Source organism: Taudactylus pleione, unplaced genomic scaffold, assembly GCF_031769625.1.
Source record: "Taudactylus pleione unplaced genomic scaffold, aTauple2 ptg000914l, whole genome shotgun sequence".
Taxonomy (NCBI): domain Eukaryota; kingdom Metazoa; phylum Chordata; class Amphibia; order Anura; family Myobatrachidae; genus Taudactylus; species Taudactylus pleione.
In genome coordinates this window covers 1,270,631-1,414,809 of record NW_028285315.1, presented here as the reverse complement: position 1 = coordinate 1,414,809, position 144,179 = coordinate 1,270,631, and the positions used below count along the sequence as shown (strand labels likewise).

The following is a 144,179-nucleotide window of genomic DNA, read 5'->3' as shown; positions in this document are numbered from 1 at the left end:
TGTATAATCTGGGTAAGGTTGGATGTATGACTGTTTAAAAGATGCAGGAGCTTCCCAACAAATTAAAATGGAGCATTCACCAAAGTGTTCAAGAGCGGTTTTAGAGAATGATTATAAATGGTATGTATATGGCACATGTGTCTTTCAGTTTAATTGTAATACCTTTTATTTTATTTTTTGTTTGTTAAAATATACAATAAACATTGTACAATACAAAACATCCTCACTATCCCATGCAGTGATTGGTCGGAGTGTGGAACTCACACAGGAATAGTGGAAGACGTATGCATGGATACTGGTCGTAGAAGTGTCTAGTCGATACAGACACTTCTACTTACCCATTATTAGATGGACGAGCATCACATTTATGCATTGGCTAAGCTAAGAGCTGTAGGGAGAACATTGAAAGAAAATTGTATATTGTACGAAATAAATACCTTTTGTATCCTTTTGACAATATAGATGTTAGCACTGGCTGTACAGATCATTTTTGGTTTGGGAGCAACTCGTAGCAATTTATCAAAGTGGTGATACTACATAATATCTACCTGCTGCTCAGCCAACAGCATGAAGTTCCTTTAAATATACTGTACACATCTTGGAAATATTTATAATAAAACTGGATTTATTCCTCTGGAGGTAAAACAGTAGGTCACATCTGGAAATCTTCTCAGTATTAATTAGATTGTATACTGGGAAAACAAATTTACCAATTATACATTTGATAATTGTCTAACTAGTTTTTGAAAAGTTAAGTTGAAAGTTTTCAGTGGTTCTGGTTCTTTCTTTTTCTTTCAAGCAAACAGTAAGTGCAGGATTGGGGTAAGAGGCAATAGGACATTTAAGACAACAAAGTGACATTTAATAGATGGTTCAGATTTTCATATCACTTTTGATAACATTAAAAATGATTTGAGAGCATGAAATTAACTTGGGGAAAAAATAAAATAAAATGATATTAAGCAAAGAGCAGTAAGCATTTGAATCAGTGTGTGTCAGGATTCAGTCTGGGATCGGATGTTACTTACCGCGGCGCCGACTTCCCTTGACTAGCGAGCGCGGTCACACGTCAGGTCCTGTGGTGGGTGACATGCTGAGTATTCTCCCTGGGGCCCAGTTGACTTCCACGCAAATCCTCCATATCGGAGTTCCCGCGGCAGTGGTCATGGACGCAGCAATATTGGCTGCATCACCTAATAGGATACTTATCCAATGGTAGCCTTATCAGTTCTCAGCTGACTTTCTCCTCCAATGGACAGCTACCTGGGGGTATAAAGCAGGTCTCCAGGTAACAGGAAATTGCCTGAACAACTTTGTTACACCTAGAAGCTGCTTGCTCCTAAGCATCGTTCCGGGCTCCACGCTGTACTATTTCCAGTGACAACTTCCAGAGATTTGCTTCAGTGTTATCCTGTGTACCAAACTCCAATGATATACATCAGCACTAATCAGTGTGCTGATCTCCAGTGTTTAACATCAACACTCGTCTGCATTCCGAACTCCTGTGTTCACTCAGCACTATCCATGTGCTGACTTCTAGTGTTTTTCCTTCAGTGCTAATCCAGTGTCTGGCTCTCCAGTGTCTACTTAGTACTGAGGACCTGATTCTGACCCGCTCGAGAGTGCTGTACGCTCGCAAGCGGGTTGATGGTGCCCAAGTGCGCATGCGCACAACGGAGGGAGCTCCGTCGTGCACATGCGCGAGACCCGTGTATAGCTGTGGGTGACCACCCACAACTATAGCGAGCGGCCAGGAATATGGTCGCGATGGTCAAGACCATCGCGACCATCAGGCTTGCAACAAGACCCTTGTGGTAGGGTCTCGTTGCCGCAAGCCATGGAGTGCTTTCGGTTCTATCAGAGCCGAGAGCACTCCCACTGACATCACTTGTGATGTCAATGGGGCCGGCCCCAGACGGTAGGCGTTCCCATAGGAATGCCTCCGTCTGGGAAGCCACGCCCCCGACACGCCCACCAAAGGGGGCGTGCTGTCACTCACCATCGACAGCACGCCCCCTTTGGTACGAGACCCATAGCGACGGCTTGGCCGTCGCTATCCAGGTCTCGCGCATGCGCACGACGGAGCCGGCTCCCTTGTGCGCATGCGCACTGGGCCAACATCGACCCGCTTGCGGGCGCTCAGCACTCGCAAGCGGGTCTGAATTAGGCCCAAAGTGTCATAGTGGTAGAAAATGCCAAATGCACTCATATGTATATAGGAATAGATGGAGCCGTAGCAGTATCTTTGAAAATTTTGATTTCATTGATGAAAGAGAACCCCGAAAAAGAACTAAGACTGAATTATCTTTTATCTTCTGATAATGTTCAAAATGGACACAAAGTACTTACAAACTAAAACTTGATTTATAATAATACAAATATGTAATTCCCCCAAACTGCAAACTAGCCTCTTAATAAGTTCCACTGATGAGATATATATTTCTCCAGTCCAGGGTGGTTGAAAGTGTAGCTGGCAGCTCCTGTTGGACTATATAATGTCTGTTAATTAAAGAGTGGTGTTTGGTGAACTCTGCTGTGGCCATTGAGGAGTATTGATCTTGTTATATTTCATCTCTTATATTACATTATACTTTTTATTTTTTCTCATAATTATAGATTAAATTCATCCTGAGAATGAGGAGACTTTGGGAATGATTTTACAACATTTGATATTTTTGTAAGTGTGAAGTATATTTTTACTTTACTTGGGGTGTCCTTCGAGAAAATCATCTTCTCTACCTATGTGCAATGTACAGATGCATTTTAGGTCCCATTCGTAACTGAAGGAAAAAATTCAAAGACGGTAAACTCTGAGTTAGCGCAAATTTTAAGCCCGGAATGGCTGTGTGTTTTCACCACTTAATTTATCCTAGAATCAACTACGGTTTTTTATATTGTAGCCCAGTTTTTTAGAGAGTTACTTGTGAGAATCTGCCTGCAGTGTGCTTTAAAATATTTTTATAAAAAAAATAAATAATTGCACATGAATTCTAAAAAACTCTATTGTGTGTATTGATAAGGTAAAACCTTTCTTAGTGTATTTATTGTTTTTAATCACAGTTATTTTTCAACCAAATTACTTCATCCTGTTTGTCTCTGTTACTGTCAGTACCACCAGTCATGGACACCACTGGCTTGCCTCCAACACTCAACATGCCACTGATTGCTGGCCTTCTCAATGAGAAACCTTAACAGAGCACATCAGCCTCAGGCTAGAGATGACATAACACCTCTCTCATGTGTTACCACTAACACCCAGCACTAATGACTCATGCTGAGAATCACCCATCAGCCAGCCACTATAAGATCCTGCTCAGTACTACTCCAGTGCCTGTGTATCAATTGTGTTCTACGTAGCTGCTTCTGCTCAAGAACTATACTCTCCAGTATAGTTTTCTTCCAGTGTTGTTAAACTCCAGTGTTTGATTTTCTCTACAGCAGCACATTTCCATCTGCGATATTTCCAGACAGAGTCCTCTTATCAGCTAAGTACTCATGCTTTCACGGTGGAAACCAACTACACTGGGCCATGACATGCCTTCACTGATGTCCCGATCCTTGTGTGGGGATTGTTAGTGAAGTGGATCTTAGACTCTACACCAGGGTATTTGGCTTTGCCAATTCCACCTGTATTTATTTATCTGCTATGTGTGTGTACTTTATTACACTTGCTGTCTGTTTTGAGCTCCAGGGTTATTGTAATATGCTCCGTATATCTCATTGCATGCTACTCGCTGTTCCCACAGTGCCAACACATACATGCCTCTCATTGCACGCTATATACCAACACATCCATGCCTCTCATTGCATGCTATGTGCTGTACCACAGTGCCAACACATCCATGCCTCCCATTGCATGCTATGTGCTGTACCCACAGAGCCAACACATCCGTGCCTCTAATTGCACTTTATAAGCTGTTCCCATAGTGCTAACACATCCATGCCTCTCATTGCATGCTATGTGCTGTACCACAGTGCCAACACATCCATGCCTCCCATTGCATGCTATGTGCTGTACCCACAGAGCCAACACATCCATGCCTCTAATTGCACTCTATAAGCTGTTCCCATAGTGCTAACACATCCATGCCTCCCATTGCATGCTATGTGCTGTACCACAGTGCCAACACATCCATGCCTCCAATTGCATGCTATGTGCTGTACCCACAGAGCCAACACATCCGTGCCTCTAATTGCACTCTATAAGCTGTTCCCATAGTGCTAACACATCCATTCCTCCCATTGCATGCTATGTGCTGTACCACAGTGCCAACACATCCATGCCTCCAATTGCATGCTATGTGCTGTATCCACAGAGCCAACACATCCGTGCCTCTAATTGCACACTATAAGCTGTTCCCATATTGCTAACACATCCATGCTTTTCATTGCATGCTACGCACTGTTCCCACAATGCCAACACATCCATTCCTCTCATTGCACATTACACGCTGTTCCCGCAGTGCCAAAACATCCATGCCTCTCATTGAATGCTGCATGCTGTTCCCACAGTGCCAATACATACGTGTATCTCAGTACATGCAATGTGCTGTCCAAAGAGTGCCAACACCTCTGTATACTCTATTGCACACTAGCCACAGTACAAACAATGCCAACGCATCTGTGTACCTTGTGGCATACTACCAAAATCGCACACTTTGTGTAATCAGGTGTACCTTTGGTACTTGTGTCTATTGTGTTAAACACTTCATTGTATTCTGGGACTACCATCTCTCAGAGTATCGCAGCTATACCTCTGTTGGTGTGTTCCCCATAGAAGCAAAATCCCAAGGCTTCACAGAATAAGATGTTAAATTCCTATTGTTCCTTTAAGTCCTTCTGAGTTAGTGTCATTGGGGCTTGAACTCTAGTTTCAGATTACAGTTTACATTTTTCATTCCTCTTTCTCATTGTTATTTTTTGTGATCATCACCAGTTATTTTGGGTATACAATGGCTTCCCCACTATGCTTCTGTTATCTGAAAGAGAAGGGAACTCATGACTTGAGAATTTGTTGTATGACTTGTTTGTTTCTGTGACCTTCATGCTTCTTTATATGAACTTTCTTCTTCTCAAATTAAACAAATAAAATAATTCTAAACATATAAAATAAAATTAAAAAAACAAAATAAATTGTAGAGCTATTTGTCTTCTGGTAATTGCTTGACTACAGGAACAAAGGTCAAGTCCAATGGAAGAGTTGGTCAGGGTGTTGGACACACAGTTTGTACGGGCACTCTTCCTCTTGGAAGTTGGAAAGCTAAAGTACCCTGTTAAATATTGTGTCATGTTATATGTAGTGTCAAATCGACAGAAAGCTGAAGGTTCTGTTGCTTTGCCAGAGGGGCCATGATCAGTATGGAAGCAGAATGGCTGTTTTTTTAGACATTCCCTTGCAGCTCTTTCTATGCACACCGGCTATGCTGTGCACACCACTGTTAGGTGCCCTCTTCTACAGTATCTGCTCAGGAAAAGCAATAGTATTATTCAACTCCAGGAAACCTGAACAATGAGTGAAGACTTTAGTCCTTAATGCCACCAACCAGCCCTGACCCCAATAGGTTTAATAACTAGGCATCCTTAGCATTACATTAAGAGCATTGATGTTTAATAAATAGACCTACTCCCCTCCGTCCAGGCAGCCCTGAACTTAAATAGTATTTATATTTAATTAATATGCCTATTTCTTCACAACCAGCTCCACATCAAACTTATAGAATTCACATTCAAATAAATAGGCCTGCTTCCCACCAACTAACACTAACATCATTTAATAGCATTTATATTTAAGACAGAAACACTATATTATATTAATATACCATAAAATATATTTATAGCTCCCACCACTCTCACATTATTTTAATAGCCCCCACATAGAATAAATAATCTCCACCATCTCCCTTACAGCATTATTGCAACCCCAGTCCACAACTAACATTAACCCCAGCTATCAAACCCAACATAACATTAACCACAACCCACCAGTCCCCACGTAAGATTAACACAGCTCTGGTCCCAACATATATTTAACAACTTCACACCAATCCCCACATAACATAACATTAACCCCACTAATAGACCTTGCATACCATTAATAGTAACCCCAGTCCCTATCGTATACTAATACTCCAACCAACACATTTACCAACATTGCAGAATCCTGTGGTACCCATAAAATAGATACTGTATATAAAATAAAAATATATTTTCTTTTTTAAATAAATCTAAACAAAAATAAAAAGAAATGTGCCTCACTTGCAACACGTTTCGCACTAAGGTGTTGCAGACACATAGCGATATTTTACCCGATTTGGCCAATTTTGATGAATTGCGACGACAAATCATGTAAAATATGCCCAAATCCTGAGTGTCCACTCATGATCACGATGCCAATGCGTGTCCCCGCTCGTTGTATATCGTATCTTAAGATCTGCCATGCTGTAGGGCAGATTTGCCAACCCGGGACACGATGTAGGGCCGATCGTGAGTACTTTTTACTCACGATGTATCTCACAATACATTGTACATCACGTATTTTGACAGACAGGACCCTGTACATGCCCAATCGCTATCTTGTGCAGCATTGTGGATAGAAGGTGAAGGGCGCACGATTGAGCCTGCACACCTGAAGTCTTTATATCTGCACTTTGGTGAGTATTGGAACTGTATTGATGCAACCCCACTGCCCACCAATGTGTGTCACCCACCTACCCACCAATGTGTGCCACTCACCTATAAATGCATGACCCAGCCACTGCCCGCCGAAATGAGTCGGACGGTGGCTGGGTCATGCATTAACCTACCATGTCCACCAATGTGTGCCACCCACCTTCCCACTCATTGCCCACCAATGTCAAGGGCCACCTAATAAATACCTAGAAAATATGAAAACACTACAAATATATTAAAATTTCATAAACAAATATATTACAACAACATAAACAATTCTATTACAAAAACATAAAATATACAGTATTTCAACAGCATTAACAAATATATTACCTTTGTTTATGTTGCTGTAATATATTTGTTTATGATGTTGTAATATAACACTTAAAACAAATGTATTGCAACAACATAAACAAATACATTGCAACAACATAAACAAATCTATTACATCAGCATAAACACATATATTAAAAACCTGTAAAAAACATATTCAAATACAAATAAAAACACATTAGAATCCTGTAAAAAAACATATTACAATACAATTAAAAACACATTACATTCCTGTAGAAAAAACATAAAAATACAATTAAAAAACACATTAAAATCCTGTTAAAATAACATATTACAATACAATTAAAAACACATTACAGTCCTGTAGAAAAATATAAAAATACAATTAAAAACACATTGAAATCCTGTAAAAAACATATTACAATACAATTAAAAACACATTACATTCCTGTAGAAAAAAACATATAAATAAACAATTAAAAACACATTAAAATCCTGTAAAAAATAATTAAAACATCCTTAAAACTATACAAATAAACAACATTAAAAATCACAAAACAATTTACAATAATAGCTAAAAATGTATATGTCCTTATTTTTTATTCTTCCTAGGAATGTCTATGGATAGTGAGCATGAGTTTGTGATTGGATTCCTCGAGATCCTACAGTCCAAAGAATGTCTATGGCGCATAAGCTGTAGACAATACCATAATAAGTCTCAGAAATTGACAGCTTTAGAGGTGTTAATGGAGTACAAAAAAAAGTTCATTGCGGATGCTGACCTGAAAACAGTCTGCCAGAAAATCCAGAACCTGCATACGGGCTATGTCAAGGAGAAGAAAAAAGTGGACGTTTCAAAAATCTCCAGAGCAGGCACCGACTATGTGTATCATCCAACGCTGTGGTACTATCACTTGATAAGCTTCATCAGCGATCAGGAGCCACAACGCCAGTCTGTCATCCTGATGGCCGAGCGAGAGGCAGAAGACCCAGTCTATCTTGTCCACACGTAGGTTTATGGTGGCGTGGAAAATGCAGAACCAGATGCTGAGCACTCCAAATGCATTTTCCACAATGCGCCGTGCCCGGGATAGACGATAGTTGTAGAACCTCTTCTGTCTGGTCAGGCCCCTTTGTGCAAATGGCTTCATCACATATTCATGTAAAGCAAAAGCCTCGACAAAAACATAATTTAGGCTGTGCTGTGTCTCGTCCTGTGACGGCAAGTTGAGGGATTTGTTGGTGAGTCTCTGGTAGAATGCCGTCTGTTTGAAGGACCCACCATCCGAAGCACGGCCATTCTTACCAACATCCACAAACAAAAATTCATAGTTGGCATTCACCACTGCCATGAGAATGATGCTGAAGCAGCCTTTATAGTTGTAGTAATATGATCCGGTGTTGGCAGGTGGGTTGATGCGTATGTGTTTTCCATCGATGGCTCCTCCGCAGTTAGGGAAATTCCAATATTGTTCAAACTCTTCAGCGATGCTCTTCCACTCATACACGGTGTTTGGAAACTAGAAAAATAGTAAAAAATGGGTTAAAACATGACTATAATATTGTTTCTCCACTTTTTTCCTATATAGACTCCCACCCAAGAGCCTGATATGTCCTGCACAACGGACCTAAGTTTGATCGGGGACAGCGAGATACTTCTTCCCCAGTGCCAACAAACATTCAACCCCCCCCCATCATGTTCTGCACTTCCCAGAAGTAAAAAGAAAAGGCGGTGGAAAAAGCAACAGCAGCAGCAGTACACAGAGCAGGAGGACATATTTCTGCAACAAGCGGAACGCATCCTGCAAAAACAGCCAGATGACATTGATGATTTCACAGCGAATATCAACAGTAGAATGCGTTAAATGGATGACCCAACAAAGAAAAATTTCCAAAGGCTCATGAATGAGCTATTAAGGTCACTAAATAGTAATTTACATGGGTCAACTTACATTGCAGACCCACTCCTGTATTCACCTGCCCCAAATGCCTCTGTGAGGACCCCCCAGCCCTGTTGGAGGTTACTCCCCCACCCAGTACCCCATTCACAAGCCAGACTATTTATACTGCTCGCTGGAGGCAGAGGATGATTTGCCCCGTTATTCGTAAATGTTAGGTATTTTTTTTATTATTATTGCCTGTGCTATCACCAAATGTTATGACTCCCAATAGGTGCTGTATGGTATACGGTGGTGATGACTCTCATTGGACACTACACACATGGCACAAGTACAGATTGATGGAAGCCGGGGCCACAATCTGTACTTCTGCCATGTGTGTATTGGCCTGTTCAATCTGGCATCTGACCGTATAACATACAGCAGCCTACCTATATCGATTGATAAAATTTGGTGATAATGCTGTTTTCTACATTTTATGTACAATGTAAAATTGATATATTAAAAAAACACTTTATTTTTTTTATTTAATACTGTGCAGTGTTGTTGGCAGAGTCTTGTTTAAACAGCCTTATTGGCTGACAACACATAACAAAAATAAAAACTTTTTTTCTTTCACAAGAAACAAATGTGTAGTGTGTTTTTTTTTCTTACCTTGCAATACTGGTACTGCAGCACTTTAATGATATCCTTGCAGGTCTCCGGGATGATGACACCCAAGGACTGAGGGGAGATGAGTGCCCCAAACTTCAGGTCTTCCAGTGACCTTCCTGTAGCCAGGTAGCCACCAGTCTCTCTTCAGCTGGGATTGCCCTCTGCCACTTTGTGTCCTGCCTCCGGATGTGGGGGGTTACCATACTCAGCAACTCCTGGAAAGTGGCGTCATCCATGCACAGGTAGTTGCAGTAGTCGTCCGGGTTGTTTTCCTTGATCTTCATCAGCAGGGACATGTGAGAGCGAGTATCCCTTTGCAGCAGCCACTCCTTAGTCCAGCATGCTCTTCTCCTCCTTCGCTGGGCCCTCTCCTGATCACCTTGACCCCAACTTGGGCGACCAACACTTTATACCAATAGGATTCCATCAGCACAGAATTCAGGAACAGGATAGAATGCAGGTAGCACACACTTGCAGGTAGAATACACTTTGTAGAAGGTAAGCCAAATACAAAGCAGAGCACAGTAGCAATGTACAGGGTTTAGCAGGTATACACCTAGCCTCACTAGTAGCAAAGCAGAATGTGCACAGGGTTAAAACGGTGCCTGCTTTTGATACCCCCTAGCTAGCCCCACCCATTATTTAAATTTCCCACCAATCGTGAGGATCCTCGTGTGTTGTTTGGTAAACTCACAATCTATCGGGCACGATCTCACGATTTGGACTTCCGACACGTTGCAGGATAGATTGTTAGATCGTGAATCAAATTGGCAGCTTTTTTTATTTTATCGTGCTCACGACTGCCAGGGAGCTCCCAAGGAGAGTTCAGGGGAAATCGTACACGATGTCAGATCGTGAGCACATTGCTACGTGTGTAGGCACCTTAACTCTTTTAAGGTCTATGCTTTAATATATAAACATTTTGTGTGTATATTGTCAGTTTGGATATTATATTTTACATTTGGTGTTTTTTAATATAAATTACTATGAATCTATATGCTGAAACTGGGTTTAGTGTATTAAATATACCATACAGTTTGTATCCTAATTAATTTATTACACAATAAAACATATATGGAAACAAAATTTTTGGTTGATCCTATTGTGATATAGCTCGCAGATTGTGAGTGAAAAGGTCAATCCTAATAAATATTTCCAATCTAATATTACTAGTGTTGAATAGAATTAGAACCCAGAATCTTTTAGTACTGAGACGGTTGGACAGTCCCTGAATAGCGGGGAGGTATGCTGAATATGACGTTGAATATGACATGCGCCCACCATGCTAGGAAGTCAACAACAGGGGCAAACTGGTGCTTCATCCCTTTCTGCACCATCAGAGTTAGTACTAGGGTCAGTGTTTATAATGTCTATGGCTTCTTTACCAAATTATGTGTTACTATGTTCAGAAGCAACAGTGATAGTGACAGCCTTATGTCTGGCAAACAGTGTTCTTGTGAAACTTCCTGTTTCACACTTACACCATCAAACTTATGAGATGTTACTACTTCCAAAATAGTGGTACTTTCAGATACAGCAACTCCTGCTCGTAAGGTTGAAGTATCCAAAACTTTCCCCAAGCTGCTCCCTGTAACAACATTTTGCTCTAAATTAGACTCAACACTTGGAGGAGCAACTGGCAACCCCAAGGCTGCTTGCTGTTCCAACTGCTAATTATACATGGTCAAACTGGAACAAAATGTATTTCTCACATGTCTGATGATGACATATCAACAATGTTTGGGGTTTCTTTGGGTTCTATGTACTAATGGGGCCTATCCACTAGGCGACCTGAAAGACTGAACGTCTAGTGTTCAGACCTTCAGGCTGCCGAGGTGCGGAGCCCGCACTGAACAACATTCACTGAACGTCATTCAGGGCAGGAGCCCAACCTCCTATCTCTGAACATGCTGAACCTGACGAGCGTCGTTAGGTTGACGGGCATGTTCTGTAGACAGTCGGGGTCGGCAAGGACCCAGCATGCACGTGCATCGCTGGTCCTTACTGGCTATCCATTACCCGACTTTGTGAACAATGAGACCAAAACCTCCTGGTTTTGGTCAGATTGTTCACAAAGTCGGGTAATGGATAGGCCCCTTAAGCCTTGGAGAGAGATAAAGTGTGGCGAGATAAAGTATCCCAATCGCCTCCTAACTGTCATTTTTCAAACACAGCCTGTAAAGTGACAGGAGCTGAGGTTCATACTTTATCTCCAACCACTTAACAACGAAACATGTTCCTTTCTTCATGCGCTAATAAAAATTGCACATTACGATTATGTTAGCAGCACTTACCTTTAGAGTCTGTGTGGACTTACTTTCAAAAAGATCAAACAACCATAAGAAAAATGGTACTGCGCTCATCAAATAAATTTACCCAGCATGGCAGAAGCTATAAATTCTAAGACACAGTTTTATGTAAAAATAGAACAATTTTATTCCATCAAGCTATACGAAATATATATTGTGGTGTTGTATATTATTCATGTGCACATATTTAAAACATTATTTTAAATAATATCACATTTAATAAAACAAAGAATTAGTGCCACTGGGAGATAGATGAAAAAATAGATAAACGGTCTTATGTTAATTTTTCACAATCTGGCATAATAAAAGCTTGAAAGGTTTAATATTCACTGTATAAACGGAGAGGAAACAATTAGGAAGTTCTCTGATTACCAGACTTAGCTGGCTATTTTGGTAAATAGTTAACTCCACATGAAAGATTGTCTCCTCATTAAAGTGCAGATGTAAAAAGCGCTCCTTGGACAAATAATGTAAACAGTCTCATAGTCCACGATACTGGCAACTAATATATCTGCTTTAGTGTGAACAGTCTCAACTTAGATGTTGAGAACCGAAGTCAATGAACTCAAGGAGAAACAAGAGGATCTAGAAAATAGATCGTGTAGGAACAACCTCAGGATTAGTAATGTCCCTGAATCCGTTAATCCTACTGCTTTGTCTAATTTCCTGCAAGACCTCTTTAAACACATTCTCCCTGATCTTCAAGATAATGACCTCATCCTAGATAGAGCGCATCGTACGCTTAGAGCTAAACCACCCTCTGGACAACAACCTAGAGATATTGTTACCAGATTACATTATTTCCGTACAAAGGAGAAGCTTATGATGGCTACTAGAGACACTCTAGTATTACTATTGTATTTAGAGACCTGCATATCCAATTATTTCAGGACTTAGCTCTGTCTACCATTTATAAGAGGAGAGACCTGCAACCAATCACAAGGGTACTCCGCCAACACAATGTGAGATACCGCTGGAACTTTCCCTTCCAACTACAGGTTTTAGCAGACAACACAACTCGCACAGCTAAAACATTGGAGCAGGGTCAGAAGCTTCTTGATGACCTAGGCATTCTTCCGGCCCTGGTTCCACCTGCCCCACTGCCGTAGTCCCCTAGGTCTCAGCGTCGGGGTCCTCCACAGGCGAGCTGGACGAAGGTGCCTCGTGGTCGGGTTGACGACTCTGCCCCACTTTGAAAAACCGTTCTTGTCTTAATGGATATGTTGTTTCACCTACAGTTGGAGTTGACATTATGTCCCGACTCCAGACATCCACCTGTGAACCTTTTGGTTCTTCATAATAGTTTGTTTATAAGCTGATTGCTTTATTGTGAATTCTACTTCTTTGATTTTCTATACATATATTTATTGTGAATTCTACTTCTTTGATTTTCTATACATATATTCACCATCTATTGTTTTTTATTTTCTATCAATTGATATTTGTATTGTGTCTACATAGGACTCTTATTTATTTTAATTTATTTTTTATTTTTTCTAGCATGTTCTATTTCAAAACAATTGTTTATAAAGGTATAGTTGTTGTTTTAGGTTATTCTGACATAGTTCCACTATTCCCCTATTCCCCTATGTGGGATATATATGTTCAAATTTATCTGAGGACAACTGGTCTTGTACCAGTTTTTGTCCTATATCGCCCCACCTCCCCACGACCAGATGCTTACACCCTACTTTTGTTGTGTACTAATGTTGTTTTCTCTGTTTAGCTCCTTTGTTAGGGTCTATTTTTTACAGGGTTTTGGCCTATTGAGGCCTTTCTTCCATATGCTATCTCTTTCTTTTTTTGTTCTTTTTCTATCTCTGCTTTTTGTTCGGTTTTAATCTTTCTATGTTTTTTATTTCCTTCCCTTACCCGACTGCACTACCTGTGGTAGTTGCACCCCCAGTGCCATTTCATGGCTCTCTCATGGGTTTAAAGATCCCATCGATACATGTTAATGGTCTAAATTCTCCGAGATGACATACTCTGGTCCTTGGGACCTGCAGACGTGAAAATGCAGATATTGTAATGCTCCAAGAGACGCACCTGACTGGGGAACACTCTCAACTGCGAGGTAAGCATTTCTCGCACACTTATTTTGCATCAGCTCCCTGTAAAATATGAGGTGTGGCGATCCTCATCTCTAGTAAAGTTCCCTTTATTCTCTCAAAACAAGTTGCTGACACAGACGGTAGTTATCTCATATTAATAGGGACCCTTAAAATGGAGACGGTCACGTTGGTTAATCTATATACCCCCAATACTGGCCAGAGTTCCTTTTTTTCTGCTGTATTCAAACAGGTAGAGCAACTCTCTCAGGATCATCTAATTATTGGTGGAGACTTCAATGCAGTCTTAGGCCCTTCTCTCGATAAAAATGCATCGTCACAAATACAACATTCCCCTGAAGTGTTGCGCACATCTAGGTCTCTTAGTAATGCTTTGAATACACTGTCAATTGTAGATTCCTGGCGTCTCAAAAACTCTATGGCTAGAGACTACACACATTACTCTGGTCCCCATCAAATTTACTCCCGCATTGATTTGATTTTGGTCTTGCGCTCCCTCGCTCCTAAGGTCACTTGTGCAGGGATTACTCCTTTCTCATGGACAGACCACGCAAGTACTTATATTTTCTTTGATCTATATGATTCCCCCTGTAGCTCTAGATCCTGGCGCCTCGACAATACTTTGTTGTTAGATCCGTCTACTCTACAAGACATTAAGTCTGCTATATCTGACTATATTGAGATTAATTTGACTGATGAGATTGCCAAGGGTATAATCTGGGAGGCCCATAAGGCGACGATTAGGGGCAGACTCATTAGCAAGGCGTCACACCTTCGCAAGAAAGCTCAGCATGAAATCTCGCTATTGGAAACTGAGATTTCTCAGCTTTTTTCTCAGCATAAGCAATGCCCCACACCTGCTGTACTCTCTAAAATTAACACCCTCAGAGGTAGGTTGAATACTATCCTTTCACGCAGGTCGGCTAACATATTAAGAAAGCTTCAACAGAAATACTATGATAAGGCGGATAAGGCAGACTCTGTTTTAGCTAGTAAGCTTAGACAAAAACGGGCATCTGGTCTGATTACCAAAATTAAACTGCAACAGTCAGGGATGACTACTTACGACCCCGAGAAGATAGTGTCTGAGTTTTATGCTTACTACAGAGATCTGTTTAATCTATCCTCTCCTTTGCCACACCGAGAATCCTGAGACATTCCTTCCTTGTCTGCCTTCTTTTCCGATAATTTGCTCCCTTCTCTTAATGAGCAGCAACTGTTGGAGTTGAACGCGGATATTATGGAAGAGGAAATTCTAGCAACCATCAAGGGACTCAAACCATCTGCGGCCCCTGGTCCAGATGGATTTACGCCCCAATACTATAAGAAATTTGCTTGTGTCCTATCACCCTTCCTAAAAATCTTTTTTAATGATTTATTAGATGGCACTTCTTTTGACCCATTGACCTACTTGGCCAGTATAGTTGTGATTCCAAAGCCGGATCGCGATTTAGAATCAGTCAGTAATTATAGACCCATTTCTATACTGAATGTGGATATCAAAATCTATGCCAAACTCCTGGCAAATAGATTGGGTCCACTTCTCCCCAATTTGCTTCATCCTGACCAAGTTGGTTTATTACCTGGGAGACAGGCCCTTGACAATACACGCCAGACAATTGATCTGATCCATGCCATTCACAAACAAAAATCGCCGGCTTTGGTGCTGGGGTTGGATGCCGAGAAGGCATTTGATCAGATTATTTGGCCCTGTATGTTTCACACCCTCTGATCTGTGGGTCTTTCTGATCGTTTTTTCCATGGTGTGACCGCTCTATATAGATCCCCCCCGTGCAACTGTGCTGGCCAACAGGATTTCATCCTCCCCATTCCCAATCTCTAACGGGACTCGACAAGGCTGCCCATTGTCCCCCCTCATTTTTGCCCTGACGATAGAGCCCCTCGTGGCGTGAATACGTGCCAATCCATATATAAAGGGTATTAAGATTGGGTCTGTTGAACATAAGATATCACTTTACGTGGTCGACATTTTGCTCACAATATCCGATCCAATCCATTCCTTACCCCATCTTTTTTGGGAGATAGATGATTTTGGTGTACTCTCTGGCTATAAAATGAATGCACAAAAAACTAAGGTTCTAGAACAATCCTTCCACTTTCGGTGGAATCAACTCCAGTTGAAGTACTTGGGGGTCTACATTACCAAACACTATAGACAACTTTTCTAAGCTAACTTTCCACAATTGTTAGCACAATTTCAAAAAGATCTTAAGGACTGGGGAGGTTGTCACATTTCCTGGATTGGCCGTGTTAATACCATCAAAATGAACCTATTACCAAGGTTGTTATATTTATTTCAGACTCTGCCTATCCGGATACCTCCCTATGTTTTTAAGCATCTACAACACATCACTGCACAATTTATTTGGTCCAACAAATGACCTCGGGTGGGACACGGGGTGATGCAGAGGCACACCTCTGGTGGTGGCCTGGGGGTCCCCAATTTTAAATCATACTATTGTGCCACCAGATTAGCACAATGTGTATTGTGGAATGGACCCAAGTCTGAGAGGGTATGGGTCATGATAGAAACTGATGAACTTAAACTGCATTTAATTTCTTAGTTATTGTGGCTTCCCAGAACGGCCCACCCTGGGGCTGCCCTGCATCATCCTGTGATTTCTCATTCTTTAGATATTTGGGATATGGTTAACCGCCAACATAGTATTGCCCCACATCCTAGCCCTCTGATTCCGCTGTTTGACTATCCACTTTTTCTGTCTAGACTGTCTTTCCTACGCCTTGGTGCATTGGAAGTATGGTGTTAGTAGATTGCTAAATGATATTACGCAGGCCTCGTCCTTCCCCACATTTTCGGATATACAGGCCAAACTTTCCATCCCTCATACCTTCTTTATCCAATACTTGCAAATACAACACTTTCACTTGACATTGGTGTCCCAACTTACCCACAGGTCCCTCACCATGTTGGGGGGCCTGGCCCTTCATATAGCATCCCCTAAAGGACTCATATCCACATTATACAACTTGCTCTTGCCCCCATCACTGGACATTAGAGACTCTCATGAAAGGGCCTGGGAGACTGACTTGGGAGAAACCTTAGACAATGACGACTGGACCTGTATCTATTCTAACTTGGTCAAAAGCTCAATATGTGTTAGCATAAAAGAAAATGCGTGCAAGTAATTTTTTAGATGGTATTATGTTCCTACTCGTCTTAACAAAATGTACCCTGGGACTTCCCCTTTGTGTTGGTGCTGTTGCATGACAGATGGGATGTTCCTATATATTTGGTGGAGCTGCTCGAAATTAGTTCCCCTTAGGAAGGAATTGTGTATATTGGCCAATTCCATCTTAAGTATTCAGGTCCCTATTAGCCCTAAATATTTCTACTTCCTATAGGAATCCCTGGGGCTTCTCCTCACCAAAATAAACTATTTACACAGATGGTTTTGGCAGCTAGATGCGTTATTGCTTCAGTCGGGTCTTTCCCCTTCCCTCATTCCCCAATATCCTTTTTTCCCTCTCTTCTGTTGCTTTTTCTTTCTTTTCTTTCTCTTTTTCTTCTCGTTATTATTATTAATTTTTTTTCTTTTCAGTTTTCTCTTTATCTCTTTTTTTTATCAATATAAAGAAAATTAGATGAGAGTGTTTTGCTGCACTCTGGTTTATTATTGATGTATTTTGCATTTATTCATTACTACAATATCGAGTGTTAATATGTCTAGACCTCTGTGTAGGTTGCTTTTGTTTTGGCTCTCATCTTACTAATAAATTATGTTTATAAAAAAAAAAAAGATAATGTTGGAGGCTCCCCCTGCATCCACATTTGTAAAATACATTTACGAGCAACCACTGAAATAAAAACAGCATTTTTTTTCCTATTATTCGTTATTTTATTGGTCGTAGGGAAAATCCCCAACACAGCTCATTCTGGAGAGATTGGTAAATAATTAGTAAGGTAAGTCATAGAAAATCTTTAAACCTGATGCCAAAAATAGTTAATGGCAGGACACTGCCACATGCAATGTATAAGGTTCGCCTCCTCCATCCCACATTTTAAACACAATCCTGAGTCTATTATTCCCATCAGAAAACTTCTATAAGGAGATATATCCATTATGAAATATGTTATAAAACATTTGTTTATATATTGATGAAGACATAACATGTATAGAGTAATCAAGTTACATAATAATGTGTCAATAGAAATGTGAAGAAAAATCTTTGTCCAAGTGGATAACCCCTCTTGGGGATTTCATCAAATCCAAAGGAGTGTGTAAGAATTGATAGTGGAGTGAGAAAGCTTTTTTCCCCATCATATTCAATTGGGCGCGAGGTTTAGCGAGGTAAAAAACCTTGCATCCCTTGCACCCAATTTTGGAATACCGTTGGTATGTTCGCTCTTGATACCCACGGTATCCAATAAGAAAAAGTGGTTTCAGGGTTTTCAGCTCTGAAAAAAAACCTTCTCTTACCTGGCCGGGGGCCTCCACGGCTCCCGGTGGCTTCCTCTCCATCTTCTCACTGGAGAGGGGGCTGCTGGGAGCTCCGGGGGCTGCTGGTAGGCTCCAGAGGCTGGTGGGAGGGGCAAGGGCTGCTGAGAGATGTAGTTCTCCCAGTGCCCATTCCGGGGGGTGGGGAGCACACAGACACTGGGGGGCCACACACACAGGGGGTCACATGCACAACACTCATACACAGACTGTCATACTCAACTAGCAGCAGAGGACCCGTCTTCCGATGCTGGATGAAGAAGAAGATGCAGAAAACAGCGCTACAGAATGTGAGTAATTATAGACTAATTATGCTACTTGGATACTTTCAGTTGCTTAATTAGTCCTCAGCTGGTGTACTGCCGGGGTCCCAGAGCAAGTCCCAGTGATTTTCCTCAAAAATAATTATTTTGGGAAAAATCACACTTGCTCTGGAGGTGCATGAAAAAAAAGCTCCCAGGGCACAAAAAAGAAAAAAACATGCACCTAATTGCTATTCACGCACCCAATTGAATATGCCCCATAGGGTGCAATAATAATTAATCTAAACAATCAATCATTAAGTGTAAATCTTTTAGTTGCCATGTGAACATAATGTTATGCTTGATATACTGCAAAAATCTGTGACTGTGGTGTAGAATATTTTTCTACTATATCTTGTATACATAAAGAAGTTCTCCTGGACGTATCCGCCATTCCTTTTATATTTAAATACCTCTGGAATACCATGTTTAAAATGATTCCATAGCTTTACCATTTTGATACTCGTAATTTTGTATAAACGGTAAAAACATTGAGTGATGGCTATTTAGACCTTACGTTTTCTAGTTTATTTCCATACAGCCCAGGCTGACATAAGCAAAGGATTTTGAATAGAACAGTCAGAATTTTTTTATTTATAAATATGTAAAAAAGACAATAAGGGGCATATTCAATGGAGCACGAGGTTTAGCGAGGAAAAAACCTTGCGCCCCTTGCGGCCACTTTTGGAAAATTAGACTTGCTCTGGAGGTGTGAGAAAAGAACCTCCCAGCGCTCTAAATAGAAAAATAAACATGCACCTGTTTGCAGGTGCCGGATTTTTGCTATCCTCGCCCCCAATTGAATATGCCCCTAAATTTTGATCTAGCAAGAAGTATTGATCAATATCTGTATGTTTATATAAATCCGTATAGTGTATTCAATAACGAATATATATTAATACACAAGCATGACTATAAATATTTACATCTGGAAAGTTTACACCCCCATCTGAAACAGGTATAAAAGTTTGGGACATGTAATCATCTTTAATAAGTGTATTCTTCCCATATAAGACAATAATAATCTTTAATTATATTAAGAAGGTGCACAGTGTCTCGAATATGACAACTGAGAGAAATTACTTATATTTGTAAAAAATTCTCTATAAACTGTGACAAATTAGAAGTGAGGAACCCAATACCTGGAGTAATAGGATGCCAAGGAGGTGCTGTGAGTGAATTGTGAATTTTAGGGATGTGCCAAAACATAGGTGTTATAGGGAATTTTATAAAGAGAAATTTGTATTCATTTCAGAAATCACTTCTCTTTGTAGGGCATCATCCAACTTATCTTTTAATTGTATTTGAATTTCACTAGTGGTCTCTTTGGAAATTTTACAATTAAACGGTGGATCATCTACCCCTTTACCCTTATCTGCACTACGAATGACTAAAGAGTTGCCTCTTTCTAATTCTCTCATGGCTTTCTTTTCATGATAAGACAGATTAGACTAAGTCAATTTCTTAGAGCATATTGTTTGAAAGTCATCTAATGTTTTTTTGTAAAAATATAAAATTGGACTTGATTTGTGATTGACTGGATAAAATGAAGACCTAATTTTAATTGGTCTCGACCTTTGGTATTGAGATCATATACTGGTCTGACTTAGATTGTGTTTCAACATGATTGGCATCCCATAAATCCTCCAATATACTCAATGTATCAAGATCAGTATTATCTAATACTGTAGGTGATTCTTCTATTGTATTTCATCGTTTGCTCGCAAAGAAGCTCTTTCTACATAAATTTCTAACTAAATAGTTAAGTTCCACAAATAATTCAAACATATTGGGCTCTTGACTAAGGCCCTCAATTCAGAGCCGTTCGCTATTTGCGTTCGTTCAAAAACAAGGGGTGGCTATGCAAATGATCCGTTCGCACATTGCAGTCTGTTCACGCCTCTAAGTCTGAACGAGCGAGCAAAACATACGCTCGTTTATTTGATAAAAACGCCCCCTGGCCGCTCGCACCATACGTCATGTCCGCTATTTATTAGATTAATCGAGTACATCGAACAGGATATGAACTGCTCGCTATTCTTGTGGTTGGTTTTTTCAACCGCTATTTTGCGAGCAGTTCTGAGTTAAAAAAAACCAAGTGACGTGGTCATTGACGCTGCTGTATTAATTATGCACACCCATAAAACGCCCGTTTTGACCTTTAAGCACGCCTGCGATCGGATCTCCACTCCCCGTTTTCAAGCACCTTCCCCTGTTACCACCCACATACGCCTCATTCTGTCACTCAAAATAGCAGGCACTCGCTATATTGCGTATAAAAGATTTTCGGCCGCACTGACTGGTTCGCGCATGCGTACTAAAAACCGTACGCATGCGCAGATGTGCAAACATCGCTCGGAACGAGCGTACTGCCGCTAGCGAGTGGCTCTGAATGAGGGCCTAGGTGCATAATTAAAGCTGGAAACACACTGAAACGATGTTGGCACGATATGTAATTTCCGGCTGAAACGAAACGACATATCGGCTGCATTGATCAGTGTGTATGGCCAATATGCATGCTTCCCTGGCCGCTTGCAACATCGTCCGGTTGTCTGTGCTGCCCTGTTGCAGGTATTGAAGGATGGAACGAGGTATCATTCCATCGTTCATTTCATTGTTCTGATGTGTACCCAGGATCCGATATGTCGGCCGACATATCGGCTGGGTACACATCGCTCAGTGTGTACCCAGCATAAGACCTTTTTTTCCCCCCATACTGTGTATAGTATATGAGATTAATCATTACGGTTGGGAACTTCATTAGCCCAATCTATGTAGCTTGTATTAACATTATGCCTTACATTTATATTTTGTTACGTCAAATATGTAGGTCACTTATCATCTTGAGATATATGTAACACCCTAATATTAAGGTTATTACTTTATGGAGTATGGGTATGAACCCCATATTAGTAATATGGCTTTACTATATGTAGAAGTATTTGGATCAAATCTACAAGCATTTTCTATCTTTATATGTCTTTAGTTATTATTTAGTAAGGAACATATTGAGCCCAGATAGCATAGAGGTAAGGTTCTTGGCTTTAATATAGGCTGCTAGGGTTCGATTCCCAGTGGGGGAGGATTCATTTCTAGTGGTAGTTTCTACATGTTTTTCTTTTAAGTTAATTTTTAGTAAAGAGCAAAATGAGTTCAGATGGACTAGAGGTAGGGTTCTGGGCTACCAAGGTTTGATTCCTAGAGGAGAAGGATACATTTTGCTTAGCAATTAATTTTAAAATACACAGTTATTATATCATTATTATAATAATTATCTATGTTGTGAGGAGAAGGATACACTTTTTTCATATTGGCAAACAATGTATGTATGTGTATTTTATATTTATTGATACAAAATGTGTTATTTAAATGTAACTAAAAGGTTTTTCAAAACAACCAACTGTGGAATGCAGATCACCTATGGTAACAGGTGTTAGTGAAAATAATTAGCATGAATATCCATTGATTGACAATAAGTTGTTATTTAAGGATTATAAATTTGAAAACTCTTCACTCTTTGATAAAGCTCCATGATTGGGAGTGAAACGCATCAGTGGTATAGCACTTTCCTGCAGAAAACTGTTGCCCCTATGCTGACATTTGTAAAGAACTTGGCTGAAATACTGTGGATACATAAAAGGACCTGGCTGCTATATTGCTGACCGCATCCAAAAACAGTCCTCTTTCGGCGCACAGCTAAGGATTTGAGCCGGGTCCTGTCCCATGCACTTGAGAGCCAGGTAACATTGGCTATGCTACTGGATTATCTCAACAGCACATAGAGCACTATGTGAAGCAGCAGCAGAGTCACATCTAAGTTGGGACTGTTCACACTATTTTCACAGCATGTTTTGCTTTTAACATGATTGCTGTTTTATATTTTGCAATTAAACAAACATATAAACTGCGGCTTACAAATGCAGCTGCATAGTAAATTTACCCCTAGGTGAGCTACTGCTGTCCAGGTATGTTACTGTACTATAGTCACATTGTATAACTACGTGGATGCACTCAGGTGGGGGGTGCGGGCTTATGTAGAGTTGGGTGGGGGCTTATGTAGAGTTGTTCTTATGTTGTGCACATAAGAACAAAAAGATGCATTAATGAATAAGTGCATTTGCTTGAATATGTTAAGTGAATGCATCTTAGCATGTATTCAGCTGTTTGTCACTAACATGAACCCAGCATGTTCACATCAGGACTGAGAAATGTTGTATAACTGTGCACCACAATAGCGTAAAGAAGGAGATGTGGCTTGACAATGTTAGAAGTAAACACAACTTTTCCATTACCCTATTTGTACTCAATCTAATGATGTAATGAAGTGTCATATACACAAAAGGAAATTGTGTCTTGACAACTATATATTTCCTTTCATAGACTACCGCCAGGGAGTTTTTGCTCTATAAGCCAAAGGAGTGTTACACACAGGCATAAAACTGTAATAAGTACATACACTATGTGGGCTTTGACAAGTGTTCTGGGTAGTTTGCTACACAAAAATAGTACTAGTCTAAGGGCCTGATTCAGAGATTTATGCTAATGCAATCGCAACTGCGACTGCGATCTCTCATGGTTCGCAATAGTAAAAATATGCTAAGGACTTCCAAAGTTTATATACGTCCCTCGACGTGCAACAGCGTAACCATCTGTAACATCAACACAGATCGTGCAGCCATGTAGCTTCTAAATGAATCTGACCTGCCTGAAACACTGCATCTCTCCTTACACGCAGAGAGCTCTCACGCTGCAAAAGAGATCACAATGGCTAATTTGAGCACGCCCATGAAGCGGTGTGTAAACAGGCAGACACGTCTGCATTTCCTTAACTACCCCCCTGTTACCTCCCCCAAACACTGACTACCTGTCACTCACTTTTCGAGTGAATCCTCTGTGCAAACGTAATTGCAAATCTTTCATGTGCAACGGCTGAAAATCTCTCAATTACAATATCGGCCTGGCGGAAATCTCGGAATCAGGCCCTAAGTTCACAGGAATACAGTGTACTGCACTGTGAGCACATACACACAGGGAAATCGGGACAAGACAAGCCCCACCTCTGATCAGACCAAACCCTGCCACTGATAAAACTAAGCCTCACCCTAGATCCATCCAAAGTCCACCAATTGTGGGACTTTGGGAAGGAACAATCTCCACCCATTTTCACATAAACCCTGCCCCTTTTCAAAGTCTGCTATACAGAACAGTTAAGACAGTGGAGAGGCATGCTTAAAGAGGTGATAGCAGAAATGCAAAAATATGACTTATTTAAAAAACTATGCTATACAGAAATTACCTTATTTATTTACTTACATAGCGCTAGCATATTCCCTCGTGCTTTACAATTGGGAAAAAAACAGTAATAAAACAAGACTGGGTAATAACAGACAGACAAAAAAGGTAAGAGGGCCCTGCTCGCATGCTTACAATCTACAGCTTACAGCCTTTAATTAATTTAACTTAGCCTAGATGGATCTAATATTTAACAGTGTTTATGCGTACCAAAAAATGGCTACATTGTGTACGGCATCAAGTGAATATTTGCAGCTCTGTCAAGTTACATGGTCACCTGAAACCAAAGACGCTTCAGTGCAGATTTTACCTCTTTATTTTTCAAGCTGTAGATCAGTGGGTTAAGCATGGGCACAGCAGCTGTGTTAAATAAAGAGAAAACCTTGCTAGATTCCAAGGTGTCCATCGAGGTTGGTCTTAGGTACTGACAGATGAGGGTCACATAGAGCAGAATGACCACTGTGAGGTGTGAGGAACATGTGTAAAACGCTTTATGCTTTCCGCCACTTGAACGAATGCTCAGTATGGTCAGGATAATGAAGATATAAGGGATGAAGGTCATGAGAAATGGGAAGATGGAGAGGAAAAGTCCACAGATAAAAATCAAGAGGTTGGAAAGGGAAGTGTCACTGCAAGTCAGTTCCATGATGGGCACAATGTCACAGAAAAAATGGTTTATTTCTACTGATTTATAACAAGAGAACCTGGAAATTAAAACAAAAAGAGGAAGAGATTCTACAAAACCTGAAGCCCAACAGACACTGGCCAAAGAAGCACAAAAACGAGGGCTCATGACTGTGGAATAATGCAGTGGCTTACAGACAGCAAGAAAGCGATCGTAACTCATGGCCGTCAGCAGCATCAGCTCATTGCACACTAGAGATATGAAGATGAACATCTGGGTCATGCACGCATAAAAGGAACTTGTGTTATCCCCTGTTAAGAAGCTAATAAGGATCTTATGCAGTGTAACTGTGCTTGAGAAAATGTCCAAGATGGACAGGTTACACAGGAAGAAGTACATGGGAGTGTGGAGCCGAGGGTCCAGGCAGACCAGTAGAACAATAGTCATATTGCCACCAAGAATGAAGAGATATATGAAAAGAACCAGGAGGAAGATCAAAGCTTGAAGCTCTGGAGCTTCAGAAATCCCCTTAATAATGAAGTAGGTCACTGTCTGATTTGTCACATTCATTAATGCAATTTATCTGAAAGAAAAAGACTTACTTATTTACTTTACAGCATAAACAACATTTGACTGAATGTAGAAAATGCATTATATTTGGTAGATATTATCGGCAAAGCAACAAAATATTTATTAAAAAAAAGGTACAAAAGTGTTCAAGATTATGGGGAACTGTAATACATATACATGACATGAATAATAATTATATTTGCTGACAGACCTATATACTCAAGGCTGAAGGTTGTGAGCAGACACATTTTACAATGGTTTGGCTTTGCCTTGATTATTATTGATTTTTCACCCAACCTGCCAATTGTATGTTTTATCAATTAAAATAAATATTGTGTTATTGGTGGTAAGACAAGATACACATGTGCACACACACACACACACATAAACACACACATAAACACCATAGTCTATTTCTAAAGTATATGCAAGAAGGAAGTAAGGTTAGCAAATTATTGTCATCTTTTTCACGTCTTACCACTATTTTCTTATTCAGGTGAGTATACTAGGAGACTGTAAAATTAATAATACATACAGATACATTTTATGACGAATACTGAGGTTTGAAAGGGAGTTTAAAATCTAGTGGGGACCAATCATATGCTTTAAATTACTATATATATATATATATATATATATGTATATATATATATATATATGCGTGTGTGTGTATATGTAATAGATATACCACTCTTGGATGTGCAGTCACGCACTGATATGCGCACGCTTTGGTAGTATATCTAACTTGTAGAATGGTCCCTGTTGTGGAGAATGATTTAGGGTGACACAAATATAGACTAGGATGACAAAATTGTTCGGAATAGGCTGTTTAATTTGAATTATTTTTAATGAATAAACATTTAACTGCATAACAGAGTAAGTGAATAAAACAGTTGAACATTAATGACTACTGTCACTGTAAGAGTGGTTCATTTTGGAAAGAAAACGTGTTGAGCAGTGAATTCTACTGGCAGGAAGTGCTTAATGCTTCTTCAGGGTCAAGGCTGGCATGTCTGCTCACTGTTTGCTGTGCTGGGTACTGAAGCAGCTGCTCACATAAGTCCTGTTCCAGTTATTTGGTGAGTACTAAGGCCAGGTCCTTTGAGTTATGAAGTATTTGGACATTTCTTAAAAATTTTCTGTCAGAATTGTGTTTGATAGTGAGGCAGTGATGTGCTGCTGTCAGTGAGGCAGTGATGTGCTGCTGTCAGTGAGGCAGTGATGTGCTGCTGTTAGTGAGGCAGTGATGTGCTGCTGTCAGTGAGGCAGTGATGTGCTGCTGTAAGTGAGGCAGTGATGTGTTGCTGTCTGTGAAGCAGTGATGTGCTGCTGTAAGTGAGGCAGTGATGTGCTGCTGTCAGTGAGGCAGTGATGTGCTGCTGTCAGGGAGGCGGGGATGTGCTGCTGTAAGTGAGGCAGTGATGTGCTGCTGTCAGTGAGGCAGTGATGTGCTGCTGTCAGTGAGGCAGTGATGTGCTGCTGTCAGTGAGGCAGTGATGTGCTGCTGTCAGTGAGGCAGTGATGTGCTGCTGTCAGTGAGGCAGTGATGTGCTGCTGTCAGTGAGGCAGTGATGTGCTGCTGTCAGTGAGGCAGTGATGTGCTGCTGTCAGGGAGGCGGGGATGTGCTGCTGTAAGTGAGGCAGTGATGTGCTGCTGTCAGTGAGGCAGTGATGTGCTGCTGTCAGTGAGGCAGTGATGTGCTGCTGTCAGTGAGGCAGTGATGTGCTGCTGTCAGTGAGGCAGTGATGTGCTGCTGTCAGTGAGGCAGTGATGTGCTGCTGTCAGTGAGGCAGTGATGTGCTGCTGTCAGTGAGGCAGTGATGTGTTGCTGTCTGTGAAGCAGTGATTTCTGCTGTCAGTGAGGCAATGATGTGAGGAGTTCTCAAATCTGTGAGCAATGTTTCTGTGAGAGATGTTATAGTTTACACTTGTGGAGACACACAGCGGCTTTGTGATGAGGTTCAGTAAGTAGTAGTTCAGCCCTGAGGTGTGCGGTTGTTGGAAAATAATGCACAGTAGTTGGAAAATAATGCACGGTAATGTGATCTAGTGTGTCCAATCATGTTGGTTTTATACAGTAAAGACTATCGCTTTGGAAAGTGCACCACCGCAAGTCATTCAGCTGAACTGTACATAACCTTCTATGGGGCCCCAAGGTTAAAAACAATTTCTAAGCTATTGCATTGATCACTGTTGAACATTATAGAAACCGTAATCTGTTATTATTGTCTGCTTTTTAATAGTTTGTGATATATAAATGGTTATGCACTAGTTTTATTTTATAAAAAGGAAAGTGCATAAGTGCATTAGGCTCAACAAATTCATTGCAATGTGCAATTGTCTATGCTGACCAGAAATTCTTTGAGCCAGTGAAGATGAATGAGCCGAGTTCCAGTTGAATAAATATAATTCTGTCTGTCTCAAGTAAAAGTAAAAGTTATTGTCTAAAAGAAACTGCATAATTTATATTGAGCATGAAAACTGTTGAAAGTAAATATGAACGTTTGATGTGCTGGTTAAGCTGCATACACACCTAAAGATTTTCTTTCCAACCAGCCAACTAGTTGATTGGTTGGAATGAAAATCTGGTAAGGATTGAAAGCAAATGACAATCAGCAATTTGTTCCCAAACGCCGGAAAATGGACAAAAACTGTTGTTTGAACAAATTGTTTAGATCAAACATTTAACAAACTTGTCTGAATGACCATTTTCATCTGTTTTCTGGCATTTAGGAGCAAATTGCTGATCATCATTTACTCCCATTCCTTACCAGATTTTCATTCCAACCAATCAACTAGTTGGATGGTTGGACAGAAAATCTTTAGGCGTGTACCCAGCTTTAGGAACATTTCTCAGATGCATCTAGAAGTAAACCCTGAATCAATAAATAAATACTTCACTTCAGAAGAAACTGTGGACATTGTTTCTGTGTAAGCTTACCCCTTTATCACTCTGGAACGTGTTCCAGTCAGGTTATTCATTAATCCAGATCTGGTAAGAGACATTGTACTGGGCCTATCCATACTTACATACATTATACTTACCTGAGCGTCACAATATTAGTTCTTCCATTATAGCATAGTATTTAAAACACACTGTAGCACAGCTTCACATTCACAGCCAGAGAAGAAGCAACATTGGGGTTTATTTATACACAGATGTCAGTCAAAACCATGATAGCAACACTTTTGCTTACCTGCAATTAATGGCTTATATTGTGCATATATGAGCTATAAAAGGACAAAGAGGTACAGTTCATTGTAACATCATGTATAACCGCGAAAGGTTTTGTGCTCTGTGTATCAATATTCCGAAGACATACCGACTTTGTTGGAGAAGCTACATTTTGTGTAAATATAAAATAAATGTTTCACCATGGCATGGTAGCGGTCAGAAGCTGTTGCTTCGGGGATCTTCCATTTAGCAATATACTCACTAATAGCTTTGTAGTAAGTGCTGATAACAATGTTGTAAAGCCATATAATACAAGGTGATATAACACAAAATATCTAGAAATTTAATGCAGACATCGTGGAAATATTTATAGACAGTACAAAACATTTGTTTCCCAGGAGGTTACACCTCTATAGATCACATTTAGATAGTTTTTTTAAGATCAATTAGAATAACACAGATAATGTATTACACTGGGTATTAATTAATATTTTAATTTGTTCACAAAGGAGTTGCAAGAGCAAATGTAACTTATCTTCTTGTTTTTCGACAACAAATCACAGAAAAGAAGAATACTACAAACATAAAAAAATCAATAAAATATATAGTATACAACTTTATATGCTTTTAGAAAGCTATTAGTTACGGTATTCAGAATGACATTGCTAAAATATACACAAATATATACAAGTTGGCGCTTGTCAAGTTGCTCAGATCCTTACATTTGCCCATTTTTTCTGCTTCCAACACATTAACTTGAAGAAATGAGTGTTCATCTGCTGCCTAATATAATTAACCCATTGACAGGTGCCATTGTAACAAGATAACCAATGTTATTCCCTTCACCAGTCAGTAGTTATAATGTTATGGCTGATCGGTGTATGCTAATATGTTATGTAGTAAAGCTGTTTTTATACCATATACTGAATGTCAATATAGCTGGGTGATTTAGAATAAAATGTTTCACCATGCTATGACGTATGTAAACGCAGCTCAATAAAAAACATGAACTAGGATGAGAAAATTGAGCGCTGAATAAAAGTGAAAATTAATACATCAGTTAGTGGCACCTGTAAAATCAATAAATGGTTAGTAAACAATATGTTTATATAACTATTTTTGGAGAATGTGTGGTGGCTTTCGATGTTATTGCACTTTTACCAGTGATGAGAACAGAGTGCCCCAGAAAAGAGTACTTTTTCTTCTCTGTTCTCATATTCATACCACTCTCAAGGGTGCACCTCCAAAAGAGATTGTCTCATATAAATTGTTTTTTTCTACACCTAGATTTATTTTGGAATACACCTACCTCCTATTTTGCAATTTGGAGTGTTCCAAACCAGTGCTTAGTATATCCCTATCCCCTTTTCCCTATATGCTTTAACTTTACCAGTGATGTAAACTATCCCTATCTACCCCAGCTTACCCTTCCTTGCAGGGCCGGCTTCAGGGCTAATAGCGCCCTGTGCCGGCCGAGAGCTCTGCGCTCCTTATCGTGCGGTGCCGAATTGAGTGTGTGGTCTAATTACCATAGGCCACACCCCCATATGTGACGTTATCTGATGGGCGTGCCCGCATGGCACTCATCCAAATAACATCAGGCTGGGGGGAGCCTCACTAGCTGGGCTTCCCACAGCCCTCTCACAGCGCTGAATGAATGTCGCGTGCATGCGTGCAGTATTTATTCAGACTCCGGGGTCCCGGCACTACCACATAGCTGTGACGGTGGGGGTCCCCAACCCCCCAATTTGACCACCCGCGGGTCACTTCGGCCCATGGGTGGAATAGTGCCGGCAGTGAAATCGGGATGCTGGGGAAGGGTGCGCCCTCTATGGGTGGTACCCCTGTTCGACCGCTCAGGTCGAACACCCCTTGAGCCGGCCCTGCTTCCTTGTTCCTCAGTCAGTATTATCAAAATGATAATTGTTGCTTCTTCCGGAGACATGTCTGGACCCAGGTCAGAGCGGGTGAGCTGGAGCACATGGTGGAACTTCTCCTAACATCCAATACCTCTGCCACACAAACTGCCCACCGCTGCCAGGAGGACACGTGGAGCGAGAGCCAAGGCAAGGCTCCAGCTCACCCACTCCGACCTGGGTCCAGACTTGTCTCTGGAAGAAACAACATTAATCAGTACGATAATACTGACTGAGGAACAAGGAAGGGTAAGCTAGGGGTAGATGGGGATAGTTTACATCGCAGGCAAAGTACAATAACATTGGAAGCCACCACGCATTCTCCAAAAGGAGTTATATAAACATATTGTTTACTATCCATTTATTGATTTTACTTGTGCCACTAATTTATGTATTCATTTTCACTTACATTCAGCACTCATTTTTCTCATCCTAGTAAAGCTGGGTACACACTAAACAAAGTGTCTACCCATGGATGCGATTGGCGACCCACCGCTGACGAACCGACATATTGGGTGACCGGTACACACTATACGATCTGGTGACCGACCGCCCAATATGTCGGCCCCTGCTGCATCCTGCTGCATGGGGTCGTCAACTGCATCATAAGGTTGAGCTGCATGTAGGGCCGACCAGATTTGCTCTGTGTTCTGTTGACAGTTTTGCTGTCTATATTGTTTGGCGGCCACATGGCACATTACCGTGTGGCATATTATAAACTCTGGGCGGGTCAGAGTAGTGTGGGGTGGAAAGCATATTTTTACACCTGGGCCCACCACTCACACATTCTGCACTGGAAATAGCTGCCATAAAGCATTAGAAAGACAATATAGATACAATAGATTCATTTGTTAGAAAGGTATAGAATAGTCATTTAGATTTGGTTGATGTGTTATTAGTAAGTTTAACTGACTGCTGCAGCTTTGTTAAAAATGTATAGTGTAATTATATATTTGTTACTCTCTCCATCAGAAATTTGTAGAACTATTTCCCGCAACCAGGTTTTGTCTATTGTAGTGCTAATAGGATGTGGTCATTAGGTTAACAGTCATTTCGACAGTTATGAAGCCAACATTGTTAAAATGTAAACATTGTCAGAATGTCTGCTTTGTTAGAATGTCAACATTAGGGTTAGGCTGCGGAACAAGAGAGTTAGAATTAGGCACTAGAAGGAGGGATAGGGATAGGGCAAGTATCCTCATCAGATCACTCTACTGGAACTGACAGTCAAATGACCGTAGGGACCCAGAAGATGGAGATGCATGAATGTCGACATTATGACTGTTTACATATCGTACTACACCCAGTTCTAATATATGAAACAAGCTTATAGAGAAAGCCATAACAGGTCAGTTACATCTACAACTCTACAGTCTGTACAGACATTCTTGTTGTCTAGGATACTGTAAATCAATCACACAAGCATTTTGCTTTCCACTTCCTTAGAGTAATGCACCACTATCCATGGAAGTTGTTTGAAAGTGTCTGCTTACTCTTTCAGAATGTCCAGAAGGTAGCTGGGTATATTTAGTTCTATGCAAACGCTTCAGTAATTTCCATTATATTATTAGTATATTACTACAAAGATTTTGTATTATTGTTAATTATAGGCTTACTTGTTATTTAAGTTATGGTTCTATTGCTCAGCTATGAACTTTTGATTTTCTTAGCTTTAAATTTCCATTCACAATTAAGCAGAACATAATTCTTCATAAGGATTCCTCATTCTGTGCAGTCACACTTGTAGAGCTTGGCTTCATGCATACCTACCACCTTTGCCTTCTATTTCATGTCATTGTATACAAATAGAAGTTTGTATCATGACCCCTTCAATGTACAGTGGTACATAATATGTCCAAATTTTATAAATAAGTGATAATTAGATTAATACCGGCCACTGTTCTTATTTCCATTTTTCAAAAGAAGCATAACCAACCAGATGAAGGTTTGCATATATGGCAGTGGTGGTCTGAGTGGTGTCTGAGTGCCAGCTGTCAGGAAGGCACCAGGAAGTTGGCCTGGTGATAAAAGGGGCACACAGATAAATCCATCTATACCCACTACCTATGCCCTGTTGATCACTACAGCAACACAGGCAGCAGTTATAGGTGGATCTATCTGTTGGATCTGAAGAACCACTTGTCTCTTGTCTTCATGCACTGAGTTGCAATAACCAAAAAAACATTATTGCACCAACCACAGATGTGGCTGGCTGGAGAGACACTGGTGGGCTGACTTTAGAGGCACTGGGGGCTAGAGAGACAGAATGGGGCTGGCTAGAGTGACATTAGGGGGCCAGCTTGAAAAACACTGTGGGAGCTGGAGAGATACTGGGGGCTATAGAGACACTCAGACACTCGGGACTGGCTAGAGAGATATTGTAGGGGCTGGGCAGAGAGAAGGGAACTGCCTAGAGAGACACTGGCAGGAGCTTGGAGAGACAGAAGGGAGTTGGCTGGAGAGACACTGGGGAGCTGGGAAGACAGAAGGGGACTGCCTAGAGAGACACTGGCAGGAGCTTGGAGAGACAGAAGGGAGTTGACTGGAGAGACACTGGGGGAGCTGGAGAGACAACAGGACTGCCTGCAGAGGACCCAGGGGGATGGAGAGACAGGAGAGGGCTGATAGGAGAGACAATGGGGGCTGTAGATACACTGGAGAAATGGAGAGACACTAAGCTTGGCTGAATGACACTAGGGGTTAGCTGGAGAGACAGAAGGGGGCTGGCTGGAGAGACACTGGGGGGAGCTGGAGATACAGGAGGTGGCTGGCTGGAGAGACTCTGGTGGGGGGCTGGAGAGACAGAAAGGGATTGGCTTGAAAGACAGAATGCGGCTGGCTGGAAAGACACTGTGGGAGCTGCAGAGATGCTGGTGAGCAGTAGAGACACTGGAGTGTGGAGATACACTGGGGGGCTAGACACACTGGGGGGCTGGATGGAGAGACATTGTAGGGGCTGGAAAGACAGAAGGGGACTGCCTTGAGAGACACTGCAGGAGGCTGGAGAGACAGAAGGGAGTTGCTAGAGAGACACTGGGGGGCTGGAGAGATCGAATATGGATGGCTAGAGAGACACTGAAGAGATAGAGAGACAGATAGGGGCTGGATGGAGAGACACTGCAAGGTTGCAGGCAGAGACAATGAGGGTCTGGCTGGAGAGACAATGCTGGCTGGCTGGAAAAACACTGGGGGGGGTTGGAGAGAGAGGAGGGCTGGCAGGAGGGATACTGGGAGTGGAGAGACACTGGGGTGGCTGAAGAGACACTGGAGGAAATGGCTGGAGAGACATTTTAGAGTCTGGAAAGACAGATGGAAACTGCCTGAGAGACACTAGGGTGAGGCTAGAGAGACAGAAGTGTGTTGGCTGGAGAGACACTAGGGGCCTGGAGAGAGAAGAGCACTGGCTAGAGAGACACTGGGGGGATTCAAGAGACAGAAGGGGGCTGACTGGAGAGACAGAATGGAGCTGCTTAGAGAGACACTGGGGGGCTGGAGAAACAGAAAGCTGGTTGGATGTAGAGAAACACTGGAGGGCTGGAGAGACACTGGGGGCTGGAACCAGCTGTAATTGCCAGGGGGAAGAGGGTTACCACTGTCTATTTTGCCTCTGGGTGCCTTGCATGAACTTATGCCACTGGTACATGATGCCTGATTCAGAGATACACCCTATGCATACAGCTCAGATTAGATGACTGCATCCAAAGATGCAGGGCAGGATCAACATCATGAGTTTGTAGTATCAAACATCTGCGTAAGCCTAAGGCTACTCAGATTGGATGCCTCATATGAGTTGCAGAGGCCAGTAAATCTGCATTGGTAGATGCACTCCCAAAAAACAGGGACAACACTCCTGTTTTTGGGAACCCATCCCAGAACTGCCCCCTCTCCATCTGCAAATGGCTGCAGGCTATCAATCAGGCTGTGGCTTAGGGGGTACTTTGACCAATGGGTCCTGCTCATGCGCAGTCCTCCTGCTATCGCAGGTGTCCGAAAACCATAAGGTTTGATAACATCTCTGAATAAGGCCCATTGGCAAAGAATCTAAACTAGCCTAGATGTCCAGTCATGGAAGTTGGCAGAAATGGACTTCAAATAGAAAATGGTTTGTTTACTTAAAATGTGCTTTTACCACAAACTAAGGGCCAGTTCACGCTGCGTTACAAAGTGGGCCTTAATAACATGTAAGTGCTCCATAGTGATGGCTTTCATGGACTTTTCGCAAAGCTGTTTGCTGTAGTTGACACCGGTTTAAAGACATTAAGGGCCTGATTCTGAGATGCATGCAATTCAAATGCAATACCAACTTGAGTTTATTTGCAACTGTGCAAACATTAACAGTTCAGAAAACTCCTTGTGATCGGGACAGATGGTATCAGATATGGGGTGGCAAAATGATGGGCATTCCTGGGTGGTGTTTGGTAGGTGGCCTGAAGTAGACACTAAAAAATTGTGTTATGGGAATGTCACAGGAGTGTCAGTGAAAGTGGCTGCATTTCTGAATCTGGCATTTAGTTTGCTAAATTATTGTGCTTTCCTGTCTTGATCCAGTGCTTTTTTGACTCTTGATTACCTGTGTATGACTTGTACTACTCCTGACAACCTTCCTGGCTCTCTTTTGATCATGCTTTGACTATTGACTCCGCTAACGCTTTGACACCAGCGGTTACAGAAGTTCATATAGACTCTTCCACTTAAATAGGTATGGATTGTTATCCTGATCACTACACCTACCCCACTCTGCTTGGCCTGAAATGTTTATACTAAAAGCAAACTACCATTTTGGATCTCACATAATAATCTAGCCACAATAGATCCTGCATTGCCAGTGGGCATCATGATTATCCAATTCTGCAAATACTACAGGAATTAAGAGCCATGAAATGCATCATCAAATTAATAACCTTCAGGCTACAAGAAGTGGATCTACCCACCATCTCCACACACTAGTTCCATACCATGTGTTTTTATAAACCAAGAACTGATGGTGCTGGTGTTGATGCCCAAACAATTTGAATTGGAACAGAGTCAATAGCACCAATTCCTGGCTCAAATTAGATAGAATCTTCGATTACAATTTCAAACATACTCAACTGACCCCTTAAAGGTGGGGATGATTTAGGAATTGTTGCATTTCCTTGGGTTAAATCATACTTTCAATGTGTGGATCCCATCTTGAACTTTCTGCTACATTTTCAATAGGCTAAAACAAATGTAAAACAACTTGGCACTGGGAAGATCACTCATTCTTACTACCCTATTAAAGCAGCTGTAAAGATTGCTAGCACACTACAAAAATTTATACAAAGATTACACATTATGGCTTCTTACACATGATTTGAAATTAAATAAAACTTCAGGATCTCTACCAATCAAACTTGAAAAGCAATGAAATTCTGATCATTAACGCTGATCGCTTAATGGACGTGTTTCTTGCGCAATACAGATATGGTATGCCATCACACCCTGTGGTTAGCTGCAGATTCAGCATTCACATGGAGTGAGATTGCTGTCACTCACAAAATGGTGGAGCTGCTAATTCAAATATTTGTGTACTCACTGGAATACACAAATGGAGTCTATGCAACTGAAGACATGTAATAATAAAAATAGTGAAATCCAGATTGCGCTAGTAACATAAACTAATGAAAAAGTATACATCCTTCGTAAAATTAAAGAAATTAAATGCAATAATATATGACTCTTGTTACAGCTGACGTCACAGCCCTATACACGACTATACCTCATAACAAAGGGATAGAGGCAATAAAATGGCATTTAAATAAAACTGATCTGGAGGAAGAGCAGAAGGATTTTCTCATAAAGGGGATTGAGTTTATCCTTAATAATAACTATTTTTATTTCAATGGTGACTACTTTTTACAAGTTGTTGGGACTGCTATGGGCACTATATATGCTCCCAGTTACATCAATTTTTTTATGGCATACTGGGAGGAGGAACATATTGAAAGAAATCAGAATTGAAGCCTCAAATTTTGGTATCATTATATAGATGATATAATTTTTATTTGGGAGGACACACCAGAAAACTTGGAGATTTTTTATGAGGATCTCAACAGGAATGATTTTAACGTACATTTAAGTTTTCAGTCTAGCCAGAATGAGGTAAATTTTCTGGACTTAAATATTTATATAGAAAATAATCCACTGGAAACCAAGTCTTATAGGAAGCCAACAGATGCTAACAATTTTATTTCAAGAACAAGTGAACAACATAGGAATTGGCTCAGAAGTGTGCCAAAGAGCCAGTTCCTTAGACTAAGATGCAACTGTAGTAGAAATGATGTCTGTGCCAAACAAATTACAGCTATGCAGAAGAGTTTCCAAGAGAAAGGTTATGATAAAGAAATGCTTAACCAATGTAAACAAAAGGTCCTGGTAGATGACAGGGAGGGCTCTAATTCAGGAGAAGAAAGGAAAAAGAAAAAATAGATCAAAAATAATCATTCGAGTGTGCCTTCATTGTAGACAATACAGGTCATCACAAAAAAATTTAATTAATATTTTGTAGACATTGGCATCTCCTTTTACAAGATCCAGGACTTAAGAAAATCATTCCTACACACCCAAAGTTCATTTACAGGAAGGCCCCCAGTTTAAAGAAGAAATGAATGAACAGTGCCTACACATCAGAATCATCACATCCTATAACAAACAATGGCCCTCATTCAGAGCCACTCGCTAGTGGCAGTACGCTCGTTCCGAGCGATGTTCGCACATCTGCGCATGCGTACGGTTTTTAGTACGCATGCGCGAACCAGTCAGTGCGGCCGAAAATCGTTGGTACGCAATATAGCGAGGGCCTGCTATTTTGAGTGACAGAATGAGGCGTATGTGGGTGGTAACAGGGGAAGGTGCTTGAAAACGGGGAGTGGAGATCCGAACGCAGGCGTGCTTAAAGGTCAAAATGGGCATTTTAAGGGAGTGCATAATTAATACAGCAGCGTCATTGACCACGTCACTTGGTTTTTTTTAACTCAGAACTGCTCGCAAAATAGCGGTTGAAAACACCAACCACAAGAATAGCGAGCAGTTCATACGCTGTACGATGTACTCGATTAATCTAATAAATAGCGGACATGACGTATGGTGCGTGCGGCCAGGGGGCGTTTTTATCAAATAAACGAGCGTATGTTTTGCTCGCTCATTTAGACTTAGAGGTGGGAACAGACTGCAATTTGCGAATGGATCATTTGAATAGCCACCCCTTGTTTTTGAACGAACGACCGCAAATAGCGAACGGCTCTGAATCAGGCCCAATGTTTTTTCAGATGTGGAAGCTGCCTGTGAGGAAATTAAAACTAAGGACACCAAGTACACCGATTTTTAAAAAAATGGACAAACATATAAACTGCAACAATTCATGCCTTATCACCATTGTGATATACTATGTAGAGTGCAGCTGCCATTTGTTGTACATTTTAGAACTAGCAGAGCTATAAAAACCAGACTTGGTGAGCACCTATGTAATATTAAGAAAGGGATAACCACACACTCTCTCTCCAACCATTTTAAAGAGTCCATAATTGTTCGACTAAAGAAATTTTACGATTCATCGCTATAGAGAATGTGAGAAACACTTCGAGAAATAGAGACGTGGAGACACGATTGGTGAAGAGAGAGATGAACTGGATTTTTAACTTGAAAAATTATACCTAAGGGGCCTAAACTTGGACTTTGAATTGAAATGATTAATTTTTACCATTATCCATTTTGTTTAAATGGTGTCCTTTTTAGTATCCAGTCCTACCCCATTTTAGGTTCATCAGCCTCATTTAATAAATTTTTAGCTTCCACATTGCTTTTGCCTGTTTTACATATTCTACTTTTGTCACTTATTTATAGTATTCTCCCATTCTCATCTTTTTACATTGCATATTACATGTTCATATCTAATATCTATTGTAATACCCTTCTTATTAGTTTATTATTATGATATTTAGCATGATCATGTCCCATTTTTATCATTTATTCGTGTTTTATGACTCATCACTATTTTATTATATTAAGGGATATCTGGAAGGCGTCATATCTCCAAAGGGACGCTCTCCATCAAGCAAAATGGTGGCTGAAGAATAATGGAAATAATTACATGATTAAAAATGTCCGCTGACTGGAAGTCGATGTGTTCCTGTGTGCCATAATAAAAGAGGAGGACCTCTTTTCCATAATACAGCTCATTGCCCTCCCCAAGATGGCTGCCAGACTTTAGTGCTGCTTTCCGGTTTACAGTTTACTACCCTTTCCAAGATGGCCGCTGGACCGGAAGTAGTTGCAGTCCGGTGTTCATTCCAAGTACAGGAAGTGCTTTCGAAACATACTTACTGTGTCCCCTAGTGTACCGCCTCACATTTGGAGGCTAGCCTATATATAAGGGACCTAAAGACTGCAAAGTTTTAGTTTGGGAAAATTATGAATCCCGAAGAAATGGGCCTTTCTCCAAACCAGAAGTGCCGATGACGCACTTCCGGTATGGCAGAAATTTTTCTAAAATCCTGATTTATTGCTATTATTATCCATTTTTAAACAGTAGTATCATTTTAAGGTCTTTTCATAATATAGAAGTAATATATATCATTACAGGGATATATTATTTATTCAAGATTGCTTTTTTGTTGAGAGCGACCTATGACCTTGACATGAAGTGAAGACAGGGTATATAAAGCATACCCTGGGACCTAGTGTCACACTACCTTTAAGAAGAGAGTGACATCTCTCGAAACGCGTTGGTAAAATTGTGATGTAACTATTCAGTGAAGGAGTTATCCAGGATTGGTCTCTTGATAGAGGTTTCCAGAGACCTCCACCAGTTATACATCTACAGGCCCTTTTATACTAGGGACATCTGGTAATTCTCCACATTTTAACCAGTTGTATCCCATGTATATTTTCTGTTGTGCAGTTCACCACTATTGATAACCTGTACTCATTTTAAATATTGGAATTTGTGAAGGAATACATTAAGTGTGAATTTGTTATACTACAGTATTTGCATATATTATATTTTACATGTTATGAATTACAAACAAAAACTGGCAGCTGCTCAATCAATCTAGCAGCATTAATCAGGTGCATGAAAGGGAGGGGTCATACTAAGTAGAAAAAGGAGGGGGATTTAACCTCCTATTGTTCCTTAGCACACTGAATAGTACTTGCAACAATATATGAAGACTATATGGTCATGCAAATTCAGAGATATTAGTTGCATGCATTTGCAAATACATGGAAAGCTGCTAGGCCTCGTCACGGCTTCTCTGCCACTAGCAGTCCCTAACATTAGGAGGTTCACATCCGGGGTGCAGTGCACCCCTAAAAATGTCCAGCCAAGGACCCCCCCAGGGCATCACACGAAAAATGGAAAAAGAGTGACAGTGCAGTGTAAAGTATAGATGTGTAAGACTAATTAATGAGTGTTGGAAAAAGGGGTTAAAATATATGTGAATTATTCCATGAAAAAATACAAACATAATATGTGATGTAAAAAGCAACTATGTGTATTAAGTGGTGATGCCATGAGGGGGCCCAGCCAGACCAGCCCCGGGGGCCTTACGCCAGAACGCTCACCCCAAATGTAAAATATGCCAATTATAAGGCCTCATGATAAAGGCACATATAAATTTTGTCAAATGTAAGGCCTCCTGATAAAGGCACATACATAAATGCATCCACATTGAGAGCCAGCTTACCTGGGAGTCACCCCTGGGAACTCCAACTAGCACTACTAGAACCAGCATGCCCTACTAATGCTGGCTCCTTCATGCCACTCATACCAAACAAACAAAAAATGGCAGCTGCTCAATCAATCTAGCAGCACTAATCAGGTGCATGAAAGGGAGGGGTCATACTAAGTAGAAAAAGGAGGGGGATTTAACCCCCTATTGATGCACTAATATCTCTGAATTTCTATGACCATATAGTCTTCATATATTGTTGCAAGTACTATTCAGTGTGCTGAGGAACAAAAGGGGGTTAAATCCCCCTCCTTTTTCTACCATGTTATGAATTACGCCCTTCAAGGGAAAGGACATTATACCAACAAGCCAGTTTTCCTGCGACTGAGGGATGAGTTTATGTCACTAGCACAATCTGGTTGTTATGTGTGACCTTAGATTACCATGTTGCAGCTGATACAGTGTCAGGTCAGATAAGGAAAATGTCCGCACAGACCACTCTATAGTGTCAGGTCACCCAGGTTATGGCAGAAATCCATTTTTTTGTTCTATGCAACTGAAGGTCTTAGCAGTTATATGGCTCAGCCACCCCACTCAGTGCCCACAATTAACCCACTAGGTTCCAAAATCCCTCTCATGCCCTACATACATCTCATTCAGTATCCACCTTCAGCTCCCACAAATATTCTGCTTAATAGCCAAAGCCATGTTGAAGCTTAGTTTATGGTGCGGGGAAAAGGCTATTTAATTGAATAGCTTTTCCCTGCGCCACGTGGATTTAGGATGACAATTATTCGTGGGGACAACCCCGCGGCTAATTGAATATGCCCCTTTGTCTATTGTCTTTTTCAACACACACACTACTATATATTTAATTTAGATCCTAGAAAATTTAAAAAAATAGGAATAAGTGACCAGATAGAATCTAAATGTATACTGTATGTGGGTGACAGTGGTTCTGGTTTTTTTTTTTTTTTCATTTTCTTTTAGGATACGATTGTTAGACAACAACTCTTCTGAGCTTTTTAATGTGACGGCAGAACATGGTCAGTTTGCACAATTGAATATTAAGACCGGCTAGAGCAATTGTTCACTCCTTGGAACATGTGGTTAGTATCTATAGACATCCTCATTCTATTATCACCAGTGATCACTGGCTGGACAGGCCCTTTAGCCCTCTCTTCCTGGGCCCTCCCTCTTTTCCTTATTTTGACATTATTTATGTAAAATATCAACAGACATGTTGGAGTCTAATTTTTAAATCTTGAAAAGCGCACCGGTTCATATTATAATTTGTATTGAGTTGTGCCGTGAAAGGACTAATCTCTCACCTTCTGTAGAAACTGATTAAAGATAGCTATACATTTCCTGCCCTTTGGTCACTTTCTACTTCATCTAGGGATTTCTTCTCTTTTGTCATAAAAAAGTCTGATTCTTAGGCTGAAGCCTGGGGCTCTTCCCCGCACCCCTGGGCTATGGGTATGGGGGTAATAGTAGTGAAAATAGTGATAAACTATTGTTTTTTACAGTGGAACTACAGGTGCCAGCATGCCTGCCCTTTGGCACTTGTGGAACTACAATTGCCAGGAGGTGGCTGGCACCCATACTCCCGCTGTAAAAAAAAATAGCAAAAAAACCTCAAGACACACACACCATAGTAAGTACGATTTTATTACAAACACCTACCTACCACACTCACACATACATACCTGCTGTTAGATGTTGTGTTTGCTTCTCCAAGTAGTAATCCAATGGGTGTACCTGTAAAAAAAAAAATCCTGGATGCCTACATGGACAGAAGAGGACATGATCCACGTATAGGAGGAGGTGAGTGTAGCTTTTTTTTATTACAGGTACACTATGGATTCCTACTAGATAAGGGGACATGATTGGCTTCAGGGATACATAGGTGAGTATGTGAGATAGTGTACATGTGTGTGTGCATGTATGTTTTATTAAACTTTTACTATCACAGTGTGTGTGTTCTGTGGATTTTTTTATATTTCTTTTACTGTGGAATTACAGGTACCAGCGCAATGCCCCGCATGCTGGTACTTGTGGTTCTCCAAGTACCAGCATGTGGGGGAGACTTGCTGGCATCTGTAGTTACACAGCAAAATATAATATCTATTCTGTATTTTTTCAGGGGTGCTGGGGAGAGCCCTGGCCCTGGAGAGGGGGACCTCTTTATTCAGGGGGTCCCAGCGATCCCTGGCCTTGGCTAACTAGCAGTCAGGGGTAATGCTTTGGCTGGGGGACCTGGTGAAAGGGTTCCCCTGGCTGTGGCTTTACCCACCCCCACTAGATAAAGTTCGGTGCTGGTTCTGGAATTTACAGGGAAACCCTATGCATTTTTTCCCGTGTATTTCCAGAACCAGGATCGGCTCAGAGCCCAGTGCTGGTTGTGCTAAATACAGGGGACCCCTACATCTTTTGTCCCCTGTATTTTGACAACCAAGACTGGTTTTGAATAGCCTAGTTCAGGTTGTACTTAATGCAGGGGACCCCTGCATCGTTTGTCCCCTGTATTTAGCACAACCAGCTCTGGGTCTCCAAAGCTCGGTGCTGGTTGTTCCTTTGAGGGGGGGGGGGTCACACCATTTTTTAACATTTTTTTTTTACACTGGTTTTCATTTTTTAAACATAGAAGCACACACGGATCTCACTGATCCGTCTGTGTTTATTTATTTACGCACAAATGCATGTATCACAGCTTTCCCTGATCCACGCATGCATCTGTGTTTATTTTGCACACAGATGCATGTATCACGGATCTCCCTTATCAAACCGAACCCTAAATAGAAATTAATAATACGAATGACAACAAATTATTACATAATCGAACATCACGAATAACAGAAACTCAGCAGCTTAGTAAATTCAGTAACCTATTCGAAAAATTAAACACATGAATCCAGACGATGTCATCTTAGATTCAACTCGGAAAACATAGAATAGAAATCAGCAGCTTAGTAAATTTACTCCATGGAGACTAAAGCCGTGTATCCACTAGACGATAGAATGGACGATTTGAACTATAACGATATCGTTCATCGTCCACAATATCGTCCAGTGGATATGTTGTCAACGACCAGCAATGCGTGCTCCCACTGGTCATTGACAACATCTTTCATCGCCCGTACTTGCAGGGCAACCTGACAATATTGTCACGTTCTGCAAGTACGGGGATGAGGGCGGGTGATGTCACTGAACGATATCATTCAAGGGTGACATCACTGAATGATGATTGGCAGTCTGCTGCTTTGTGGGCTGGGAGGGGGTGCGTCACTGCCATTGGGGGGAGGGAAGAGACCAGGATCTCCGTTGGCTGACGGTAAATTCCTGGCCTCTTTCTCTCATCTGAGGTGGTCAGATTGCATGACCTCATGGGTCACTTAGCTGGCCGATGTTCCCGCAGATTATCTGATACTGCATTGCACAATGCAGCTCAGATAAGAAATGCATGCAGGAGGCGTGATGCCTCCTGCTGCATTACCATCACTGTAAGCTTGTGTGCATCTTTGCAATTCCGTCCTAAGCTGAATCAGGCCCTAACGATACTGAATAGCTGCATTGATGTCTGACCAATGAATTGGAGCGATTTCTGATGTGGTTGATGGTGTACTGAAGGTGATTGGGTATTGAACTGGATATTGGATGGTATGATTACATACTAAGGGGTATATTCAATTGGGCGCAAGGTTTAGGAAGGTTAAAACCTTGTGCCTCTCGCGGCCAATTTTGGAATCCCGCGGGTATGCGCACTCCCGATACCCGTGGGATTCAATTAAAAAAACAATGGACGCGGGATTTTCATTACTGAAAACCACGTGCCACGTAAATTAAAAAAAAAAAAATTCATAGCTCCCGGTAGCATCCCCTCTCTTCTTACTGGAGAGGGGGCTGCTGGGAGTCCCGGGGGCTCCTGGGAGGCTCCAGGGGCTGGTGGGTGCAACAAGGGCTGCTGGGAGATGTAGATCTCCCAGCGCCCATTACGGGGGGGGAAACAGTGACACTGGGGGGTCCACACTGACACCGAGACACAAACACACAAACTCATTCACACACACACACTCATACACACAAACACCACACACACTCACCCCTGCTGCAGAAGAGCCAGCTCCCGACGCAGGATGAAGAAGACAGCACTGCCGAAGGTAAGTAATTAAGGACTAATTAAGCTAATTGGATACTTCCAATTGCTTGATTAGTCCCCAGGGGAGGGGGATGCCGCAGGGGTGTCAGAGCAAGTCCCGGTGATTTTACCTAAAATCATTGATCCTAGGAAAAATCACGCTTGCTCAGAAGGTGCGAGAATAAAAACCTCCTGGCACGTGCTTTAAAAAAAACACACGCCTAATAGAATAGCAAAAACTCGAACCTGCAGGAAAAACCTCGCAGGTGCAGGTTTTTTGCTATTCTTACAGCCTATTGAATATACCCCTAAATATTCTGAGAATTTTGAATACACTTTTCAGATAATTTCCAGCTTAACCTCAATTTGTTGGGCATCAATTTTTTTTTGTGGGGAAGATGTACAGACCTTGATCAGGATACAGTAGTAGAGACTTTGGAAGGTTCCATTTGTCAGCTGATACAAACGTGAAGATGGCAACTACTTTTAGGGCATGTAAACTAATTTTCAATAAAACTTTCCACAAAGCCACTGGAAGATTGACCTTTATACTCCTCCCAAAGTAAAAATTACACTGTTCATACAAGTGGGCTTGTATAGAATTAATAAACACACTGGAGGGATATGTCTTCATATCCACCACATATGGATGCTGCCATCTTAATTTACAAATTATCTAGGGGTCAGTGCAGACTCACAAGGGACAAAAGAGTCTGAGCAGTGTTTTTAACTGTGTAATGCTGTATATATAATTAAAAGAATCAGAGATTACTGTATATTCAGTCTTTAGTTCAGAAAATGAGTATCAGATTGAGTAACATATTTAATCAATCATAAACTACAGCAGCTTTGTCCTGCTACTAGCTGTTCTCTGCAATCACAGGAAATTAGTGCACGGTCAACTGGCTTACCATCCACTTCAGGATATACTGCGCACCTTCTCATGCTATTAACCTTTTTGCTGAATGTGCTACTAAGCAGCAACTCTGGTCCTGCTTTGAACCCACTGATATATGTGTGCTCAGTAATGTTTGCAGACCACTCTGGGTGTCACCCTCCATGGGGGTGACACCAAAATGTTGGCTCCTCCTCATTGACCTGGAGCCGTGTGCTGCACTGTGATATTATTGTGCAGCACCCAGCTCCCATTCAGAGAAGGAGCCAGCAGTGTGGGGAGAGTCTCTGAGGGCAGCCTGGCATCTTCGGGAGTGCTGGCCATGCCCCTTACCCGCAAGGCCACGTCCACTTTTTGGGCTCAGAACAATTTAGCACACTGGGTATCACCGATCCCAGTGATGCCACAGTGTATGCTTCCTTTTCAGAGCCTTGAATTAACCTATTTTAATTGATTATATTATACATTTTTATTTTTATGAGTTGATGCTTTTCTTTATATGGTTTGTATTGTTTTTATTGCTTGTGATTTACGTGTTTATATGTGATTTAAATTTTTTGATACATGAAATATCTGATTGGGTGAGAACTAGGATCCCACATTCATACCTGTACAGGTTATACTGTTTAGGCAACAATAGCACCCTGGCTTGGTCTAATTTGTAGTTTTTTTGTATTGTTCTGCCCACATTTGGTCACCTAAGCAACTGCTTTAAATTTGCCCCTCTGTGCTGGATTTCTTATTGACAATTTCCTTGAATGCTTTTTCTACAACAACAGTAGGCCAATGGTTTTTAAGTGCCTTTGTGACCACATCAAAACATCACATCAGTATCAAATCTGAAATGAGTAGCCAGTTATGCTCATCTCTTTTTCACACCTTTACGCTGTCAGTTATTCTTTCTTTGCTTTCTACAGGCATCTATAAATAGTTTCAGCCTTGTAGGTCCTTGCCAAATATCTGTCATTTCCTTTATCTAAGTCTCCGCCAAGTTGACATCTGAGTTAATTCTGAGAATCCTCATGAATTGAGTTATGGGTAATGAGTCTTTCAGTTGTTTCAAATGATGACTTCATATAGTAAGGTATTTCTCTCTCTGGGTTTTCTGTAAAGTGTGTACCCAAGTCTCCTGCGGCAAGGTATACATTTATATCCAGGAAACAGTCTGTTGGCATCAATCCCATAAGTAAACCTTACTGGAGAATCCAACTCATTTAAATAGTCGTACTTTGTCAAGAAATTCTAATTCAGAGCATGACCACATTATAAATATGTGGTCTATAAATCTACTATAACATAGGATGTGGGCACCGAAGATGGGCATTATATGGGTCATTTCCTAATTTGCTATATATGTTAGCATACAATGGTGCAAGATTTGAGCCCATCACGGTGCCCGCAGCCTGAATATAGAATCCACGTATTTAAAAAAATTACAAGTCAATAACACTTTGAGTAATTGTAATAATAATGTAATTGGAGGGCCCATATGGTGACTACAACTGAGCACTTATCTCACTGTTTGTATACCCCCAATATGAGGTATTATGGTATATAAGGAAGTCGAATCCACTGAAACTAGAAATGTCATCAGGAATATTCACTCATTTTTTTAAACCATTAAGGAATTCACCTGTATCTTTACTATAACATATTATACTAGTGGTTGGAGTATCGATCCACAGGACGAAATTACTGGCCTCCGTAGACTTGAGCATCTTTGGTCACATATAAATAATTGGGCCGAATAACAGATGTTCAATTCAATAGGTATCCAGACTGCTACAAACACAAGAGCCTGATTCAGATATGTACTTAAACCCAATGGTTTACGTACATATGATTTTTGTGGGTCTGTGCATGCACAGGATTAATCCTGCGCATATGTAGAATGAGTATTGCGTATAAGCATGCAGTGCCAAGTGATAAGGGGGTGTCACAGGTCTGCATTCTCAAATGGTGGCATGTTGCCCCCATTGTCCAGGAGTGCCAAGGCCAGGGACTGCGACGTGGAATACAGATTTCTGGCCTCAGACTTAGCAGGAGGTGCCCAGTCTGACTGTGCTTTGGCTTATTCAGGTAGCCGATGTTACAAACATTGCGACGTAGCTAAGGCTAGGTACACACTGGACAGAGATACCGGCTATTAGCGCAGGCGAGCGCCCATCACCAGCATGTCCAGATCAGCATCAAGAAGAAGATACAGCGACAGGACTTGAAAAGACAGGTGAGGCCTCATCAGTATCAAAGGACTTTTGCCATTGACTTTTACATCTTTACCCCGGACTAGTGACTTTTAGCAAGGGTCAGGGATGCCTGCCCTTACACAGCCTACCTACCACTACCTTCCTCTCCCCATCACCATTCTCCCACTGGTGCATTACATCTATCCTACAACAGTTTGCACTACATGTGCTCTCCCCCTGAAAACCATTGCTGAGCTGCACTTTTTTATTATTATTAACCTAATCAATAAATTAGATTTAACACCACTCTCTGTGACATCCATTTGTGTATAACCTTACTGAGGCATAACTTCAACTCTCCATCTTAGATACATTTGTTCACGTCCTCTAAATTAATTGATACACCACAGGCGCAGGTCTATTATATTGTATGCTACCACATACAATCTTGTAAGTGTATTCATTGTGAGACACAAGGGGTATCTCTTCAGCACCTTGCTGCCCGTTCTTTTAGAATAGTAACACCCGAGTGAGCGCTAGGTGCATACCCATTTTTTGGGTTTACACTTGTAAACAGTTTTGTAAGCAAGCCCAAGGCAGGGAGTAGGAGACGGTAGAACAATCTATATAAGTAACACTCTCACAAAAGATGAGGGAATCCGTGACAAAGAGAGAAAAATACCCAATGAAGCCAGGTGCAACAGGGTGGGCACCCTGTGGACTTCTAAGGAATAAGAGTTAAGTTATGGTAAGAATTTACCCTTGTTAATTTCTTCTTCAGTGTCCATAGGGGGTCCACAGGGATTACCATGGGGACGTCCTACAGCAGTTTCCCCTAAGGGTGGGGATGCTCCTGAGCAGAAAGGAGAATCCTGCACCCAAAGAAAGCATTTGAGAGGCAAAACTCTCAAAGCCAGAAAACCTACGGAAGGTGTGGACGAAACCACACACTCTTTAATCAAATGAAAAACCCGAGATACCACTTATTGAAGGTAACCAACCAGGGTACATAGGAAAGCGCTGTCCGAAAAAAGAGAAAAAATAAACAGCAAGCACCGAGAAAACCCTAAAACCATACGGTCATAACGTCTGGGTGAGTGCTAAGCTCTGTGATTGATGCGGGCTGAGGAAGTCTTCCTCGCCCTGAGCATCGTCCTAACCACAGAACTAGAGAAACTTTTGGCTCTTAAGAGGGATAACTCAAGAACCACGCCATCCAAGTGCAGACAAGGAGGAAATGGAAAAAGGTGTCTATGAAGAGACTCAATAGACTGGTGAACCAGTGGCACCTGGGCCAGGCTGGAGCTATCAGTATCACTGTGCCACTTTCCTGCTCTAATTTCCGGAGAACACTTGGAAGGGAAATCGGAGGAAAAAGGTATGAGGGAATGAAATTCCACTGTACTGCCAGAGCATCCACAAAAGCTGCTGAGGGGGTCTCTGGTTTTGGACTCATATCTGGGGACCTTGTGGTCGTGATGTGAGGCCATGAAGTCTACATCTGACAGGCCCCATTTGTTCACCAGGAGTTGAAAGATACCCGGTGAAGAGAGCAATCCCCTGGGTGTCCATCTGGGCAGCTTAGGAAATCCACTTCCCAGTTGAGGACTCCAGGGGATGAATACTGCTGAGATTGTCGGGAGATAAAGTTCGGCCCACATTTGGATGTGCGCTACTTCCCGCATGGCAGCCCAACTTTGTGTGCCTCCCTGATGGTTGAGGTAGGCAACTGTGGACGCATTGTCAGACTGGATTTGGATCAGCTTGCCCTGGAGGTGTCGCGCCAAAGTGAGCGCTCTGTACACCGCTCGAAGCTCCAGGGTTTATAGGCAGGTGACTTTCTGGAGTTGTCCATTTTCCCTGAAAGGTATGATGACCTGTTACCGCGCCCCATCCGCCAAGGCTGGTATACATAGTTTGGAGCTCCCACTCTGGGATCCAAAAGGGGTGACCCTCGTCCAGATGGGACGTCTGTAGCCACCATGAGAGGGAAAGCTGAACCTCTGGACAGAGGAGGATCATCTGGGACAGGATCAGATGATACTGTCCATTTCACTGGGAGAGAAAGAATCGTTGAAGGGGACTGGAATTGTGCATATTCCACCGAATCGAAGGTGGATACCATGGACCCCATGACCTGCATTGCTGAGTAAATGGATTGATTGCAGAGCAATTTGCGCACACACAATTGCAGTACTGAAATCTTGTCTGCTGGCAGAAAGATCCTTTGTACCTGACAATCTAGGAGTGCACCAAGATGTACCATCCTCAACGTTGGAAAGAGGGAGGACTTTTTCCAATTGATGATCCAGTCTTGTGCTTGCAGACAGGCAATGGTCAGTTGGAGATAGCGTTGTAGAACAGCCTGTGACTGTCAGATTTGAAGGTGCTATTTAAATGTTAAGTAGAATCTCATTGGTTGCTATGGGCAACATCACTTCTAAAAACTCTCACTTTAGTAAATGTACCCCTTATAGAGAGAATATCTAACCATCCAACAACTATTAGACAAGTCTTATCCACGGGTAAACCATACAAACCAGTGGCAAATAACCAATTTTAACGATTAAGATCAATGGTGACTGATTTGAGTACCACCATCTAATTATTGGGGTAATAAGAGTGAAGCCCTCCTTAGGCAAGAAAGCCAATGGATCCATAGATTGCACCAAGAGGTTTAAATAAAATAAACTCTCAATGTATTTTTGTAATATATAGTATAAAACAAGGGGGTGTTCGTGCTACATTAATTGATCAGTGTATTGATTCTGTTTTTTATCTATGTTTTGTATAGTTTGTGTATATACGCTCTACCCTAATACACTATAGCCAATGGTCATCTACTCATATTACTAATAGTGTACGTATTATACCACTACAGGATTTCCGTGGATATACTGTACGTGGGTTCAAATGTTTATATTTGTGGATGTTTCATATGTGATGTGCCCCATGTTGGAACGCATATTATATTGGCCACACCCACTTGTGCTACTTACAGTTCAGTATTGAGGCTGTGCGCTTCTCTAGTAAATATCTGTGAAGTATTCTTTGTTGTCGTGCATATAACTCTGCTTCCGCCCTTCTGATAGCTTGGACTTGAGGCTGTTTACTCAGAAAGTGAGGTAACTTCTTATTGCGTTCTACGGAGCATCTTACAATCAAAATTTGAGATTCTTCTGAGTAAATTTGGAAGTGACGCCTTTTTCAGTCAGATATTTTATGTATCAAAAATATTTTAATCACATATAAATCAAAGCAATAAAACAAACAAAAAATATCAACTCATAAAAGGGAAAATGTATAAAATAATCATTTAAAACAGGTTAAGCCAAGGCTGTGAAAAGCAAACATACATATACCATATTCTTATTGTGTTCTAATGAGCTTCTTTCGGTTAGATATTTTAATATCAAAAATGTTTTAATCACATAAAGTTTAAACACACATCAAATCAATATAAAAAAAATTATAGAAAACATATACGTAAAAACATCAACTCATAAAAGGAAATATTTATAATATAATCACTTAAAACAGGTGAATCCGAGGCAAACAAAAAGCAAACACACATATACCAATGGGTTCAAAGCAGGACCAGAGTTGCTGCTTAATTTAAGTTAGTAGCACATGCAACAAAAGGGTTAAAAGCATGAGTATAGCTACTAGCAAGACTGCTGAGTTATAGAAAACAGTTATAGAAAACAGGAGGAAGAAACTGTGTTGGGTTCCCTCAATTTTTCAAAAACCAGCACCAGCCGAGGGGAAAACGCTATAGCAGGGAGATACAGCATAGGGTCCCCCTTGCCTTAACGTTAGCCAGCCCCAAACTGGTGAGCCCAGAGCTGGAACCCCTTGGGAATCCCCCCCCCCAAAAAAAAACAAATTGGGCTCCTCCTTCCAAGGCACAACCACCCCTGGTGGTGGAGGGTGTGACGATATTTCTAATTCAAATGGTTAATAATATGGTTCTTTACAGGTGGCCTATAAGTCCCAGAAAAAAAGAAAATACAGGTACATGCTCTAAGCACTAAGAATACTGATGATCCAAACATTTAAGGCCGGTACACACTAGACAATGTCTAGTGTGTACCGACCTTGTCAGTGACGGGATCCGGTGGGGTGCCAACACCGGAAAGTGTATATACACACTTGCCGATGCACATTGTCAGCAACATAGCGGGTACACACTAGATCACAGGTTCTCAAACTCGGTCCTCAGGACCCCAAACAGTGCATGTTTTCCATGTCTCCTCACAGAATCGCAAGTGAAATAATTAGCTCCACCTGTGGAACTTTTAAAATGTGTCAGTGAGTAGCGATTACACCTGTGCACCTGCTGGGTGACCTGGAAAACGTGACCTGTGTGGGGTCCTGAGGACAGAGTTTGAGAACCTATGCACTTGATGATGTGACCGATATGTGGTCCGATCCGGCGGATCGGAGCGACATATCGTCTTGTGTGTACCTGGCATAAGGCTGTTAAAGATCACAGAACTTGATTTTAGAAAATGTCTCCCGGATTTCAGACAACAGAGAACATGTGCATGTGTGTTAATTTTAATACTGGTCTCTGGAGTAAGGCATGATGGGACAGGTAGCTAATTCAGGAAGTGTATAAATGCCTACTAGCCTCAGATTTAAATAAAACTGACAAGGGTGCCACAGCCACCATACTTTGAACACAAGCTCTGAAAACCTATGTTGCCAGAGCCAAAGTAAGATGAATTGTGTAGGTCATTAAAGCCCCCCCCCATGAGGCCTGCTTCAGAGGTGCATGCAGTGTTGATGTCGGACAAAAGCAAACAATAATTTCAGTCTGCGCTTGCGAACGAGTCACATTGCGCGTGCATCCCAATGGTTACGCTCAGAGACGCTGGACAAAATTGCACGCAGAGATTGATTTTTAGTGGCCATTCATGGGAAGTAACAGGGGTAGCTAGCCAGAACCGGGCATTACTGACAGACGGCGGAAATTAACCTTCCAAAGGGCTGGTGCAACGATGGAGAGTCTAATATAGCAATCATGGTCGCGTCCACCTGGCACCTCTGAATCAGGTCCATGGTCTCTGGAGTAGAGTTAATACAGGTGGTCGGGTGTCTAGTGTAAAATGAATATATCTCTGTGGAAAGTGATAACAAGAATGTAATGAAGTTGGTAGCAGCCCTTAAATATAACAAGGAGAGGTGTAATAATGTGCAATAAACTTTCAGTGCCACATTGTACAGGATTAAATTAATTGTGGTTTAATAAAAATAAAATATACTGTAATGAATCTAAATATACATCTCCCGATGCAAGTTCTCGGGATAACCGGCAGCACCGCACGCTGAATACCTATTCTATGATGTCACTCAAGGAACACATCAAATTTCTTTGATCTGAATAAACACTTTAAGACAGTGGTACAAATTACAAAATTCCCTACAAAGTCTAAGTGTTAAAATATATAAAAAAAAAAAAAAAAAAAGTTGACAGCTGCCTTAGTCATATACAAAAATATTTTGTAAACTTTAACCTTCACAGCCTTCAACATCAATAATGACCCTTAAAAAGATGCCAACATCAGAGTCTCTTTCAAGCCTTACTTTTTGATCGCCATTTGGTTACATATGGAATAGAGTGTGTTGTGAAAAGACAGTTACACTAAAATCCAGGGATTCACATTACACAAGAGTGAGCCCCAGTAATGAATTACCATGTAATAAGCAAATGTGACACAGATTTGCCCCTTTACTAGTCCGCCTTACATTGGAACACAGCCAATAGTTTAGTCATGTGCTGCAGGGTAAGAGTTTTGGATATCAGAATAAATCTGTTTACCATGAAAGCTCTACAACAGTGCTCAATGACTGCTGTCAATTTTCTTTGCTCATCAAAAGCTGCCCATCATCACGGAAGCCCAAAGATCATCAATAAGATAAGATTATAAAACTGATATAAGTTTTAAATGCCCTTTTAAAAACAAAACATAATTATTTCCACCTTAATATTACAAGGGATTGTTGGCTATTTATACCTTAGAGGTAAGGGCTGGGGGCAATGCCTATAAAATCTTCCCTGACTTCAAAGGAGGTACAAAGGGATCCATTATTTAACAATGGAACTTTGAATCCTATATTATAGTCTTCCTCTGCCATTCAACTTCCGCCTGTCTACGGGATACTAACTTTGCTTCACATTTCCAAAAAAGGAGAGTTCTGAGTTATTGGATTATTGCTGTTTTTCACTGCAAATTCTCAAGCCCATCCCGCTAGTAACACAAGTCCGTTTCGGTTTACGTTCATGCGGCCCACTTGTCCTGTTGGATATTGATAACCTCTTGAATCAAATCGGCCCAATCAGTCAGTCTAGTTACCACTGCAAGACCTATCACAAGAATAACCAAAGTTGGCACACCTTCATCCACAGACAAAAACCTTATTCTATTCCTCAAATCCCATTCAAAATGCTTAGACGGCACCAGAAAGTATTCACTTCCGTGGTACGCATGGCGTACTGAGCTGCATCATATGCTCCATATATGTGTCATATTCTGAGATCGGTTTGCCACATGTTAACAAGAGGAGACCCCCTCCCCTCAGTGACACTTCAGGTGGGCAAGAAAACCTCTCTCATTCATGTGTGTGTTCTCTGATGCCTAAGTAGATGTGATTTGTAGTCGAATTGTTTCCCACACTGATTGCACTTATGAGGCTTCACCCCTGTGTGCTTTCTCTGATGCACAAGAAGACGAGACTTGTAATTAAAATCCTTCCCACACTCCTCGCATTTATGGGGCTTGTCCCCACTGTGAGTTTTCTGGTGCACTATGAGACGAGATCGATATTCAAATTCCCTCCCACATTCGTTGCATCTATGAGGCTTCTCGACTGAATGCTTCTTCATGTGCTCGGCGAGAGAAGGCTCAGAGATGAAACACCTTCCGCACTCTCCACATATATAAGGGGTGGACGATTCCTGGTGAGCAGCCAGGCAGGGTTTGTAAGAAAAGTTGTGATCAAACTCATCAAGCGGATCATCTTCATGTACCGTTTCCAAATCTATATAATCCTGTTTGGAATGCAGGTCTTGTTTTCGACTTTTTCTTTTCAAATGTTGCATGTTTTCCCACGATGCATTATTCTCCGGGATGAACGTCTCGTCCAGTGAGAATGGTTTAGGTTGGCTACATAGCGAGTTGGAAATGAGATTTGCGACATCGTAAGACTCATTAGGAAAAGGAGTGGCAAAGTGTTCTTCCTGGTATTCTTGTGGCACATAGGTGCTTTGCAACAGTCCTTCTTCTGGGCTGACTGCTTGGTGAGGCTCCTCTAATGTTCTCATCACCACAGGATCATCTATGGGCATGATAAATGGTTAGTTCATCAATTGAGAATAATACAAAACAATTTATTAAATTGGCTAACTGATGCGCGTAGCTGAACTTGTGGGCAGGCAATAATATCACACACTGTAGTCAACGGATATAATATCAATTTGCCGCATATATAGTTATCAGACCGGCAGACAGCATGCCGCCGTTCTGAGTCCTGATGGGGGAAGCTCAAAACGGGACTTAAGATAGGCATTGAAATACCGACGCCTATCTTAATCTTGATGCTGGAATCCAGAGGGACGCCAGCCCAAATGAAGTAAGCCCGGGGCGCCTTTACTGTTAGCCGTAAGGGGGGGAGGGGGTGTTGGGTTTAGGCAGCGTAGCAGGGTTAGGGTTAAGTTTTGGGGAGGGGGGGGGGGGGAGGGTTAGGCACCACTGGGGGGGCTTAGATTTAGGTACTAACGGGGAGGGATAGGGTGCGGCTACAAGAAGGGAGGGTTAGGGGATACCTCTATCGGTATATTGACAGGAGGCATCCAGACAGCCAGCATTACATACCGATTCCCAGGGCATGCCTACTTTGAGCCAGTGATGTCATCACTGCTTCATGAATTGATAGGTTGTGCTCTGAATATTAGTTCAGGGCACACTTTGTACCCTCAATGTGTGTAGGAGACTGTACAGTTTATGGCTGACTTTCTTAAACTTTATTTTATGTTATTTCTAAGTCAGCACCTTTATGTGAGATGCAACAAGAATTGTATTATTTAATCGCAACAAAAATTCATATGATTGTTTATGACTGATTTTATGTTTATTAAGAATATCAGCACAGAGCAAGTCACAGTCCGTTTCCTTTCCATCTTCTACACCCATAATTGAAAATTTCTCCTATTTTATATGCAGTTTGTGCTATCAAGAATTTTATTGGCAAGATGTGTTGGACTAAGGTTTGAGCACCTTTATTATTATTATCCTCCTTTATTTATATGGCGCCACAAAGGTCCCACAGCGCCTTACACAGTACATAAATGAGCACACAAGAAAAACAGTTAATAGTAATACACAACAATGCAGGATAAGGACATGGTTTATACACATAGCTTAGCTGCATAACACAAGCAGCAGGGGCTCAGCAACCAAATGTTAGTTGCCAATTGGGGAGTTAGGAGTAAATGATACTATAAGTAGGGATAGGAGAAGCACGTGAGGGACGAGGGGCCTGCTCATGAGAGCTTACATTCTAAAGTGTTATCAAGCATTCCTGGCCCTACGGATAGACCAGACATGGGATAAAACAAGGTTGAAGCCAATCCTAACCACAAAGTGCTCACAGCAAGAGAGACTATTTCATGAGAAGAGTGTGTTGATCATGTAGGAGGTATCCGGTCAAAATACCGACAGTCGGGATGCTGCACTTAGAATGCCGGTGCCGCAATTCCTACACCTGTCAGATTTCCGATCACCGGTATCCTAATGGTAAGTACTGGGGTTAGACATTAGGGGAAGGGTTAGGCTTAGGCACAAAGGGAGGGGGGGGGGGGGGTGTTAGGTTTATGGTGTGGGGTGGCTAGGTTCTGTGTATAGGCACCGCGGGCGGAGGTTAGGTTTAAGCACCGGAAAGGGAGGGTTAGAATAATGACTGACAAGTGTCTGTACCCTACTGCTGTCGGGATGCATGCATCGAGATTATGACCTCCGGGATCTCAAGCGGCAGCATCTCGTACCCAACCCATTTAGGAGGCAGTGGACTATTCACTAGAGAGACTGAATATATGGGGGCAGGAATGAAGCGCTTTTAACACCACAGGCAGAGTTAGACAGTGGAAGCAGTATGGTTCTCTAGCAGCATAGAGTAGTGTTGCCAGGTGCCTGACCTGGTACTGGAAGACTATGTTAATTGAACAATCTCAGTTCATATATCCACATGGATGTAGTTTGATGATCTGTAGGGTTTTTCTTTTTTTTGGACGACTCTGGGAGAGGTATATTTACTCCGTAACCTATACCATTATGCATCCATTGTGAAATATGCTTTGAAAATGGAAGGAGACAAAGCACAAGGAGCTGTGCAGAGTGATGTGGCTGTTATTAGTTATGGGAACTAGAAAAATATCTGGAATAGTGGGCCAACACCCCAACAATATTGCTCTGTTTTTGGGTGCTTGGACTAGGAATGCACTACCCTGCACATATGCTTCTCCTCTTATTGGACCGTTAGCTTTCAAACTTAGGCCCTGATTCAGACACGCTCGCTGGGAGGCAGCTCGCAGGGTCTGATGGGCGTGTTTTTTTTTTTTTAGTGGCCGCTCGCTCAGCTTGTGCGAGCGGGCAGGAGGCCATCGCGACGAGACCCTGTGGTAGGGTCTCTGCTACCGCAAGGCCGAGTGGATTTCCTGCTCTAATAGAGCAGGAAGTCCACTACTGACTTCACTAGTCAGTAGGGCCTCCCATAATATACTCTATTTAAAGGTTTCAATAAAACAAAGTTATATTTTGAATGGTTTTAGGGCTACAGCAAGTATGGAGATGAAGGCGATCATAAAGAGCTCTAGGATATTAAGCGTGATGGCTAGTGTGCCCCATGTGGTGAATAAAGCCAAGTGCAAAGTGGGGACAATTATATTTTATAGTGTACACAGTATGAGGGCACCATCTACTCACAAAACAATACTGGTTGAACCTTGTACTAGTTAACAAGAGTTTTCAATGCAATCAATAGAAATCAGTCATATGACAGCAAACAGTTTCCAATGCTCATATGTCAACACTTCCAGGAGGGAAACAGAGGTCTAACCTTACTATGCTGCCAATACTGAAGTGAATCTAGCAGAGTTTTTACTTAATTCATATTCCTCAAATTTCCATGAGAAGTAATGGTGTATCACTGAGTGGTGTGGTAACTGCTAACTGGGGAAGTGACAAGGTGGACTGGTTTGTGGCTTTAATGGACAGCGATATCTTCAGTATGATAGGTCCTCACCTGTGACATCAGCGACTATCTCCTCCTCATCCTTCAGATCACCTCCCTCATCAGCCTCCTCGACTTGGTCAACAGTCAGGATGTTGTCATTAACCTCACCTACACAATACAATACAATGCTGATCACAACTTTGCTTACATAAAAGTACTTTCAGATTTAATAAGTTTATGAACATACATTTGGGAGCAAATTGATTTTGCTTTGCTTCTTACTACAATGGAAACTTAGGACACGACATTTTACATATCATTTATGGGAATCGGTACGACATGCCGCCGAACGTGAGCCCAGCGGATGTAAAACCGACGCCGGAAGACAGAGGAGTGAAGATCCTGACAAGGTAAGTAACTATACTATGACTACCCTTCTCCCCCCTAACCCTCCCTTAGGGGTGCCTAACCTTAACCCTCCCCCCCTAGTGTCTAACACTACCTCCACCCGGGGTTCCTAAACCTAAACCCCCCCTCCCCGCACCCTAAACCTCACGGAGGGGTGCCTAACCATAAGACCATAACCCAGGAGAACGATTGAACGATTTCAGCCTGTATTAAAATGAATTAAATCGACCAAATCTGACTGCAAACACATCATATGTCAGATATCGTTATCTGACAAACGGTAACTCGCATCGTTCATTGTTGCCCACGTCAGATTTTTCTTTCAGACATGAATGATTTTTAAAATCATTATCGTTCAGATCTGAAGAAAAATCTGACCGTGTGTATGCACCATTACTCTTCTCTGCTCTTTAACTTTCAAATGTCCCTCTCCTAAGGTGAGATGTAAGCAGAAGATGTCTGTAGCAACCAACCAGCTCTTACCTATCATTTTACATAATGTACTTGATAATTAATAGCTAGAAGCGGATTGGCGGCTATGGGTAATTTCTCTTCAGAAAATTGAGACATCTCTACCCTAATGTCTAATCAGCTGTTTTAAGAAAGCGCATAAGTGACTGTAACTTACATGTGTAGAGTTAAAGGGTTTCAATTGATTGAAAAATATACCTGTCTGTGAGAGGACCCACGATCGGTTAATGGATTTCAAATAAAAGGTTCATTATGAAGATCAACGTACATTCAAAAGGAAATCCCCAAAAAGGTTAATACCCACCTATTATAGAGCAGTTTTGCATGTGTAAGAGATGTACAGATATACACAGTCGAGTCACATTATTATGATCACCTCCTACATTTGACATCGGCAGCATGTAGCCCATGAAGTACGCCACATGCCGTGCGTTGGCAAGGCGGGTATATAAGGTGTGCAATAGGCCGTCTGCACAAAAATCACTCGTTGCAGTCATGGGTAAAATGGGCGATTTATCAGAGTTGCAAATAGGGATGATTATTGTCTTTCGGGCCAAGGGTGGCAGTATTTCTGAAACAGGGCAGTTTGTGAACTGTTCGCGTGCTGCTGTGGTAAAGGTGTATCGTGACTGGGCAAATGGTACCATTGCGAATAACCGATGTGGAAACTGCGGAGCACCATGTGTCATTAATGTGAAGGTGAATGTCGGCTACGAAGGTATGGGAGGGCCGTCCAACACGCAACAGTGGATCACCGTCAAAATGAACCTGTGGCCACCAGACGGGTGTCTAAAACGATAGTTCAGCAAACCCTGCTGCGCATGGGGCTCTGAAGCAAACGGATGGTCACTGCACCTATGCTAACGAAGGAGCATCGGCTGAAAAGGCTTAAATTTTCACTCCTGTATCGGAATTGGACCTCCACTGATTGGCGAAGGTTTGCCTTCTCCGATGAGTCACGTTTTCTGCTGCATCGAACAGATGGACATTGGCGTGTCAGGCGAGAAACATTGGAGAACAAGCACCCTGCAACCATTGCTGGAAGAACACAAGCTGGTGGTGTCAGCATTATGGTCTGGGGAATATTTTCATTGCATTCTCTGGGCCCACTCATCCATGTGGAAGGCACCCTCAACCGATTTGGTTATGAATCCATGCTTGCAGAGCACGTACACCCATTCATGCCGATTGTCTTCCCTGAGGCAGATGGGATTTTGCAGCAAGACAATGCGACATATCACATGGCTAGAAATGTTCAACAGTGGTTGGACAAGCACGTCCAATACTTCCAAGCACCTTCCTGACCCCCTAATTCCCTGGACTTGAACCTAATTGAGCATCTGTGGGACCACCTCGATCGCTGTGTCCTCTCTATGGATACTCCATCACGCAGCCTTCAGCAGCTGTGGACTGCACTGCAGTCAGCATGGTTCCAGATATCTGTGCCAACCGACCAGCACCTTATTGAGTCACTCCCAGCCCGTCTAGCTGATGTCCGTGCTGCACACGGCGGTTACTCTGGCTATTAATTGGTGGTCATAATAATGTGACTCGACTGTGAATAAGCTACTATGTCAAAAATGATCTGCTTGCGTCACAATGTCAATGGGACTGATATGCCTGTTTGCAGGGTGTGTCTTATGAGCAATATAGAGCTGTATGCATTTCAGCTGATCACCAATTGCGGCTGAATGGGGTATAGCTGGTCTGTAACAGGGTGTTCTTACCTAGGCATAGTTGAGACACGGTGTGTCTGCAGAATTGCGGGCATGCAGATTTGGACAGAAGCGTAAATACTCCTGTTTCCAGGCTGGTGCAAGTGCGCCCTAATGATGTTGATGGCAGTTATAAAAATAAGCTTATGGATCATGGCGGTCTGCCGCAAAACGTGTACAATTCTGCATACAGGCGAATATATGCATGTAGTTCCATGCACACAATGTACTGTAGGAGCAATTACTGCCGAGCTGTGTGCAAATCTTCCTCAGCCCCCCCCTGTCCCAGCTACTTATATCCCCCTCCGGTAACTGCTGGATGTGTATAAGACTGTTGCACTGTGATCTGCATCTCTGTATAGCTCTTGGGAAACAGTGCGATAAGCGGATAATGCCTTTAGTCCAGCAGGGAGCAGGCAGTTAGCGGAGGAGGCATCCAGGAACTGGGGACAGTGGCCCTGATTCAGAGACGGACGCTCTGACCAGAGCGCTAGCTCTGAATCAGGGCCGTCCTAGTTAAATTTGGAGCGGCCTTTTGGACGCTCGCATAGCTGTGGGTTACCACCCACAGCTTATGCGAGCGTCCATGATGATGGTCGCGATGGTCAAGACCATCGCGACCATCGGGCTTGCGACGAGACCCTGCGGTAGGGTCTCGCTGCCGCAAGCCCTGGAGTGATTTTGGCTCTATCAGAGCCAAAAGCACTCCCACTGACATCACTAGTGATGTCAGTGGGGCCGGCCCCAGACGGTAGGCGTTCCCATGGGAACGCCTCCGTCTGGCAGCCACGCCCCCGGCACGCCCACCAAAGGGGGCGTGCTGTCACTCACCATCGCCAGCACCCCCCTTTGGTGCGAGACCCAGTGCGACAGCTTGGCTGTCGCTATCCGGGTCTCGCGCATGCGCACGACGGAGCTCCCTCCGTCATGCTCATTTGGGTACCATCGACCCGCTTGCGAGCGTCCTGCGCTCGCGAGCGGGTCTGAATGAGACCCAGTGTCCCGTGTCAAAAGTGATTAATAACAGGGCACTGCCGCGAGCGTAGCCCGGCCTTTGGTTTAATGATTACTAGCATGTCAGGAAATCTACAGTAATTGTCAGCTACTTCCCACTCACCAATGGGAATATCTGGAGAAAGTGCTATAGGTTCAATATCCTCTTTACGGTTTGCATCCTCCTCCCCGTCCATTATTGACACGCATTCTACATCTTCCTCTAGCAAATCTGCAAGTTTCAACAGAGAATATAAACATAAGCATTTATTAGACAAAGGGTGCATTGTAGAGGAGAAATACACTTAGGTTGCACACAATATAAATGTTAGTGCAATATAAAAAGGACAAGCGGCTAATTGTGTAGCATTTTAAAACAACAGCAAATCTAAGTATAAAGTGCCAAATGCTCACATACCAAAGTGAAAAAAATGTCAGGCTTATCTCTTTTTTTATGCAGCCAAAGTCTTAACTCTCCTCCATATGAGCATTCACAGTAGTAGACTAGCAGGCAGTACAGTGTGCTCTGCGCCAATTACATATTTATCCAACAAGGGTTCATTCCCAGGTGCAGGCTTACAGCATCCTGGGACAAACTACACACACACACACACAAGCATTTTACCTTCTTTTATGCACAGTTTGGATTACCTCTTTTGTGTTATTGATATTTGCTCTTTTAAAAAAAAAAAAGAATACACTATGTAGAAGTCTCTTTTTCCCTGAGTGTCATGAAAGTTACCATCTAATGGGGAAGTCAAGGTAGATAAACAAAAAATAATTACTATTTTCTGGCACGCAACTCCTACTATTTTCTGGTATGCAGTTTGGATCTCATAGGTTCCACCAATTCACCATAAAGTATTACACTACTTCATCTTGCTGTTTTCCTTGTTATAATTTAATAGTGGGTTAACACACATCTGGGAACATTCCATATGTACATGAGTTAGGACTGTGGCTACATAATAAACAGATAGGCCTAACAGTTTTTTCACTGTGAGCACATGGCACTTTATACTTACTACATTATTAGGTGCTTGTCCTTTTTTTTACCCTAAACAGATTTCCTCACCTTACCAATCATATCACTAAAGGACAGCAGGCACCTACAAGCCATAGGGAGTTGACACCTATCATTCTGATTGCGGACATCTTCACTATTTCACATATTTGTTTTTGCTTACTGCATCATCATTGATGTATATATACTGTAAAGATTATTTGCATTGGAATTAAAGGCTTAGCACCACAAAGCCTTCTCCCACACTAGCAAAATATAAATATTAAAATACACATTTTTAATTTCAGAATTCTCATGTATTTCTACAGCACCAGTGAAACAGATAGAACTGCACAATATACATGGGAAGACTCAATCACACCGACAAAATGAGAGTTATAGTAAAACTTACCCTTGTTAACTCTCTTTCTTCGAAGTCCATAGGGTCCACAGGGAGACAATGGGGTGTAGGACACCAAATAGTTAAGCTTTAGTAATCCCAGAATTCTCCGGTCCTTCCCCCCTATCCCGCCCCTGAGGCAATCAGTATGTCAACAAGCCCAAGGCAGGAGCAGGAGAGGAGAGAAGAAAGATTGGTACACAGAAGTATATCACTCTCACACAACGGAGAAAGATAACGGTGACCAAGAAACGTAACCCACAGAAGCCAGGTGCATCAGGGTGGGTGCCCTGTGGACCCTATGGACTTCGAAGAAAGAGTTAACAAGGGTAAGTTTTACCATAACTTTCTTATTCAGGGTCCATAGGGCTCCCCAGGGACAAAGGATGTCCCAAAGCAGTGCAAGGGCGAGGACGCTCCTGAGCTGAGAGTAGAACCTGGCGCCCAAAGGAAGCATCCAGAGAGGCTAGTGTATCTAAGGTATAGAACCTAAAAAAGGTGTGATCAGAAGACCACGTGGCCGCTTTGCATAGTTGTTCTGCAGACGCGCCATGGCGGGCTACCGACGAGGGACCCACAGAGCGATGAAGAATGAGCAGATACTGTAGCCGGCACAGGAAGGCCAGTCTGTGTGTAAGCCTGTGAGACAGTCATGCGAAGCCATCTGGTCAGAGTCTGTTAGCTGGCCATCCCTTCTTTTGGAATCCATATAGAACACAAAGAGGGAGTCAGATTTCCTGATGGTACGGTCCACATCCAAAAGAGGCCTCACCTGCCGAGAGTTCTGGTGATTGAAAGACCGGAACCACAATTTCCTCATTAAGGTGGAAACGATAGAAAACCTTGGGAAGGAAGCCAGGGTGCGTCCGAAGAACAGCCTTGTCTGGATGAAAGATCAGAAATGGGGAGCGACAGGAGAGCGCCCCTAAATCCGATACTCTATAGCCAGATGCTTTAGCCAGAAGAAAAAGTGTTTTCGCAGTGACCCATTTGACGTCTACTGAATCCAGTTCAAATAGAGATTCCTGAAGTGCGTGGAAAACCACTGACAAACCCCATGGTGCCACAGGAGGGACAAAGGGAGATTGTATACGGAGAACACCCTGCAGAGGAGCAATTCTGCACTGGAACCAAAAGGAGAGAGCAGAGAAGTGCACCTTCAAAAAGTGGCTAGGTGGAGTCAGAGATCCAATCCAGCTTGAAGGAAGGCAAGTATTCTAGAAACCCGGAAAAATCTGAAGGTCAAGGCTTCTGGCAGCACACCACTGGAAGTATGTATGCCATACTCGGTGATAGATTCGGGGCGGAAGCCGCCTTACGCGCTCTGAGCATGGTCTGGACCACAGAGCGTGAAAAATCCTTGGACCTTAGTAGGAATGTCTCAAGAGCCACGCAATCAAAGACAGACGGACCAGGTCCGGATGTAAACATGGACCCCGAGAGGGAGTTGGAAATTAGCATCTATGGAGAGGCTCTGAAGGTCGGAGTACCAGAACTCGAGGAAGAAGGGAGACTGGACGAAATAGGTACGCCAAATGGAAGGTCCATTTCACTGATAAGGTGTCTACAAAGGCCGCTTTGGGATCCCTAGTCCTGGATTCGTACATAAGAAGCTTGCGATTGTGTTGAGAGGCCATGAGATCCACGTCTGTGAGGTCTCACTTGTCCACTAGGAGTTGAAAGACCTCTGTGTGTAGAGACCACTCCCCGGCATGCACGTCGTGACGGCTGAGGAAATCCGCTTCCCAATTGAGAATCCCGGGGATGAACACAGTGGAGATGGCATTCTGCCCATGTGAGAATGTGTGACCCCTCTGCCATTGCTGATCGACTTTGAGTGCCTCCCTGGTGATTGAGGTAGGCCACCGCTGTGGCATTGTCAGACTGTACTTGTACTGGTCTGCCCCAAAGAATGTCCTGAGCCAGGGTGAGAGCTTGTAGATGGCTCGGAGTTAGGATGTTGACTAGTAAGGTTGTCTCGGCTGGAGTCCAGCGACCTTGGAAGGAGAGCTGGCCAGTCACTGCGCACCGCCTGATGAGTCAGATGAGGCAGCCCATTCCACCTGGAAAGGATTAGGTAATGTATGGGCCTGGAGTGGAACTGAGCGAACTCCACCATGTCGAAGATGGTTACCATGGACCCCAATGGTCTGCATTGCTGAGTGAAATGACACTCGGCGACAGTGGAGTAACCTGCGCACACCCATTCCTGCAGTACCAAGATCTACTCTGTTGTCTGGAAGATTCTCTGCGCCTGAGAATTTAGAAGAGCTCTCATATGCACCATCCTTTGTGAAGGGGTCAGGGAGGACTTTTTCCAGTTGATTAACCAGCCGTGTCTTTGTAGAAAGGAAATGGTTACCTGAAGCTGGTGGTGAAGAACCTCTGGAGAGTGTGCTAAGAGCAAGAGGTCGTCAAAGTATGGGAACAGCCTGATTTCCCTGACGATGCAGGTGGGTTGCCATAACTGCCATGAGTTTGGTAAAGGCCAGCAGAGCTGTAGAAAGCCCACAGGGCAGTGCCTGAAATTGGAAATGTTGCTGTAGGACAGCAAACCGAAGATACCGATGATGAGAGGGCGCTATAGGTACATGTAGGTAAGCGTCATGAATGTCCAGAGACACCATAAAGTCCCCAGGACCCATAGCTAGGACAACAGAGCGGAGAGTTTCCATACGAAACGTGTACCCTGATAAACTTATTCAGAGATCTGAGGTTGAGGATAGGCCGAAGAGACCCATGGGGCTTCTGAACCAGGAAAAGGGTGGAATAATAACAGTTTCCTCGCTGTAGCGACAGGACTAGAATTATTACCCCCGCATGCAGCAAGGACTGAATGACCTTCTGGAGGAGCAGGGCTTTGCTCGGGTCTGATGCAGGGCCTGTGTAAAAGAACTGCTGAGGGGGGGCACCTGAGGAATGAGAGGGCGTACCCATGAGAGACCACCTCTTGTACCCAAGCATCTGTGGTTTTACGCCAGCACTGGGCGAATTGAAGAAGTCGGCCTCTTACTCTGGGACCCCCGAGGGAAAGGCCCGCCCCATCAGGCAGAAGGTTTGACTGCGGATTTAGTAGCAGGATGTTTGGTGTCCCAGGTCTACTTGGTCCTGGGCATGGAGGCTCTTGTGGAAGCCGTTGCCGAAGAAAGGACTGCCTTTAGCTTGTCCCTGGGGACGAAAGGACCTAAAGGATGACATCCGAGGCCTCGGTGTAGATGCTGATGGTCGAAAGGCTGTCTTAGACACCGCCAAGGCAGCCACAATCTTATCCAGCTCTGTCCCAAAGAGGATTGTAGGGCAATGATTCTAAGGCCTTCCATGAACGAAGCCAAAGGATATGGCAAGCTACCACCGAAGTAGCAGACGCTTTGGAGGCCAAGAGACCAGTATCCAAAGCCGCTTCTCCTAAATAGGAGGCTGCATCCCTGATGTGGGAAATATAGGACAGCTGTTCCCGGAAGCATCCGAGGAAAATTATTCCTCCAGGGCATCAGCCCAGCTCTTAATGGCTTTTGTCACCCAGGCAATGGCCATCACAGACTTGAGACAAGCTTCCTATCCGTTGTGTCCTTTAAGGAGGAAGCCGTAGGGATAGGTAAAGTAGAGCTTGTAATCAGACGTGTGACATGGGAACCAACAGCTGGGGGAGCTAGCCAATTAGCGCAAACAGCTACTGGAAAAGGGTAAAAAGAAATCAGACGTTTTGGAGGTTGAAACTTTTTACTGGGAGTATTCCAAACTTCACTCATGAGTTCAGAAAGCTGATCTGAGCGAGAGCACTCCACTAAAACCACTTTCTGTCTTTTAAACAGTGGCTGTTTTGTTCTGAGAGTGGGCTCAGCAGCTTCTAACTGAAGAATTGATTTTGCAGCCCGTACTAAAGCAGGTACATTTATTTTAGACTGAGGCTCTTCCTCCCGAGGGAGACTCGTTGAGAGAGATCTGCATCTTCTGCCTCCTCAGATGACACCTCAGAATCTGAGAGATGTATAGACTCTGAGGATAGTAAAGTACTTTTAGTAGTTTTACTGGATAGGGGATTCTCACCTTGCAACATATTTTGAAAGGCAGTGGAGGTGGCCGCTAGACTCTGTACTGAGTTAGAGAGTATGTCTACCCATGGAGGAGGCATAGGAGGTACTTGTATTGCCTTTACCTGTTGTGAAAACTCTATAGGGGGAATTACTGCCAGGACTGCTAGGAGGTCTGCAATTCTTGAGCAGGGGCTGATTGGTCTTGTGTATTATAACAAGTTGCACATAGCCCATCCTGAATTAAATCCTCCTCAGTTAAGCCAGCTGCACAGGATCTGCCAGAGAGCAGTATAGGTGCAGCAGCTTACTTGTTACCCTTGCTAGACATAGCTGCAGGATAGTATTGCGCACAATATAGCACTGAGCAGCGTGCAACCACCAAGTATGTGACAGCCCTAACAAATACAAGTGGTTATGCAGTACAGTGATTCTGCCTTTGCTTAGATACAGCTGCAGGAGGACACAGCACAGAATATGGCACTGAGCAGAGTGCAACCAGACAGTATGTGACAGCCTTCACAAATACAAGTAGTTGTGAAGTACAGTGGACCCCCCTTGATACACCAGTATGTTAGGGTTATAGTGAGAAAAAAGGGAAAGGCATAAGCTGACAGAATAGTGAAAACACACAGGCAGACAGCGCTAGCATTAGTCACATACAATGTAGAAATCAATATAACTGCAAAAGGCATTACAATCAACTACTCAGACCGCAGTGGCTGGTAGGCTATAGCGCTACATAACCTGGCTCCTAGGAGAGGTATGTAGGGGGACAGGACCCAGCGTTACCAGAGAGAGCTGTGGCTGCTGCATAGAGAAAATGGCCGCTGGAGATCTCAGAGAGGGCCAGGGAGGAGGATCAGCTCAGGGTGGCAAGACCGCAGTGGAATGGCGCTCTGAGCTGGGGGAGGGGCAGCAGTGAGAGAGTGCTGACCTCCCCGGTCTGACTTAACCACCGGTTCCCTGGTCTCTAGCACCAGTATATATGCTGTAGTGGTCTAGAGGAGCCCCGGACGGACCGGTGTCCATGTCAGAAGCTCTGGTCTGTCCCCTGAGACCAGAGGTATGTCTGCCAAACCGCGGGTTACCGTGAGCACTAACCCGACTTACCTGTCCCCTGGAGTGCCGGCTACAGCCTGGGGTCTACCCATGGGGCCCGCTAGCCAGGTCTCCGGGAGCCCCGCCAAGAGTACCAAGCCGAGGGATGGAGTCACGGCGCCGTGGAGGGGTGATAGAGCAGCAGCACAGACGTCCGTTGGACAGTCTAGTTCTGCTCGCCCGTCAGTAGTAAAAGTAAATAAAATAAATCATAAAAATAAAAGCTTGGGCTGCTTAATGCAGCTCCCTGTTCTAATAGTGATTCGGATCCTGCCGGACACCAAGCAAACCGATTGCCTCAGGTTCAGGGGTGGGGAATAGGGGGGAAGGACCGGAGCATTCTGGGATTGCAAAAGCTTAACTACACCCCATTGTCTCCCTGTGGAGCCCTATGGACCCTGAAGAAGACAGTAGAATTACCTAATTTATAAGAGGTTGAGAAAGATTTAACACTTTAAATGTTTTGAAACATAGTTGGTGCTTTAATGTGGCAAAGCTACAGATGATGACGGCTTGGTAGATTGTAGAAATAACTTCATAACAATGCAGGATATGATTGGCTGTGATTGTCAGGTGTCTTGGTAGGGCTCTAGGGCAGTGAAATATGACAGTTATCAAAAGGCATTTGATCGCACTATGAAACACAGGTTAACTAGTGGTTTGTTTACACCCTTTGTATTAGTCTCATGGGATAATGTAAAAAATAGAACAATATTTATGTTGCATAACTTGCTTTATCTTCTGTAAAGCTCTTACATATTCTAATAGTTATTAAGCTTTATAGATCGGTCTTCATAATGCCCGTATTTACACCTAAATGCCTCCTATTAATCTACATCAGCTTGCATGCACTGTCTTATGTCAATGTGGTGTGATTAGGTCAAGAGAAACTAAAACAACTTAGACCAGGTGAGGGGAATGCAGGCACAACCAATCTTGTACAAAAAGATAAGATGCTAGTCTGTGCATTCCCCTGTACTAGGCACACATAAGCAGGACATGTATTTGAAGCTCCATAACACTTTTACTGTGCGCAATACATTTTATACTGCTCGACCGCGACACTAGGCGAGAGACGTAATAACTGGATCACCTGAGGTCTGTTCTGTCTTCGTTCTCACTGTGCAGAGGGACTGGTGATTTTTAACCATCACATCTTTATAAAGGTCCTTGTGTTCTTCTATATAGTCCCACTCCTCCATGGAGAAATAGATGGAGATGTCGCCACATTTTATCGGTACCTAAGACAGACAGTACTATTAATACACACAGACAGAAAGCCGTTCCTGACCCTCTGCAGAAAAAGAGGCGACTTCCACTTCTATAGCCAGACCAATTTTAATCTATTTGTGCTGCAATTAGTGTTTAATTCCTTATTATAAGCCAAGTAAATTTAATTTATCTACTTTCAGTTGTTCATTTATACCCAGAGTGATCCCTGTGCCCTCTAGTGGAGGAAGAACAAATATACTTCAATAAAATAGCGGTTACTATTAGATCCATGTCAGCAAGCATCTATTAGTAATAACATACACAGGGACGTATCAAGGCAAAGCAATAACGCTGAAATGTACAGATGTGTCCTCACTTGTCACGCCTGACTCCATAACACTCTGCTAGCGTCTGCTCCTTTTTTTGTTAAAAATGTGTCTTAGTCGCAATGTCACTAGGAATGCACCAGGAGACTGTGCTGATTCATCTTATATGTGACACATGTATATCTGTGTGCAACGGAGTCTGTAAACAGAACTTGGCGTGTCAAAAAGCTGCGGCCACTGCATCATAGTCCTTTGCATGCTTATTCAGAGACTCAATCGTACACAGATATACAAGTGTTGCATATCAAACTAATCATCACAGTCTCCTGGTGTGTGTCTCCTAGCCGTATCGCGACTTAGATACATTGAAAAAAAAGACGCCTGACGCTAGCAGAGTTGCATATGACCTGGCGACTTACTCACACCAGGCATCTGTGCTGCATGGTGTATTGAGGCTAGATGAGCAAGGACACATCTGTATTAGCATCTCGGCCGTCAGAGTTGGAGAGAATAAACTCCTCCCTCCAGCGATATATGCAAGTCCCATAGTGCATTAACGTAGCGCTGATGAGCAACACTATTGCTCCTGGTCAGCGCCAATGCACATGCGCGAGATCTTGCCAAAATCTCATTCAGCACATAGTGTTCACTCTAGCTCCAGCGGCAGGCAAGGCGCGCGTCTGAAAAGGGAGCGCGGCCATCGAAAAGGGGGCGTGTCTATAACACGCGTCCCCTTTTCATAACTCTTGGGGGCGTGCCCGGCACTTAAAGACACGCCGGGCAGCCCCCAACCACTGCAGACAGGCAGAATAGATGTCCGGCGCATGCGCCCGGCGTCTATTCTCCGGCGGTGACACATTTCTCCACCCGCGGGACACTGCGACCCGTGGGTGAAGACGGCACCCGCAGGCTGTGAGGGCAGGGTGCTTTTTGCCCTCCAGAAGGAGGGCAGGGCGCCGCGCCCCGCTAAAACAGCCTAGCGGGAACGCTAGCACAGATTCAGGATGGACAATGCATTGGCAAGATACCTGCCAATGTTCCTGGTCAGCAGTCACTAAACAGTCTACACACACCGGCAGGCAATCCTGCCGATATGTGATAACATTATCAATTACAAAAGGTGAACTTATTGTTTACAATAATTGCTGCCACAATACTGTCGCCATACAGCCGCATGGCGACAACAATATCACTACAAGTTTACAGAGACGGTAAAGAAAAGTATTCTTTTTTTCTTTCTGGTAACTGCTTTAATACATCTTGATGATTTACTCAGGTGTCAAGTTGTATTGGATGTCACGCATTTGACATTTATCAACAGATAATACATCTCCCAATAAATCCTTAGACCAGAGGTTCCCAAATGCGGTCCTCAAGGCTCCCCAACAGTTCAGGTTTTAGAGATATCCACAGTTGAGCACAGGTGACTTAATTTGTACCTCAGTCAATTTGATTTAACCACCTGTGCTCAACCATGGATAACTCTAAAGCCTGAACTGTTGGGGAGCCTTGAGGACCGCATTTGGGAACCTCTGCCCTAGACAATAAGGAAGTAGAAATTCAGTTTGTACAAATAGCGATGGACAAAGTGAAGGGCTGTCCGGCACCATTACGGACTTCCCCTCTTCTTAATGATATTTATCATCATCATCATCATCATTCTCCAGCATGGCACCGTCAGATATGACAATTACAAGCGTGGTTTTGCATATGGAGGATCAACTACTTTAAATATGACAACAGAGCCAAAGTCAAAGTGAAGTACTTTCAGAAAGGATAAAAACCCAGGTAAAAGTCTTCACTGATGGAATGGCGTCCGGCCACGGGTAACCAGAACAATCAGAATGACAATCCACAGCAATGCTCACCTCTCCAGTCAACGGGTGCATATTGTTGTGTGGGGAAGTCTTCTTTACAACGACATATTCCTACAGAATGAGAATACATGTCAGATGCACGTGCACTGGACAGACAATGTACTAGGTATTTTTTTTTTTTAACACCTTTTAGTTCACTTTGGAAAAAAAAAAAGCATCTGATTTTCTGCTAGGTGTTACTTATTTTTCTGTGAACCAGTTATACTACATGCATGCAATTCCGCAATGGCAGCAGCATATTCTTCTAAACATCTACCAGCCAATCTAGTTTGTAACTTCCCCCATCATAAATTACTGGCACGTGACTTTATTTAATCAAAGGAAAATCACAGATCGTCTGCTTGCATGACGAACAGATTCAACTGCAAGAACAGTCACTGTGAAATGTTTTGTCCCTATACAGAAAATTACAACTGCAGCCAAATTAAACTGTACTTCTAATCTACTCACAATGAAGGCAGCCACAGTTATGATCGGAAACAATATTTATGGCAATGCTTATCAAATTCACTAGACATCTAACAGCAATAATCAGCCTCTGGCTCTTAATAATACATTCCTACTCACCCGGAATGGCACTTGCACTTCACCTCCAGGGCCTCTTTTTAAAGCAAGCAAAATAGGGTCTGAAGAACTTTAGAAACTATTCAAAAACTTCCAGAGACCTTCCTTCTTGAGTCACTGTGAGGAGTTGCATGCAAACCAAATGCAATTTTGCAGACGGCCTGATTCAGAACCGCTCGCAAGCGGGTCGATGGTGGCCCAGTGCGCGAATGCGCAATCCGTCGCTCCGGGTCTCATACCAAAGGGGGCGTGCTGTCGATGTTGAGTGACAGCACGCCCCCTTTGGTGGGCGGGCCGAGGGAGTGGCTGCCCAAACTGAGGCGTTCCCATGTGAAAGCCTCCGTCTGGGGCCGGCCCCACTAACATCACGAATGATGTCAGTGGGAAAGATTTCGGCTCTGATAGAGCCGAAGTCTCTCTGGGGCTTGCGGCAACGAGACCCTACCACAAGGGTCTCATCGCAAGCCCGTTGGTCGCGGTGGTCTTGACCATCGCAACCATCTTCCTGGCCGCTCGCTATAGCTGTGGGTGGTCACCCACAGCTATGCGAGAGAGGCCGCTCTAAAAAACAAAAAGGCCGACCCTGATTCAGAGCGAGCGCTCTGTCAGAGCGTCCGGCTCTGAATCAGGGCCTAAACGCGGATATTCGCCTGTATGTTAAGTCGTATGCATCTATGCAACTACAAAATCCCTATTCATCTTCTTGTTAAAGAGCTCTCATACTGCGTAGGAGATCGCATGAGCTAATTTATGCACGCCCATGTAACAGCGTTTAAACGGTCAGACAAGCCTGCGTTTTTCTGACAACCCTCCAGTTACCACCCCCAAACGCAGACAACATGTCAATCACTGTGTAATGTATTCCTAAGTGCATCCATAATCGCAATGTGACTGCAGCACACGTGTAGTGCGGCTTATACGAATGTGCGATGGAAAACAATCGCTCGATCTGCGTACGGAATCGCCATTGCGATCCTCTCTGAATCAGGCCCATAGTCTATACTTTCCAGCCTCCTTCTCTATATGGGCTCGATTCAATTCAACGCAAATTGAATAGCGCTGGAAAGGAGCTCCTGGAGATATTCAATGCTGTACGCTGTTAACCCCGACTAAGGATTTCTTCTCACACCCCTCAGGCTGCGAGCAGAATTCCAACAACACTCCCGTCGCGATGCTGTTTTCTGCCCTTAGCACCACAGAGACAGCATAACGACGGGCAGTTTAGTCGGAGAATGCCGATTCTCTCGACTAAACACCAAGTTTAAGGTGCAAGAGCCGGCATTCTCCGACAAAACAGTGCGCTGAATTGAATAGCTCCGGGAGCTCCCTCCCGGCGCTCGCTATTCAACTCGTGTTGAATTGATAGAGCCCTATGTTTGTCTCACGCTCTACTGATTTCAGTCCGATTATCCATCTCTATCTTGTTCGGATGTACCGCAGTGACGAAACGTCACCAGCAAAATGAGTCCTGCACTCACCTCTCCAGTCAGCAAATAGATGATCCCCAGAGCGTGATTCAAAATCTTTTCAGTAAATTGCTTCTTGTTCATTTTGGTAATCATTAAGTGAGACTTGGGAGACTGTGAATGATAACATAGATTAGATAAATGGAAAGCAAATGGACATGACTATTGTCTGTGATGAATAATGGCCATTTAATAACATGAGAAGACGAGAAAACAGTTAGGAGGACTAAATAGAGAAAAGTTAGAGACAGGTTGTGAGGGGTTGGGTATAAAATCCCGGCTGTCGGGATGCCGCTAGCCAGAATACCAACAGCGGCATCCCCGACAGCCAGAATCCCGATACCCATAGGAACGCATGGTAAGTATTTTCCCAACCCCTACCCTAACCCTCCCTCCCCGATGCCTAAACCTAACCTCCTCCCCCAGTGCCTAAACCTAACCTCTCCCTCCCCGCACCCTAACACCCCCTACTCTGTGCCTAACCCTAACCCTCTCCCTAAGGCCTAACCCTGCTACCTAACCCTAACCTCATGATACTTACCTTAAGGATACCAGCAGCCGGGATCCCGACCTGTCGGGATTTCGGCACCGGTATTCAGACCATCGGCATCCCGCACGCTGGGATTTAGACTACATTCCGTTGTGAGGACCAAGGGGAAAATTTAGATCTCTTCGTCCTGCCTGTAGGTCAGACTCTTGTGTCGCCCCTGGCCTTCCCAGTACCTGAATGTGGGCTAAATTAATTACCTATGTCGAGTAGTAAGTGAAAGACAGTACATGTTATTATATATAAACATAAATAGCCAACAATATTAGAAACAAAACAACAATGCCAGGGGACTCAACACACTGCACATTTCCCACACCTATACCTCACCAGTGTCTTTGCCCTAGTCACATTAATACGTAATCCCCACTACTGAGCCACGCTCTTTACTCCTCAACCTACATGGTCCGGATTGTGCTCCTGCTTTTGGCTGGTCTGTATAGAAGGCCAGCCAAAAAGTGGAGGCTTCAATATCTAAATAGGGAATATCCTGGACAAGTGCAACAGGAGTCATGACTCCTATTGAGCACTGTCCTCCAACAACTAAAGACAACCTCTACACCTTAAACCTGTCCCATGTTATAATTTACCAGGGGTTGCCAATGGCATCTCCATATCTTCAGATCACTTGAAAGTGCCCTTTGATGTGTGGCTCCAACATGTCTGGTAAAGCAGGATACGGCTTACGCTGGGTACACACTAGCAGATACATTGGCCGATCAATTGATCGGCCAATATATCTTGTGTGCGTCGGCCAGAGCGTACCAGCGATACGTCTGTGAACAACATTGTTCGCAGACACATCGCGTTGGCTCTGCTGCACAGCCGATGCCAAATATATCTGCAGATATATTGGGGCATCGTGCTGTGTGTACGGGCAATCAGATGACCGCCCGTACACTTGCAACAGGGGCTGCAGGGAGGATGGCACGACCCTCTCTAGCCCCTGCTAGCGATACTAGCTAGCGGCAGCAGCGGCCAGATAATGGTTGTTCAATGTTTTTGAACAACCATCATCTGCAGATATATCTGTTAGATGTGTACCCAGCATGCAACAGCCAGAAAGCATAATACTGTACACAAAAAAAGGCTTGTTTACACAATAGCATTAACAACCCCAACTTGGAACATTTCTCTCGTACAATGGCTGGAGTTCTAGCTGATATATGTTATTTAGTGAATAAATAATTAATTAGTATGTCCCGAACCAACTAACAAAATTTTGGAAACATCAGCATATCTAAACATTACATACGTATACAATACCAAAGTATTCCACACTTGCTATATCGATGCATTCAGCACCTTGACAGTGACTGACAGCTGCGCATTATGAAGTAGAACTTGAAAACATGGTATGTCATGTAAAGAACCAATTAGAAAATCCAGCAAAATCCATGCATGCAAAAGCTTATCAAGAGAGAACAGCATATTTGTCATTTTGTCTTATGGTCTCCTTAGCAGACAAGAGATCCCTCTGTCCACTAGCCGCCTACAAGTCAGTCACCTCAGATGCTACGATCAAATGCATTCTGCTCTGTTTTCCATAATTTTCCATTTATTCCCTTACATTCATTATTAGAGCTGGGATTATAATGTAGTTTCATGCTGCAAAGTATGTGCGCAAATTAGAGATAAGCGGTTCGGTTTTGGCTTGGATCTTCCTGCCATCTGTGCCGAGATGTCTGTGAAAGATGACGTTTTGCCCCGTTCGGAGATCCAAACTTGGCGGGAAGAGCCGAGCCAAAACCGAACCGCTCATCTCTAGCGCAAATATGTGCAAATTGGGTGAAATATGTAGTTAAATAGGATGATAATGTAAAAAATTTATTAGATCAAAGAAGCCTAAAACACCCAATGGTAGTAACCAAAAGTTTCCTAAATAGTTGGGAAAAACATATTTACAAATCCCAGCTGTAGTCATTATTATTCACCTGTACACAAGAGCTAGGTCCTCACTCTCCTGCCACATGAGGGCAATAACGCCCCAAGGGAGTAGGGTAACTGTCCACAAGCACAAGCTGCCCCCCAGTCACTACACTACCCGGCAGTGATGCCAGGGCCGGGGCTCAGGAGTCCGTGGGGCTCTCACTGCTACAGAGATGCCTCCCCGCACACGCTGGCTGCCGCCGACCTGACATGATGGGATCTGTATATACATATAGCCCTAATGACAGCGTATAAGAGTGTAGGGAAACCTCCCCGGAGCGGTCGTACCTGCACTCACGTTGTGTTGGAGGAAGTGCTGGAGTTAGGATGGGGCAGTGCTGGCGCTGCTGCTGGGATGGAGACGGGGGGGGGCGGTATTTTTTTTTTTTTGTTCCGGGGTATTCTGGGATTTGCAGTTTTCTGACGCTGAACTCACATATCAGAGGAAGGAACTACAACTCCCAGACATCTACTGCAGGAAACCGCGTGACCCAAAGTCAGCCAATCAGATGAAAGGATAGGATATAATATATATAATATAACCTCTCCAGCAGTGTCTCTCGGAGTGACTGGAGTGTTGTGTTGTACTGCAGGTTGATATTGTTAATATTGACTAAACCAGGACGTGATAAATCATCAACATTACTAAATGTTGCTCTGGGGGAGCCGCGTTTTAGTAATATTATTGCACTATGTAACAATTTTTTTGTCCTTGGGTAATATTTATTTATTTATTTATTAACAGTTTCTTATATAGCACAGCATATTCTGTTGCACTTTACAATTGTAAGCATTAATAGAACAAAACTGGGTAATAACAGATATATAGCTAGGAAGGCCCTGCTCGCAAGCTTACAATCATAGGGAAATAGGCATTGATACACAAGGATAGGTGCTATATATTGCATTTTGGTCAAACCAGAATGCACAGTTTCTTGGTTGGCTGCATGATCCAGTCACACAGGAATGTCGACCAAATGTCAGGAGGATGTGAGATTGTGTGTGGACTGTAAAAGGGGATGTAATTAGATATGGAAGCTATGAAGGTTATGTGGGAGGTTCTGGAATCTGATAAGCTTGCCTGAAGAGGTGAGTTTTCAGGGAACGCTTGGAGACTAGAGGAAAGTCTTATTGTGTGAGGTAGTTCATTCCATAGAATGGGTGCAGCGCGTAGAAAGTCCTGTAACCATGAATGGGAGCAAGTAATGCATGGGGATGAGAGACGCAGATCTTGTGCTGAGCGGAGAGGTCGGGTTGGGAGATATTTTGAGATGAGTGAAGAGATGTATGTTGGTGTGGTTTGGTTAATAGCCTTATGTGTAAGTGAAAGTATTTTGTATTGAATACGGTAGAAAACCGGCAACCAATGGAGGGACTGACAGAGCGGGGCAGCAGAAGAAGAACGTTTCGCAAGGAAGATAAGCCATGCAGCTGCATTCATAATGGATTGTAATGGTGATAGCCTGTTTTTGGGAAGACCAGTAAGGAGGCTATTGCAATAGTCAATGTGGGAAATAATAAGTGCATGGATTAGAGTTTTTGCAGTGTCTTGTGTGAGATATGGTCGAATTTTGAATATGTTTTTTAAATGTATGTAACATGATTTTGAGGCAGATTGAATGTGGGGAACAAAGGACAGTTCAGAGTCAAGGATGGCACCAAGGCAGCGAGCTTGTCGGGCGTGGTGGATGGTCGAGGTATCAACAGTGATAGAGAGATCAGGTTGGTAACTGTTATTGGCCGGTGGAAATATCATTAATTCTGTTTTAGAAATATTAAGTTTCAGGTGGCGAGATGACATCCAAGATGAAATGGCAGAAAGACATTCAGTGACACGGACCAATACAGATGGAGATAAATCTGGAGAGGATAGGTAGATTTGAGTATCATCCGCATACAGATGGTACTGAAATCCAAAAGAGGTGATTAGTTTGCCAAGAGAGGTGGTATAGATTGAGAATAGCAGAGGACCTAAGACAGAGCCTTGCGGTACTCCAGCTGATAGAGGTAGCGTATGATTGCAGGTATCCTTACACATTAGGCCTTCTTATTAAGCTAACTTTACTATAACCTCTTGATTACCCATACACTAACTGACTGTCTTTTCATACCAGTTACAATAACATACACATCTATAGAAAATATAATATTGCAGTACTTATATTTATGTTTAGCAGTTAGAAAACATATAATTATTATGTTTAAACCTTAACAGGGTCTACAATTAATTTGTGCCTGCTAAGCAGACATTTGCTTCTTTGTGCATCTATGAGGTCTGTCTTGTTTGAACTGGTAACAAGTTTACATGATTACTAGATTATGGCTACTTCACATATTCTGCTGCATGTGACATTCCCCACATGAGACAGGTGTAATGGTTCCTACCCTGCTGCAGCTTGTGATGACGGAGAGAGACAAAGAATAGAAAGGGAAATAAGCAGGCCGTTCAGCAGTATCTTTACCAGTCAGCTTCAAGTTCTCCACAGGAGATGACTCGTGGCTACCCCCAAAGTCCTAGACCAGCTCCCCCCCCACCGCCAACTCCAACGGCAGGCAACGACCACCCCACCCCTCACCCTCATGGAGCTTGGCTTGCCAGACACTGAGACAGGCTTATTATATTGTACTGCCTGTCTCGCAGCCTGTCTCGGGTCCCGGCCACTCTCCACGGTCCGCAGTAGTCAGTGCCAGCCGCCGATGCCAACCAAGTTGCAGTATCAGAGGCTCCACTCGATGCAATGTGCGGTGTTATAAAAATCTTTTTCACTATAGTATCAGAGGCTCCTCAGAAGGGGCAGGCACAGGGGCGCGGACGGTCACATGATACGTGACGTCCGCTGCAACCAGAGAGACAACAGAGACAGAGTGCAGACGTGGTGGAGCCGGAGGAGGAGCGCCGAACATGCTGATGCTATTCGGCGCTCAACTCAGCGGCTCCTCTGGCTCTGTTTCTTTTTACTAGGTAGGTGGAATGGCCGGGACCCGGGTGACAATGGAACCAGGTACCCCCTTCAGGGCTGGCGCCCAGCGGCAACTGACTCCATTGTCTCCGGGAGTTCCGCCACTGGTAAGGGGGAGATTTAATAAAGCTTGAAGAGAGATAAAATTGGAGATAAATAGCACCAACCAATCAGCTCCTGTCATTTTTCAACAGCCTGTATCTCTCTTCAAGCTTTATTAAATCTCCCCCTGAGTGCTGTTTCTTAATTGCTTATGTTTCAAAAGTACGGAAAGTAGTATTTATTCCTAATAATTTGCTGTTGAATGGTGGACACTGAGTTCACCCCAGGGACGTATTTATAATGGGTCCGACCGGCCACCGTGGAGAGAGGAGGGGACCACAGATGGGCCCCCTCCTCCGGTTCTCCTACTAAATATATCAAAGTGATCAATTGTCTTTTTATACCTATGCCCATTATTACTACAATTTGAGCTATTTCTGCATGGGACCTACAGTACCATGATGGTTTTTCTCATAGTGCTTTACATGCTGAAAGCAAAGAAAATTGTATCATAATGTGAATTGGATTTTTTTAAAAATAAACTATGATATATACACAAATAAATAAAGGCTGCTGCCTACTGATTTGTTAATAGGGCATATAGATATTGAAGTCAGTGACTAGAACGACAGGATAGTATTTCACAGAAATATTGTAGTGACAGTGAGCAACTTTAAATGTTCAATGAAAGCTGTTATTCTGAAAGTTAATAGAAGTGACAACATCATAGTTCATAGGGAAAGATGTATCAGGCCTTCTAAAGAGTGAAGAAGTTGACATTTTATTATTTTTTTAGAATGTACTGTATAAATGCTAGGTAGAAGCTGATTCGTTGCTATATCCAACTTCTCCACTCTTTAGGAGTCTTAATACATCTCCCCCGAGGTCTACACTATGGGCCTGATTCAGAGCCGGACGCTATTTGCGCTCGCTCGTTCAGAAAATAGGGGTGGCTATTCAAATGAACCGTTCGCTCTTTGCGGTCTGTTCACGCCTCTATGTATGAACGAGCGAACAAAACTTGCGGTCGTTTTTTGAAAAAATACGCCCCCTGGCCGCTCACATCCTACGTCATGTCCACTATTTATTAGATTAATCGAGTACATCGACCAGGGTATTAACTGCTCGCTATTCTTGTGGTTGGTTTTTGCTACCACAATTTTGCGAGTTCTGGCTATAAAATCCACCCAGTGACGTCAATGACGCTGCTGTATTAATTATGCACACCCTTAAAACGCCCGTTTTGACCTTTAAGCACGCCTGCGTTCGGATCTCCACTCCCCGTTTTCAAGCACCTTGCCCTGTTACCACCCACATACGCCTCATTCTGTCACTCAAAATAGCAGGCATTCGCTATTTAGCGAACAAACGATTTTCGGCCGCACTGACTGGTTCGCGCATGCGTATTACGATCCGTACGCATGCGCAGTTGGGAAAACATCGCTCGGAGCGAACGAGCGCCCGCTTACGAGCGGCTCTGAATCAGGCCCAATATCACATGTTTTCTTAGAGTTTGATAACACTATAATGTATGTAGTCTAGTGCTGGGTACACACCATACGATGTATCCTACAATATATAATCCAGATGCGGATTGGAACTATATACTGTACACATCGTATAGTGTGTACGCTCGATCCGTCCTTACTGGCCATCATTCATCGGATCATCCAATCTGCTGTGCTGCACGGCAGAAGGTGACGATGCAATTAACGACTTGGTGCTGTTACATGTAATGACACACCTTGCGTCGTACGCCGGATCGTGCAGTGTGTATGTCGCTTGCCACAACACTCATAGGCAAGCGCAGGGGGGAGTCCCGTCTGCCTGGAAACCCCCATCCCACACCATGACCACAATAGAAATAGTAATATAATAGAATTTTACTAGTGCTGCATGTTAACCTCAGTATCACAAATGAAATAATTAGCACCACCTGTGGATCTTTTAACATGTATCCGCTAGTAAGAAATAACCTGTGCATCAACTAGGAGATCTGTAAAACATTCACTGTTAGGGATGTGCTGCTATAGAGCCCAATATGTACATATATGTCCAGGGCAGTGCTAGGTTATTCTGCTGCTCCCAGACTCCCGGACTTGCTCAAGTGGTGCATACACACGATCAGATTTTTCCTTCAGATATGAACGATAACGATTTAAAAATCGTTCAGTCGTTCATATCTGAAGGAAAATCGTTCATATCTGACATGCCTGAACGATGGACGATCAACGATGCGCGTTCCCGATGGTCAGATAACGATTTCTGACATCTGATGTGTTTGCAGTCAGACTTGGACGATTCCATTCATTTTAATGTAGTCAAAAATCGTTCAATCGTTCAAATCGTTCAAAACTTTGGTAAAATCGTTCAAATCGTTCAATCGTTCAGTCGTTCATCTGACAAATCTGACAAGTCTGACAAATCTGACCGTGTGTATGCTCCATAATACTCTGGAACGGTGCTCACATCTTACATGAAAACATTCAGCTTAGGCAGGATGGTCCTACAGCCACATTTAATCGCTGGTCCTGTATATGCTGGAATTATGACACACAATACACTTTGTATGACGCATATTAAAGCTGGTTACGTGCTAGTTATGCCCTTTTCATGTACTGGCCACACTCTCTCTAATATCAAGCATTTGGAAACCCCTCTCTAGAAATCCTGCGTTTGCCACTGACGCTGGGTCGCACCGTCATAGGTTGTGTACCAAATTTAAGGCTCTCAGTTTTTTTTTATTTTATTAATATGGATGGAAGACTACTGCTATCTATCATTTTCTTAGTATATACTGCACATGGCTAACAATGCTTTGTTTTGGGTGACAAGTGCAGTAGAATCAGATATTAATTTGCATGTTTTTTTGCTAATTTAGTAGTAAAATAAAAATAATACTAAAAACAAAAAGATTTCTCTGCGTCCCAGTTTCTGTGAAAGAGAGGAACCCGGCACATGAGCAATGATATGACAACATTATACACTGTATTTATTATGGACTCGCTTTCTGCAAATAGTTAATTATGCTGTTTTTATTGACTAACAATGTGATTGCAGGATGACCCTGTTATCTGTATATTCCTACCAATCAGTGACAGATTTTACCTGGGGGGCTGCAGTCCCCCCCAGTAAAATCCGCCAACTCAGTGAGCTAGTTACAGTCCATGACTGCACAGCCTACAATCTGTGAGTGGCAGTGACTTCCCATTGGAAGCGCTACCTGCCAGTCACACACAGACAGGCAGTCCCAGGGGGAGGTGTATTCTCCCCCTGGGACTGCCAGTCCAGGCTGCGATCAGCAGAGAGCGTGCTTCCAGTGGCAAAGCCGCTCCTCCACCTTTCGGGCAGCACTACCTGGCTTCTAGGGGCTGCAGCTGATGCAGTCCCTAGAAGCCAGTGTTTTGCGCATGTGCATTGTTACCGCCGCTTGTGCGATGCGCCAGTCCCAGCGCCTGCTAGATCCATAGAGCAGGCAGTGGGACACAGCCAGCCAGGACTGTCTCCTTCGGCAGCAGCACCCCCCATCCAAGAGGCTGCTACCAATTATCTTAATGTAAAGCTGGGTACACACTATACAGTGCATCGTATGATATATCATTCCGACTTGGATCTGAGCGATATATCATACACATCGTATAGTATTTACCTCTTTGCTGTCTTTCTGGATATTCATTCATTGCATTGTCCCATCTGCTGTTGTGCATGTCAGATGGGACGATGCAATGAACGACATATTATGCTGTCCTAGACCGGATCGTGCAGTGTGTACAGCGCGCATTGTATCATTACATTGCATCGCTCCGTCGCTGGGTCACACCATCGTATAGTGTGTACCCAGCTTTACTCATCACATGTCTGAATTCTGCGGAAGAAATAATCATGTTTATTTCCAGGAGTAAAAAAAATAAATTATACTGAGACACAACACAGGAGCCCTAATGTAATCTAAATCCAACCAGAGAACATGTCTTATAAATGGTAGCAGCAATAGTGTTACCTTTATGCTATGTCACTTTCTAAATGAAATGTGGACAGCTTTAAAACTGTAGGGGTAAATGTAATAGCCTGCGACTTGCAGGAATCAGCGACTTTCCGGCGAGTCTGCCCAGTGTTTTAAAGTGGTAATAATTGCCCCTTTAAAACATCAGGTAGACTTGCCAGAAAGTCGCCAATGCATGCAATCACAGGCTATTACATTTACCCCATAGTTATAATATATTGACATCTACTCATCATAAAAAAACAGAGGATGGAAGTTGTAGCGTATTAGCACTTGTAGAACTACAAGTGTCAGGATGCCATTGGCAGGGCATATAGTGATTTATAATTACAAAGCTTATGGAGAGCCACAGTTTTCCTTAACACAAGTTTTATTTTATTTAGTGTACAGACGATAACTATTTACCTGACATGTATTTTGTGATCAAATAATTTACTGTACACTTGGAAAAAGAGATGAGAGAACAAAACAAAGTTTCTTGTTGGATCTGCAGCCAATCCTCCTGCTCTGAATGTGATTGGCTGGCACACACTATGTGATCTCCCTGTTGAGGAACACTGGGAATTGCAGTCCTGCTGGTGTATCTGTCTCTGTTTTCATCAGGCTACTCTACTGCAAATCCCAGAATCCTCAGACTGATAACACTCAACATCACTTCCTCTTAAAATCCTATTTGACTGCAAGGTATGGGCTGAACTGCTTTGTTAGATGAGCTTTATCTGTGTGTAGTAAATGATTTGTATGTGCAAATATGCACACTGTTATATATACCTAATGTGGCTGCACATCTCATTTTCTGCATGAAAAGAAATATTGCAATGTTTTATATCTGCAAAGATAAGCTAGTTGTTTTCATTCATTATGTACATTACTAAGGATGTGCATTCAGTGTACTATAGAATTGTTTTTTATATGACTTGTCATAGGTACACTCGTAATAATGTTGCTTATGTTTTCTCCTCTAGACAAGCTGTCATTTACATATAGTTTGTATTTCAGCAAGGCAAGTGCTTATATATGCATGCCAATATTAGCAAATGGGAATATGAAAATCTCTCTCTCTCTCTCTCTCTCTCTCTCTCTCTCTCTCTCTCTCTCTCTCTCTCTCTCTCTCTCTCTTTCTCTCTCTTCTCTCTCTCTCTCTCTTCATTTAATGCATTTTATAGCAATAATTTATGGGCTCAGGGCCTGATTCAGAGCCGGACGCTCTGACCAGAGCGCTCGCTCTGAATCAGGGCCCTCCTACCTCTTATTGGAGCGGCCTTTTGGACGCTCGCATAGCTGTGGGTTACCACTCACAGCTTATGCGAGCGTCCATGATGATGGTCAAGACCATCGCGACCATCGGGCTTGCGACGAGACCCTGCGGTAGGGTCTCGCTGCCGCAAGCCCTGGAGTGATTTTGGCTCTATCAGACCCAAAATCACTCCCACTGACATCACTAGTGATGTCAGTGGGGCCGGACCCAGACGGTAGGCGTTCCCATGGGAACGCCTCCGTCTGGCAGCCATGCCCCCGGCACGCCCACCAAAGAGGGCGTGCCGTCACTCACCATCGACAGCACGCCCCCTTTGGTGCGAGACCCATAACGACGGCTACCCCGTCGTTATTTGGGTCTCGTGCATGCGCACGACGGAGCTCCCCCCGTCGTGCGCATGCGCACTAGGGCACCATCGACCCGCTTGCGAGCGCTCAGCACTCGCGAGCGGGTCAGAATCAGGCCCTCAATCCAATTGCACGTGATGTACTCGCAGGTGCGAGTCATTCCGACAGCGGGCGCACTTGACGGCAGCCCGAGTTTGCATAAAAGTGCTTGGAGCCCCATAGGGCTCTGAGCAATATGCAAATTTAGGCTCTGAGTGGGCCGCGAGGGGTAAGGTGCCGCGCCATTGCCGGAGATTTAACGCAGCGGCATCGGCAACTGGCACCCTTCGAAATCAATTGGATTGACCCCTATGTGTGGAGATTCAGTTACAATTCCTGTGAGGTGAGAACAATAATGTTTATTGTTAAGTAATAAATGGAAATATGGAACATTCAAAGCCTACTGTAAAGCATTAGTGACTAATATAATGAATTACCCTGTGATTCTTATTCCTCAGATAACTAAGTAAAATATCTTCATTTAGCCTCCCATGCTAATATATAGAATATATCTTTATAGCCTTCACATGTTCCATATTGATTATGTCTAGACCCCACACTTGCAGTTATATAGTCAGTATGCCTCTTTAACTTCATATACACAACTCCAGTATTATTCACTTCTATTCCACCATGGTCCTGCTACACCACCACTAAACCCTGCACCCTCCCTTTTCTCCAAGTTACCTGTCCTCTTCCCCCCAACACCACACTAAACCTCCACCTTACCCACCACCTGCTGTCACCCTGCCTCATTCAGAAGCCCACCACATACCCACACTCTCCTTATCCCCCCTGCTCTAGATCAATATCACCTCCATACTACATCAGCCGTAATAATCTCATTCTCCTCCCGCCTCTTAACTCTGGGCCTGATTCAGACCCGCTCGCGAGCGGGGAGATGTTTGGCCACTGCGCATGCGCACGCCGGAGCCGGCTCCGACGTGTGCATGCGCGAGACCCGGCTAGCGACGGGCGCTCCGTCGCTCCGGGTCTCGCACCAAAAGGGGGCGGCTGTTGATTTTGATCGACAGCTCGCACCGTTTTGGAGGCGGGCAGGGGGGGTGGCTGGCCAAACGGAAGCGTTCCCGACGGAACGCCTGCCGTTTGGGGGCGGCCCCACTGACATCACGAGTGATGTCAGTGGTGAGCTTCCGGCTCTATTAAGAGCCAGAAGCTCACTGGGGCTTGCGGGAACGAGACCCTACTGCAAGGGTCTCATCGCAAGCCCCGATGGTCGCGATGGTCAAGACCATCGTGACCACCACCTGGCCGCTCGCAATAGCTGTGGGTGGTCACCCACAGCTATGCAAGTGGCCCGGAGGCCGCACCAAAAAAAACCAAAAACGCCCTGATTCGGAGCGAGCGCTCTTTCAGAGCGTCCGGCTCTGAATCAGGGCCACTGTCCCTCTCTCCTGTTCCTTCTGGAAAGCCATTTCTGTCTATAATAAACTGGTCCCCGTGCATGAGCGCTTCTCCTTGCCATCAACAAAACCTGGATTTACCCATCTGACAATACTGCTCCTGCAGCTATCTCCTTTGGGGGCATTACATTCTCTCACACACCCTGGCCTGGAGGTTTCCACTGTGGTGGTCTTGGGGTCCTTCTATCCTTGGGTCTCTCCTACCAACTCTCACCTTCTGAACCCTCCATCTCATTCTTTCCATTCGACACTCATGACATTTGCCTCTTCCAACTTCTCTGAGTAGCTGCCTTTTCTGTCTCCCTGGCCTTAGCTCAAAATTCCTCCATCACTTGGCTTCCTGGCTCTTAATCTTCAAATGGGCTCTCAATACCCATTTCTTCCTCAATGCTTTCCAGTGTTCATCCTAACCCATTACTCTATGCTCCTTCCTCACTATCTAGCCCATCTGTGTCACCCCTGTTTGTCTGACCCTCCCATTTAGAATGTAAGCTCTCGCGAGCAGGGCCCTCTTCCCTCACATGCTTCTTCTTGCCTTACTTTTACTTTCATTTACAATGGCACCTAAAACTTGGTTACTGACACCCTGCTGCTTATCTAGGTGTTATGCAGCATTATTTATAAATAATGTACTTGTCCTGCATTGTCTGTACTGTTAATAACTGTTGTCTTGTGTGCTCATTTGTTTCTGTACTTTGTAAGGCGCTGCGGAACCCTTGTGACACCACATAAATAAAGGATAATAATAATAACTTACGTCATATTAAGGGATATTAGACTATCTAATACAGTTTTATCCTGTTGCTCCACTAAACGCCTCCATGGCCCATAATATTAACAGAGACTATCCAGGTGGGATCGTTGGCAGCAGTGGCAGCACGGACATTGCTCCTAGGCTTCTTCCTGACTCTCTTTCTTTTCCTCAGATGATTTAAAAGAGAACCTGTAATGTGGGGGCAGATAGAGGACATAATACGGGCAGTAGGCTGATCTTTCTTGAACTTCTCCCATAGCCGCTGGGAAAAAAAACTGTGATGATCTCCTGCTATCATGAGACTGGTTCAAAAACGAGTGTCATACGGTAGTATTTTGTTACTTGGCACATCTGCAGAATGGTGATATCCAATTTGCAAATATTATAAAATGGTGAATGGAGAATTGTTAGTGATGGTGGCATTATCCCAACAACATCTGATTCATACTTGCCAACTCTCCCGGGTTGCGATTTGTGAAGCTCTCCTGAGAAAATAGGCCAGCCTCCAGCTCCACCCATTTCCTCAAAGAGAGAGGGCGGCCCCGGGGTTCGAAGACTTGATTGCAGTAAGCCATGTCATTGCGGCATTGAAAAGGGGGGGCAGGGGACTCCCCCCTTTGACATCTTGCTTGGAGTCCGGAAAAAGTCGCAGGGCTTACCCACCTGGGCCTTCCCTCTCTGACATCTTACTTGGAGTCCATAAAATGACAGCCGATCTGATTAGATGTTCCATTATCTCTTTGTTTCTTTCAAGCAGATGTGCCTGTAAAATACAATATTTCTCAGACTATGGGGCATATTCAGTTTGGAGCGAAAAGTCAGTTGCCGGACTTTTCGGCGTCATTGAAGGTTTTGCCGTCGAAAAGTTATCGCGCTCGTCCCCGCATATCCTCGAATTCAATTCCAAATCGGCGAAAAAACGGGACCCGACCGACGAAAACAAAATCGTCTAAAAGTCCTGTCATTTTTTGGGAAATCATCCTGACACCCCCCAAAAGATGCTCTGACATGGGGGTTCACAATGGGTACCCCCGAATAGACCTGCTAAAGGTATGTGGGTGTCTTTAAACGGTCTCAATAGGTGCTATATAGCGTCTTTGGGAAAGTGGTGAAGAATAGCATTTAGCAACTTTTTTTGGAAAAAATAAGTAGTCCCATCAAATTTGGGGTACAAGAAAATGGGTACCAGTATATTTTATAGTGGCTAATGTGAAGTTTTAAAAATCGTCAAAAATCCACCTGCCGCAACCACCTGCAATCAAAAAAACACCTCCCGCATAGTTGGGGACCCCCCCTGAGTCTATTTTGCTAGTTTAAAAGTTTGTCTCCCAACTTTTTTTTTTCACCCCCAAAATAAAAGTACCTTTTTTGGGGTGTCCTATGGTACTTTTTTTAAAATATTTTGACACAGAATACTTTTGGGGGCCTGTCCAAGGGGTGCAGGGTGGTTTTTGGAAGTCTACACCCCAAAACCCCAATTCTGCACTTGTTCTCACCACCTATTCATTGGTGATACTTTTTCGCTGGGTTCGAGCCCCTTACTTTCCGTGGAAATTGAATACGGGGATAAGTGAGAAATGAGAAAATGACGTCACCAGCGATAAAGTATCGCTCTTTTCGTTCCAAATTGAATACGGCCATATGGGGTAAATGTAATAGCCTGCAAGCTGCAGGCACTTGAGAGATGATGATTTAGCCCCTAGATTTAAAGCGGCAATATTTTAAAAGGCAAAACCAGGTTGATTTCACTTTTGAAATGATTGCCACTTTAAGGGCCTGATTCAGAGATGTACACTAATGCAATTGCATCTTTGATTTCCTGCTAAACACAGCTTTGAAAATATGGTAATGTTTCCAAAGCATAGCCAAGCGTTCCGCCCACGGCTGGCTTCTCATATCCCTCCAACAACGTTCAACAATGTAAACATCGGTACCATCGATGCAGATAAGCTAGCCACGCAACTTGTAAGTATGACCTGTCTCAAACACTGCGTCTCTCCTGACACGCAGAGAGCTCTCGTGCTGCTAAGGAAATCGCAATGGCTAATTTATGCACGACCTGAAACAGCATTTAAATGGTCAGACATGCCTGCGTTTGCATATTCACCAATTTGCACAATGTGGCACTTTACATCATGTTTAAAACTCCTGTTATCCTATAGATTGTAAGCTTGCATGCAGGGCCCTCTTGTCTGTCTGATATTGTCCAGTCTCAATGTATTACTGTTTGTTCCAAATTGTAAAGCGTAAAGGAATATACTGGTGATATATTTAAATATTAATGAATAAGTATATGCTTATACATGGTGAGCCAAAAGTCCCTGTTTAAATAGTGAAGCCAATACAAATACAACATTAGCGGTATTACCTGTTACACGAGGTAATGGATATGGTCCCCATCAGCTTGTAGACATGCATTGAGCTGTTTTATCTCATTTGCAAAGACCTGGGACAGTTCAAAAAGAGGTGTTGTGTATGTAGCGTTCCCGCTAGGCTGTTTTAGCGGGACGCCACGCTCTACCCGATTTCAAAAGGGCAGAATACACCCTGCCCTTTTGGCGGCATCCTGTTGGCACCTTGCTAACTGAACCTGGCGGGTGCTGCACCCTACTAACAGAACCTGGCGGGTGCTGCACCCTACTAACAGAACCTGGCGGGTGCTGCCTCCACCCGCGGGCCGCAGTGTCCCGCGCGCGGGGAAGGAGGGGGAGTGGATAGCGGGTCAGCGCTCACAAGAGAGCTTGGGGCAGCCCAGCATGTCCGTAAGTGCTGGGCACACCCTTAAGAGTGACAAAAAGGGAGCGCATTTTAAAGACACGCCGATTTTCTCGTGGCCACAACCTTTTTTTGGACACCCTTCCCGGTGCCGGACCTAGAATGAACACTATGTATGTGATTGCTTCCTTAATTTCAATGACAGCATGATCATTTTCTTTGTAAACAGATAATAATCTGGGGGTGTGGGATGAGGCAAATGCCGTGGGCATATGTCCTTTAGGGTTAATCTATCCCTGAACACATTGCGCAGTAGCACCATGGAGACACAAGCTGCATGTGCAGTAACACTATCCAGCTGGGACCTTCACAGAAAATGTCGTCCTCAGTTACATATAAAGGGCACATTCCACATTTTATCAAATAACATGGGGCACACCAAGTTTCTGATCATGCAATGGTGTCTCATGAATTGTATGCAGATTATTCAATGACCATGTGTGGCGTTTTCTTTTTTTTTTTACCATTTTCAGGGTGACACATTTTGGGTCTGACTGTCATTTAAAGCGACAGTGACGAACAAGGACCGCTGGAGTGGGAGGGGAGGGAGGACGGTTGGTGACTTTTGGCTCACCCTGTATATTAGGACTTTGACTTCTCTACAGACATCTCTGATGAAATTGCGGTATTCATTTTTTTTTATTTCGTATAGTTGAGTGAAGCAGTAAGAAAATTAATAGAAGCGCTGGGACTGTATCTGGCCTGTTGGGCACTGGCTTGAGAGCCCTGTGCTGTGAATATATATATATATATATATATATATATATATATATATATTGCTACTATTTTAAAACTCACGTTTCTCCCCCTATACATAACAACTTTCAAGTATCTGATAGTAATTTTTCTCAGCTGTTACTCTCTGGTTCGAAGGCAAGTATGGCTGCCAGTCACACACTCTCATACGCAATCTCTAAGCATGTCATGTGATGGCAGAAGGAGTGGAGGATGATTTTACAGCTCAGACAGAGGACTCATTCAGAGTATCTCGCTAGCGCTGTGCGCTCGCAAGCGGCCCGATGGTTTGCGCATGCGCACGCTTCATTTTGTGCGTGTGCGAACTACTCTGTGCGATCGCAGGCCGCTCGCTCGCCCAGCAAAGACAACCCAGTGAAATGAGTGACAGGAGAGGCCGTTTGTGGGTGGTAACAGGAGCAGGACACTAATAACGGGGGAGTGGAGGTGCGAACGCAGGCGTGCCTGAGTGCTTCAACGCCATTTTAGAGGCGTGCATAATTAACACGCATCGTCATAGTACACGTCACATGCCTGTTTTTTACACTGAAGTCCTTGCAGTGCTTGCGGTAGGGTAAGGCAACCACAAGCGCTGCGATCTCTTCCGATTGTCCTCGATGTACCAATGTTTTAATACACTTCTTGGAGATGACGTGTGCTGTTGGGCGGCTCTGCCTGTGCGATTGGGCGTACGCTGGCCGCTCGCTAAGACATGGTGGGCGTGCTTATGCCTTGGCGAGCGATCGGTTCCCATGGCGTCACTTTGACAAATTGGCATACGCCGGGGGCGAGTGATCGCATCTAGCAAGAGACTCTGAATGAGGTCCAGAGCTCACAGGGGTTTTCCAAAGGTTCTTTGCTCAATATACCAGTGCCTTGTAACTGTGGTTGCCATGGGAGCCACATGGCACTGCACAATTATAAAGCAGTAATTGCAGCCTGAAGGAAAAAAAAACCCCAAAACAATGAATAATGTTAATAATCAAGCTTCTTATAGCGTGATGTTGTAACCCCCCCCCCCCCCAAAAAAAATAAAATATGCATTTTCTTCATGGGATTGCTGCTTTAATCTAGGCAAATGGACACTTGCCTTTTACATAAGAAACTGACATTATTGTTTTCTTTATATATTTATCTATTGCTAATACAAGAACGTGTTCTTCATTGCTGCACTTACACTTCTCTATACACTGGCTAGTCTTCATTCTAGCACCCTGCACCTGTCAAAACATGTGCATTTCCTATTTCCTGCCTGATGTGTTGCTCTGCTCTGGTGCTTCTTGCACACTCATCTGATTCAGTAAACTTCTGCTATACAGACCAGAGTGTGCTAGAAGCACCAGAGCAGAGAGTGCCACCCCAAGCAGGAAAGAGGACATGTTTTCACAGGTGCAGGGTGCTAGAATTAAGACTAACTGGCATGTGCTGTTTCTCGTGGTATCTCTATACACTGACGTGATGTTTCCAGGGGCGGATTTACCACAAGGCAACATAACCGGCCGCCTAGGGCCCAGTATGCGTGTTAGTAAGTGTGTGTGTCAGTAAGTGACGTCATTGTTGGTAAGTGTGTGTGCCAGTACGTTTTGTGTCAATAAGTTGTGTCTGTGTCAGTAAGTTGTATATGTGTCAGCAAGGGGTGTCTGTAAGTAGTTATGTACTGTATAATAATGTGCCATTAAAGTAGTGTCAGTAAGGGGAATCTTCAGTATTTGGTATCTGTGACAACAGGTATGTGTGTCTGGTATCTGTGTCAATAGGTGTGTGTGTCAGTAAGTGTCTTTATTAATAAGTTGTGTCTGTGTAGGTAAGTGTGCCTGTGTCACTAGTTGGTATTTGTGTCAGTAAGTGTGTTTGTGTCAGTAAGTGGTGTCTGTGTCAATAATGCTGGCCATACACGCTGCAATTATCGGGACGATCCGCCCGATATCGGCGGATCACCGCGATAATTGTAGCGTGGAGGGGGGCGACCGAGGGTTAAATATTGCTCGGTCGGGCATGCTGGATTGTCCAGCATGCCCGTCCGATGCGATATTTACCCGGTAACTGTCGGCCGCATCGGGCAGTGTATGCCCAGCGCGGCCGACAGACAGACATTTCCTGTGTTCCTTCCTATGGAAGGAACAGGGAAATGTCTCCTCCCCCGGGGGCGGAGCGCAGATGTCGGGCTATACACTGTGAGATTTCTCTCACAGTGTATGCCGCGGACATCTGCGGCTGGCAGCCGGCCAGATAAAATGTCTGACAGACATTTTATCTTGCCGTGTATGCCCAGCATAAGTGTTTGTGTCAGTAAAGGGGTGTCTGACTGTAGGATGTGTCTGTGTTAGGTAAGTGTCTGTGTCAGTAATGCTGGGCATACACTCTACAATTATCTGTCAGATATCTGCCAAATCTGTCTGGTGGGAAGGAAAATGGTCCGTTTTCTAGTGTTTGGGAGCAAATTTCTATTGTTATTTGCTCCCATACATTACCAGATTTTCATTCCAACCAGCCAGATTGGACAGATATCTGACAGATAATTGCATAGTGTATGCCCAGCATTAGCAGTATCTGTGTTAGTAAGCGCTGTCTGTCAGTGTATTTGTATAGGTAAGTGTGTCTGTTAGTAAGTGGTACCTTTGTCAAGAAGTGTGTACGTGTCAGTAAGGTGTGTCAGTAACTGTGTGTGTCAGTAAGTGTGTTTGTATCAGCATAAGTAAGGGGTCTGTGTCAGAAAATTGTATCTGTAAGTGAGGGGTGTTCCTTTCAGTAAGGCAGTGTGTGTGAGTGCAACTACTGTATGGGGACTGTGTGTGTGAGGCTACAGGGCAGTGTGTGTGTGGCTATGGGGGCAGTGTGTGTGTGTGTGTGCGGGTATCGGGGCAGTGTGTATGTGTGACTATGGGGGCAGTGTGTGTTGTGAGGCTATGGGGCAGTGTATGTGTGAGGCTATGGGGCAGTGTATGTGTGAGGCTATTGGGCAGTGTATGTGTGAGGCTATAGGGCAGTATATGTGTGAGGCTATGGGGCAGTGTGTGTGAGGGAATCGGTATGTAATACCGCCAGCCGCATGGCCGGGAGGTCGAATCCCGGCAGCTTCAGGCCGACAGAGGAACAGATCCCGGCAGTGGCAGCCCGACAGCGCTGGAAATCCAGATCGTCCCCAGGTAAGTACTAACTAACCTAACCTACCCCCCTAACCCTAACCCTCCCTTATGGGTGCCTAACCCTAACCTCCCCCCCAAGTGCCTAACCCTAATCCCCCCTCTATGTGCCTAAACCTAACCCCCCGCTTTTCCGCTTCCTAAACCTAAGTCCCCCGGGGGGTGCCTAACCCTAACCTCCCCCCGGCGGTACCTAACCCTAACCCTCCCTCCCCCTAGCCTAACCCAAACTCCCGGGGGCGTGCCTAACCCTAAGTCCCCCCCGGGAGCCCTAAACCTAACCCTCCCCCCCCCCCGTGGCTGTCCACTCGCGTCACCCGGCATCCCTTCGATCGGGGCGTCGGTAAAATGAGAGGTGTCTACATCAAGACGCCGGTCATTTCACCCTCGCCAGGGATATGACAGTCGGGAAGCCGGCTGTAGGTATAATGTCATCCGGCTTCGCGATTGCATCCCTGTGTGAGAGGCTATAGCGCAGTGTGTATGTGTGGCTATGGGGGCAGTGTGTGTGTGAGGCTATGGGGGCAGTGTGTGTGTGAGGCTATGGGGCAGTGTGTGTGTGTGAGGCTATGGGGCAGTGTGTGTGTGTGTGAGGCTATGGGGGCAGTGTGTGTGTGTGAGGCTATGGGGGCAGTGTGTGTGTGTGAGGCTATGGGGCAGTGTGTGTGTGTGAGGCTATGGGGCAGTGTGTGTCTGAGGCTATGGGGCAGTGTGTGTGTGTGAGGCTATGGGGGCAGTGTGTGTGAGAGGCTATAGCGCAGTGTGTATGTGTGGCTATGGGGGCAGTGTGTGTGTGTGTGGCTATGGTGGCAGTGTGTGTGTGTGTGGCTATGGGGGCAGTGTGTGTGTGAGGCTATGGGGGCAGTGTGTGTGTGTGAGGCTATGGGGCAGTGTGTGTGTGTGAGGCTATGGGGGCAGTGTGTGTGTGTGAGGCTATGGGGGCAGTGTGTGTGAGGCTATGGGGGCAGTGTGTGTGTGTGCGGCTATGGGGGCAGTGTGTGTGTGCGGCTATGGGGGCAGTGTGTGTGTGTGTGAGGCTATGGGGCAGTGTGTGTGAGGCTATGGGGGCAGTGTGTGTATGTGTGAGGCTATGGGGCAGTGTGTGTATGTGTGAGGCTATGGGGCAGTGTGTGTGTGAGGCTATGGGGGCAGTGTGTGTGTGTGTGAGGCTATGGGGCAGTGTGTGTATGTGAGGCTATAGGGCAGGGTGTGTGTGAGGCTATGGGGGCAGTGTGTGTGTGAGGCTATGGGGCAGTGTGTATGTGAGGCTATGGGGCAGTGTGTGTGTGTGAGGCTATGGGGGCAGTGTGTGTGTGAGGCTATGGGGGCAGTGTGTGTGTGAGGCTATGGGGGCAGTGTATATGTGAGGCTATGTGGGCAGTGTGTGTGTGTGTGTGTGTGTGAGGCTATGGGGGCAGTGTGTGTGTGAGGCTATGGGGCAGTGTGTGTGTGAGGCTATGGAGGCAGTGTGTGTGTGTGTGTGAGGCTATGGGGGCAGTGTGTGTGTGCGGCTACGGGGACAGTGTGTGTGTGCGGCTATGGGGGCAGTGTGTGTGTGTGTGTGTGTGTGAGGCTATGGAGGCAGTGTGTGTGTGTGTGAGGCTATGGGGGCAGTGTGTGTGTGCGGCTACGGGGACAGTGTGTGTGTGCGGCTATGGGGGCAGTGTGTGTGTGTGCGGCTATGGGGCAGTGTGTGTGCGGATATGGGGCAGTGTGTGTGTGTGCGGCTATGGGATGCAGTGTGTGTGAGGTTATGGGGCAGTGTGTGTGTATGTGTGGCTTTGGGGTCAGTGTGTGTGTGCGGCTATAAGGGCCGTGTGTATGTGTAAATTTGTATGCAGTTGACGGACTGGGGCCCGAAACTGATATCTTGCTTAGGGCCCCTTGAGGTCTAAATCACCTCTGGATGCTTCTCATAGGTATCTCTATACACTGACATGTGATGTTCGTCATAGGTATCTCTATACACTGACATGTGATGTTCCTCATTGGTATCTCTATACACTGACATGTGATGTTCCTCATAGGTATCTCTATACACTGACATGTGATGTTCCTCATAGGTTTCTCTGTACATTGACGTGTGATGTTCCTCATAGGTATCACTATACACTGACATGTGATGTTTCTCGTAGGTTTTATACTTGCAGTGTCTGAGTGTAACAAGATGAAAAAGGAAAAGAAGCACCTGACTGAGAGGATCCTGAACCATGCCCTGGGCATCATCTATTTGCTTACAGGAGAGGTGAGAACTCTAGAGAATTATTCTCCTATCAACTCCAGACTCACTTGCAGATCGGTGACACCAGTAACAAATGTGACACTAAACACACGTTTCAAGTGTCTTTAATTTCCCGTAATATCACAAAACCAGTTCCTGCCCTTTTAGAGTATACCGCCTACATTTACTAGAATATATATATATATATATATATATATAAGTTATGCCCCATCCTCTGTGCCTGCTGCTCTGTTCCTCCCACTCTGTCTGCTGCTGTCCTACCTTGCCCACTGTTGCATTCCACCCCATATTCGCCTTCTCTCTCCTGCTACCCCCCCCCCCCCCCACCCCTTACCGTGTTCCTGACAACTCTGTTGAAGGCATGGGCATCGGAACCCTGGTATCGAAAGGTTGTCAGGTTTCCAACATAAAAAATTACAACTAGCCATCGCTTCATAACCAGATGATAAATGACCATTGATAGTAATACTGTGCACATGTGCAGACGCAGCCGAGCTTCGCGTATGTGCACATAAGCTTTGCTGCGGACGCCACTTCCAGGTGTCTGCATCTGAATTCAAACAGTCAGCCATAGAATGGGCATCGGAAACAGCTTCCGATGGTTAGTACTTAGTAGCCATTGCAAACCCGCTATTCATGGGAATATTTATTTCCATTGGATCGGGAACATCAATGGTTACTAACCATTGGTTTCTGATGGTTGACATAGAAGTCCATTTACCAGGAATATGTTAACCGTTGACTACAAGTATGTTTTTGGAACATTGGAGGAAGCCCATGCTAAAATGTCCCACTTTTTCATTGTTTAGGAATATGTGATAGTGAAGAAGAATTCTCCACACAGCGCCACCCACCTGCTGACCGGAGAGGTGAGTACTGTTGGTGAACACGACCTTATGCTGGATATACTACACAGATAACCTTTTAATCTCCATGTGGGCCTGTGCTTTCTCACTTCCTGCAGACTCTCATTGCTTACATGGATAATTATTAAGTTATGCCTTTTATGTCTGTACTAATGAGACATTACACTATAACACTATATAGAAACACTACATACCTAGAGTGTGCTTTCCATGGAAATAGGACTTCTGTTTTTTTCAGGTGCCTATAAAATGTGGGGATTTCTCAATCTATTTCTCTATGGAGGAGTGGGATTTTATAGAGGAAAATAAGGATCTTTACCAGGAAGTAACGCTGAAGAATCAAAAGATATTTCCTTCCCCTGGGAATTTGGAAGATATTAACTTAGGTGAGTGACTGGACAAGGGAATGCAGGGCCAGGTCCATACGTAGATATGTCTCTGCCCTAGGTGAGTGACTGGACAAGGGAATGCAGGGCCAGGTTCATACGTAGATATGTCTCTGCCCTAGGTGAGTGACTGGACAAGGGAATGCAGGACCAGGTCCATGCGTAGATATGTCTCTACCCTAGGTGAGTGACTGGACAAGAGAATGCAGGGCCAGGTCCATACGTAGATATGTCTCTGCCCTAGGTGAGTGACTGGACAAGGGAATGCAGGGCTAGGTCCATATGTAGATATGTCTCTGCCCTAGGTGAGTGACTGGACAAGGGAATGCAGGGCAAGGTCCATACGTAGATATGTCTCTGCCCTAGGTGAGTGACTGGACAAGGGAATGCAACACCAGGTCCATATGTAGATATGTCTCTACCCTAGGTGAGTGACTGGACAAGAGAATGCAGGGCCAGGTCCATACGTAGATATGTCTCTGCCCTAGGTGAGTGACTGGACAAGGGAATGCAGGGCTAGGTCCATATGTAGATATGTCTCTGCCCTAGGTGAGTGACTGGACAAGGGAATGCAGGGCCAGGTCCATACGTAGATATGTCTCTGCACTAGGTAAGGTGAATGAAGAATTGTGCTTATGTTCCTCTATCTAATTTCCCCTTCTTCACTACTTCTGAGGAAAAAATAGGTTAAAGACCAAATAAGAATATAATATAAAAGTAAATAACATTAATATGCCTAAGCCATGGCGTTGGCTTACATGCTGGACTAGACATGTGCCAAGTCTGTATGGTATTTTCAGCACGGGATTACCTAGGAACTAGTGACATCACAGAGACACGAGGCACTTGTATGAATTCAGGTATAGTTAAAATCCACAAAAATTCCATGTAAATTCTATATGTCTAGAAAAAGACGATACATGTTTATAAATCACTTTCTACTTCAGGGTCCATAGGGGTCCACAGGGTGACCTTGGGGGGTATAGCTGGATCCTGGATCCTCGGGCACCACGGAGCTAAAGCTTTCAGCTGCTCCCAGGATGCACTAGGGTCCAACCTCCACTATACCCCGCCCCCGAGCCACAGGTACCTCAGTTTAAGATGGTGCCCGGCCGGAGTCGGGTCACCCTGCGGGGGGGGGGGCTGCAGGAGCAGCCCCCTAAAGCTTTTTATTTTAACTTAGTTTAATTTTTTTTTTTTTTACTATAGTTTTTTTCTCCAGAGCGGCAGCGATGGGCTGTCTGTACAGACGCCCACGCTGCCGCTCCTTCTCCCTGCTGGCGCCGCGACGCCAGCACTGAACTGGGGATCGCGGCGGGGGAAGCCAGAGTCTGTACTAGCCGGACTCTGGCTTCCCCCGGGACTGCTGCCGGAAGACGCCGGGGAGATTAAGGTAAGCCGCGCACCGCTGATTAGCGGCGGTGCGCGGGTTCCTTGTAAATGCAGTCCCATGCCCCCGGTCTAGGGGACAGACCGGGGGCGCTAGCGGTGGCGGCGGGCCCCCCCTCCAGCGGAGGAATACCCCGCCAGACCACTAGACCACCAGGGTAAATTATGCGGCAAGCGGGATGCCGGCAACCCGGGGGTTAAATATGCTAGCCAGGGGAGGAAGCCTTCCCTGTCTAGCGGCTCCTCCCCTCAGCTCAGCGCGCCTTTCAGCTCGTAGTCTGGCGTCGCTGAGCTGCAGCTACTCGGGCCACTCCTCCTCTGAGGTCTCCTGCGGCCATTTTCTTCAAGTGGCAGCGCAGATCTTCAGGGAGCACGCGGACCGGTCCCCCTGTGTACCTCTCCCCCGACAAGGACAGTGTACACAGCACTATAGCCCTCCCAGACACTGAATCTGGGAGGTTGATTGTAGTGGAAAGGTGCAGTGAGTATATCTTCCTGCATGGTATGTGACTTTTTGCTAGTGCTGCCTGTCTGTGTCTTTTTTCTACTTACTGTCAGCCTATACCTATCCCTTTCCTTCTCCTACAAGCCCTACAGGTGTGCGGGGGAAGGGTGTTTCTACAGACCTCGCCTATATAAATCACGTATTTGTGAGGTCCGTCACATACAGTTGTGTGCTACACAGTACCATATTGTGGGCTGTTGTTCAGCACACTGGTGAGTGCGCTCGTTTTCTTCCTAAGTCATGTCTGAGGAGGAGATTGAGCACTCCGGGGCTCCGGTATTGTTCTCCTGCAGGCGCTGTTCTGCAGGAGTGGATAGGGAGGATTTGTCACAGGACGGCCTGTGCGGACGGTGCCAGGCGCTCCCTGGTATGTCTAAACCTCCCATGTCGCAGGAGCCACCATGGGCGATGTTTTCCCAGGTGCTGGTGTCCATCGCGGACTGTCTGTCGGTCCCGACTGCCGCCCCTACTAGGGCGTTGCCCCTGCCTGCCATCCCCCATTCCCCGGGTGTCCCACAATTATTGCAGACTCCCCTGGGGTCTCAGCCTGTTGGTCCCTATGCGGGGTTGCCAATGTATATTCAGTCCACCCCTGTGGCACAGCAGGCTGTGGTGCCGTTTCAGGCTCCTGTGGCAGCTCCTCCACCCTGGGTGGATGCGCTTTCCCACACTGTCCAAGATTTGGCGGCAGCATCTTTGGCTTTTCAGTCGATGTTGCGCAGTGACGTGCCCTCCAGGGCGTCTAAACGCTCAGTCATGGCGCAGGCTGCGCATCTTTCGGATTCTGAGGGGTCCTCGGATGATGGTGAGGTGCAGGATGACTCAGCCTCAGATGCCTCAGTCCAGGAGGTAGACACTAAGTCTTCCATCAATGTGCGGGCTCTGGTTAAGGCGGTGCGGGCCATTCTTCTGATTGAGGATGAGGCACCCGCTCCCAAGTCGAGGTATCCTAGTTTTAAAAAAGCTAAGGTTACTTCTGCAGCGTTCCCCTTGTCTGATCAGTTGACTGATCACATGGCGGTGGCCTGGCAGACACCCAGTAAGCGTTTCCTGCCACAGAAACGCTTGGCGTCCAATTATCCATTCCCGGAAGCGCATTGTAAGAAATGGGAAACTCCGCCTGCAGTCGATTCCCATGTAACACGCCTCATCAGGAGTGCTACTTTGCCATTGCCGTCTATATCCTCACTGAAGGATCCTACGGACAGGAAGGTGGAGACTTGTCTAAAGTCTATTTATTCTCTCTCAGGGGCTGTAGCCCGGCCGTCCATGGCCATCTCCTGGGTGGCCAAGGCCATTAAGGGGTGGGCCAACGCCTTGGAGGACACGTTTACGGATGAAGCTCCGGACGTCCAGAGGGCGTTGTTAGGACAGATGAGAGATGCCGCCTCCTACATTGGAGAAGCATCGTTGGATGCTAGCCTGTTGACCTCTAGGGTTTCGGCGGCAGCAGTGTCTGCTCGTAGATCCTTGTGGTTGCGATCTTGGAGAGCAGACGCGGATTCAAAGAAAGGCTTGGAGGCCTTACCTTTTAATGGAGAATTACTATATGGTCCGGACCTGGACAAAATAGTAGATACCCTGGCAAAATCCAAGTCAGCCTTCCTCCCTTCAGCTACTACACCTGCTAAGGTCCGAGCTCGGCCTTTCGTTCCTTTCGGGTTCAGGGCAAGGCAAAGGGTCAGTCCTTCCCGAGGCAGTCCGCACCCAAGACCGCCTCAAAGCCAAAGAAGCAAGCCTGGAGTGCTAGGCGCCCTTCTTCCAAGCAAGAAGATAAGCCTTCTGCGTGATGGGACGGGCCTCCCTCTGGGGGACCCCAGAGTGGGAGGCCGACTTCTTCAATTCGCCCAGTGCTGGCACAATACCACCACGGATGCCTGGGTGCGAGATGTGGTCTCCCAGGGGTACGCCCTGTCTTTTCGGCACAGGCCGCGTGGCCAGTTTTTTTGCACAAGTCCTTCTCAGGACAAAACCAAGGCCTTGCAGGTTCAGGAAGCCATAGAGGCCTTGCTGACGACGGGGGTCATTATACCCGTGCCACAGTCTCAACGTGGGATGGGGTATTACTCTACGCTGTTTCTGGTGCAGAAACCCAATGGCTCTCATCGCCCCATCCTCAATTTGAAGTCCCTGAACAGGTTTCTCAGGGTTCCCAAATTCAGGATGGAAACTTTGCGTTCCATCATTCTGGCGATGGAACCAGGGGACTATATGGTCTCCCTGGATATCCAGGACGCCTACCTCCATGTGCCTATAGCAACATCGCACCAACGGTTTCTGCGGTTTGCTATTCTCCACAACCACTACCAATTCAGGGCTCTACCCTTTGGTCTCTCCACGGCACCAAGGGTATTTACCAAGGTGATGGCGGTCATGGCGGCTCATCTTCGGAGCCAGGGAATACGGTTGCTACCGTATCTAGACGACCTCCTCTTGCTGGCAAGCTCCCCGGAGGTACTGATCCAGCATCTCCACCTGACGGTCGCTTGTCTACAGGCGCACGGCTGGTTGATCTGGAAGAAGTCCTCCCTCATCCCATCACAGCGGATGGTTCATTTGGGGGCCCTGCTGGACTCTCGTCAGCAACGGATTTTTCTGACTCCAGAGAAGGTCTCCTCCTTACAGCTGCGGATTCACAGTTGTCTGAGCAGTGGCAGAGTGTCGGTGCACTCAGCGATGAGACTTTTGGGGTCCATGGTGTCGGCATTCGACATGGTGGAGTTTGCCCAGTTCCATTCCAGGCCCCTGCAGGGGCTGATTCTTTCGGAATGGAACGGATTGCCACACAGGATCCGCTCTCAGATGCTGGTGTTGTCCTCGGAGGTGCGCCTGTCCCTAGCCTGGTGGTTGCAGACGGCTCATCTCCTAGAGGGGCGCCCCTTTTGGATCCCGGAATGGGTTCTGCTCACGACAGATGCCAGTCTCCGGGGTTGGGGGGCGGTGACAGGCTCCTTGTCACTTCAGGGTCGTTGGTCGGCGGAGGAAGCGCTTCTTCCCATCAACATCCTGGAACTACGGGCAGTATACAGAGCCCTGCAGTTGTCCGGCACCGCTCTTCACGGAAGGGCCGTTCAGGTGCAGTCAGACAACGCCATCACGGTGGCGTACATCAATCACCAGGGAGGGACTCGCAGTCGAGCTGCGATGTCGGAGGTGTCCCGCGTCCTGGCTTGGGCGGAGCGCTATCTTCCAGCTCTCTCTGCAGTTTTCATCCCTGGAGTCCTCAATTGGGAGGCAGACTTCCTCAGCCGTTACGACGTGCATCCTGGGGAATGATCGCTTCATCCAGAGGTATTCCAACTACTCGTGGACAAATGGGGGCTGCCAGAGCTGGACCTGATGGCGTCCCGTCACAATCACAAGCTGCCTGTGTACGGGTCAAGGACAAGGGACGCAGGCGCAAGTCTGATAGACGCGCTGTCGGTGAAATGGCTGTTTCAACTGGCTTACTTGTTCCCTCCGATATCTCTGCTGCCTCGGGTCCTGCGCAAGTTCAAACAGGACGGAGGCACACTGATCCTGGTGGCCCCAGCGTGGCCCAGAAGGCCGTGGTACTCCAATCTGCGGAGCCTGTCCATCGACGCTCCGTACCTCCTACCTCAACGGTGGGACCTGTTGTCTTAGGGGCCCTGTCTTCACCCGGATCTGGGTCGACTATCTTTGACGGCGTGGCTCTTGAGACAGCCGTCCTGAGGTCTCGGGGCTTTTCTGGCTCCGTTATTACCACCATGCTGAGGGCGCGCAATCCTGCTTCCGCAAGGATCTATCACAGAGTGTGGCACACTTTCTTTCAGTGGTGCGAGGCCAGAAACTATGACCCCCAGGTGTTCCGGGTTTCGCGTATTCTGGCTTTCCTTCAGTCGGGTTTGGACTTAGGATTACGTCTTTCCTCGCTGAAGGTGCACGTGTCTGCTCTGTCTGTGTGGTTCCAGCGCAGGATCGCTGCTATGCCGGACGTACACACCTTTTTCCAGGGAGTTTTGAGAATCCAGCCTCCCTTTGTGCCACCTGTGGCCCCGTGGGATTTGGCGGTGGTTCTTCGGGCCTTACAGGGTCCGCCTTTTGAGCCCTTGGAGTCAGTGGAGCTCAAGTGGCTAACTTTTAAAACTGTTTTCCTCTTGGCAATTGCTTCTGCCAGGAGGGTTTCAGATTTGGGGGCGCTTTCTTGTCGTCCCCCTTTTCTGATTTTTCATCAGGACAGAGCGGTGCTTCGCACTCGTCCTGAGTTCCTGCCTAAGGTGGTTTCCAGGTTCCACATTAATCAGGAATTTGTTGTACCAGCCTTTCAGTCGCCTGATCTTTCGGCTGGGGAGGCTTCCTTAGATGTTGTCCGTGCACTCCAGGTTTATGTGGACCGGACTAGTTCTGTGAGGAAGTCGGATTCTTTGGTTTTCACAAGAGGGGTTGGCCTGCCAACAAACAGACTCTAGCCCGTTGGCTTCGTTCTGTTATTATTGAGGCTTATATGCAGGAGGGTTTACCTGTTCCAGCCTCTGTTAAGGCTCATTCCACTCGGTCTGTGGGCCCTTCTTGGGCTGCTAGCCGTGGCGCCTCTGCTGTTCAGCTCTGTAAGGCGGCCACCTGGTCTTCCATTCAGACCTTTTTGAGGTTCTATGCGTTTGACACCTTTGCCTCTCAGGATGCATCCTTTGGGCGCCGGGTTCTCCTATCAGCACAGGAGCGTCCCCGCCCTTAGTTGGACTGCTTTGGGACATCCCCAAGGTCACCCTGTGGACCCCTATGGACCCTGAAGTAGAAAACAAGCGATATGATAAGAACTTACCTTTGTTATCTCTGTTTCTACGAAGTCCATAGGGTCCACAGGGCACCCGCCCTGACGCACCTGGCTTCATATGGGCTCTGTGACTGGTCACCAGTTTTCCGTCTCCCATTTCTGTGAGTATGGTTCTTGTGTGTTCCAGTCTTCCTTCTCTCTGTTTCGTCTCCTCCTCCGGCCTGGGCTGCTTACCAACTGAGGTGCCTGTGGCTCGGGGGCGGGGTATAGGGGAGGTTGGACCCAAGTGCATCCTGGGAGCAGCTGAAAGCTTTAACTCCGTGGTGCCCGAGGATCCAGGATCCAGCTATACCCCCCAAGGTCACCCTGTGGACCCCTATGGACTTCGTAGAAACAGAGATAACAAAGGTAAGTTCTTACCATATCTCTTGTTATTTAGCCCTAAAACTGCTATTACCTTATTTGTTCTGTATTTTCTGAATACGGTGTAATGTAAATATTAAATATTCAAATCTGCCCCTGATCAAACTTTGCTCCTATCGAGTGCAAATGCAAGTTTTATTTTTATTTTTGCATACAAAGAAAATACTGTCTCCTTTTGTATGAGGCACTCAAATATCGGACAGCTTTATTTTACCACTAGAATGTAGAGTTGAGCTAAGAAGCACCCCACCTTCTATCTTGGGATAATGCTGAGTATTACGCCAGTTTTCAAAGTGTAACTTACGTAAAATTGCTCCCGGTCTCCAGCGCCGCCCCCACTAGACCACCAGGTCTTCTCACAGAGACCGCAAGCCCCAGGTAGGATCCTCCCTTCTCTCCTCATCCGAAACGTTGAACGCCCATTTTCCTCAGCTTGCTCAGCACAGCGCAGGGAGAGAAGCTGGGCTCCTGTCTCCTCTATAACCTGCTCCCTGCAGCCTGGTAATATAAATGTAACTCCTTCCTGACTGTATGCAGCTGGATTGTTGAGTAATATTGCCCATATTTTCCTGCATTGAGTGGTCTGTGTGCATGTGAGTATTTCTAATCTGTGTCTGTGTGCTTGCTGTTATCACTGGTCACTTGGGGGACATCCCTGGCTGGGTAAGTACAGCTATCAGTAGATGTATACTTAGCACTTTAGACCATTTTTGCTACCTCCCTTCTCCCTTTGTTATTTGGGTGTGTGGGGATTTCTGTGACGATAACAATGTCCAGAAGTAAGACTCCCAAGGAGGTGGGTGCTTCAGTGATGCACATCTGTAAAAAATGTGTTGTCGTCATCTCTCCTCAAGACCCGGGGCACCATGGCCTTTGCATCAGTTGCTTTACAATGCAATGGCGATCTCTGCCACTGAATCCAGTCAGGAACTGGCTTGGGCGTCCAAATTGTCCCTACCGCAGTCCCTCAGCTTCCTATGGCGGAGCCACCATGGATGCAGACATTTTCTCAACCAGTCCAGGGACTAGCTCAGGTGTCTGCATCTTTTCAACAAATGCTTGATAAAGATAGGGCTCCCAGACGCAGGCCTGCAGCACGCGAGACCACGACTCTTCTATCTGAGGGCTCTTGGGAATCAGAAGTATCTTCAGATGGGGAAGCAAGTGCTTCTATTACCTCTGACGTTAAAACATCTTCAGTCCCTGAGGAGGCTTTGTCTCCAGTAGATGTAGAGGCTCTTATTAGAGCAGTAAAGGCTATTCTCCTTGTTGAGGACGCCGAGCAGCCTCCTAGATCCAAAGCTCCTGTCTTTAAAAGACAGAAGAAGGCAGTAATGGTATTTCCAAGGGGAGTGGCTCTCGACTGCACGCCCTAATTTAATGAGAGGTGCAATATTGCTGAGATTTATAGTATTATGCATAGAAAGAAATGGCTGCAGATGCACTATGCAATCATTACTGCTCAAAATTGAAATATATATTACAATTGAATATCATATAAGAAGTTGTTAGCATATATTTGGTCAAAAATATGGGTCTGCCCACCAATGTCCAGGTCACCTCTTGTCGGGCAAGTCCCTAACACTTTGGGCTTCACATCTGGGGCCCAGCCAAACCACCCCAGGGCATCACACTAGTGAAAACTAGCAGTGGAGTGTTAGAGATTATCAGGTGTGTGAAGGCAGCTACTCAGTATTAAGTGTGTTACAAAAATGTGTGAAAAAATACATAGATGAAAAACAAAGAAAGTGATATACACTGTGAACCTCAAAGTGTTAGGGACTTGCCCCAACGAGAGATTACCTGGATGTTGGTGGGCAGGCCCATATTTTTGGCCAAATACATGCTATCAATCGCTTATATGATATTCAATTGTAATATCCAAATACATGCTATCAATCTCTTATATGATATTCAATTGTAATATATATTTCAATTTTGAGCAATAATGATTGGATAGTCACTATGCTTCCATTTATAATTTCTCCCTATTCTCAATTTAAAGCATCTGAAAAAATTCCTCCAGATTCCCAAGTTCCGCATGGAGTCCCTGCGGTCCATCATTCTAGCCCTTGAGCCGGGGGACTTTATGGCATCGTTGGATATCCAGGATGCCTATTTGCATATCCTCATTTGTGCCAATTACCAGCACTTCCTCAGGTTTGCGATATAAACCAGCCACTTTCAGTTTCAAGCGTGTGTTTACGAAGGTCATGGCGCTAATGGCAGTACATCTCGCCACAGAGGCATCAGAATCTTACCCTACCTAGACGACTTGCTTCTCCTGGCCCAGTCTCCGACAGTTCTCAGAGTTCACATCCATCTGACAGTAGAGCTTCTACAGTCACACGGATGGATAATCAATTAGAGGAAATACACACTATATCTGTCCCAGGAAATGCTCCACTTGGGAGTCTTGTTGGACTCAAGAGCTCAAAGAGTCTTCCTCCCGCCGGACAAGATCTTGACCTTACAAGCCAGAATCCGCTCCTTTCTAGGCCAGGCACGGGTGTCCATTCACTCGTGCATGCACATTCTGGGGTCTCTGGTCTCAACGTTTGACATGGTACGGTCAGTTCCGCTCCTGGCCTCTTCAAGGGGTCATTCTCAGAGTTCACATCCATCAGATAGTAGAGCTTCTACAGTCACACGGATGGATAATCAATTGGAGGAAATACACGCTATCTCTGTCCCAGGAAATGCTCCACTTGGGAGCCTTGTTGGACTCAAGAGCTCAAAGGGGTAAATTTAAGAATCGAGTTTGGTCGAGGTTTTTTTTTTTTTTAAACTCTCTTTGCTTCACCGAAACTCGGGTGAGTTTACCCTCTAACAACTCGCAAATTTACTAAGAAGTGAGTTTAGCTGAAAGTGAGTATTCCGATGGTGAAGCAGATCGAGATTTCTCCCCCTATTTGCGAGTTTAGATGAGATTACTCACCTGAGATTGCAGTGTTTTCTCTCTGCCAAACTCACCTGAACAAGTAGCCATTCACATAGTGTAAGCTGCTTGTGTTTTGTACCTGTAAAAAACGGGTTAATTGTTTTAAAAAAAATGACGTGAGGCCCTCCCCAAAAGCCTAACCAGCCCCGGACTTGTCAGCCTGTCCTGGTACCTAAAATTACAGGAACAAAACGAGTAGGATTCCACCGTAATTTAGGTACCAGCACCAGGCTGCAGGGCCAGTCCTGGTTTTAATTATAGGGGAAAAAAAAGCGTAGGGGTCCCCCTAAAATGAAAACCAGCACCAGACCCAAAACGACTGGGGTGTAATGCCACTGCCCGGAGACCCTAATACTGGGTCTCCAGGGCCAAAGCATTCTCACCCCAAGTCGTTCAGGCCAAGCCGGGGATCTCAAGGGAGGCGTGGACCCCCCAAAAAAGGGGCCCCCCTTTCCCAAAACCCCAGGCTTGGTCTGAAGCCCGCACCCCTGGGCTGTGGGTAGAGGGGTAATAAAGTGAAGAAAAGAAAGAAAACTATAGTATTTTACAGTGGAACTACAAGTGCCAGCAGGCGGCCGGCACCCGTACCTCCACTGTAAAATAATTAGTTAAATAAAGATAGTACACACACACACCGTATACAGTAAAAGTTTAATACACACATACCTCACTCACACATACTTACCTGCTGACAGATGTTCCCATGAAGAAATCCGTGAGGAATGACCTGCAAAAAAGATCCTATACTCACCTCCATCATTGCGCTGGTCTCTGTGGGAGTTCTCCACATTCAGCCACCATTCGTGTCTCCTGTGGCTCCCTGGAACCTGTCGCTGGTTTGCCGAGCTCTCCAGTCGGCTCCCTTTGATCCATTACAAATGGTTGATTTGCACTGGCTCGCATGGAAAACAGTTTTCCTTCTAGCCATGGCGTCGGCCCGGAGGGTGTCAGATTTCATCGCACTATCGTGTCGCTCCCCCATTGCTGTGCTGCGGCCTCGTCTGGGCTACCTTCCCAAGATGGTGTCACGCTTCCACATAAATCAAGAAATTGTGGTACCTGCTTTCCAGGCTTTAGATTCCTCTCAGCTGGAAGCTTCCCTGGATGTGGTGAGGCATCTCTGGATTTATGTCAAACGGACCAAAGATATTCAATGTTTTTATTATATGATGTTCATAAGAGGGGCTGGCTGGCTGCTAAGCAGACCTTGGCCCACTGACTCCACCTCACCATTCGCCAGGCTTACTCCTTGGCGAACCTTTCTACCCCTGCTGTGGTGACATCCCATTCCACCCGGTCAGTGGGGACTTCCTAGACAGCGCGCTGTGGGGCTTCTGCAGAACAGCTCTGTAAGGCTGCCACGTGGTCGCCTGCTCATACCTTCATACCATTCTGTACTCACTGCAGGTCAGGATCGTCCCTGCTCATAAGGGGACAGCTTTGGGACATCCCAGTGTCATCCCTGTGCCCCCTGTGGAGGAAGAAGAAAAGGATACTTATGTTGCTTACCTGTTAAGGGGCGTAAATGTGGGGATTTCTTTCAGAACCCTTTGGACAGCCCCCCTAACGATAAATTCCCGAATTTTTTTTTTCGTAACTTGCGTACTTTGGCGAAAAAACGGGCGCGCACATTTTGGGCGTATTGGGTCTGATTTTTCGGGGGGCGGTATGGATGCTTCAAGTGTTTTAAACATCGCACGTGGTCACAGCAGGTGGTATTTTAACGGTTTTTAAAATTAAATTTTTACGACACGATACACGATACTTGCACCCATTTTAAAGTACTTAATTTAGGTGGAAAAGTAATATCCTGGAAAAAAAATAGCTTTCTATCATTTTCAACTTTATTTTTTTTCACCCAAGATTACCCAACTTATGAAACATTTTTGGGGTAATTTATCATTAGGGGGGGTGTCTAAAGGGTTCTGAAAGAAATCCCCAAATTTTTGGCCCAAAATAGGGATTTTGCATTTTTTTTTTCTCCTGGTCTGGAATGGAGAAAACTTTTCTCCAGTTTTTTTTCTCCATTTTCAGGCCGTATTCAATTAGAGGCGAAAAGCCACAATCGGCGACATTTTTTCGCCTGTCGGAACTTATCTCCTAATTCATTTCCAGCCGGAACTCACCTACGTGGAAACTCAATGCAATGTAATAGGCGAAAAAGATTTCTCTATGAATAGCAGTGAAAAGAAGTGCAAATTCTTTATTTTGGGGTGCAAACATGGGGAAATGACCCAGGACCCTTGGCACAGTCCACCAAAGGCCAAATCTTGAATAAAAAAAACCCCCAAGAACACCCCAGAAAAGTACTTTCATTTTTGGGCGAAAAAGTAAAAAGTGGGGGGACAAGCATAAAAACTAGTGAAATTGACACCTTGGGGGTCTGCAAGGATGGGTCAGGTGTTTTGGGGATTGCAGGTGCATGCCGCAGGTGCGTTTTTTAAATTTTTTAAAAGTCCACTTTAGAAAAATTTCAATATGCTTGTACACATTTTCAAGTGTTCACTCTAGGTCCAGTAGCAGGCAGGGTTCCGGACCTAGAGCTAGGGTACTTTTGCAAAAAGGGGGTGTGACCAATGAAAAGGGGGTTTATCTTTATGACGCGTCCCCTTTTCTTCGCTCTTGAGGGCGTGCCCGGCACGCACGGACATGCCGGGCAGTCCCCAAGCGCCACGGTCACTGTGAAGGATTGGGTATGATATACCGCCGGCCGCATGGCCGTCGGTTCGATTCCCGTCAGCGGCAGCCCGACAGGAGCAGAGTGCGACGCAGCGGAAGCCCGACAGCGCTGGAAATCCCGATCGTGGATAGGTAAGTATCCACTAACCTAACCCCCCTAACCCTCCTTAGGGGTGCCTAACCCTAACTTCCCCCCAAGTGCCTAACCCTAACCACCCCCTTCCCCGCTGCCTAAACCTAAGTCCCCCGGGGGGGTGCCTAACCCTGTCCCCCCCGGGGGTGCCTAACCCTCCCTCCCCCTAGCCTTACCCTAACTCTCCCGGGGGGGTGCCTAACCCTAAGTCCTCCCCGGGAGCCCTAAACCTAACCCTCCCTCCCCGCGGCTGTCCGCTCGCGGTGCCCGGCATCACTACGATCGTGATGGTGGGCGCCGGTCTCCCGGCGTCGGGGAAATGCTGGCGTCTACGTCTAGACGCCCGGCATTTCACCCTTGCCGGGATAAGACAGTCGGGAAGCCGGCTGCCGGTATATAGGCAGTCGGCTTCCCGATTGCTTCCCACTGTGAATGGATGGTGAACGCTGCTCTTCAGTTTTCCCCACCCACGGCCTGCGGATGGAGGACAGAACCCGCAGGCTGTTTCAGCAGGGCGCCGCGCTGGAGGGCAGGGTGCTTTCTGCCCTTCAGAAATAGGGCAGGGCGCGGCACCCCGCTGAAACAGCCTGGCGGGAATGCTACACAAATTTGACTGGACTACTTATTTTCACCCCAAAATACTGTTTTATGCCATTCTTCATCACTTTTGCATAGACACTAATAAGAAGCAATTTAAGCAACTTAAGTACCCCAAACACTTTTATTAGGGCTATTAGTACACATCTACATTGATTACCGATGTTAGTGCATCTTTTTTTTGGTACAGACTGACTTCCCCACTTCTGACAGTACTTTCCGCCTGTTCCGCAATCACCACTTACCGTTTTCGCGTGGTTTGGAATTGAATAGGGCGAAAAGCGGGGACGAAAAAGTTTTCGCCTCTGAAACAGGCGAAGGAGGCGGAAAGTTGAACAGGTGAAACTTTTACGACTTTTTGCCTCTAATTGAATACGGCCCTTTGCCTGTTTTCCGTTTTTTTGGCAAAAAACTGCCATTTTCGCCAATGGCGAAAAAACCTTCAGTTTTCGCCTCTAATTGAATACGGCCCTTAGTCTTTTTCTTCGACTCCATAGGGGGCTTGTGGGTATTTTCAATTAACTACTTGGTGCCCAGACTCGCCTCTCCAGGCTATACCCAGTGTCATCCCTGTGACCCCTATGGAGTCGAAAAAAGAGACTTAACAATTAAGCAACATAAGTCTCCTTTTTCTACACGGATTCAAACAGAGTACTCGAGGGAGGGTGTTGTTTCTGCTGTATAACCGGGTATGATAACTTTCTATAGGCTTGCCAGGTGGATATACTGTACCAGGGCCGTAGCTAGGGTAGTGCGGCCGGTGCCATGGCACAGGGCACCGCAGGTCAGGGGGCGCTGTTTGGGCCTGTCAAATTTCTGTTTATTATCATTCTCGCTTATAACTTCCTCTTATTTCATTCCCAGCATCTCCTGACCTCTCCTATCTCTTCCCTGGCCCTTCCCCATGAGGCCATTCCCCTTTTTTGGGTGCATTATGTCCCTTTGAAAAATGAGGGGGGTGCCAATGCTCTTTCTGGCACAGGGCACCAAAAAGTCTAGTTACGGCTCTGTACTGTACTACAGTTGATGACCGGCGTGCATATTGAGGTGGATTCCACTTTGCAGGTCGCAATTGCAGCCAACTCTCCATCAGCCCCTAAGTCTGTTCCCAAATGTTAAAGTTGCCCCCCTAACTCTTTGCAGCACAACATGTTTTTTTACGAAAGTGCAAAATGCACATTGTAGCTGGATTTATTCCTAACTCTAAATAAGACTCCTAGTGCACATTTATTATTGCAAAATAGCACAATGTGCCACTATTTCACATCAAAATAGATCAAAGGCTCTGTATTACTGAGGTGAATGATAATTCAGTATATAATAAAGCTGACAGGGACTGACAGACAGGAAGATTTGCTTTGTCAAATTATAGTCTAGATATATTGATTTATACACGGGCAGATCCAGAGAAGTCTCATCAGGGCTCTGTCCTAAATATGAGATTGAAGCTGCAGATGTCTGTATTGGAGAGTGGGCAACAATTTCCAATGAGATAGTGTAAACTCGGATTGACAGCGAGCAATGTATGTTAGTGGTTCCTATCAGAACATTTCAGTTTTGAGTTTAATGCTCCTCTAAACCCATTGTTTTTATTTTTATACCCTTTTTTTCATGATAACTTTTACAGTTAATTTACATGTAATTAACCCGAATTCCTTCATTCAATCAAGAGGAATTAATATAAATAAAACATTAAATGATTTGATAATTAGTGAAACATCCCTCCTTTATTTTCTGGAATATGTGTCTGAAAACTCCCTCTCTTGGAATTACCAGATGGCCATAATATGTGTGACACTGTATCACTTGTTGAGGAAGAAATGGGTGGAAAACATAACGTCAGTCAAGAGGTGGACATCTGTGCAGGTCAGTGGTATTCATCTGTTAAGTTTATAAGTTATTAGAATATAACATTAGCATAAACAATTGGTAAAGATGACCTTATCACTTGTTCACAAAAAAGGGGGCCAGCACACCAGCAATAAGAAAAAATCTCTTACTGAGCAGTAACAAAGCCATCCTGTAATAATAAGCAAGCCAAATACTTAGCAGTATGATGAAAACAGTAGGGATGACATCAGAATAGCTCCCACTATGCTTTGTTGAGCAGGATACCTTTTTATGTTTCTTGCCCTCTTAGTATACTGATATGTTCATGCTTTACATGTCAAGTTATCGAAATTACAATCTTGAAGTACTATCCCTAGGATAAAAGATGTAATAAATACATTTACTTAGCTGTGATAAATAAGGTTAGTATACATCCAGCGATGTCTGGATGTGTGCAGGATTTCCAATCCCAAGGTTGGAATGTACGTAATTTCCAAGACATCGAGAGGCACGATGTCTCTTTGTCCCCAAAGAATCTCCCCCAACTTACTTCCTTTTATATATGTTTCTCAACTGTCAAATAAATGTTATCCAATACTAACTTGAGGCCGGTTTATTCAGTCTACATCATTTTGGTATGTGTTTGTTGTAGCAGATGTTTTTATGGACAACCTGGACGCTGTGTCACATGGTGAGAAAGGACATTGGGAGACAAATGAAAATGACATCCTACAAGTAGAAATTGATTCAGACACCTATTCCAGTAAGTGGTACTAACATGTGGCTCTGCATTTGGGACAAATCAGCCATGCCCCTGCTGTGCCAAAACAAGACATGTTTTCCTTGAAGACCTTACCCCTGTCAGATGTATCGCACACTGTCTTTAATGTGTGTTCTTGGGACTGTTTAGCAAATATTTGGACTGTTGGGGGTTATGCACAGCTATTTGTGAGAACAAGCAAGAACAGAATTTTTGTATGAAATTATATTAGAGATGAGCGGTTCGATTCTACTCTGTTATGTGCGGATCTGAGAAACTGCATTGTATGGACTATCTGGCTCTCGTGTTTTGGATAGCCAATAAGATAAATCCGAACTTACGCTAATTTTGTGAAAAGAATCAAGTAAAACCGAACTGCTCATCTCTTATTTATATGCAATATCTGAATGTATCTCTAAAGTGGTACTGTTTATGGAGAGAAGAGTCATAAATATAAATCTAGAAGTTAGATGATATGAAAAATGTATCTGGAAGACTGGAAAGGCCTGCAGACCAGGGGGAGGAGGGGAAGGGGGGGGGGGGGGTGACGGAGGGTATGGTCTTGTGCAGCCTGACACAAGAGAGAGATTAAATGTGTGGTAAAGAGGGAAGGAGCTGATTTATTTATCTCACCATTGAGAGTTCCATACACCAGACCAACTTTCCTTCAACAAACCAACTAGTTGGATGGTTGGAGGAAAGTTGGTCTGGTGTATGGCAGCTATATATGTGAGTTACACTTGTCCTGTATCTGTGAAGGCTGTCCAATCTGATTCTCTGCAACTGGACATTACAGCTTGGCAATGACAGTCTTATTTCAAATGTATATTTACTCACTGCCCATTTTTTTGATATTCAGACTGGTGACTTGATGACTGGGGTGGGGGGGGGGGCGCATTGGTGTAACAATGGTAAGTGGTTTCCCACATGCTCTCATCAGTTCAATATATGGAGGCTGCAAAAAATGATTTCTAATAGATGGAACAGTGACTTTATAATATACCTGACAACTGCACACTGTTCAGTAATTTTGTAGGCTGTACCAATATGCATGATAATCCAGCCAATTTTAGGGGTCAATTCAATTAAATATGGGTTGGTTCCTGTGAGCCGTTACCACTGCATACTCGCACCGCATTTTCTATTTTCAATTCAGTTCAGTGGCATAATTAGGGTATTTGGAGCCCAGGGCAAATTGAAAAATGGAGCCCCTCCCCATCTATGAGCGCACGCCGTAGGCGCGTGTGATGAAAATGAGCGTGGTCACAAGGGGTGTGGCCACTGAAAAATGGGGCATGTCAACATGACACACCCCCCTTTCTTGTCACTGGGAACATTTCTTTCCATATGCACCTTAATGCAGTGCCCCTTATACAGTCCCCCCCTATTCAGTGTCCCTAATAGTGGTCCCCCTTATGCAGCCCTCTATTAGTTCCCCTTATACAGTGCCCCCAATAGTGATCCCCCATATGCAGGCACCCAGTAGTATTTCCCCATATGCAGTGCTTCTTATACAGTGCCCCCAGGAGTGATCCCCCTTATGCAGGCCCCCAGTAGTGCCCCTTATACAGTGCCCCCAGTAATTGTCCTTCTTATGCAGGCCCCCAGTAGTTATCCCTCTTATGCAGTGCCCCCTGTAGTGGTTCTCCCTTTTCAGTGCCCCCTGTAGTGGTCCCTCCTGTGCAGTGCCCCCAGTAGTAAGCCCCTTTATATAGTGCCCCCAGTAGTAATCCCCCTATACAGTGCCCTTTATATAGTGCCCCCAGTAGTACCCCTTGATGCAGTGCCCCCAGTAGTGCCCCCCCGCCCCGAAGCAGTGCCCCCAGTAGTAGTCCCCTTCTTAGCCTTAGTAGTGGTCCATCCCCCCCCCCCCAATGCAGTGCCCCCAGTAGCCAGTAGTGGTGCCTCCCCTCCCAGCAGACACACACATAAAAAAAAACCCCAAAAAACCCCACTTACCTGAATCCCTGCTTCTGCTCCCACCGCAGCCATCAGCTCCTCTGTCCTCCTGGGCCGACCCGCTCTGAATTATTGGAGAGACGTCATGACGTCTCTCCCATTACCCATTGCAGGAGCCGGAAGATGGAGCTCATGAGTGAGCTCCAGCCTGGCTCCGGCAGTGGGCACAGCAGTCAATGACAGTCTGTTTGACTCTCATTGACTGTTAATCAGTGGCGGGCATCGGCTCTAAGCACGGACTAGGAGCGCAGCTCTGCTCCCTGCCTGAGCCCACACTCTACCCTCCCGCTAGCGCTATTGGGTAAGTGTTCAAGGGGAGGGAGCATAGGACGGCGCTGGGCGCATGGAAGCCTAGCACCGGTCCTGCTGCTAATTAAAACAAACACACAGCCATCGGCCGGCGGCTGTGCGTTTGTTACTATGTGTAGTGCTGACTGAACTCTGTCCTGGACCGCGGCTGGCGGATCCTCCCACGCCGCTGGTCCGGTGGCGCCCAGGGCATACGCCCTGCTCGACCCCCCTTAGTTATGCCACTGATTCAGTTCTAAACTCGCACTGATATTTCAGTGGAAATTTGTGTTTTTTTGCACACACCCCTGAGCATATGAAAAAGGTAGGGAATATCTTTTTGGCAATGTTAAAAGGTCAGGACATATCTTCTCGTACATCTCTCCTAATGAATAATCATGCACATGGAGGTCTTTAAATAGCATAATTTGGCCAATAAAGATATGTCAGTTTTCAGGTGAATTTCTCTAAAAAGCACAATAATGGGTTAAATGATGTGGGATAGGTACAGTATATGGAGGTGTAAATGATGTGGGACAGGTACAGTATGTGGAGGTGTAAATGATGTGGGAACAGGTGTGTGGGGGTGTAAATAATGTGGGACAGATATGTGGAGGTGTAAATGATGTGGGACAGGTACATGAAGGTGTAAATGATATGGGACAGGTACCTGGAGGTGTAAGTGATGTAGGACAGGTACGTGGAGGTGTAAGTGATGTGGGACAGGTACATGGAGGTGTAAATGATGTGGGACAGGTACCTGGAGGTGTAAGTGATGTGGGACAGGTACATGGAGGTATAAATGATGTGGGACAGGTACCTGGAGGTGTAAGTGATGTGGGACAGGTACATGGAAGTGTAAATGATGTGGGACAGGTATGTAGGAGGTGTAAGTGATGTGGGACAGGTACTTGGAGGTGTAAATGATGTGGGACAGGCGTATGGAGGTGTAAATGATGCTGGACAGGCACGTGGAGGTGTAAATGATGTGGGACAGGCGTGTGGAGGTGTAAATGATGGGACAGGCGTGTGGAGGTGTAAATGATGAGACAGGCGTGTGGAGGTGTAAATTAAAATTACTATACAGACATTTTTCTGTACCTCAAACAGCTGGAAAAACTTTAATTTGAGAAAAATGCTTGCTATTTTTTAACTATTAATAAACATCCTCCATATGACACCTTTTAAGAACCTCCAATACTTTCTTTATGGCCACGAATAGCCTTCTATATGGTGCTATCTCATTTGTCACTTTTTTGGGGGCCCAGGATGGTTTCCCCACTTTTTCATGCTCTTATCCAAGATCGCATTTTATGGAAAAAGTTCCGCAACCTCGCCGTGACTATGACATATTGGCATTTCTAATTTCATATCGCATTTCTCAGGTGCGTGCATTCACGTGATGTACGCGAGTTTCATGAAACAACCTTGCTTTTGCAAACTTGATTCTGATTGAATTGGCCCCTTTGTGCCTCAGTTGGGTCACTAGTTCTAGTGAATTACTAGGTAACAGCCCATTTGCTATTTGATGTGAACTGTTTGTTGACTATAAGTCACAATGATTCTCCATGAATAAATGTACCTGTGCTACATATTTGCTGTCTTATATCTTTTTAAACTGTGTATGCAAATAAAATAATGTTACAGTTTTCACATTGGAAGTTGATGTTTTATACAGGTGAATATTACCCAAACCATGTGCCTGATGATGGGCAAACAGAGGAGCTATTTGCGAGACGTTGTGAGCAGGAACTCCATGGTGATACCTGGGCAGGTAAGCAGGTGGCATGTAGGTGGCTGTCTAAGGGTAATGTACACAGATACACTAAATCCATGGGCACCAAGTAGTCATCAATTGACTTTTTTATTAATCTAGTCCAAGTTAGACCATGTGAGAAATTTGATGATTGGTTATGGTCTTAAGGCGCATATCCACTACACGAGAAAAATTAGCGATTGAACGATTACGACATCTTTATCGTTCAATCGTTCATTAATCGTGCAGTGAATATGCCGGCAATGACCAGCGATATGCGCTCCCGCTGCTTGTTGTCGGCATTTGTCATCGCCTGAACATGCAGGCCAACCGATATCGACAGGTTGTTCATGGTCGGTGATGAGGGGAGGGTGCCTGCACTGAACGACATATCATTCACACATTATCCACTGCACAGGATGATGAACGATTACAGTGTTGTAATCGTACAGTCGTTCCACTCTTGTGTAGTGCACCTTTAGTACAACTTTAGGCCTGACTCTGAGAAGCACGCAAGTTTTGAATCTGGGAGCATCTGGACATTTTTAGCAAACTGGGCATGCATCACAGCCGATATATGCAACTTATGTTGGCAGCAGACCGATCCGCCATCAGAGCTGCCGATTTGTAAGCTATACACACTTACCAACTGGCTGCTCGATAGTCTAGGCTGACATCACAATTGGGTGGGTATTTAAATTTGGCTGCCCAGTTGAGATGTCAGTGTTGTGGTCCTTGCAACAAGTGTACAGGCGATCAGCGGGTAGCCTGTACACCCAGCCAGATGTAGGCATCAGCTGTGCTGCAGGGCCTATCTGATATGACATATTGGGTGTACACACCCGCTGATGCACTGGCGATATATTGCTTGTCGATAGAACGAGCCATACATCTCCAAGTGTGTACCCAGCGTTAGAATAATTCTGAGTGGCACTAATTTCAGTTGCTTCGTATTAAAGGGTCAAAGGGCATTACTGGTAATGGGGCGTTCTCGCTCAAGAGAAGCTTGTCTTGGGCGTGTAGTCAGCTCTTCTATCTTCTCTTAGTTCTGCGTATGCAGTATTCACACCATTTTCAGTGGTATCGTCACCAAGCAAGGGGTAAGTGCCCTCACTATTGATGATGACTGCTCTAGCGGCCGGAGGGATGGGGGCGACGCTGTTGTATACAACACAAAATATGGGCCGGATAGTCACTTCAGACTACCGAAGGCTGGAGGCTACTCAGAATCAGGCCCTCTGTATCAATCAGCAATGTTAGTAAATAACCTTCCGTGCCTGACATTTTTCTTTCACATTAATAGTTACTTACTGCCTCTTAATTTGTAGATGAATTTCACCTGCTTGGGTGTGTTTATGCAGCCAGCTATGTGGGCGACTGGTACCCTATATATATATGTTGCTGTTGGGGAAATGCAAGCCTTACGCCTCTTGTATGCCTGTCACATTGCTATAAAACAACAAGTCTAGCGTGTGATTGTCGTGTTATTCTATGGGAACAGGAAATCTTGTATGTACTGTATGAGGTGCTGTGTGGCTTTTCTGCTCCATTTCTCTGTTCCCTAATCTTAGTTATACTGCCAGTAATACACCCCGTGGTGGTCCTAACAAGTATAATCACTACTTCAGCATTCAGACAAGCCCTGATCTCTCCCCCAATGCACAGGAACCTCTTGTTGGGTGCTATGTTTCGTTCACTGTTCAGCATAGAGAGTGGACGTCCCCATGGTGAGTGACCACATCCCCTTCTTGTTCATTTGTTAGATTCTGCAAACTACAACTACAAAGTCCTCATACAGTATTGCCGCAGTTGCGCCTAACAGCCACTCTCAGCGTCTTATTTGCTCAAAATGTGCATCTTATTCGCACTAATGTAACAAATTGATGAGTCTAAACTACTTTGCTAGATCACGCTGATTAATTTAATGTGCGACACTTGTATATCTGGGTGCGAATGAGTATGAACTTGTATATGAAGTGCTACGATGCAGTGGTCGCGGCTTTTTCTCACGCCAAGTTCCGTTGTGCTTCATATGCGACTTTGTACTTTTTTTAAAACTAATTCCTGTGCAGTTAAAGTCACAGCTTGTGTTCTCTAGTACGGATTGAGTAGTGTTTTGCTGCGTCTGCGGTGCGAATAAGAGGCAAATTTAAAGAAAAAGTCGCCATGCTACACCACTCAGCGCTGCTCAAATTGCGCCGGGCGTCTCACGCCATATTGAGGCTAGTTGATGAGCTGCCATCTCGCAAATATTGGTATAGCCATCAATATGGGCAACGCCAGTTTCCCATCAAATATATTGTTTGTAACAGCTATGTTTTTTGCACTTTTTAGTCCCAGTGTTTTTGACACTGTGGGCGAGATGTTATAGGGTGTGAGTTTTGAAAAAGTGCGAGTATAGAGCTATACTCGCACATTTTCAGAACTCACCTGATGTAATAGGGAACCTGTATTTTCAATAACCAGCACCGGACTCTTTCTATTGTGGGTGTAATGCCACAGCCAGGGGAACCCTTTCACCGGGTCCCCTGGCCAAACCATTACACCTACCTGTAAGTCAGCCCAGGCCGGGCATACCTGGCCTATTACATCGCGCCCTGTGTCTTGTCTATAAGATGTGTTACTGCAGACTTGTGCCATGCTCTTGAAACCCAGTGGGTGTCATGGTCATCGAAGGTGCTGCCAGGTATTACCCAGAAATCCCTTTTCTATATGATGAGGCTTGTTTGCCTATTGTTCCTAGACCGTGTAGCCTATGAAAATAGCAAGTCATTTAGTATCCCATTGATCTATTTTTCTAGAAGTGTTGCAAGTAATAAGTGTGATTGCCAATGCTATTCTTTGAAAACAACAGACCTAATGTATGATTGTTCTAGTTTTCTGTGTGCTTTTCATGTTTTAATGTGGCAAAGTATTTCTTGGATGTGACTGTCATGCAGGGGCAGAACTGTGGGAGACAATGGAGGCGCCTGCCGCCGGGCTCCAGCTCTGAAGGGGCACCTCCTCAATTGTCCACAACATATTCACCCCAGTTAGGGCTGTAACTATGTACCCGGAGTGTACCGTCACAGCCGCACAATACAGGGCACCCCTTCCCGGCACCTGAGAAGCCACCATACACTAGTGGAGATCTCCATGTCAGACCATCAGCTGCTGCCTTCATCTATCTATAGCCTGTCTGCATGAGAATTGCTACATTACACCGTCAACGACTGTGATGGGGGGGCACCAAATTATAACTTGCCTCCGGGCATCTGGGATGAATTTACGCCACTGCTGTCATGGTCTTTTTCAATAACTCGCCCAAACTTTATTATGTTGTCTTATAGTAACAGCAGGAGATTATCATGTCATATGAGCACATGAAGTTTTGTGTGTAGATATCTTGTTGTTCTATGGTGGTACCAGTTAAGGGGTCATAGTCTTGCTGGTCTATGGTGATAGAATGTGGTTGTCATCTATAAAGATGGTAGATGGATCAAACCTAACAAAGAGTGGCGAAGTGGAGAACTTGTTCATAGCATCCAATCAATGTACTTGAAAATTGTTTGATAGAAGCTGTTTGGATGTTATGGGCAACTTCTCCACTTGTCCACTTTTTATAAGGTTTGATACGTGCCCTTATCTACAGTGCCTTGCAAAAGTATTCACACCCATTTGAATTTTTCATGTTTTGTTGCCTCACAACCTGGAATTAAAATGGATTGTTTGAAGGTGTGCAGCATTTCATTCACAGAACATGCCTACAACTGTGAAGTTGTGTTTTTTTTTATATTGTGAATCAAACAACATTAGGACAACATAACAGAAAACTATTCATACCCCTAAAGTCAGTACTTTGTCGAGCCACCTTTTGTGGCAATTACAGCTGCAAGTCTCTATGAGCTTGTCACATCTTGCCCCTGGGATTTATGTCCATTCCTCAAGGCAAAACTGCTCCAGCATGTTGGATGGTTTCCGCTTGTGAACAGCAATATTCACGTCTGACCACAGATTCTCAATTGGATTGAGATCTGGGCTTTGACTAGGCCATTCCACCACATTTGAAGGTTTCCCCTTAAACCACTTGAGTGTTGCTTGAGCAGTATGCTTCGGGTCATTGTCCTGCTGGAAGGTGAACCTCCGTCCCAGTCTCAAATCACAGGCAGACTGAAACAGGTTTTGCTCAAGAATATCCCTGTATTTAGCACCATCCATCTTTCCCTCGACTCGAATCAGTTTCCCAGTCCTTGCTGCTGAAAAACGTCTACACAGGATGATGCTGCCACCACCATGTTTCACTGTAGGGATGGTGTTCTTGGGGTGATGGGATGTGTTGGGTTTGCGCCAGAAATAGCGTTTTCCTTGGTGGCCAAAAAGTTCAAATTTAGTCTCATCTGACCAGCCACCTTCCTCCATACATTTGGGGAGTCGCCCACATGCCTTTTGGCAAACTCAAATTGTGTCTTCTTATTTTTTTCACTAAGTAGTAAAGGCTTTTTTCTGGCCACTCTTCCATAAAGCCCAGCTCTGTGGAGTGTACGGCTTATTGTGGTCACATGCACAGATACACCAGTCTCTGCCCGGTTAACTCTGCAGCTCCTTCAGGGTTACCTTTGGTCTCTGTGCTGCCTCTCAGATTATTGCCCTCCTTGGCCGGTCTGTGAGTGTTGGTGGGCGGCCCTCTCTTGGCAGGTCTGTTGTGGTACCATGTTCTTTCCATTTGATGATGATGGATTTGATGGTGCTCCGGGGGATCATCAAAGATTTGGATATTTTTTTATAACCCAACCCAGAATTGTACTTCTCAACAACTTTGTCCCTGACTTGTTTGGAGAGCTACTTGGTCTTCATGGTGTGATGCCTCTTGCTTAGTGGTGTTGCAGCCTCTGGGGTCTTTCAGAAAAGGTGTGTTTATACTGACAGACCATGTGACACTTAGATTTCACACAGGTGGACTTCATTTCACTAATTATGTGACTTCTGAAGGTAATTGGTTGCACCAGAACTTTTAAGGGGCTTCATAGCAAAGGCGGTGATTACATATGCACATGCCAATTTTCCGAATTTTATTTATAAAGATTCTTTTATATATATATTTTTCACCAAATTAGACTATTTTGTGCAGATCCATCACATAAAATTCAGATAAAAAAAATAAATAAAGTACAGGTTGTAATGTAACAAAAAAGGTAAAAAGCCAAGGGGGGTGAATTTGCCAGGCACTGTAGATGAGGTTGATACGTTCGCACTTTGTTTTTTAACTTTCTGCTGCTTTTATTACTTTTTGCTGCTTTTTATTGTATTCTGTTTTGTTTCCAGTACATCCTGTTCCACCTGATGGGTCCATGGATGGAAGTATTCTAAAGGAACCTTATAATGTGACCGGCTCACCAGATGGGTCAGCGGAGGATGATATCAGTTTTTTTCATAGTCTCCAAGGAGAAAGTTCACCTGACAAGCAACCCTTCTATGAGATAGGCAATCTCACATTTACATCTGCTTCTGTAGTATGTGAGCAAAGTACTCTCCTTCTCAGCGAGGGCGCCGACAGTATTGACCACGACGAGCCAGAGACAAATAAGCAGCAGCAGACGGCTAATGTCAGAAAGTGGCCTAAAAGAGTTACTAAATTATCTGCTCGTGCCGATGACCAAAAAACCCATGTAGAGGAGAAATCGCACCACTGTGATCAGTGTGGGAAACACTTTGATTACAAATCCAACCTTATTAGGCACCAGAGAAGTCACACAGGTGAAAAACCGTATGTGTGTGATGAATGTGGAAAGCGCTATGCCACCAAGTCTCATCTAACTATCCACAAGAGGACACATCTCAGCGAGAAGCCTCACCGATGCGACGAGTGTGGGAAACACTTTACGTACAAGTCCCAGATTGCAATGCACCAAAGGACACACACTGGGGAGAAGCCACATACCTGCAACCTATGCGGGAAGAACTTTGCCTACAAATCATACCTGATCATTCATCAGAGGATCCACTCAGGGGAGCGGCCGCACGTTTGCCCACAGTGCGGGAAAGGCTTCACGGACAAGTCCAACCTGCGCAAGCACCAGAACACTCACGTGGAAAACAAGCCATATGTCTGCCGAGAGTGTGGCAAACACTTCAATTCCAAATATAGTCTGACTACACATCAGAGAACACATCTGACATCAAAGTCTAAATAATATGACTAATAGATATGCTTTAAGCTGACCTGACACTTACACACAGCGAAGGCTACTATTTTGTGCAACTGAGGATTTCTCAACTGACCATTGGTTCAGCCCAATTACTATAAGCCTTTGCTGTATGTTTTTGACAGGTCCACTTTAGGAATCACACAGTGGATAGATGGATTTGTCATGTAAGTTCAAGGAAGACATTGGCACTGCATTGTCCCTTAAGAGTCTGTATTTATCATGTGTTGTGGAAGGAAACCCAAGTGTAGTAATCTGTGCTTTATATCACGTGATGCAACGCATCGGTCAGGGCACCAAAAATTTGCAGAGGATGCTTCAAGTGTATGGTAGTTAGGTTTGTTAGTTGATGACTTGAAGTGTGTGGGATCTATTTGAGGAACGCCTCAGACACTACCCAACGGCAACGCTGAACTAATCCTAGATCCATATAACACAGAATAGTATTTTGGTCATCTAACTTGTAATATTACTTTTATTTATAGAGTGTCATCATATTATGCAGCTGTACAGAGAATGTTTGTTCATTAGATCAGTCTCTACTCTGGTGGAACTTGGAATATATATAATCACTACCACAGACACTAAGGACCTGATTCAGTGGTGCACACTATCGCAGCTGTCACTGTGTCTTTTTTGTTGCAGCGCGACTGCGTCTTTATACTAATGCTGCAGTGCTAATCCGCAACTGTATGTATTAAGACGCATCATCGGAGGCATCGGTCACACCATCGAACATTGTACCAGCCCTATGGAGGCGCACATTATCCATCTAAACATGGCTGCCTGTGTCAGTGCAACTGAGTCTTAACAAGCAGTCGCTGACCGCAACACGCCAGTGCCACGGCCATGTCTGGATAGCCATCCCCCCCACGTTAACACCAAGAAACGCAGTCTCTCCCTGAGTCCAAGTTCATTCTGCGTCTCCCGGCAGTAACCACGCGACTAGGACGCATGTACAGACTGAAAACATTGGCCGCTTGCATGCGGCTCTGACCCAGGCCCTAAGGGGCTGATTCTGAATCACATGCTACGGCGGCAGTGTCTGCATCTTTTGGCTGTTGCATGCCTGCCACCGGTTAAATGCCTACAGCTGGTGTACAGCAGTGCTTCTGAATGCGGACTGAGACGCCCACTTTGAGCATCTTTAGATTCTGAAATACTGCTTGGTGTGTCTTTAGACGCAAATCATCAGTCGCACCACCGAAACCTGCACCAGCCCTATGCTAGGTGCAGATTTTCCATCAGAGTATGGCCACCAATGTGAGCGGTTGTGCGTCTTGAGTTCGCAACCACTACAATGACACACCCATAACACTCCTGTAAGATGGACCATCTCTGTTCGTCCACATAGTCACCTCTCAGTCACTGCTAAGGAACGCCCAATACATTTTCAAGACATTTCTGAGACCGCGAGTCTCAACTGCAACTGTGACTCTGTGCACGAACTCTGGACGTATGCTCAGAAGAAAACAAATCACTCACCTGTGTCCGACAAGGGCAGTGTGTCCGATTCAGAATCAGACCCTTGTGCTGGATACACACTGATAGATATATTGGCTGATCGATTGATCGCCCAATATATCTTGTTTGTGTTGGCCAGTTTGTACCAGCGATATGTCTGTGAATTACGTTGTTCACAGACATATTATGTCGGCAGTGCTGCACAGCTGATGGCAGATATAACTGCAGATATATTGGGGCATCGTGCTATATGTACGGGAGGTCAGCCGACCACCAGTACACTTGCAGCAGAGGCTGCCAGGAGGGGGGCGCGACACCCCCCCTGGCCAGCAGGACCCGCGGGCAAATGACAGATGATGGTTGTTCAGTGTGTATGAACAACCGTCATCTGCAGATATATCCGTTGTGTGTACCCAGTTTAAGTTCACTAAAAGCCAATAATTTGTATTTGTGGCAAATATCTATTTGTCTGATTTAGTAGATCCTAGAACTCTTTTAAGAATAACCTTTTAATAAATGTCTTAATATAGTTTTACAGACCTTTAATACGACTGGACTCTGATCTCCCCCCAAAAAGGGCCTGCGCCTCTCTTTGCCCAGCATGAAGAACAGTGAGGGTCTGTCTCCCAAGATACCTGCCTTTCACAAGATGCTATATGTTGTGAATTACAGTTACAGTACATAATATAGAACTTTAATAAAGTATCATCTACATAAAGTAGGCTGCCTATGCCTTGTTCATTTTAACCATGTAATATACCGATGGGAATATAAAATAAAAATAGTAATTAAGTTTAATAAGATATACATATCCATTGAGGGGCATAACTTTCTATTCGAAGGCCTCAGAGCAAAAGTTTGTAAGGACCCCTATGTACCACCCAATGGTGAGAAATGTCTATAACTCATGTAACTTTGACAAGGAAGATGGACCCCTTGCACCTATAGTACTGTAGTTACGCCCAGGTATCCATTGCCTTTTCACTTAAAAAAAATAATTAAATGTGAATCTGCTTTTGTGCTACAGAAGATTGCATATATCCTTTATATCATGTGAATATTGCAGCAGCCTCATTAATAATTGTATCAGTGGGAGGGATCAAGAGGCACTCAGCAGCTCAGGAAGGGTTTCCGATCATCATCACTATCAGTATGCACTTTGCACCAATGGTTGAGCACCCACAAGTTATACGCCTCCTGATAGGCACCTATGTGCTTTGTTCTAGTCTGGCTAAAGTCACATCCCCTGTTCCATCTAAGCATAAGGAGTTATAAGCGCAAAATGTGACCAACACTACATATTGGTGGATGTGCAGTGCCAAAAAAAGAGAGCCTTGCATACAATACTACAGCAGCCCCCATGTGCCTCTTCTATAGCCACTGTGAGGAGTGCGGATAAATAATACATCTAAAAAGGGGGATTTAGAAGTTGGGTGGAGATGGACTGGGTTCATTGGATAACGGGATCCATGGTGATCCAAATGATAGAATTATAGAGAAAACCCTTGTTTGCCTGACTTGGTCATAGTGTGTGTTTCCTGTGGTTGGAAATTCAGATTTTAGGCCACTACTGTGGTAGGTACTGATACGAATAAATAGACGTTGTTTACCGTACAAGGCTTTGTAATATGTAAGAGATATAAAAAATAATCTGGAAAACGATAAATACCAAATGTTTGGCCTAATTTTTACCTATATCTGTAATATGTTTGTTTAAATATGTTTTAAATTCTTGTAATTATGTTTAATAAATACTTTTGTTATTACTTTTTGTGTCTACATTTCCCTGTATTGCTTTTTTACTTGACAAGCACAAATTGCCATAAACCAAGGTAACTAATAATTATAATTTTCTTTTACTGGGCTTTGAAGCTAATTTGCAAAAAATTAAGAAGAATGCGTGATGGAGAGTCCAGTCAGAATATCTACGAGGGCTGATTAAAAAGTAATGAGACTGTCTTTTCTGTCCCATAGATAGACTTGGCAACGATATGCTGGTTATTGTGAAGCTCATACATCGATGTGTTTGAACCTGCGGTTGGGCTGCTGTAGTTTTCTTTGTTTGGTCAGAACAAGTGGAAGATCTTCATAGGTTTCATAATGGTGGATGAGGAAGACGTGTCTGTGAGATTATGTCAGAGATGTGTGATTGAATTTTGTGTTAAACTTGGAAAAAGAGGAAGAATACTTTGGAGAAACAATTTGTTCTTTAATGCACTCTGTATGATCCTACAGCACTGGGTTCCCCGTGGACATACAATTAATTGTGATTACTAACATCCTGAAAACCCAATTACGTGGAGCCATGAGGAAGAAAAGACCACATTTGCTGAAGAAACAGTGGTTTTTGCTCCAAGACCATGCCCGACCACATGTAGCCGCTGTTGCATGAGTAGCACTGACTGAAATTAATGGGACAGCACTGGAACACTCTCCATATAACCCAGACTTAGGGCCCTTTGATTTCTGGGCGTTCCCAACCCTGAAAAAACAACTGCATGGCAAGAAGTTCTCAACAGATGATGAAGTGAAAAATGCCACAGCTGCAACACTAAACGTGATGTCACACAACAGTCTACTGCACGTCTTTGAATCGTTGTTGAAACACTGCAAAAAATGTATTGAATGTGAAGGACACTACTTTGAAAAAGAAAAATGTCTAGATCCTGTGTAGTCACCTGATTCTTAATAAAAAAAATCAGTCTCATTACTTTTCAATCAGCCCTAGTATATACAGCAGTGAATGTAGTTTTACAAACATACTTGGAAGTCTAATAAAGCTTTTGGGCCAATATATTAATAATTGCGGAACTGCTACGATAACTAAGGAACCGTATCGCAATGGTTAGTGTACTTTTTAATGAAAATATCCCCGCTGTGTACAAAGGGGAACTTGCAGGCACAATGGTTGCGGTAGCTGCTGTCCCTGCGAGTTCTATCCCCGGCATTTTGTTGAAGTCTTTCACGTTTGTGAAAGACGTCTCCGGGGGAAGCTGACACTGCGCATATGCACAGTGGGCCTGATTCAGAGCCGGACGCTATTTGCGGACGGTCGTTCCAAAAAAAGGGGCCGGCTATTTAAATTGAGCGCTCGCTCTAAGCGGTTTGATGCCTTTATGAGCGAGCGAACGAAAAATGCGCTCACTATTTTGTAAAGACGCCCTTTTGCCGTTCGCGTCACACGTCATCTCCGGTATTTATTTCATTAATCGGGTACATCGAAAGGAATCTGAACTGCTCGCAGTGCTTGTGGTGGGTTTATCCTACCGCAATCACTGCGAGCAGTTCAGGCTAAAAGACAACCAAGTGACGTGGTCGATGACGCTCCTTTACTAGTTATGCACTCCCATGAAACACCCTTTTTACCGTTGGGCACGCCTGCGTTTGGATCTCCACTCCCCCGTTTTCAAGCACCTTCCCCTGTTACCACCCACAAACGGTACATTCTGTCAATCAAATTAGCAGCCCCTCGCTGTTTTGCGAGCGCTCGATTTCCGACCGCAATGACTGGTTTACGCATACGCATTACGACCCATACGCATGCGCAGTTGTGCGAACATCACTCACAGCGAACGAGCGGCTGCTTACGAGCGGCTCTGAATCAGGCCCTGCATCAGCTTCCGCCTCCAGCCGGAGGTTGTAAGAGAGAGATCAGAAGATAATAAAGGGGACTGCAATCTGCAGTGCTTTTTAGCACTCTGCCTGAGATTTCTGTGAAATCTGCATTGGGCCATTAGTACAAAGCAATGGGATGTAGTTAATAGACCGGCGGACTAAATGCTACCGGTTTATATCCCGACACCAGAAGACCAGCAAGGGACAAGATAGGCGTCTGTCTAGAGTCAGGCGTCAGGAAGCCGCCTGTCTAGAGTCAGGCGTCAGGATTTTAACGCCTGTCTTTAGTCCTGCGTCGGGTTTTGACGCTGGGATTTAGTCAGACGGGTTCCGGGCCATCGGCATTTTGACTGCACCCCATGGCTGGGATACATTACCTTCTCTAAGGCATCATTCACTCATACATGAAAAACACGGATTAAGACGAAATGCATGTCTTAAGCTGCATACACACACAACGATTTTGTTACCAACGTTTGTCTGAACGATTTTCTGTCAGATTTTTTAAAGTGTAATGAACGATTTTTTTGAACTGCAAACGATTTTTGCATATACCCTTAATGAAAATCGTTGAGTTGGTCAGTCTGACTGAACCACAAACTACAAACGTGAACGCGCATGAACGATAATCGTTTATCGTTTTAACTTAGAAAGTGAATGATTTTTTCAACGATTGAACGATAAATGATATCGTTAACGATAATGGTTCAAAAAATCTTTGTGTGTGCATGCACCTTTATAAATAGGCATGAATGCATGTATGGGTTGCAAATGTATCCACAGTCCCGGACATAAAAAATAGCGTTTTATGCAAATGTGGAAGGCTCTATGTAAACTTATCCACCAATACAGTAGAGCATTATCTGAAAAAGTCATTGGCACTATCATTTTATAAATAGGTCATATAAAGGTTAACGTCTCATAAATATTTTTTTTTCAATCAATAAACAGAACACATAAATGTAATTAAATAGGAAGTACTGAATTTAATAACAGGTATACGGAGTACAGTCACCGCAAACGACAACAACAGACTATAGTAAAAGTATTTAATAACAATGGATATACTTCAGAGCATCCAGAATAACAGGAACATACTGATACAGCAATAGCACAGCGTATAATAACTCTGGGTATATAAAGTATTATAATAACACTGTGTATATAATATACAGTATTATAGTGTGTATGGTATAATACCAATATAGAATTATAAAGTGTAAAAAGGTATAACACTGTCTGGATATAATAGTATTATATAGTGTATAGTAGTAAGACTGAGCCTATTATAGCTAAATTGCATTGTTAAGCAAAGCAAAACTGTAATACTGTTAGCCGCCGATCACGTGATCTCCTCACCTATGCATAGTATACCACGAAGCGCCGTGGCTAGTCACGTGACATGGTTTGCGGCGCACTGCATGACGGGAGTTGTAGTTTTTTTTCTTATCAATCTGGGACTGTAGAATTCATAGACGTCAAGACGGCAGTTACCACAATGCATTGCGCTGGCATGTTGTGCAGACGCGCACACACCCCTCCACTTCCGCTGTGTGTGGTGTGGTCTATTTGGATGACAGAATATCACGTTTTATGTTACTTCTTACTTGTTGGTAGAAAGGTGTGTACAGCCTGTAATTAATGTATAATGACACAGAGAGGACATGTTTCTATAGGACTACAAGTTCCAGCATGCATTGAGTTGCATTTGTTGCAGAAACAGCTGGGGTTACTCATATTGCCTGAAGTTGAACCTCATATGCACCTTTATAATTGTAGTGAAGAGACTTCTAAGGGTTATGTTGTTGCTGTGTCTGGTGATATGAATGGGGCTGAGCTTTAATAAGTGACCTTTATTCTAATATCACCTGTCACACTGGCATATCATTTTATGTGGTTAGTTTGTGCTTTTTATAACAACAGTAATAAATGTTTTTCACTTGTTTCACGTAAAAAAATAAATTGCATGAAATCTGACATGAATGTCCCTTTTTATTTAGAAATTGTGGTTGCTAACATTTTACCATGTGTGCAGTGTAGTGACTTCTGTTGCATAAAACAAAAGTACCATGGCTACATGATCGCTATAGAGGTTTAATAACATGCTCATGTTATTTTTTTCTTTTAACAGTCTACCATCCTCTTATATTACACTAAAAAGTAATAAGATGAACAAATCAAAGAATCGGATGGCAGAAAAGATCTTAAATCATGCACTGGGGATAATCTACCTGCTGACTGGGGAGGTGAGACCTGTTGTCCTATGTCTCTACAACTCATTGGCTTCATTGCACCAAAAAAGCCGCGTATCTACTAGGCGATTAAAATGAGCGATTGAACAATAATGTTATTGTTCAATCGCTCATTAATCGTTCACAAATCGGGCAGAAAAATGTCGAAAACGACCAGCGGGATGCGCTCCCGCTGCTCGTTTTCGACATCGATCATCGCCTGAACATGCTGGTCAGTCTGCCGATAACGACAGATTAAGCATGTTCAGGGATAAGGGAGGGTGCCTGCATTGAACGACATATTGTTCAATGTAGGCTCTGCACATTATGAGGAAAGACTGTACGATTACAATGGTGTAATCGTATTGTCGTTCCTCTATCTGCTAGTGGATACGCACCTTTAAGGGCATATTAATTAATAATTATGGTTGTGGCAATAAGGAACCTTTATTTGTCTAAATGTATAATTTCTGAGAATGTGCTATCACCTTTACTTCCTCCTTCGGATCCACACTGCAATACTGCGCTGTGTAGTCCACATACCTCCCAACTTTCATCTCCATAGAAGTGGGACATTGCGCACGCCTGAAGAGGGGGGTGGAGTCTCTGTGAAAGGGGGCGTAACTATGCGGAAAGGGGGTTGCATCTTTTCTCCTGCCACTTACTCTCTGCTCTGCTATGCACTTCCAGCTAGTGATATCAGCACCTGGAGACATTGCCCCTCAACTTGTAGACCCCTGCAATTGCCTCCCGCCAGTGAGAGAGATGGGGGAAGGAACAGAAATGAAAGAGAGGGGCGAAGGGGTACAGAGATGAAAGGGGGGTTGAGCAATAATTAAAAAGAGGAAGACGGAGAGGAAAATGAGTGCTGCCGAGGGGGAGGGGGCAGAGATGAAATAGAGAGACCTATTGGGAGGAGGTAAACAAGGGAAAGTAATGAGTGAGCCCGGGTATTATAGAGTGTACAGGTATAATATAACTGGATATATATATAAATCCAGAAAACCCGGCACTCATACCATGGGGACAAGGATACTTGCTAGGGTACCTTTCCAAAGATGCATGACGCCTCCTCCATATAGCAAAAAATAGACGGACGGCACTCCATAGACTGATGTAAGTAAGTAAAAAGGTCCTTTAATGAGCCGACGTTTCGGGGTTCCCCCCTTCATCAGGGACAACAGTACCATGCAGTGTATGATAACACTGGGCATATATAGTATTATAAAAAAAAAGGGGGGGGTGGACAGATGACAGGAAGAGAGGGGGATGAGCAGAAAGACAGAGGGGACAGAGATGAAAGAGAGAGACATACATGGAGGCAGGAAAGGAGGGACAGAGATGAGTGAGATAGATGGGTGTGGAGTTAGACATGGATGATAAGGTGGAGGAGAAACCTGTCAATGCTTGGAGCTGGCAGCCCCCTCACTGACCCCCATTTGCGATACCCCATGGATCCACACACAAACTCTTTAGCCTTTCCAACAGGTGGAAGTTGACAGAGATAAAGGGTGGCACACAGATGAAAATGAAACAGAGACAGGTAGGTATGAGGTGGAAGAGACAAGGGTTGACGTGGTGGCATGAGGCTGGAGAGGCACAGGAGGTGGCATGAAACTAGGGAGACGAGGCTGGAGTGACACTTGGTGGCATGGGGCTTTTGACACATGGAGTGGCATATGGTGGGAAAGACACAGGGTGGCAAAGGCTGGTGAGGCACAAGGGTGGCATTAGGCAACAGGCAGAGGAAGTGTCAAAAGGCTGGAGAGGCACAGGAAGTGGCATGAGGCTGGATAGATGTGGTTGCATGAGACAGGAGTGACAAATGGGGTGGGCATGAGGCTGGAGAGATACGACCCACCGAATATGGGTCGAAAATACTAGTAATTTTAATAAATCTGTTACCATTAAGGCTATGATCTGTTATCTTCATTATTGCTTATTTTAGTTACATTGTGAAAATTTTTAGGAGAGGTGTACCCAGTTATATCTGCCCATGTATCTGTAAAATAGGACATACCTCCCAACAGGTCAGATCTTTGAATCGGGGCTGGGGACAGCTCACGTCACTATGATAGATGTGTTGATGCTAGTGGAGTGCTAGGCCTCCCCTTACCCACCTCCACACCAGTTCATTGCAGAGTGCATCAGTAGCAGGAGAATACTGCATTTTGTGGCTGAGCTAACTCTCATGCACAGCCGTGATAATATAGTCCAATAATTTATGGCCTTTACGAGGCACTTCATGTTTTAATTCGTTGTTAATGGATGGGCTTCATTCTCATGACTATACTTCAGTCCACTAAAATACTGCTTACAGTCTATGCAAATAATAGGTATACTTGGGGCCTTAGTCACACACAGCTCTGTCTATTGGCGGTCACCCGTCTGTGACTTTATGCAAATGCCACTACTAACTCCTTCCCTTGTGTACATCCATGCTGCCAGATATGCAAGGATTGGAATGCCTACTTTTAGCTCCTGTGTACGCTGTAATACAGATTGGTGCGTCGTTATATGCCACCATCACTCGCATCATCGAATCTTGCACCATCCCTATGGCAGGTGCAGAGTCTCTATCTGACCATGGCCTCCTTTGCCTGCTACTGTGCTTCTGGGAACTCAGCCGCTTGCCTTGACACACCCACGACACTCCCATAACACGCCCACTGAACGGACCATTTTTGTGTAAACTACTACCCACCTCCCAGTCCCCACACAGGAACGCCCTTCACTTTTCCACGACATTTTGTATACCGTCTGACCCGATCGCAGTTGCGCCTCTGTGCGTGCACTCTGTATCACATGCGTCGTAGGACTTTTTCAGAATTTTTCGCACATGCGCAGTTGATATTTTGCGTGCGACTCAGAATCAAGTGTTTATTTCTTTTCAGACACTTAGGGGTATATTGACTAAAGTGAGAGTTTTTAAAAGTCGAGATGTTGCCCATAGCAACCAATCAGATTCTACTTAACATTTACCTAGCACCTTCTAGAAGATAATAGCTAGAATCTGATTGGTTGTTATGGGCAACATCTCCACTTCTAAAAACTCACTTTAGTACATTTACCCCTTAATGTTAGTGGTGGGAACGTGAGGGTAACTTTAACTCAAATGGACACTTAGGGGTAAATTTACTAAGATGGGAGTTCTATTAAGAAGTGATGTTGCCCATAGCAACCAATCAGATTCTACTTCTCATTTATCTAGCACCTCTAGAATCTGATTGGTTGCTATGGCCAACATCACTTCTATAGAACTCCCATCTTAGTAAATTTACCCCTCAGAGATTCCAAAAATTGCATTACCGCCCATGACTACAAATTTACAGAATGTGTATGTTTGTGTCTGTGTTTGTATTTATATACAATGCATAACTAAAAGTATGTACACACCCTTTTAATTATTGTGATTGGCCATTTCAGCCACACCTATTGCTAACAGGTGCATACATCCATTCAATCTGCATAGTCAAACATTAATAGTATAATAGGTCCTGCTGAAGAGCTCAGTGACTTTAAATGTGACACTGTTATAGGATGCCCCCTTTCCAACAAGTCACTTTGTCAAATTTCTGCCCTGCTGGAGCTGCTATTGTGCAATGGAGACATCTATCGGCAACAACAGATCAGTCGTGGTGCATAAGGGCACCCAAGCAACGGAACCGCAGAGTGCTGAAGTTTGTAATGCTAAAAAAAAAAATAATCTGTCCATAGTTGTAGCACTTACTACTGACTTCTAAACTTACTCTGGAACATATGTTAGCACAGAAACTGTTCCTTGGGAGCTTCATGAATTGGGCTTTTATTGCCGAGTAGCTGTACACAAGCCTCAGCTCACCATGTGCAATGCTAAATGACTGGTGTGAAACACACCACCCTTGGAGTTTGGAGTAGTGGAAATGCATTCTCTCTACTTACAAAATAACAAGGAGGGATAATGGTTTGCGGCTGTTATTCATGGTTTGACCTGGGCCCCTTAGTTCCAGTGAAAGGTAATCTTAATGATGGAGAATAGAGTGATCTTTTCCAGAACTGGGTGCTTCCAACTTTGTGGCAACAGTTTGGGAAAGGCCCTGTCTACAGGACCATGCTCCCGTGCAGGAAGCGAGGTCCATCATATATGGTCTGCTAAGTTGTGCGTGGTTGAACTTGACTGAACTTGAGTCCCGACTTCAACCCCATACAAACAGCTTTGATGAGTTGTAACACCAACTGTAGACCTGGCCTAATCGCCCAACTTTAGCAAATGAGCTAACAAATGCTTTTGTGCCTGACAGGATGTGACTCCCCACAGCTAAGTTCCAAAATCTAGTGGAAAGCCTTCCTGGAAGAGTGGAGGCTGTTATAGCAGCAAAGGGGGAACAACTCCGTATTAATGGTCATGGTTTTGGAATAAGATGTTACACAAGCACGTGTGCGTGTGATGTTCAGCTGTCCACATACTTGTAGCTATTTAAGTGGTAGATTTACTAAAAACTAAAATTAATAGCATCCAACCGGATCCTAGCTCTCATTTAGCAAGTACAGTCTAGAAAATAGCTACAATGTGATTGGTTACTATGGGCAACCCCTATTCTTTTTAGAAGTTTTAGTAAGTCTACCCCTTAGCGTTTATACTGTATTATTACTTATGGGGGGTATCCACTTAGCAATTTAGCCAAGCGATTGCACTTAACGACATCGTTATCGTGCAATTGCTTGCAAATCGCGCATGCATCGGGCATGTTTTGGTCAGATTTAATGACCAGCGATGCGCGTGCCCGCTGGTCGCTTCTGACATCCGTCATCGCCCGTACATGCAGGTCAACCTGACTAACTCGTCAGGTTCAGCATGTGCGGAGATGAGGGATGTGCCGGGACTGAACGAGTGAACGTTCAGTCTAGGCACATCACTAGCTATACAAACGACAGCACGATTGCAATGTCGTAATCGTGCTGTCGTTTGTATATCGTCAAGTGGAACTTTAGCATTCGGTGTAAAGAGATGAACAGTACACATAACCTGCCTTTTTTAAATGTTAGCACATCTTTATGTTGAGAAGCCTTTTAATTACGTCTGTTCCATCAAATTCTCTATTTCATCCCTTGTATCATATTACAGGAATATGTTATTGTGAAGAAAAATTCCCCTCACAGTACCATGCCCCTGCTGACTGGAGAGGTGAGCCTTGATAGGCGAGGTATTGAATATAAAGTATTTGTCTTGGCTGTATACATACTATGGTGTATAGAGTAACTGTTTGGTTATGTGAGCATTCAGTGAGGCTCTCTGTATGTTCCAGGTACCAATAAAGTGTGGCGACATCTCCATCTATTTCTCCATGGAGGAGTGGGGCTATATAGAAGAACACAAGGACCTTTACCAGAATGTGGTGGGAGAGGAGGAAATCCCTGTGGACAGAAGCTCAGGTGACATTGTACCACTAAGAATCATTATGATGTGTAACTTCTAGCCTCGCAAGAACTGTACATGGTGTTCACCTCAAGACAGAAAAGGTTTGAAAATGTCACATAATTGGGAGAGTGGAGGAAGTTCATGCCAGTTACTAATAAATCCACTTGAGGGGTTTTTATTTTGAAGTTTTGAAATCTCTGAGAACCTTCCTGGCATAGAGATCTTTGACAGTGAAATGTGTAATCACTCTCGGTGCTCCTAAGCACAGCTTCCCCCCAAAAAATATAAAACAGTGTCACTTTTAACACTGACAATAAATAAATAAATGAATTTCTTTTTTGATGGGTGCTGTGCTCCCCAAAACACTTCTCAATGTGATAATTCATTACCCATAATCATAAAAAAACAAGATAAAAACGTAAATAGTGTAATACTGACACAATAATAATCCCCAATGCTGCTTCCACCACCTTCACCAGTATTCAATATGTACTCAGCTGCTTTTACTAGCTCCATGTAATTTAAAGGTAGATCTCAGGATCTTTAAACTTCTCCCATTCATTATCCTTTTCATGGTAATTTGACTCCATATATATATATACTATAAAAGAGAATAAAAGCTCCTAAAAATCTTATCTTATATGGCTACACTTACAATTAGTTAAAACTGTAACAGCATGTATAAAATGTTGCATTACCTCTTTCCAGGCTCCATACCAGATAAACTGAGAAACAGTAAAGCCGCACATCCACTAGGCGACTGAAACGAGAGCACGATTACGAAATTGTAATCTTGCAGTCGTTTCACAGTCTGTGATGTGCCTACACTGAACGATCAGTCGTTCAGTGTAGGCACATCAATCATCCCCGAACTTGGTCAACTACGTCGTCCGGTTGACCAGCATGTTCGGGCGATGATAGATGTCAAAAACGAGCAGCGGGCACTTGCATCGCTGGTCGTTTTTTACATTAAACTTCCCAATTTGCGGCCGATTAACAAGCGATTGAACGATAACGATGTTATCGTTCAATCGCTCTGTTTAATTGCGTAGTGGATACGCGGCATAACAACAAAAGTCTCAGCAGCTCCTGAGTTACTTGTGTACAGGAGCTCAGCAGCTTCTGTTCCCTGTGAGTCTGGGGGGGGGGGGGGTCCTTCGGCATTCCTCTTGCCTTCTGCTAAATTAAAATCCTTTTAATTAGCTGGAGGAAATATCGCAGTGAGAAGAGGTTTGGGAAGCACAGCGCCCATCAAAAAAAAAGTTGTAATATTTTTTATATAAAGATATTTGAGCCTGAACACATCTGATGGAAATGCTGAAATATGGTGCATGCCCTGCTGATGTTTATGTCTGAACAGAGATAATTGGGAGACGTTAAATCCAGAAGGTGGGGTTAGAAATTTCTCTGAAAGCTTCTATGTGAACAAGCTCTTATTTTCCTTCAGGGTTGAAAATGTCTGTCAGGTAGTAGCCCATCTGTAATAATTGGCACCTATGTTTTTTTTTGTTATCCTGAGAGGATGGAACATGTTTGATAATCCTATTCTTGCTATAGGTCCATGCGAGGACAGTTTCAATAATACTTTGCTTGGTAAAGAGAAGACAAGTGCGAAGGATATAGGACAGGTGGATTTCTATGAAGAGTCCAGCGCAGGTAGGTGATATATGGAACCATGTAGTGTACAGACTGTGCTGGAGAAAGAGAAAAAAAAAATTTTCCCTGCACTTTTCTATTTTCATAAGTGACTTTTAGAGGTTTATTTACCAAGTAGCAATTTATCAAACTTTGCTGGTAGGATTTAAACCAGCAATTTTATTAAAGGCAAAACCCTTCATTGGGTTGGAAAATATATAAATTGATAAGCGAGCTGTCATTTCAGTGACTGCATTTGGTCCCTCCCCTTTTTTCCTCTTTGGGCAGCAGTGCGGACAGTTCTGATAGAGACCGTGTCCATTCCCCACCATCACCAGCCCCACCCCTGACTGAGTGCTGCACATATGCAAACCTGCGAAACATCAGAAGAAAGTACTGGCAGCTGCAATCTTGCATTTAGAGTAACACATAGGGCCTATAGGTTATGCCTTCATCGGAGCCATGAACCTGACTTGGTAATCTAGAGACATTACATCAAACCTATAGGCAATTGGGAGCACCGACTTACCTCACCATATTTGTCTTCTAATATAGGCCTAGTAATAGTATTATTTTTCGTAACTGGTAGTGTTTTTGTACCATATCGATTGTTTCAATAATGCACTATTTCTACTTGCAGTGTATTCAGTGCTAACAGATGTATCACTGGACAGAAGCATAGCGTCAGAATCCCATACAGGGACTTGTTCACCAGCTGGGACGTTAGAAGATGACACCAGTACATCTCATGGATTTCAAGAAGGAAACTCCTCTATTGACTCCTCATTGTGTGATATTGGAAGTCACACATCTTGGGAACGTGAGGCGTGGACAGTAAATGACAATGTTATCAGCAAGGATGTATCTAGGAAAAAGATTCATACCCAAAAGAAAAAGAGTAAGATTTCTGCCACCAAGACACTAGATAGTGTAATTCCCCAATTCACAGAGAACACGGGGGCGGCTCTCTTGTGTGAGCACTGCGGCCAAAGCTTTTTGGACAGGTCTAATCTTGCTGCACACAAGAGGACACACTCCGGCAAGAAGTCTTACACATGTAACCAGTGTGGAAAACACTTTGCTCATGAATCTCATCTCACTGCCCACATGAGGTCACACAGTGGTGGGACGTGTTATTGGTGCGGTGATTGTGGTCTTTTCTTCAGCTACAAGTCACAACTCCTTGTACACCAAAGAACTCACATTGGGGAACGAATCCATCGGTGTGATGACTGCGGGCAAACATTTGAAGTTAAGTCACTTTTACTTGTGCATCAGCAAGTACACACTGGACTGAAGCCTCATCGCTGTAGTGAATGCGGGGAGCGGTTTGCCTATAGATCTGGTCTTGTTGTACATGAGAGGACACACTCCGGAGAGAAGCCTCACCGCTGCAAAGACTGTGGTAAAAACTTTACTGATGTATACAGTCTTTTTACACATCAAAAAGTGCACCGAGTAACGGCCCCTCACAAGTGTTCTGAGTGCGGGATGCAATTTGAATACAAAGCTTCTCTAATTGTACACCAGAGGACACACAAAGGTCTCAGGCACCATCAGTATTTGGTGAGGCCGAGACTGATCCAACATCAAAGGAAGCAAAAAATGTTTTCCTCCAACCAAGGAAATACTTCATTATCTGTCTAGTTCTATATAACCCACACAAGATCTTCTCAGGAGCCAGACCATATTTACTGTGACCCTAGGAAAGAGTGTACTATGCAATGCTGCCTTGTATTGGTAATGAAAGGATAGTTCAGAGACCATTAATATTGTTTATTTATATAAACTATATACCATAGATAACTACATTATAAAAATGTTTTTGAAGCCGATATGATTTCCTTGTTCATCTACATTTAAGTGAAAACTAAGGACCTGATTCAGAGCCGGACGCAATTAGCGCTCGCTCGTCCAGAAAATAGTGGCGGCTATTCAAATGAACCGTTCGCTCTTTGCGGTCTGTTCACGCCTCTAGGTCTGAACGAGCGAACAAAACATGCGAACCCCCTGGCCGCTCGCATCCTACATCATGTCCGCTATTTATTAGATTAATCGAGTACATCGACCAGGGTATGAACTGCTCGCTATTCTTGTGGTTGGTTTTTGCTACCATAATTTTGCGAGCAGTTCTGGCTATAAAATAACCCAGTGACGTGGTCAATGACGCTGCTGTTTTAATTATGCACACCCATAAAACGCCCGTTTTGACCTTTAGGTACTCCTGCGTTCGGATCTCCACTCCCCGTTTTCAAGCACCTTCCCCTGTTACCACCCACATACGCCTCCTCCTGTCACTCAAATTATCAGGCATTCGCTATTTTGCGAGCACATGAATTTCGACCGCACTGACTGGTTCCCGCATGCGTATAACGATCCGTACGTATGCGCAGTTGGGCAAACATCGCTCGGAGCGAACGAGCGGCCGCTTACGAGCGGCTCCGAATCAGGCCCTAAGATCTCTCCCTGGTGTCACTCGGAAATTCATTAAGATTAGCGCAAAGTTTGTATTACCAGCACTGAAAAAAGTTCTGTACCAGCAATAAAATATTTATATGTTATACAAAGGGAAGTGCTGCTTTCATGCGTCTTATTTTGTTCTGTAATATTAATTTTATATATGTATTTTTCAAAGCAAACAAGCTATCCCAAGTTGTGCAATCAGTGTCTGTTACAGATGGTCCAGATAATGTCCATATTATATAAGCGTGGTGCAGCACTCCCGAATGACCCTTCTCCCATAGGGTATTAAACTGTATAAATAAAGGAATACAGGAGGTGACTGATTTCAGTAATTGGTTTTATTAATGGTCAATTAAAAATGCAGACCCAATGGTAGCGTGAATTAAAATTTCTCAATTAAGTACAATTGTTTGGTTTGGATAAAATATTTTCAGCTACCAACTGTAATCATATTGACACATTTCATAGGTCAAATGCACGACTCAAATGAGTTGTGCTGGAAATTTCAGTGTGTTCTGTTACTAAACCTTTAGCGATAGGCTAATGCACAGATCATGATAAAATGATAGTAACATAACACAAACTTAAACAACAGGACCATACTAAGGGGCATAAGTGTTAGTAATTGCGGAACTGCCTAGATAATTTTTTTTATTTATAATGAAAATATCCCTGCTATGTACTAAGGCAAACTCGCAGGGACAGTGGTTGTGGTAACCGCTATCCCTATGAGCGATATCCTTGACATTTCCAAGAAGTTTGTGAAAGACTTCTCCGGGGGAAGCTGACACTGCGCATGCACACAGTGTCAGGTTCCAGAGGCTGCAGGAGGGGAATCAGAAGATCTCTCTCCTGCGTGTAAAGCAGGTGTTCCCAACTACGGTCCTCAAGGCACACTAACAGTCCAGGTTTTAGGGATAGCCATACTAGAGCACAAGTGACTTAATTAGTACCTCAGTTATTTTGAGTTAACCATCTGTGCACAATCATGGATATCACTAAAACCAGGACTGTTAGTGTGCCTTGAGGACCGAGGTTGGGAATCACTGGTGTAAAGTCTCCATAGGCTTAAAGCAGTTTACACCATCTTCAGATGGTGTAAACCAGTGATTCCCAACCTCGGTCCTCAAGGCACAGTAAAAGCCCTGGTTTAACTGATATCCATGCTTAACCACAGATGGTTAAATCAAAATAACTAAGGTACTAATTAAGTCACCTGTGCTCAACTATGGCTATCCTTAAAACCTGGACTGTTAGTTTACACCAGGGGTTCCCAACCACGGTCCTCAAGCCACACTAACGGGGCCAAACTACGAAAAACTTAGCTTTTTGGAGTTTGGTACATAGGGGTCAGATCGTAGTCCCCATTGATAATATTATATAGCATAGCAACAATTCTTAAATGTATGCATACAATGCAGTTTCTACTTAATTTTTTAAAAAAATGCTTGTTAAATAGGCTCCTAACGCGATCAGGAAAACAAACTATTCAAACCTTGGATCGGCACTAATATGTAATTAAAAAGGAAGAGAAAAAGCCGGTGCTGTCAGATATATCTGTAAACGCGAGGAAGAGGAAAACCCTTACTTGTTACTTCGTAACTTTATCAGAGAGGACAGATGGGATGTAAGTGTGAAGAATCTTTTATACCCCTTTTACACCAGAGCTAAAACCCGGGTTATTGCAGGGTTAACCCGGGTAGCTCCTTGGTGTAAAAGGGGAAATGGTTGGATTGCCAGGTCCAGTGACCCACCAATCCAGCCCAGGTAACTAGCAGGGTTTACACTGGGTTAACACCGGAATAACCCGTGAAACCCTGCAGTTTAAACGCTGCGATCCGGGTCACGGCGACCTGGATCGTGCCGCATGCCTACCGATTGGCCGGCCTCCGTGGCGCTTGGAGATGATGTCATCTCCAAGCGTCCACTTTAACGCCGGAAAAGCCGGGTCTATGCAGACCCGACTCCAGTATGAACAGCGCTGGCTCGGGAAAATCCCGGCTAAATTCCAGGTCTGATCCGGTTTGGAACCCTGTTCCAACCTCCGGGTCAGACACGGAATTTAGGTGTAAAAGCGGTATAACTGGCCCAGAGATATTCCAAATAATGGTGTGAGGCAGGCTCGTTTACGGTGATACTGTGGGTCATGACTAATGATGATGTCATAAGGATTTCAGGTAGTGGATGGGTCAGGAGTACAGATCAAGAATAGTAAGACATGAGCGTGTTGAAAATAGCATGTGCAGGGGTAGAAATAGTGTGTGCATAGGGGAGAGTGAGACATTGGTTAGATATATTTAATTATATTAAGTTTGGTGGCAATTGTAAAGTTAATGGGGATCTTTTTTTTAATATGGACTGGGGTCTGATTCAGCAAGGATAGCAACTGCGATTACGCACGCAAATGGACGATTGTTGCGTTATGCATCGCAGTGCACATGCGCGTACTAGCCACTGCAATCGGGACTGATCGCAGAGACTACGCAGGCCCATCGCAGAGTGATTGACAGGAAGTGCCATTTGTGGGTGTTGACTGGGGGGTGGTCGGCGAAACGCATGAGTGCCAGTGCATTCAAACGCCGTTGCAGTGGCGTGCATAAATTATCCACTGCGATGCCTTACGCAGCTCGAGTACTCAGTGCGTGCGCTGAAGTTAGCTATTTCTGAGTAAGGTCAGAGCTTGTGGAAGTGTGCGTGAGGCTGCGATTGTACTCATTGTCACCGATGGTTTTGTAGTCTTGCTAAGCATTACGATGTGTGTAAGGTAAGGTGGGTGTCCCCATGCAGTGCTGCAATGGCATAGCGATCACAATGGATTAGAATACTATCGCAGTCAGACTGCATGCGCAGCCGCAATCGCAGTTGCGATCCATAGTGAATCAGGCCCTAAGTAAAGACTGATGTATGATTAAGAAGGACACCATTTCCAAATGAGTGTTATGAAATTAATGTGACTTATAATGAATATTAGATGATATTGAAATCTGAAAATGTCATTAACCTTTTTCAGGGGTGTATCTAGGGGTCCGAGCGCCCCTGGCAAACCAAGGGACTGGCGCCCCCCTCCAATGACTGTTTCTACTGGTACAAAAAAAACTAAGACACACTGGGGGTAGTTTAATTCACACACCGGTAGAAATAGGGAGAATATATATATCTTTTATAGAACTTACTCTATTGCAACCCACTTACATATATTCAAAAACGGCTGTCTATACTGCATTATGCTATTTAACAACTCCACCTTATAACTCACTAGGATGACAGCCCACAATGGTCCTTTCCTAAAACCCACCTAAGAATAAAAACTGTCCATAAGGATCTTATCCTATTCCCCAACAAGGAAATATCCACAACCTACAAGAATCATGACAAGTTCCTCAAACTGAGGAAACATAAATTTGCTATACTTACACTGGGGGTAGTTCAATTTACACGCCTGCAGAAATAGGGAGACTATATATTTATACCACTTACTACATGCAATGCACTGTTTATTAATTTCTATATGTCAATAACACAGGAAAAGAGGGCATCAATAACAAACTAGATGCATTGTGGGCAAGATAATTTGCATATATGCAAATTACCTTGCGAATAGTGCCTTGTGATTGACTGCGGGACACTGGTAAGAGGAGACCAGAACCAGAGATCATTAATGACAGCTGTCGGCAACAGCGCCCCCTCTCTTAGCTGGCGCCCCTGGCGAGGGCCATCTAGGCCAATAGGAAGATACGCCCCTGACCTTTTTATATCACTATATAGCTACTAAACTGGCCATGATTGCATTTTACCATTATGGTATGATACCATATAAATTTCCTATTATCACACTAATGGTATGGTATAATATTGTACAAACATTCTTAATAATGTTTCATATTTATTTATCAGTCACTTAAATTTCATAATACTCATTTCTAAAATATTTATTTGTACAAGCCATAGGCAAACGCAGGGGGGTTTCCATCTGCCTGGAAACCCCCCTCCCCAGCACACACCATGACCACAATATAAATAGTTATATAATACAATGATACTAGTGCTGCATGTTCTCAGTATTACAAATGAAATGATTAGCACCAACTGTGGATCTTTTAAAATGTGTCAGCCAGTAATAAATAAACCTGTGAACCAACTAGGAGATGTGGAAAACATGCGCTGTTAGGGGTGCACTGCTATAGACCATCAATAGGGTTAATAATTAATACTGTATAATAATACACTATCCAGTACATAAGGAGACTGATATGTACATATATGTCCAGGGCAGTGCTAAGTTCTTCTGCTGCTCCCTCAGACTCCCGGGCTTGCTCCCATGCTCAGGAATGGTGCTCACATCTGAAAAAACATTCTGCTCAGACAGGATGGACCTACTGCCGCATCTGATGGCTCACTGTGATCGCTGGTCCAGTATATGCTAGAATTATGCAACACACTATACTTTGTATGTAATGTAACATATTAAAGCTGGATAAATGCTAATTTTGCCCTCTTCATGGACAGGCCACTCTCACTCTAAAATCAAGCATTTGGAAACCCCCCTCTAGAAATCCTGCGTTTGCCACTGCAAGCGTTCAATGTTACTCTGCAATTGTGCCCATAAGGGAGGTGGGACAGCTAGCCATGCAGTCATTAAAGGCCCCCATACACCTATCGCCGGATCCTGCGATGAGATCAGAAATGCCGATCCACTGGTTAGAAAAGCAGCCCGGCGGGTATCGATGTTCCGCAATCCATTGCAGGACCGTTAAAATTCTCCATGTTAATTTTCGCAGATTTTAAA

General features: G+C 44.2%; 4 protein-coding genes across 10 annotated transcripts; 2 read left to right on the top strand and 2 right to left on the bottom strand.

Annotated features, from left to right (window-relative positions):
* Window positions 1–24,230: 24,230 nt before the first annotated feature.
* On the bottom strand, window positions 24,231–25,160 carry LOC148473721 (olfactory receptor 5B12-like). The gene has a single exon (XM_088459565.1). It carries the CDS (start codon window positions 25,158–25,160, stop codon window positions 24,231–24,233), a length of 930 nt encoding a protein of 309 aa, XP_088315691.1.
* A 25,252-nt stretch (window positions 25,161–50,412) lies between these two features.
* On the bottom strand, window positions 50,413–75,793 carry LOC148473720 (gastrula zinc finger protein XlCGF66.1-like). Of its 2 annotated transcripts, none has more exons than XM_088459561.1 (7): window positions 75,725–75,793; window positions 72,973–73,074; window positions 70,922–70,981; window positions 68,609–68,756; window positions 61,105–61,212; window positions 57,463–57,561; window positions 50,413–54,501 (listed from the first exon to the last, which is right to left on the bottom strand). In XM_088459561.1, the coding sequence occupies exons 2-7, from the start codon at window positions 73,054–73,056 to the stop codon at window positions 53,780–53,782; spliced, it is 1,221 nt and encodes a 406-aa protein (XP_088315687.1). In that variant the 5' UTR covers window positions 73,057–73,074; window positions 75,725–75,793; the 3' UTR covers window positions 50,413–53,779. The 2 variants fall into 2 exon arrangements, with proteins under 2 accessions (XP_088315687.1, XP_088315688.1); XM_088459562.1 differs by having other exon boundaries at window positions 75,735–75,778.
* A 169-nt stretch (window positions 75,794–75,962) lies between these two features.
* On the top strand, window positions 75,963–125,817 carry LOC148473719 (uncharacterized). Of its 4 annotated transcripts, none has more exons than XM_088459572.1 (8): window positions 75,963–76,029; window positions 95,052–95,161; window positions 95,968–96,027; window positions 96,263–96,410; window positions 111,589–111,678; window positions 112,295–112,405; window positions 116,328–116,423; window positions 121,707–125,817. In XM_088459572.1, the coding sequence occupies exons 2-8, from the start codon at window positions 95,084–95,086 to the stop codon at window positions 122,573–122,575; spliced, it is 1,452 nt and encodes a 483-aa protein (XP_088315698.1). In that variant the 5' UTR covers window positions 75,963–76,029; window positions 95,052–95,083; the 3' UTR covers window positions 122,576–125,817. The 4 variants fall into 4 exon arrangements, with proteins under 4 accessions (XP_088315698.1, XP_088315699.1, XP_088315700.1 ...); XM_088459573.1 differs by lacking the exon at window positions 75,963–76,029 and adding an exon at window positions 77,144–77,158; XM_088459574.1 differs by lacking the exon at window positions 75,963–76,029 and adding an exon at window positions 83,076–83,125 and having other exon boundaries at window positions 112,298–112,405.
* Window positions 125,818–129,183: 3,366 nt separating this feature from the next.
* On the top strand, window positions 129,184–139,495 carry LOC148473718 (uncharacterized). Of its 3 annotated transcripts, XM_088459575.1 has the most exons (6): window positions 129,184–129,287; window positions 129,798–129,912; window positions 135,002–135,061; window positions 135,183–135,309; window positions 136,853–136,951; window positions 137,571–139,495. In XM_088459575.1, exons 2-6 carry the CDS (start codon window positions 129,835–129,837, stop codon window positions 138,575–138,577), a joined length of 1,371 nt encoding a protein of 456 aa, XP_088315701.1. In that variant the 5' UTR covers window positions 129,184–129,287; window positions 129,798–129,834; the 3' UTR covers window positions 138,578–139,495. The 3 variants fall into 3 exon arrangements, with proteins under 3 accessions (XP_088315701.1, XP_088315702.1, XP_088315703.1); XM_088459576.1 differs by lacking the exon at window positions 135,002–135,061; XM_088459577.1 differs by lacking the exons at window positions 129,184–129,287; window positions 129,798–129,912 and having other exon boundaries at window positions 135,002–135,080.
* The last annotated feature ends 4,684 nt before the right edge of the window (window positions 139,496–144,179 follow it).

Bases quoted from the DNA above. Each gene is read 5' to 3' on its own strand.
- LOC148473719 (XM_088459572.1), top strand. From the start codon at position 95,084: ATGAAAAAGGAAAAGAAGCACCTGACTGAGAGGATCCTGAACCATGCC. The intron at 96,028-96,262 runs GTGAGTACTGTT...TGTTTTTTTCAG, and splicing joins CCCACCTGCTGACCGGAGAG to GTGCCTATAAAATGTGGGGA. The intron at 116,424-121,706 runs GTAAGCAGGTGG...TTTTGTTTCCAG, and splicing joins CCATGGTGATACCTGGGCAG to TACATCCTGTTCCACCTGAT.
- LOC148473718 (XM_088459575.1), top strand. From the start codon at position 129,835: ATGAACAAATCAAAGAATCGGATGGCAGAAAAGATCTTAAATCATGCA. The intron at 135,310-136,852 runs GTGACATTGTAC...TTCTTGCTATAG, and splicing joins CCCTGTGGACAGAAGCTCAG to GTCCATGCGAGGACAGTTTC. The intron at 136,952-137,570 runs GTAGGTGATATA...TTCTACTTGCAG, and splicing joins CTATGAAGAGTCCAGCGCAG to TGTATTCAGTGCTAACAGAT.
- LOC148473720 (XM_088459561.1), bottom strand. From the start codon at position 73,056: ATGATTACCAAAATGAACAAGAAGCAATTTACTGAAAAGATTTTGAAT. The intron at 61,213-68,608 runs GTGATCCAGTTA...TGAAACTTGCAG, and splicing joins GAAGACAGAACAGACCTCAG to ATTTGCTAGAGGAAGATGTA. The intron at 54,502-57,462 runs GTGAGGACCTAT...TCATGCCCATAG, and splicing joins GATAGTCGCTGATGTCACAG to ATGATCCTGTGGTGATGAGA.
- LOC148473721 (XM_088459565.1), bottom strand. From the start codon at position 25,160: ATGAATGTGACAAATCAGACAGTGACCTACTTCATTATTAAGGGGATT.